This window comes from Schistocerca americana, chromosome 5 (genome assembly GCF_021461395.2).
Source record: "Schistocerca americana isolate TAMUIC-IGC-003095 chromosome 5, iqSchAmer2.1, whole genome shotgun sequence".
Taxonomy (NCBI): domain Eukaryota; kingdom Metazoa; phylum Arthropoda; class Insecta; order Orthoptera; family Acrididae; genus Schistocerca; species Schistocerca americana.
In genome coordinates this window covers 189,149,151-189,293,329 of record NC_060123.1, presented here as the reverse complement: position 1 = coordinate 189,293,329, position 144,179 = coordinate 189,149,151, and the positions used below count along the sequence as shown (strand labels likewise).

Sequence of the window (144,179 nt, the reverse complement as noted above, 5' to 3'; positions counted from 1 at the left end):
TCCTTTTAAGAAGAATAGTTTTGTCATTAGTTTGAACACCCATGCGATGTTTCTTTCGTCTTAGCGTGATTCACAATGTCAGATCTTCCACCGTGTCCAGTAGCAAAGTCTGATTTACACAACGGATATGTCTGCTGAAGTATGGTAGGTGCATTAATATACTCTGGTTGATCTTTCTATACCTTTACGTCACGCAATACCACGCTACAAAGTCTGACATTACAAGCATGCAGAATCACGCCAAGACAATAAAACCAAAGTCCTTCTATCAAAGTCATTACATTTGTCTTTGGGCTGTTGCGTGTCTATCTATATGTGCTGCTACGTCAGCCGCCTTTTTAAAAAAAAAAAAAAAAAAAAAAAAAAACCGTGAATACAGGGCTGTCGGGGAACGGGAGTTTTACAGTGAGTCCAGGTCCAGCTCTTGCAGTCGTCGATGCCTGTTCCAGCAGTGGGGGGGGGTGTCATGCGAGTGGCAGTCAGCACTGGTGTGGTGATTGTCCTGGGGCAATCAGTTGTGCAGGGGGAGTTCCTGGCTTGGTGTCCTTTGTCACTTCCAGATACAAGTGTACCGGCTTCAATCATTCCACAGAGACCATTTTGTACCTCTCGTTATGTTGAAGTTTAAATGTGTGTGGTCCTCACTGTAAGATCTTGTATGGACCACTGTGTGGTGGTACGAGGGATGGTTTGACCGAGTCATCCTTAGCCAGACGAAGGCCATGTTGTATAGGTCCTTGTGTACGAAGACTCACGCTGTCCATGAGGCTGCAGTGCAGTGGGCTGGATTTGAGCCACCGTGTCCTGCAAGTGGCGGCCAAACTCTATGATGAAGGCCGAGGGAAGAAAATCAGAGGGCTTGTCAGTAATTAGTTCTGCTCGTAGGCATAGCTCTTCGCCGTATACCAGCTGAACTGAATGATGCTGCAGGCCTGCTTTGACCGCCGATTGCAAACCTAAGAGGATGAGCGGCAAGTACATCTGACCATGTAGTGCCAGCAGACACTAGTGCTGCCTTCAGGATACGGTGGAACCTTTCCCCCATGCTATTGCTGGCTGGATAATACATGGTGGTGCGTATGTGGGAACACCCTCATAGGCGTAAGGTTTCTTAGAAAAAGGATTCCGTAAACTGTCTACACTTGTCAGTCAGTGCAGTGCACCAAACGTTGTGATCCAACCACATAAAATAGTTTTCGCCACCGTATCTGTCATATGTGCAAACAGGATAGGCTCTGGCAGTCGGGAAAAGTGGTCCAAGGAAGGTGCCCACAAGATCCACATGTATGTGCCCAAATCTGGTCGAAGGTGTGATGAATGACCCTTGAGGGCCCAGGGTGTGGCAGCCAGTTTCACTCTTTCTTTTTTCAATCATATTTGTGGTGATTGCTTATGATGAGGCATATAGCCATTTTACAAAAAAAAACTTGCGTATTTGTTAATGGGTTGATTCTGTGCAAAATATTCTACATAAAAATCTAGGATTATCCCTGCAAATTAGACCCTTATGTGACATCAAGGAATGCATTCCATGGGCAGCTGGACCCTTGTCTCAATAACAGTACTGTAAGGAAAATGAGAGTTCCCCTATCTGCAGCAAGTGTGTCTTACGACTCCATCCTGGGAGCATTTCCTTCCTTGATATGAAATATCGCTGGTGTCAATCAACCGACAGGTAACGATGATAAGCTATGACGTGTTCGGATTCTGCATAACCGTAAACTGTGGATCCCCCTATAACTAACTGACTGAATAAGTTAGTTCGAAGTAAGACAAAGCCGTTAGGATGACGCCTATCACTACAGACAGCTTTATCTCGTGTCTTCCCATTACTATCTTTTACTTGGATGTGCAAGACATTGTCATTTGTTTAGAACGGTGCCATATTTCTCTTTCCTTACTTAAACTTCGGAAAAAAAGTTTGCATCACTTGCATATTTACGAACATGTAAGGAATGAAAGAATAAGCCTTATGGAACTTTAAAAAAATCTTTCCTGGGAAATAAAAAGAAAGCAAAACAATAACCAAAGAGAAGACAGTCTTTTAGAAAACGGAGCTCTGTTGCAACTCTGTGAACTCGAAATCTCTTGCTGGGGAAACATCCAGTATCATTTTGCTTCGATTCTTGGATTGGTACATGTTTGGGTCTTCCTTGGCAAGGTGATCGAGACGCGTTCCTATCCCATTCATCAGTAGCGGATACGTTTGTCCCGCTTTTTACAGCAGTTTCCGACCAAATGTACACAAGACCGGCCTGTCCGGCTCTTGTTAGGCTTTCTAACGAAGAAATAAAGAACACCTAACTAAGGCCCATAAAAAGCTAATAACGCAAGCGCGGTATACAGGATGAGTTTTTCCACCGTGTACAAACTCTAGGGGCTCATCAATAAGAGGAAACGGAACAAAAAAGATCTACTGAACTTCTGTCCGGAAATGCACGGTTTTCATGCTAGAGACCATTTATTCAACCATACTTTGTTATAGAGACTGCAGTCTATTAAGCGCTGTACAGTGCAGCCACAGTTAGAGCACGTGTGTGTTTCTCCAAGAGGGTGGTAGTGTTCCTCATACGTCATGCTCTAGCGCCCTCTCCTGCCATAGTAATTGGTAATGTTACGTCCGATCCTCTTCTCTTGTTGACTCACCTTGTAGTGGATATGATACAGAGTTGTACACAATGGTTCCGTATTCGAATCGAGAGCTTGCCTACATGGTATTTACACTACTGTCCACTAAAATTGCTACACCAAGAAGAAATGCAGACGATAAAAGGGTATTCATTGGACAAATATATTATAGTAGAACTGACATGTGATTACATTTTCACGCAATTTGGGTGCATAGATCCTGATAAATCAGTACCCAGAACGACCACCTCTGGCCGTAATAACGGCCTTCATACGCATGGACATTGAGTCAAACAGAGCTTGGATGGCGTGTACAGGTACAGCTGCCCATGCAGCTTCAACACGATACCACAGTTCATCAACAGTAGTGACTGGCATATTGTGACGAGCAAGTTGCTCGGCCACCATTGACCAGACGTTTTAAATTGGTGAGAGATCTGGAGAATGTGCTGGCCAGGGCAGCAGTCGATCGTTTTCTGCATCCAGAAAGGCCCGTACAGTATCTGCAACATGCGGTCATGCATTATCCTGCTGAAATGTAGGGTTTCGCAGGGATCGAATGAATGGTAGAGCCACGGGTCGTAACACATCTGAAATGTAACATGCACTGTTCAAAGTGCCGTCAATGCGAACAAGAGGTGACCGAGACGTGTAACCAATGGCACCCCATACCATCACGCCGGGTGATACGCCAGTATGGCGATGACGAATACACGCTTCCAATGAGCGTTCACCGCGATGTCGCCAAACACGGATGCGACCATCATGATGCTGTAAACAGAACCTGGATTCATCCGAAAAAAACGACGTTTTGCCATTCGTGCACCCAGGTTCGTCGTTGAGTATACTATCGCAGGCGCTCCTGTCTGTGATGCAGCGTCAAGGGTAACTGCAGCCATGGTCTCCGAGCTGATAGTCCATGCTGTTGCAAACGTCGTCGAACAGTTCGTGCAGATGGTTGTTGTCTTGCAAACGTCCCCATCTGTTGACTCAGGGATCGAGACGTGGCTGCACAATCCGTTAGAGCCATGCGGATAAGATGCCTGTCATCTCGACTGCTAGTGATACGAGGCCGTTGGGATCCAGCACGGCGTTCCGTATTACCCTCCTGAACCCACCGATTCCATATTCTGCTATCAGTCATTGGATCTCGACCAACGCGAGCAACAATGTCGGGATACGGTAAACCACAATCGCGATAGGCTACAATCCGACCTTTATCAAAGTCGGAAACGTGATGGTACGCATTTCTCCTCCTTACATGAGGCATTACAACAACGTTTCACCAGGCAACGCCGGTCAACTGCTGTTTGTGTATGAGAAATCTGTTGGAAACTTTCCTCATGTCAGCACGTTGTAGGTGTCGCCACCGGCGCCAACCTTGTGTGAATGCTCTGAAAAGCCAATCATTTGCATATCACAGCATCTTCTTCGTGTCGGTTAAATTTCGCGTCTGTAGCACGTCATCTTCGTGGTGTAGCAATTTTAATGGCCAGTGGTGTACTTACGGGCGGCAGTCAGCTAGGTTGCATCAGGAGACCTGTCCCCACTGACAACAACCACAGTATTCAATTTTTGCAACAGTGTTTAGCGGTTTGTCTGCGACAGGGTCGTTTCAGGGAACAGGCAATCGTTAAGGACGTACCCAAAATGTTCGGACACCAGACTTGGAGGAAAATTTTATTAACACAGTGGAAGGCGACTGCCGTGTCATTACCAGGCAGTTGGCACGCCAGTACAGGGTAAGCCAGACGACCGTGTGGAACATTCTCCATGACGATTGTTACACTACCCTTATCACTTACAGCGTGTGGAGGGCTTACTAGCGACAGACTTTCCACATCGGGAGCAGTTTTGTCACACCAGGCAACCATGATTCCAGGCTTTGTGCCGTCTATCCTGTTCGCAGATGAGGCCTCCTTTACGCAGAGTGGTATCTTCAACTTCGATAACAGTCATCTGTGGGACAGTATACAGAACCCTCATGGTAGAGTGACAGCGAATCATCAGCATTGGTACAGCCGGAATTTGTGGGCCGGTATAATCGGCGATCGTATTTTGGGACCAGTCTTCCTTCCACGACGCCTAACAGGCAGGAACTGTCGGTGTTTCTTGCGGGTGACTTTGCCTCCCCTGCTGGAAAAAGTGCCACTGATGATTCGAAGGCTATGTGGCTGCTACACGATGGTGCTCCAGCCCACTTCGCCGTTAACGTCCGGACGCATCTCAATCGTGTCTTCCCTGGACGATGGATCGGACGAGGTAGTCCAGTTGGAAAGGCTGCTCATTCACCGCATCTCAACCCGTGCGATTTATGATTATGGGACCATCTCAAAGTATCGTATATACAGAGCCCATTCCAGATGTGGAGACACTGGAGAAGCGTAATCGTGCTGTCTTTGACACTGTTCCGAAGCATCCTGGCCGATGCGAACGTGTGAGACAGAACATGCTACGGTGCGTAGAAGTTTGCATTGAGGCACGTGGAAAACATTTTTAACACATGCTGTAACTGTGGCTGCATGGCACAGCGCGTATCAGGCCGTAATCTCTGTTAACAACGTATGACTGAATAAACGGTCTCTAGGATGGAAACCATGCACTTCCGGACAAAAGTTCATTAGAGTGTTTTTGTTCTATATCCTCTCATCGATCAGTTCCTAGAGTTTGTCCACGGTGGACAAAATTACCCCCGTGTAATAAGAAGACATTTTATGAGGATATACAGACACACCAACCAGTGCGTTTGTTATGTCTGTGTCTCGCGTTTTTCTTCATAGGCCGAACGAGCCTAACCCAGAATGTCACAACCACGCTACGCGCAGAGCGAGCGGTGTAAAGAACAATGTGCCCATCAGGGGATGCCAACTCTCCCTGCCCCGCCCCTCCCCTGGCTCCGTTTATACAGTACGTAGTAATCTTGCGTCGCTCTTAACCATGTCGAAATAAGCAAGTGAAAACGAGAGTTAGTCTGCTCTGCAGTGTTCTATTCCATTATCAGTTCTTTATAAGTCTAACTGAATGGCCAAAGATATTGAAGATCTTCTCGCTTTCCGCCCCAGAAGAATACATAATTACTATTTATTTTGTTTAAGGAATAACTTTTAGAGCTTATTTTGACATAAGGTTATCTTATGGAGGAGACTGAGCAACTAAGAAGACTGGGCACTTAGTTACTGCCATAATTGCCAAATTAGAAGACAGTCTCTGTTTTTAAGTTTAAGTGTATTTAAAGTTGATCTCGCAAAAAACTAACTGCAACTTATTATTAGCTAACGACTGCAAATACTAAACTCACTGTATTTCTATTTAAAATAAGTAGTCCGGCTTTTAGGACGAAATTTCCTGTTAAATATACCGCTAGTTGGGCTTTTCTATTTTTGGATTGGCTGCCCTTCTTTGGTCAACCGGTTTGTGAGGAGGGTTCTTGCAACGACGCACCGCAATTTTAGAGTGGTCCCAAGTATGCTCAACCAGGTTCACATAAGCAGATAATGAAGACCATTCCATTCAGGTATGTTCTGTTTCCTAGACGAAGGTGCTTAAGAGGTCTGCGCTGCTTATTATCGTCTTGAAAGACGAGCCCATCGCCGAAATGTTGACTGTCCCAATCAGCCCTCAGGTTACCCACAATAATGATGAGAATCGCAGACACCCGTACATGATACTGATCCAGAAAGTGACCGATCCACCATCCTGACGAAACTGTGGGGCTACATGCTTGAGAAGTGCTTTAGTACCTGGTTATCTTCATAATTTTCTACAGTCATTACCAGGCGTCAGACAAATCCTGAACTCTTCAAAGAACAGGTCCCATTCTAGATGTTCCCTAGCCAACCTTCTTCACATACCATGATGTTGGGAGTATTATATCAATGTCTGTAAGGAACTCTGAAAAGCCAAATTGATGGTGCAATAACGAGCCCGCATAGACTTTTTTTGGGCAATGCCTGGAATAGTCGAATTTGAGCGTTTGGTCATCTTGGTTGTGTTAGCAGTAAACTCTATAGTTTACTTTTTGATAAATTTTCCAGGCATTTTGTAAAATTCGTTATATATACCAAGAACTGTCACTGACGAATTGCGAGCTGAGGTATGGTTGCTATATTCCTTAATGTGCCCTTATCTTTTGTGCATTGCCAAATGCAGAGCATCTCAGGTATTTGAGGCGGGTGTGTATATATTTTGCTTTCACAAATAGGCTGACTGAAGAGTAGAGTGCCTAGAAATCCAGCTTGTCCTCTGTGCAAGCTTCAGTCATATTTAGACACATTAAAGGAACAACACATGATAGAAAAAATGGAGATAGTGGAAGAATATGAATCCAGAAATTCCGGAGTGTACAGCCTGTTAAGTAAGGTCTTGGTCAGTTAATCGATAGCAAAATTTATTTTACAACAAACTAAAATATATACATACATCACATAGGAACAAAAGAAAAAGTACAGTTACAATTAATAATGTTGTGTCTTGCCCACTCGTCCCGTACATTACTAATAATATGTTCAGCACCTACGACATTGATAACTGGTTGGCTTCTCTGAGGCATGCTTGAAACCAAGTTCTCTGCGTATTCACGTGGAAGAAACCAAATACGGCTAATCTGTGTTGACAGCAGTTTCAGAGTGAAGATCTTTTATGCGTGCAACTTCTTTTTGTGTGTGTGACTATACATTTTCAATAGGATTAGCGTCAAGCGACTGTGATGGCTAATACAGTACCTGCGCAAAGTTTTCTTTTCCAGCCGCTACAGAGCCTGCTAGAGTGCTTCGGATCATTGCCTTCCTGAAAAGTCCAGTCTTCATTTTTTCGCTGAACCAATGTTTGGCAGTCGGCATCAGACATCTTTGATACATTTTTAACATCTTCTGTGCATTTCAATTGTCGGTAAACACGTGCAAATCTCAGTCAAGAATTCAAAGTAAACTAATGATTTATGGACATTGCACGAAGGACAAAGGTGCCCTCTAGTAGGATCTGAAAGAATTAAGGTGATTTCTTTTACCACACTCTTACTTAACAGATTGTATGCCTGGGCACATACGCTCTAGATCCTGCCTCCTATTACACTGCATCAGGGCTTTGTCCGACGCAGTGTCAAAAAAGATGCATATCGACATCGAACTGTTGACTGATGTGGATACTTTTTTTTTCCGAAAACGGGATTCGTGGGGCCTTTGTCAGTGTGTCCACAGCTATGCCAAGCCAAATAACCTGCAATTGAGGGGGGGAAAAGCATGGGTAATCTGATGATATGAGTTACATCCTTTAGTTGGATGTAAACAATTTCTATGAATTTGCCATGCAACAAATTCTACTATTTGGAGGGTTACGATGATGTCCAAAGATGAAATCATCAGACTGAAAGATAAGATTCACGATGTGGCTGCTGATGCTGGACTGCTGACCTCGAATTTTTGGCCTTAATTTCTCGGGTGAAAGGAATGACACTGTTTTTGCTGAGCATCTTGTATGTTACTCCTTCAATCCTGTGCAAACTCTCCTGCAATATCTGATATTTTGGCTGAAAAAGTATATAAATGCTCAAAGCGGACTCCCTCAGGATATGTTAATGGGTCTAGAACACGATTAGTCTTCCCGCAACCTGAAAGCTCGAAAATTAAAGCATATATGTTATTGGAAAGTAATGACCCTTGTGGTGAGGTTGTTTCGTCCACTCAATCATGGCGGTAAACTGTTCATTTACATTAGGATGCAGGGGTTTTTATAGCGAAATAAATAACGCATGTGTGGCTCTTAAACTTTACATATAGCTGTTTAGGTAAACAAAGTTAAATAAGATTGTCATTTTGTGCCCACATGTAGTAAAATTCAGCCATATATTCCACCTCCATTGATGTACAGCATGCATCGTAGAGCTGAGGTATGATTTGTTCCGTTGAGTGGACAGTTTGGCAAGCTAACTCCAGCAGGTTACTTCACAGTGTCGCACAGAATCCGTGGATATATGGCTACCACCTCAGATGACACTCTACCTCATGCTGTATTGCATAGCTGGCACATATTAAACTCTTAAAAGTCTGCCCCTGTAGACGTAAGCACGCTCTGTTGTTAAATGTTTTAACTGTCCCAGGGAAGTCCTCTACAGAAATTGTATGATCATCCAATATCACCAACAGAGAGTGAACTTTTCTGTGGAACAGTGGCACATCACATAGCCAATGGCTATCATCCATGGATAATATTACTTTGATGTCACTAAATCGAGGGTTTCCAAGTACTACCACCAGGTAGCACTCCCAGTTCGGTATCAAACCAAAAATGACATTCTTACAGCCACTGGTGTTCAAACAGTAGGTTTGATTGAACTGTATTATTTCCATGTCAGGTAGCTGTTGCGAGAATGAGTTCAGCTTTCCAGCAAGAAAACACATATTACTGGTTAAGCGCATTAGGTTTTTTCAACTTCATTTCTGATGATAATACTTAAATTGCCTCTCAGCGGGTTCACTATTTACCGATTGCTGTAAATATATTGTAATCACGATCTCTGCCACCATTATTATTATCTTTGTTACTAAATTTACAGTTATCCATGTCTATGTACGTGTGGTTAAAACATTTCAGAAAGTATCTTAGGCGATGAGCTTAAGTCATGGCTGCAGTGATGACGTGCTGCATATTACTGTGGTTGGCTAATAAGCACTGCGCTCAGTGCTGTACTTTGTAAGGTTTAAAAAGTGCAGGTGCGTGGACCCAAAATAAGATGTCTTTAGTAGGATATAGTTATTTAAAATATTCCTCCTGATTGCTGCTGCTGTGAACACTCATACTTTCTATCGGCAACAGGAAATTATACACAGTTATTTAAGCAATAGGTATTATTACATAATTGCTGAAGATAATCACACTCAATGGTGATTGTAGGGTACATTTATTTACATTTCGCCTCCTGACTACAGCTGCTGCATCTGTGAACACCTCCACTAGTGCTGAAACAGCAACAAAAGAAAGGCCTAAGTATGAGGGTCCTTCCGAAAGTAATGCCTCTTATTTTTTTTGTGGTGACTTTGGATGACCACGCCAGATGTCGTTGGTGTAGCATTAATGCTAGAACCTTCCTCTTTCATTTGCAGCTGGTTCCTTTGTTCTACAGAAGATGGCGCCAGCAGGGGAGTGTTCCAAAACGAAGTAGTGGGGCAACAGGGGTATCGCCCCACATTGTTAACTAAATCAAGGGCAAGTATACATTCAGGGGCAAATCTATTGTTCTCTTTTGATTGACAGGTCCTTAATCCATCGTTCTGCTAAGGGGATTATGACACTCCAGGGATAATCTGTCCTTTTGATTGTCAGGTCCCCCACCTAACCCCCCTCCGCCTCCTCCTTCCCCACCTACTTCCCCATCCCTCTTGGAACTCCCCTCGCCGATACAAGCACACTTTTGATGTCAGTTTGATTGACTAATTAATTGAATTGATGAATTAATTAACCCCTACCCCTCTGGAAAACTTCTCAGCCCACCCCCTCCTCTCCCCCACCTGGAAATTGGCGGTAAAAAGACTCAGTTGATCGGCCATTTGGAGGGAAATCGATTGCAGTGCATGGAATATTGTTTAAATAATTTATACAACGTGTGGAATATTGTTTATTTAAACAATTTACAGGACACAAGGTGATGTATGTAATATTTAAACAGTTGCAATGCTTTTTCATTCAGATCATGCAAGGAATACCATCATGAAACACACATCACACGTAATTACACTGTTAAAAATCTTTCAGCCACTGAGCATGCACCATCTACCATCTCGCACCCAGTACTGACTCGCGACACCACACATGCAGTGTTGCTTGGGGTCTCGCAAAGCGAGGCATATGCCAGCAGCACCACACCATGCCGATTCCAAGAGTGTCCGCTCTGGTCATGCAACTGACTGACCAGATGCCATGATAATCCCCAAACAAAAGCATCAGGTGGCGGTAACCCTTTGATACTTGACACCTGAGGGATTCCCATCGAAACACATGCCTTTCTCTCTCCCTCTCTCTCTCTCTCTTTTCTCCTCTTGTAGCGTGCCACTGCCAGGCCTGCATGCGCCATTGGTCATGGTCATACCAAACCACAAACAAAGCAACATTTACCTGGTAAACCCCTGAGGAATACCAACACACCCAAAAACTCCCTCAAATACCTTTCCATTCGGATCGCACAATGAATACCGTCATGAAACATGCATCACTTGTAACTATACTGTTAAAAATCTTTCGATCGCGACCTGTCAATCAAAAGGATGGATTATCCCCAGAGGGTCGTAATCCTCTTCACAGAACAATAGGTTAAGGACTTGTCAATCAAAAGAGAACAACAGGTTTGCCCCTGAATGTATACATGCTCCTGATGTAGGCAACCGGCAATGTGGAGTGATACCCCCATTTCATCACTACTAATGAAGCCTGATACGCACCAGCATATAAAAGAGTGCTAAGTGATTGAATTCCTCACTACTGAAGAAATTGCACTGATTGAAATCCATCGACACTTGATGAAGGTGTATGGAGATGATAAAATATACTTGAGCAATGTGAGGCGACGGGTATGGCATTTTCAAGGTGGTGAAAAGGGTGTGCATGACAAGCCATGGCCTGGTTGACCCTGCACAGCTGTCATCCTTCGCAATGGAGAGTGTCTTGATCAACTCAATCGTGCTGATCAGCGAAAAATGATAGTCTGTAGCTGAAATATTTCTTTATTTAGTTGTGATCTTGTTATTTATGTATCTCCTGTAGTTTCCACGAGTAAAAATAGGAGGCATTACTTTCGGAACGACCATTGAATAATATCCTACAAACATGATATTAATATTAATTATAGACAGATGAATACTTGCAATTGCTTGCACTTCTTGCATGTTGGGAGACTGGCTAGCCATTTTGAAAATGGTAAACAATTCCAACAAGTATGGTGTGTTGGTGGATCCAGTCACATAATGCATATTCTTACCATTCTGTTGCTTAGCCATTGTTGTTGAACAATAACCCTCTTGTCTACAGTCGTATACTCCTCCACCATCAGCCCTTTGGACTCTTGAAGCAAAAAGCTGTGAGTACATTTCTCTGAAAGGCGTCCACAATAATGGACTTGTCTAATTTTTCCGTCTTGCCAGTTGAACACCTGAGACCTAGACATATGTACAGACAGCAACGAAATGATGGCGCTAAGACCTTTACATGAGCAATTACGCATTGACATGAGACGTGTATGACATCATCAGCTCATTTGAAAAAATTAATTTGTTCATATGTATTAGATCTAATATTGTTCAACATATGACATCACCAGATTGTATATTCTTTACAACACAGGAGCAAACGATCAAGTGGAGAAGGCTTTATAACTGAGCCACTGGGAACCAAAGTGGTATAACTCAATTTTTCCCAGTTCTGATAAATGAAAGGTTTTCAGTTTGCTTAATATAAATTGATGCTTTAAAATATTTTAGGATTTATTCAATGAAACGTAAATGAAATTTTATAATTACGTTTACTACTGACAATTTAGTTATTTGTACCTTAAATTCCTTTTTATAGTCCCTAATAGTTGGAGTACCACTTTCCCTCTCAGCAATTTACTCATAGTGAAAGGTAAAGTGGTATAAATGAAGAGTTTACCACTCTTCTTACAAACGTTTTGGTCAAGTTGAAGGAATACACTGTATTTTAATCTCCATAATTGCAATTTATTTATAAATCATAAACATAATGTGATACAGTAAATACAAGTTTGTACTTATTTCTCCCATTATGCACTTTGCTTTCACAAATTGAGTCTGCTGAGTCTGCCTAACAGTTCAGCAGTGCATTCATCTACAGATTATAAATAAATTGTTGTTTCTCTTGTCGAAATTTCTTAAAGTGTAATTCTTGTCGTGCTGATCTTTCAAGACGTTTTATAATCGTGCGTGTCCATTTACTCGATTTCATTGTCCACGTCATCTTCCTCTGCTGAATATTCAACATGACCAGGACCAGATTCCTGAGCCAAACTTGCAGTTGCCAGTTAGTTGAAGATATCGTAGTGCACCAGAGGGATGTGTGGGAGAAGTGTCATCATGTCTCTCCCTTTTACAGGCCGCTCAGCATTATTGAGAGGAATGAGTTGAACATTAGAAAAGCGAGGCCGGCCATGAGGATGAGCTGAAGTTTTAATGTCCAAAGTTTTCGAAGGGGTTCCTGCATCAAGAGATTCTTTGTATAAAACGAGATGTGCGCAGTCGTTCTTGGAAACAAAGCCTTCGAACGTGAAGGCAAATGAACTTCCCTTTTGCGTGTTATTCTTTCTAAATTCCGCAGTTTTCTCTGCATCCTTTGTTGACACATAATCATTAACGGCCATTGTACAAAGAGTGAAGGGTTGTTTGCTCCTCGTCTTTTTTGTGACGTAACACCAACCATCCGGAGTGAAAATTTGAGCGGTTCTCGGTTTAGTTTCGGTGACTCCGAAATCCCGATCTTTTTTTTCAGAAAGGTTATGGTTACGATGTTCGCATTCCCTTGACTGAGTTTGGTGTCCTCAGACAAACACTGTAGTACTATTTCTGTTGTTCTATAGTGTTCATTTAGTACTTGTACGAGGGCAGTTCAATAAGTAATTCAACACATTTTTTTCCCGGCCAATTTTGGTTGAAAAAACCGGAAATTTCTTGTGGAATATTTTCAAACATTCTCTCTTCGTCTCGTATAGTTTCATTGACTTCCGACAGGTGGCAGCGCTGTACGGAGCTGTTAAAATGGCGTCTGTAACGGATGTGCGTTGCAAACAACGGGCAGTGATCGAGTTTCTTTTGGCGGAAAACCAGGGCATCTCAGATATTCATAGGCGCTTGCAGAATGTCTACGGTGATCTGGCAGTGGACAAAAGCACGGTGAGTCGTTGGACAAAGCGTGTGTCATCATCGCCGCAAGGTCAAGCAAGACTGTCTGATCTCCCGCGTGCGGGCCGGCCGTGCACAGCTGTGACTCCTGCAATGGCGGAGCGTGCGAACACACTCGTTCGAGATGATCATCGGATCACCATCAAACAACTCAGTGCTCAACTTGACATCTCTGTTGGTAGTGCTGTCACAATTGTTCACCAGTTGGGATATTCAAAGGTTTGTTCCCGCTGGGTCCCTCGTTGTCTAACCGAACACCATAAAGAGCAAAGGAGAACCATCTGTGCGGAATTGCTTGCTCGTCATGTGGCTGAGGGTGACAATTTCTTGTCAAAGATTGTTACAGGCGATGAAACATGGGTTCATCACTTCGAACCTGAAACAAAACGGCAATCAATGGAGTGGCGCCACACCCACTCCCCTACCAAGAAAAAGTTTAAAGCCATACCCTCAGCCGGTAAAGTCATTGTTACAGTCTTCTGGGACGCTGAAGGGGTTATTCTGTTCGATGTCCTTCCCCATGGTCAAACGATCAACTCTGAAGTGTATTGTGCTACTCTTCAGAAATTGAAGAAACGACTTCAGCGTGTTCGTAGGCACAAAAATCTGAACGAACTTCTCCTTCTTCATGACAACGCAAGACCTCACACAAGTCTTCGCACCCGAGAGGAGCTCACAAAACTTCAGTGGACTGTTCTTCCTCATGCACCCTACAGCCCCAATCTCGCACCGTCGGATTTCCATATGTTTGGCCCAATGAAGGACGCAATCCGTGGGAGGCACTACGCGGATGATGAAGAAGTTATTGATGCAGTACGACGTTGGCTCCGACATCGACCAGTGGAATGGTACCGTGCAGGCATACAGGCCCTCATTTCAAGGTGGCGTAAGGCCGTAGCATTGAATGGAGATTACGTTGAAAAATAGTGTTGTGTAGCTAAAAGATTGGGGAATAACCTGGTGTATTTCAATGCTGAATAAAACAACCCCTGTTTCAGAAAAAAAATGTGTTGCATTACTCATTGAACTGCCCTCGTACTAATCCCGATTTAAGTGGTTCTTCTGTAGTCAAACTTTTCAGCTTTAAGGAGTCACATGTAGCACAGTTTGGAAGGCATGGAAGGATAAGTTGAGTCTCTCGATGAAAAGATGTCTGTAGAAACTCTCCTTTACTACACTTCTTTCTGGAACTTATTTCTCAATGCAATCTTCTTTTTAAAGGTCGTACATGATCTTCATATTGGATCAGGGCTGAGATGCAATGCTTTTTGGATTTTAGAGCTTAAATGAGCACACAAAACAACAATTCTACGACAACATGGCCTTGCCGCTTGACTTATACCACTATTCCTGCGAACGCGCTTCGCTCTGGCGTGAGAGGAACAATGTATTTGACGCTCTCAAGCGCTCTGGTGGGAGTTATCGTTATACCACTTCTCCACAACAAATTTCCGTGCATTGTGAGTAAACTGAGTGGAACAACTCAAAAACTATTTTTTTTTTTACTTGGATCACTTTGGTTCTTAGCGGCTCAAATAAACCAATTTCAACAAGTAGTCTGGAGGGGAGAAACCTGAGACGTATGAGGCCCTGCTCAAAAGTAATTCCTCTGAGTTTTTCAAGCGATAGCTTGTAACGCTACCGCCGACCACATTAAAGGGCAATCGATGTTAACGTTATACCTCTGCGAGGAATTTTTAAGATGTGACCGTGAGATAACCTAATGGAAACAGAGCAATCAAACTGGGATTCGTTTCCGAAACACTCCCGCAGACTATAAACAATAGTAAACCGTAGGTCAGGAACAGACGTTCTCCCAGCGCAAAAGCAAGTTTTAATATTACATATTAAAACAGGTCGCCAGTCTAATTAGGCAGTCTTGTGTCAAGCAAAATGATAATGCAGAAGGCAGTGGTAAGGCTAATCCAACCTTCCTTGACACACACACTAAACTCTTTCCTTATATTTGTTCACACTACAGCACAGTAACCTAACCTTGCAGATAAATGTGCTACTAACTAGTGAGTCAGGTAAGCAAATGGCCAATGAGATAGTAAACAGCAACATATGCCTCTCAACAACACGTACCTTAAATGAACTACGTGCAACAGTTTATAAAACAAAATACCGACACACATGAAACTAGTAGCAATACTGAACAGGGAAAGGCTTCAAATGATTGTGAATTTAAATCAGGGGTCTACTAACGATCATAACCTATAACTTCATTGCCTAAAACAGGGCCTCTATGCCTGTGATTTAACAACTTGCATTAGAACAGATAACACAGTTAACAGTTCTTTCTTTAACTCGGTTGCAGCAACTAAACAGAATGCAAATCTAACTCCACTGGTTCTGAAGGAGCCTTTGCATTGCTTCATTAAATAACTGGGCAGGTACATCAGGACCATTAAACTTTCATAGTTTTAAGAACCATGCTCATCAACAAAACTAAACCAGCATGTATGAGAAAAGGTAAATATTCTTATCATTAATTATTAATTAAGTGAAGCACAACAAACTATAACTCTTTAAAATACAAATATGGTTTCATAAGCAGTCTTTCGACCTACTCAAAATTCTAATTGGCTGTGCAAATGACAACACAACGTTAAATTCAAATTCAGCCATTTTCTCATAATAAATTAGGACACTCGGAATTAAATTCACTAGGATAGGAATGCTGTCCAGGTTTGTGATTTGAGATAATCACAGGTGTAAGATAGAGTTTTTAATAACACCACGATTATTATCAAAATCAAGCGGATTTCACAAATACCTGGTCCATTTACAGAGTGCCAAATACAAAACAATTTAGTGGAAGGCTGGTGGCACTGATGGTTGCAGTGGCTATTAACCTGACGGCGATGGAGTCATGTCAGTACTGTTGGCCTCGCCCTATTACTGATCTTCTTGGCGTCGAAATATTTTTTTTATACGACCAAAAACCATTCCATGATAATGGTATCACCAAATTCAACATCCGAGGCCCATAAATACTGCCCTTAAGCTCTTCTGGCCTCAAACCTCCAGGAATATGAGCCACAATGATCCGCTGCTGCTAGCGAGGTGTCAACCACATCATTGCTTAGACGCCTTACTCGTCACAAAGGACGAGTTGCCACTTGCTAGTCAACCACGCCTTTTCCACTCCGCTAGACTACTTCCGTAGCTGCGGGGCTTCCCAACATCTTTTACATTTGACCGTACGTTCCCTAATTATGGACCAAGTCATTTATAGTACATTACATAACAAGCATTTAAATTCACAAGCATAATTTTAAACAACTTCGTTCAATAATTCACATAACTGAAACATGTATACATAGTCAAAGAATTTCAGTGTCAGATACAACATTATACATAAGCAATACTACAAACTGACATAGAAATATCGATACAGATACAAAATAGGTCAAAAATAGGTGTTACAAGCTCTTAAAGCATTTAAAATAAAATAAACGTTATTAACATTCAACAACTTTTTTCTTCTTGTCTACATATTTATTTCTCAACACAGTCACCTTGGAGACAAAAACATTTCTCCAAATGAGAGACCAGTTTGGTGACACCATCACTGTAGAATGTTTCACATGTGCTTGTACTGCATCGTCACTGTCAAATCGAAGTCCTCGAAGGCGTTCATTACGTTCTGTAAACAGATGAAAATCGTACGAGGCGAAGTCAGGGTTGAATGTAGGGTTGTCGATGACAGTGAATTCGTTTGTGGTCTTGCGTTATCATGCTGAAGGAGAGGGTGCTCAATGTGTGGACGAAATCTTCGAATTCAAGACTCGATTAATACAGCACGCTGTTTGTCATGCACTGACATTGTTAAGTTACATATCGTCATGTTACATGCTACAGTTTGGAGCCCTCTAGCGGCAGAGGCCTCCAAATACACTACTGGCCATTAAAATCGCTACACCAAGAAGAAATGCAGATGATAAACGGGTATTAATTGGACAAATATATTATACTAGAACTGACATGCAATTTGGGTGCATAGATCCTGAGAAATTAGTACCCAGAACAACCACCTCTGGCCGTAATAACGGCCTTCATACTCATGGACATTGAGTCAAACAGAGCCTGGATGGCGTGTACAGGTACAGCTGCCCATGTAGCTTCAACACGATACCACAGTTCATCAACAGTAGTGACTGGCGTATTGTGACGAGCCAGTTGCACGGCCACCATTGACCAGACGTTTTCAGTTGGTGAGAGATCTGGAGAATGTGCTGGCCAGAGCAGCAGTCGAACATTTTCTGTATTCAGAAAGGCCCGTACAGGACCTGCAACATGCGGTCGTGTATTATCCTGCTGAAATGTAGGGTTTCGCAGGGATCGAATGAATGGCAGAGCCACAGGTCGTAACACATCTGAAATGTAACGTCCACTGTTCAAAGTGCCGTCAATGCGAACAAGAGGTGACCGAGACGTGTAACCAATGGCACCACATGCCATCACGCCGGGTGATACGCCAGTAAGGCGATGACGAATACACGCTTCCAATGTGCGTTCACCGCGATGTCGCCAAACACGGATGCGACCATCATGATGCTGTAAACAGAACCTGGGTTCATCCGAAAAAATGGCGTTTTGCCATTCGTGCACCCAGGTTCGTCGTTGAGTACACCATCGCAGGCGCTCTTGTCTGTGATGCTGCATCAAGGGTAAACGCAGCCATGGTTTCCGAGCTGATAGTCCATGCTGCTGCAAACGTCGTAGAACTGTTAGTGCAGAGAGTTGTTGTCTTGCAAACGATCGAGACGTGGCAGCACGATCCGTTACAGCCATGCGGATAAGATGCCTGTCATCTCGACTGCTGGTGATCCGAGACAGTTGGGATCCGGCACGGCGTTCCATATTACCCTCCTGAACCCACCGATTCCATATTCTGCTAACAGTCATTGGATCTTGACCAACGCGAGCAGCAATGTCGCGATACGATAAACCGCAATCGCGATAGGCTACAACCCGACCTTTATCAAAGTCGGAAACGTGATGGTAAGCATTTCTCCTCCTTACATGAGGCATCACAACAACGTTTCACCAGGCAACGCTGGTCAACTGCTGTTTGTGTATGAGAAATCGGTTGGAAACTTTCCTCATGTCAGCACGCTGTAGGTGTCGCCACCGGCGCCAACCTTGTGTGAATGCTGTGAAAAGCTAATCATTTGCATATCACAGCATCTTCTTCGTGTCGGTTAAATTTCGCCTCTGTAGCACGTCATCTTCGTGGTGTAGCAATTTTAATGGCCAGTAGTGTACGTAGGCTTGAATAATAAAGATTCTGGATATAGATTATTAATAACATAATTTCGGACACTTTACTTTTCAGTACGGCTTCATAGTGAAAGCGGAGACTAAGAACTATCTGTGCATCACAACTCGAGATTGTAATGTGTACCCCACTGAATTCCATGCCTGTGCTGCCGACCTCAGTCTTGCTTGAGGTAGTCTTGATCCGTAGTCTATTGTCTTTGCGATGTTCAGGGTGTTACAAAAAGGTACGGCCAAACTTTCAGGAAACATTCCTCACACACAAATAAAGAAAAGATGTTATGTGGACATGTGTCCGGAAACGCCTAAATTCCATGTTAGAGCTCATTTTAGTTTCGTCAGTATGTACTGTAATTTCTCGATTCACCGCCAGTTGGCCCAATTTAAGGAAGCTAATGTTGACTTCGGTGCTTGTGTTGACATGCGACTCATTGCTCTACAGTACTAGCATCAAGCACATCAGTACGTAGCATCAACAGGTTAGTGTTCATCAGTCAGTGCAATGTTTACAAATGCGGAGTTGGCAGATGCCCATTTGATGTATGGATTAGCACGGGGCAATAGCCGTGGCGCGGTACGTTTGTATCGAGACAGATTTCCAGAACGAAGGTGTCCCGACAGGAAGGCGTTCGAAGCAATTGATCGGCGTCTTAGGGAGCACGGAACATTCCAGCCTATGACTCGCGACTGGGGAAGACCTAGAAAGACGAGGACACCTGCAATGGACGAGGCAATTCTTCGTGCAGTTGACGATAACCCTAATGTCAGCGTCAGAGAAGTTGCTGCTGTACAAGGTAACGTTGACCACGTCACTGTATGGAGAGTGCTACGGGAGAACCAGTTGCTTCCGTACCATGTACAGCGTGTGCAGGCACTATCAGCAGCTGACTGGCCTCCACGGGTACACTTCTGCGAATGGTTTATCCAACAATGTGTTAATCCTCATTTCAGTGCAAATGTTCTCTTTACGAATGAGGCTTCATTCCAACGTGATCAAATTGTAAATTTTCACAATCAACATGTGTGGGCTGACGAGAATCCGCACGCTATTGTGCAATCACGTCGTCAACACAGATTTTCTGTGAACGTTTGGGCAGGCATTGTTGGTGATGTCTTGATTGGGCCCCATGTTCTTCCACCTACGCTCAATGGAGCACCTTATCATGATTTCATATGGGATACTCTACCTGTGCTGCTAGAACATGTGCCTTTACAAGTACGACACAACATGTGGTCCATGCACGATGGAGCTCCTGCACATTTCAGTCGAAGTGTTCGCTTCTCAACAACAGATTCGGTGACCGATGGATTAGTAGAGGCGGACCAATTCCATGGCCTCCACACTCTCCTGACCTTAACCCTCTTGACTTTCATCTATGGGGGCATTTGAAAGCTCTTGTCTACGCAACCCCGGTACCAAATGTAGAGACTCTTCGTGCTCGTATTGTGGACGGCTGTGTGACACAATACGGCATTCTACAGGGCTGCATCAGCGCATCAGCTATTCCATGCGACGGAGGATGGATGCATGTATCCTCGCTAACGGAGGACATTTTGATCATTTCCTGTAACAAAGTGTTTGAAGTCACGCTGGTACGTTCTGTTGCTGTGTGTTTCCATTCCATGATTAATGTGATTTGAAGAGAAGTAATAAAATGAGCTCTAACATGGAAAGTAAGCGTTTCCGGACACATGTCCACATAACATATTTTCTTTCTTTACGTGTGAGGAATGTTTCCTGAAAGTTTGACCGTACCTTTTTGTAACACCCTGTTTACTTCAAGTACGTAGCGAATGGGAGAATGACATGGGTTGTAATGGGCCGATGGCTTGGTGTGTGTCTGTGCAGGAGGTGACGCTCGTGATCTCGATGTTAACAGCTCCGCCTAGCGGACGAGGTCGAATTACGTGCTCTCCGGCGGGCTTACAAAGTCGCCGGCCTAAGATATGAGACATTAATTTTACTTTGTTGCCAGTATTTATCTACACTGATAAGCCAAACAGCCACTGCCATCCACGAAAGTGAAAGCCATCTGGTGGCATTGCGGAAAATTGGTGCTATAAGGACGGTACAGTGTATAAGCAGAGCAGAGACGAATGATGGAACGTTATACCAACGATGTGTGCCACAAATGAGGAAATCCACTGATATAAGTGACTTCGAGAAAGTGCAGGTTGTTATGACCTGTGCTTGCGAACGAGCCTCTCAGAAAGGACGAAGATGGTCAGTCGTTCACGTGCTACTGTCGTGAGCATTGATGCAAAGTGACTGACGTAGGTGAGAAGGTGCTGGATGGCCACACCTCATCACAGAACGTGGACGTAGAGGTTTACTCGCTCTGTAGAGCAGGACAGATGGCGGTCTTTGGCAGATCTGATAACAAAGTACAATGCTGGTGTAGGCACACATTTCGGAGCACGCAGTTCAGTACACACGGTCGCACAACGCCTAACGTGTTCAACGACATCGTAAATAATGATTACACTGGACATGGGATAACATGGACATGGGACAACGGAAGGGTTGCTCCACGCTGTGCCACGCACACAGGCTAGGGGAAGGGTATTATGACATTGAGGGATGTGTACCTGGGCTTCCATGGGACCTGTGATAGTAATCTAACGCGCCATTACAGCTATGGACTATGTGAACAGTATTGTGGACCATCTGCAGCTATTCATGCTTGATGCCCTCCCCCATGGCGATCGCATCTTCTAGCAGGATAATTATCGGCACCACAATGCCAGAATAGTCCTACAGTGGTTTGAGGAGCCTAATATTGAATTCAATTTGATTTCTTGGCCACCGAATTCGACTGGTCTGATTCAGTGGAAAACATCTGGGACACTATCAGTCACCAGTTCTTTGCCACAAACAAGCGGCCTGTAATTTCCAGGAACTGCATGAGATATGTGTAGACATTGGGTGCATATACCTCTGGAAAGCTAACAGCGACTTGTCATATCCATGCCACGTAGAATCGCTTATATATTGTGTTCCAAAAGTGGACCAACACACTATGGTGATAATTCTACACATCTCATTATTGGCTTGTAAGAAATCATTTTCTGTTCGTCGGCAATCACTGTACCTTTCTGCTGTCTCTTTTTATGAGAGATGTTACACAACACGTTAGTGATCACGAATAATGGAAGTATGATCAGAAACCGCCACCCTATTGATGGTGATAACACCACGTGACATCAGCTCAGCGAGCCACTGAAAGCACTCGGAGTCAATTAACTGAAACTTCCGGATACGACGCCGTGGTCGAACAGTAGAAATTCTTCCACCTCACGTTTATTGCCAACTGCCCGCAACATTTTCCAGGGAGAGCCAAGGACTGGGTGATAGATAGGCTATGGAAGTTCCGTATAAAGCGCATAGAAGGCGCCGCCACTCGTCACGTGCTGTCGACAGTGAAATTATTTCTGACTAACGTCATTACTCACAGTCAAAAGTAGTCGATTGTTACTTCGTTGGTACAAAGTTGACCGCCATATCTTTACCTAACTTTAAGCTTTCTTCTTTACTGTTAAAATTACTGTGGTGTTTATAAATCTCTATGGCTTCTCTGTACATACGTGCATAATAATTTGATGTCTTAGCTAGCACGCTCGTTTTACTAAATTTTATTTTATTATCACTGTCTTCAAAAACATGTTCCATTACAGCCGATTTGTCGATGTGTACTAGACGACAGTTCCTTTTGTGTTCGGTTAGACGGGTATTTACACATATTTTCGTTGTTTCAATATAAACATTCCCACAACTACATGGAATTTTATACACCCCAGGGGTTGCAAGTGTGTCGTGCATCTTTCGCCAATCTTAAACATTCACTAATCTTTTTGATGGGTTTAAAGATTGTTTCAACTCGAAAGGTGGCCAGAACTTTCCCAGTACAGTCCGTAATATTGTGGATAAATGGACCAAAAACTTTCCCAGCCGACGGTTGTGGTTGTTGCATCTTTTCGGACGCTTTTCTTATGGGGTGGAGTGCTCGATATATTTCACTATCAGCGTGTCCATTTTTCTCAAAGGCTGTTTGCATATGATTTAGTTCCTCTTGCAAATAATCTGGCTCACAGATTTTATTAGCCCTTTTCACTACTGTTTTAATGACACCTCTCTTCTGCCTGAAATGATGGTTCGAATCCTTATGGAGGTAACGATCGATGTGTGTATCTTTCCTATATACCTTATGACCTAAAGTCCCATCTGCCCATTTAATTAATTAAACATCCAAAAACCTCGGAAGATGTTGTCCGCAGTTGGCAACGGAACGTCAAGAGGAAGAATTGCTACTGTTTGACCACAGCCCGGAAGGTTTAATTAATGAAGACGTCGGCAGTGAAAGCCTTCACTTTATAACTGGCATTTGGGAGTCACCCAGATACATTATTAACCACGTGACTACCACCCTCAACTACAGAGATTGGTCAGAGCTGGGATTGAGGTCAGGTGATCTGAAGAGGCCACAAAAGCATCATCGTGCCAACGTAGCGTTCCTCAAACCATTCTGACGCAATTCAAAAGCGGTGTGATGTAGCATTTCCTTGCTGAAGGTAAAGGGTCGCGTGGAGGATGTTGGTGGAAAAAATTGATGACCTTTGGCCTCGATCAGATTATTCACACTGTAGCGTTATTTCCTATTTTTAAAGTGACTTTTAAAATCTACCCGTGGGCAAGTATGGGACAATACATCCGCATGTGTTCTATAAACAATTTACTTTTAGTTACCATTGGTAAGAAATTGGAGAACCCCTTTTCTTGCAATCACAGAAAGCATTATTACTTACGTCAAAGATCGTGGAATTATGTTACAAGCCTAGTTTCTACCACTGGTAACAAATTACGATATTGAGCTTCAGTTATTATATAACTAATATTCATACCTTTCGCTTGCTCGAGCTCTCACAGATCAGACGTAAGTTTTGTCGTTTTTGTTTGTTGGCAAATAACCACATTATTTATTGTATGTAGTAGTGCTATTTATTTAAAAGGTTAATCGTCTACCTTATCTCCTTGACATAGAAGGAATTTTTATTGTGTTCGGATAACTTTCAGGTGTCAAATGCGAGGAATTGCAGCCAGTTTGGTTGATGTTGAAACGAGTGAACGCTATTCGTGTTCTCTCGTAGCTCTCCGTTAAACAAGGAGAGAACCCCCCTGAGATTAATTTGCCGATCAATTCCATTAACTTACGTAATTTCCTACGCAAGAATTGTTCTCAATTGATCGGTAACGTATCATCGAACAATGACGTCAGACAACATACTCACTGCTGTGACACGGCCCCACATTAAGTTATATTGATGGTGGTCGATCTAAGGTAACTAAATATCTAAACTCTGGGTTGATCAACTGGTTTGTTCCTCTCGGTGCCTCTAAAAAGAAAAAAATTACGCCTTAATCAATGGCACGTGAATTCTCGTCGTGATTATTGAATTACGCGAAGTTCTATGTTTTTTGTAATGTTTTGTAATGTCACTTATTGGGAAAATTTTCTCGATGTATCTCACTGTACGAGAAAGACACGTTTTAAAATTTTTTTATTGTTTGTGATTGCATGAGTGCTTCTCTGTTACATGTTCATTGGCCAACTTTGGAGAGCAAACCAATGTTACATGAAACAGTTATTACGAGACCAACTGTAAAAATAAAAGAAAATATCAAATTGTAAATGATAAAGAAATTTTTGTAATATCCAAGGAAGCAGAAATTACGTCACTAGAAAAGGTAAACATATCACAATTCTATCGTTTGCATTTACGTGTCATGTTTTTTTCAAACATTGCACTGAATGTCTCATACCAATATTAGTTCTTACAAGTTTTAATTTGCAAAAGATTTTTTAAATTAAGAAAGCATATAGTTGTGAAACATCGTGTACAACATGGCTGATTGTTCAGCGCAAGGACAAGATGGATTGAAGATGCTTTTCTATTGTTAGATGTAGTAGCATCTTGTCAAATTGCATCTTAAGTTAACTCTGCTGCACGTAATTTTTATTGACTTACCTCGTGTGCTACAGAACAACCAATTTAATAACATTTCTTCTCCTGTGGAACGGCTAAGTTTGGAAAATTAGAAAAAATGGATACGATGAATGATGTAGATATTGAATCTAATATCGATGGCAGCAGTGTTGCTGATCCGACAATTCGGGACATAAATTCCACCACTTCCGAAAATGAATCGGATACACAGTCCCAATTTGGTGAGAAATTTCCGCAAACTAGTAACATTACTGATCGTTTTACTGAACTTTTTAATAAATTAGCAGCTATGATGAATGCTAATTTTGAGCGATTAGCGCAAGAGCAGGCTGTTCAAATAAACATTGCTCTTAACCAAGTTGCTAAAGAGCTGACTGCATGCATCGACATCACTCTCGACTGAGCTGCTTAAGGAGAAGACTGAACTTGTCGACATCACTATTAACGGAATTTCAAAGGAACAGTTAAAAGTGACTTTTGAGCAAACTGCTGAAGAGCAGACTGAACTTATCGACATGACTCTCGACCGAGTTGCTAAAGAGCAGAACGAACGTTCGGCACCAAATTTAACCGTGTCGCAAAATACAGATTAATAATTGTTTCGAAAGGAATAAGACAGACACATCAGATTTAAAACAATCATATAAAGGAAGTGGTTAAAAAGTAACTATTGACATCACTGAATACAACGTGGTTAACGTCAGATATACTGTTTAACAGTTGACTGAGTACTTTAATCATTTGGCCCTTAATTAGGAACCCAAAATTAATAAAATTAATGTCGGATAAGGAACAGAATTTTGGAAAAAGTTTAACTGTTGGGTAAACGAGAAAGATTATCTGATTAAAAAAATTTGAGACAGAGCTATTTGCAGCTGTACACTTTGTTAGTACAGAAGTTTCACCAGAAGCGGGTACTTTAGGTGAAACTATCGGAGGTGACTTAGGGAACATAAAGCGAGTTTTAACGCAAGACATACCCGAGTGGTGCAACAGTGTGAATACCCAGCTCACTCACCTGCGTTGTGAAAATATAGCAATGAAAGGCGTGTTGCATGACACGTCACCCATACCGGCTCACATACGTGAAATGTATGAGACAACGAGCCCTTATAAAAGAGTCTGTCACTATGAAAAAGTGTGAGTTGGCAGTTACAACGAATGTTCATCAGAATCGGTAGGGGCAATACCTGCCTCAAAATTGGTGCTTTTAGAAGAAATTCTTCTAAAACATCGACAACTTCCAATATTCTTTCCAGAAAAGAAGTCACCCTATCTCATAGTTCTTATGAACACTTTTAGACGGGTACTGCCCAAGACTTGGAATTAACAACAATAGATTCAGTTTGCCACAGCTTTTATCCAGGGACGACTGAAATTACAGAAAAAGTACCTACGATCAGGTTGAGGGGGCGTTCGTGGCTGAATACTGTCCTGGGTGCGTACATGACGTCTCTGAAAGGAGGTTTTCAATCTTGTAGTGTGTAACACCAAGCATGGAAGCCTCAGAAACTATATTGAATGGTACATTAGTAAATCGCACTATTGGGATGAGACTATAGCACACAAAGATGTACTGCAAACATCGAACGCTAACTTGCCTATCACTGTTCGTGGTAAACTAATCAATGTACCTGACAACCACCTGGAAAACTTGTTGTCAATTCTTGATTCTACAAATTTGATACCAAAAGATTTTAACAGTAGTAACGGCAACGGGTGCGTGGCTCCTGTACAATACAAGTGGCCAGTCAACAATCACGGCTGTAGCAATGAATATTGTGTAATGATACAGCACCGTATGCAGGCCCTGTAAACCAAAACAGAATTGTAAACATGCAGAATTTGCCGCATTTTTTATAAGCGGGCGAAAAATCATAGTAAAAGATACCATCCGGGATGCAATATGAATCACAGTGGGCACCCCAGCAGTCAGTGGCAGCTGCATTTTGGCAACCAGTGGCAACCAGACATGGAGAATCTGCCGCCCCGTCAAAAAACAACCACTGAAATAGACTAGTTCCAAATACAGGACCACCTCCAAATTGGGCACCATCACAGACCCACACAATTTGTGTATGAAGGAGGCATCAAAACTAGATGCGACCACATCACGCTCCCTGTTGACAGTCGTTGGGTGGGATGGGGGCACCAGTTCCAATAAACAGCTTTGTATGTTACGGTATAATGACGACATTGACAACTATGTGATGAGACTGAGTAATGCGAAGAACTTGCAACAGAACTAGTACAGGCAGCAGTTACTGCTGTAGTGGGCGGATGCCAACGACAATGATTCTCAACACAGGTGCTAGTGTTACGTAATATCCGGCTGAATGTCAGCCGCAGTGAACGCAGTGTTCACTCAGATTTCTCCTCTGCATCGTACAGAGTATTAGGCGCCCCATTATGCACTTGAAGCCAGTTCAGAGGAGGGTCCCCGAAAATTCCGCTCTTGTCTTTCTCGTAGCCGAACTGTCTCCCCAACTGGGTTCTTTCATTCTCCACGTCGCGGCTTTTTTCGACCAATAGGAGCGTTCCTCTTATTTTGTGGAAACTCTCTCTGCCAATCGCAAGGGCCCTTCCATTGAACTCCGTCGAAATCTCGGCACTTTACTCCTTCCTTGTTCGTTTCCGCCAATCGGACGTTTTGTGCCCACTCCAGACGCCTAAAAGTTACGTGCGTACATCACATGTGTACCATTCGCTGTTCACATGATCAACTGCGTCACTGGTTTTGTTCATATCGATTTGGAATTCCGAAACGAAGTTTTCTAAAGCTTCTTTCTGTCCCACTTCTGGTGGCCCGTTACTGGCTCTCCACTATGCGTCACCTGTCCGGTCGCTGACTCTCACCACGGGACGCCCCCTAAGAGCTTTTCATGGTGCCTCCCACGGTGCGGCCTGTGCTTTGCCCATGCTCAAAAATGTCAATTAGCATTCCAAATTAATGAAGAAGGAGGTAAGTGCCATTAGATGGCGGTCGCGCACGTATTGTCGCCCGCAATACGAATGGCACAGCGCGATGAAACCGCAACGCTCCGTGCCGAGTTCGGCTTGAAGCGGCTAGTATAAATTAAAAAATAAAACATGAGCCACCATCAATAATTTGAATGAAGAGGGGCCTGTGTCCGACTGATGTAGGTCACACAACGACGCCACTGTTAGTGGACGGCGGGCCGAATCATTCTTTGCATCACTCAAGTGAAAACTGCTGCAAGATGCAAATGAAATGAGCGGTGCCCCGATCTCAGGGATGTGGAGCGATACACGCGGTTTGAATTTAATGACTGAACACGAGAAGTCTTCGGCCATACACTTCCACAAACAATGGGTCGTCGGCGCCTCTTTCCCAGCCGTGTTCGTCTGAAAAACATAAATCATAAAATATTAGTATCAAAGTGACATGGAGGATTGAAATTTAGAAATGAAAATCATAGTAAAGTTAACTTTATATTATAAGCACTTAGGGTACATTTTAACATAGATTCATACAGAGAGTCATGACAATGCGTCCGTATCTAATCAGAGCGGGAACAGATCAGAAGAAAACCCAGCGGACGCTAGGCAAAAGAATTAGACATAAAAATGACTAACGAAATTAAACACAGGTTGTACGTCAGCAGGTACATCGATAAGTCACGCGGGTGAAACTATAAGACAGGTTGTAATATGGAATCTCTGATTCAATGAATGTCGGAAATAATTTTTAAAGCAAAATAAAGACTACTAATTAAAAAGTAATACTACAAGTTCTGGAGAAAGGGAGGTGTCAAGTTTGTTTGTTCAAGGCGCATACTTTTACAGTGAATGTGAATTAATGAGTGGTGCCATTTCAAATGGAGAGTATTTCTGAAGCACGTCACAAACTTTTGTGTTGCACGAATTAGATAAGCAGTATCCTCTAATTAAAAGACAGAACTGTTGAAAAAAGAATCTTAATTGTTCAAACAATGTCTAATATACAGATAATAAAAGACTAATCACGTTAGTTTTAAGGTATATAAACTAGAGTACAATTTTTTAACCTACCATTATAACTTTTTAACTAGAGTAAGATGTACAGTAAATTTTATATCATCTTTGCCATCACAGAAGGAAGAGTAAAAATTGGGAGGACTAAAAGAGAGAGAGACTTTATACGATATTATATAAAAGTAGCTGCGAATGGAAAAATGTCTGAACATGGTGCTTCCGAGTAGAGCACATGCTTAATAAAGCAGAGAGTATAAGACACTCCTATGAGTGAACTTGTAAAGTGATGCACACGGACAAACATCTGAAGACGCATAGTGAATGTGTACTCACCTCAACCAACTAGGAAGTAATGTGTAATCACATGGTTACTCCACGGGCGTCTCGTATCTCCTGTGAAACCTGGTGGTGGTGTTAAGTCCAAGTAACTGCACGCACACCCTAGAGCTATATGATAACAGCAAACGAACTAAACGTCTGCCATGCCAGTATCCAGCAATAATGATTGCTGCAGACAATTGTCACCGCGTGTCAATCCACGTGATTAAAGTAGATAAATTTCAGTGTGCGTGAAACCCACACATATGCGCTACAGACACATTTAGTTATTGTCTGTGGTGGACACTAAAGCGAGTTAAGGATGTCGATACGCTGTACACATTGTTACGAACTGTGAGAGACGGTTTAGTTTGAAGTAATTGAATAGAGTAGAGCCAGAAAACAAGGTTGTCAAGTGATAGCTGGAGGAAAATACAAGTTCCCAAAGGATGTGGATCGTAATGATGTGCATGCAAGCAAAGTAAATTTGCTGATGAAATGTACATATTAATCAGCTTCCATTCCAGGGAAGCATAGCATATGTCAAATACTTATGTAATATTGATATCGCCCCTTCGACTATTTCTTGTAATCCTCGGACGATCTTTCTGAAGATGAGCTGCCAGCCTGACCTGCCTCGAGACCATCGGCAGTTTCCTGCAACTGCAACACCAGAGTTCACGTCGGCGCATCATGAGACATTGGGGTTGTTGACATGGCGCCGCCTGTCGACTTCGGGCCTTCGCCTCACATTCTCGCCATCTATCGACCAACGTTGTACAAAAAATTATGTTTGTAGTAAAATTCATAAGAACTGAGCTTGAAAATATGTTTGTAAAATACGAAGAAACATAACCACCTTCAACTACTTAACCTATGTTTTAACAAACCAGTTGTAATATGTAAAACTAACTTTATTAAATCTCATGTGTGTACAGTTTACAACATGAAAACGAAGTATTTCGCGACGGCACTTTTGTATAAAACATTCTCGGACTTCTTGCCATGTCAATGCAGGCCGAAGACTTCATCGTCTTCGTCAGGAGCAGCTGACTGTCAAAACTGCTACTATGGTAGCCTTATGCAGCCCATAGCCGACTTCTGATTGGCCGGTAATTACGTAGTGCAGTCACAGATCGTGTCAATGTTTGCGCCGGTGGCGCCGCCGCTCCTGTCGTAACGTAAACATTGCGACGAATATCTCTGCCTCGTCTCTGCATCGAGAGGTCACTTCCATGCACCGCCAAAATTGTATCCGCTGTCTGGGTTGAAGTTCTTCTCACACATTCTTATTTCTACAGCCTCTTTAATTACAGAATCCTAGAATGTAGGACCCTGGAACAAAACCTTTGAATCGCCACCAATATTTTGTGTTTATTTGCGAGGCTTTGATTCAGCAACTGCGGATTTCTCCAGTTTCCGATTTTTAATATGCCGTCGATGTTTTGCATGGCGGTGGGATATGGTGCAGATGGACTGACCGATGTCATTGCTTCTGCACTCGCAAGAGATGTTAAAAATCCCAGGGATCCTGAGGCTTAGATTGTCCTTAACAGAGCGTAGCATCTCCTTTATCTTCTTAGGAAGTCGGAAAACAGGTCTTATATCTCGTCTTCTATCTCCGCTTCGTTTGCTGGAAGTAGGACCGCAGGAAGGAAGGGATGCAGCTGGTGGCTCATCACGTGAATGTTCATTTTCACGTTTCCTTTTCTTGGAGAACGCTGCGTTAAAATGACGTAAACCATAGCTGCCCTTTCGGAACACATACTTCAGATGATTAATTTCGGAATCCAAGTGGTCCTCATCAAAAATAGTTTTTGGTCTGTGTACGAGGCGTACTCAAAAAACCGGAATTATTTTTTAAAAACTATATATTTTCAAATTGTTTAAAAAACAATCTTATCCCTTCAAAACACTCCCCATTACAACTAATACATTTGTCCCACTGGTGCTTTCACTGTTCGAAACATTTTTTGTAGCCATCTGTAGAGATGGCTGACAGCTACTCCCTCGTTTTTGTCTTTACTTCTTCAATGTTGTCAAATTGATGTCCTTTCATGCCTCTTTTCATGTGTGGAAATAACATAAAGTCGCACAGCACCAGGTCAGGTGAGTAAGGTGCGTGGGGCAACGGGAGCATGCCATTTTCAGCAAAAGGCTGTCTAACAGAGATGGCTGTGTGTGCAGGTACGTTGTTGTGGTGGAAGAACCAGTCTCCTGTCTGCCACAAATCGGGTCTTTTTTGATGAAGACTGTTGCGCAGTCTTCTTAAAACTTCCAAATAAATGGTTTGATTGACGGTCTGACCTAGGGAACAAACTCTGACGAACTACGCTCTTGGCATCAAAAAAGCAAATCAACATTGTTTTGATCTTTGATTTGACTGGATCACATTTATTTATTTATTTTTGGACGAGGAGACGATGATGTCTTTCATTAGCTTGACTGTTGCTTTGTTTCTGTGCCGCAACCATAGCACCATGACTCATCACCAGCAACGACCTTTGACAGAAAATCTAGATCAGTTACAAGCTATTGTTTCAATGCACGACATGTTTCAATTCTACGTTCCTTTTGATTGTCATCAGAACCCGAGGAACAAACTTGGCAGCAATCCTTTTCATTCCCGAGTCCTTCATTAAAATTCGGTGAACAGACTTCCAAGATAACCCACTAATCTCTGACAGTTGATCAATTGTCTGTTGCTGGGCTGTGAGCACAAGCTCTAGAATTTTTTCAATATTTTCAAATATTGAATGTCCAGAATGATATCTGTCATCAATCATAATGTCGCCATTTTTAGGATGAACAAACCACCAGTTTTTAACATAGTGTCATCTTGGTAAACGGTCTTCAACATTAAAACAGTTTCAGCAGCATTTGTATCGAGTAGAAAACAAAATTTCACAACTGCACGTTGTTCACTTAAACGTGCCATCTTAAAAAAGGAAACAAGAACAAAACAGCGCTAGCAAAAACAATCACTGCAGATGAACAGAACAACCCAGGTCGACAATATAGGCTACACTGAACTGGCACTGAGTTGCCCTATACACGTCTAGCAGCAGAAATGCCTACTAGACAAGGGCCGCCCACCGCAGTGTCATTTCGGCTCTTTTTGGGTACCCCCCTCTACCAATGTATTTAAAACTGCTCTCTTCTGGATTGGATGATGAAAACTCTGAGCGCTAAGACATAAATCAATGTGCATTGGCTTGCGGTACACTGAGGGGCCGAGACGTCCATCCAGTTTCCGTCGTACCAAAACACCTAACAATGGCAGCCTTCCTTCTTTCTCTGTCTCGACAGTGAAGTGGATATTTGGATGCATACTGTAGATATGTTCAAGCAAGTGCTCAACAGCTTCTACGCCATGTGGCCAGACCATAAACGTGTCGTCAACATAACGGTTAGACGAAGATGGATGAGGAGAGCCAAATTTAAAGTACATTCCTCAAAATGTGCCGCAAAGTTTGCCATTGATGGAGACAACAGAGAAGCCATAGCCAATCCGTCCTTCATTTCATACAAGTCTAGGCCATACAGGAACTTTTGTAAATAGTGAGACAGCATCCAAGCTGACTAAAATGTCGTTTGGGCCATCTCTAATCTGCTTAATTTTCTCAATGAACTTCTGAGAGATTTTGATATCGTGTTCACAGATGCCAATTATCGGAGCCATCAACTTGGCCAAATATTTGACCAGCCTGTATGTGGGCGAACCAATAGCGCTAACAGTTCGCCTCAGTGAAACACTTTCCTAGTGTACTTTTGGCAATACATACAGCCTGGGATGTCTAGGAGCTCGTGTTATAAGGCTTTTGATGACGTCCTCTGGTACACCAGGATTCCTCAGGAGTTCTACCTTTTTCTGCTGAATGACAGAGCTGGGTCCAGTTTTAGGCATTTGTATCTGATATCTTCCAACAACAATGCCGCTTTGCTGTGATATTCGGTGGGATTAAGAACAACCGTGGCGTTTCCCTTGTCAGCCGGAATTAGCACAAGATCTTCACCTTCCCGCAAATCATGGAGCCCCTCTCTCTCTGGTCTGCCGTTAGATTTGGGAGGCTTAACTGAGGCTAAAATGCGACTGGTGGTAAGTCTTACCCTGTCGGCATCGTCTTGTGAGAGCTGCCACAGCGCCTGTTCCACTCCACTAATGAAATACACGACTGGTGCAGTGGATCGTGTAGGAGCTTCACAGCAGCCGAACTGTGTCCACACGAAACCCAGAACTCTTCTGACAATGCACTACTCTTGTTGCGCAATGGTCTTATCGTCGGACGATATGTGTAACTTACTTTTTGAAGTACCCTCTTACGTAAATCTGCAAATGTAATTGTTCGATACACCAGAGATCTGTATCCGTTTCTTGCAGTTGACGTGCTTCCTTTTTTTTTCAGGTCATCAGTCATCTGACTGGTTTGATGCGGTCCGCCAGGAAACCTCTCCATCTCAGAGTAGCACCTGCAACCTACGTCTTCCATTATTTACTGAATGTATTCGAATCTCTGTCTTCCCCTACATTTTTTGCCCTTTACAGTTCCCTCTAGTACCATGGAAGTCATTCCCTCGTGTCTTCACAGGTGTCCTACCATCCTGTCCCTTCTCGTTATCAGCGTTTTCCACATATTCCTTTCCTCTCCGACACTGTACAGAACCTCCTCTTTTCCTTTACCTTATCAGTCCACCTAATTTCCAACATTCGTCTAAAACACCACATTCCAGATGCTTTGATTCTCTTCTGTTCCGGTTTTCTCAAAGTCCATGTTTCACTACCATACAGTGCTGTACTCCAGACGTACGTTCTCAGAAATTTCTTCCTCAAATTAAGGTCTATGTTTGATACTAGTAGACTTCCCTTGACCAGGAATGCCCTCTTTGCTATTGCTAGCCTGCTTTTGATGTCCTCCTTGCTACATCCGTCATTGGTTATTTTGCTGCCTAGGTAGCTGAATTCCTTAACTTCATCTACTTCGCTGTTCTCATTTCTGCTACTTGTTATTACTTTACTCTCAATCCATTAAAAGCGGTGGCTCGTTTTTTTTTTTATTTTTACAGCTTACTATTCCTTGCTGTAGAGGCTGTGATTTTTGATATTTTTTGTCTAAACCAGCAAGGCAAAACAGAGGCCACTACTTCCACCACATCAAGTGGATTTAGTGCTCACGTACTCACACTGAGCCGTGAACACTTCCCAGTTTCAAAAAAATGGCTCTGAGCACTATGGGACTTAACTACTGTGGTCATCAGTCCCCTAGAACTTAGAACTAATTAAACCTAACTAACCTAAGGACATCACACACATCCATGCCCGAGGCAGGATTCGAACCTGCGACCGTAGCAGTCGCGCGGTTCCGGACTGCGCGCCTAGAACCGCTAGACCACCGCGGCCGGCACTTCCCAGTTTATCAATGGGGAATAGTTGAACATGATTACTACTGTCACCGGTGCCATGCATGCAATGGTCGTGCCAGGCGCGCGATATTGGATCTTTATATACTATCGTTAGTGGCGCGAGACCTGTACGACCTTATAGCAACCGTTATAGTTCCGCATTATTCTGTTACACTAGGGGTGAGTTCACGTAAGGAAAGAGAGAGAATGTAAGATTAACGGACTCATTTATTAAACAGTTGAGAATAGAACAATAATACAACCAAATGGAGGTGGGGGGAAGAAAGATTCGAGTTCAGCAGCCTGCCCCAACGTACGTTCATAACACGCCACGATAGCAGGAGGAAAGGAATTTTCGTAACGATCGCCGTATTATCAAATAGAATCCCACTTAGTGAAGGAAGGGGTTGTGGGCGTGCAACGACCACCACCAGGAATTAGCCAAAGACTAAGAAGATGCTACTGTGCGCTCGGTAGCCTCCCGTACTAAAGCAATAAAACCCGCAAGATGCGAAACTATTCACAATGACCTATCAGGTTCCCTCTGGGCCGCAGGGCGCGAATCTACAGTGCACGTCGGCGCTCATGCTTACCGTACTTCATCTCCTGGAAGCGGTACCTCCGGCGTCCGGCACGGTCACACTAGAAGTGAACTGCTGCCACTTTGTCCACTACTAATCCGCGGAGGGCGGTTGGCGCCCACCGGCGAAAAACGGGCGCGCACCTGAACTGGCCAATCATAGGGCCGGAATTTCACAGGGAGGCGACCTCGCGACATTAAAATTGAGCAGAAATAGCATTTACAAGGTTGGTAAGGCAGGTTGGGGAACTGAGGACAGGAGAAACTTTGGCCACTACTGAATGTCCAAACGACACCACGTGCTAGCCTGGCGATCGGAAAGGGGACGGGAAGCGGGAAGCCATCATGGCTGCTAGGAAGACTGCTGCCCTTACCCATAAATAATCAAAATGCCTGGCGCCAAGCTCCTCTCACAGATCAGTGTGAGACAAGCGGTGAAAATCGTCAAATAAATCAGGCAACCCATAGAAATTATTAATATTGCCTGAATTATTATTTTACCGAGTACCAGAATGCTGGGATTAGAAATATGAAATACGAGCACTGAATGGTGAATATAGTGCACGTCTTTCACCATATCCTGTATTCATTAGACTGTTCATTTTGTTCAGCAGACCATCTAATTCTTCTTCACTTTCACTCAGAAAAGCAATATAATCAGAGAATCGTATCATTGATATCCTTTCTCCCTGAATTTTAATTCCACTCCTGAACGTTTCTTTCATTTCCGTTATTGCTTCTTCGATGTACAGATTGAACAGTAGGGGGGGAAAGACTACAGCCCTGTCTTACACGCTTTTTAATGCGAGCACTTCCTTCTTGGTCGTCCACTCTTATTATTCCCTCTTGGCTCTTGCACATATTGCGCATTACGCGTCTCTCCCTACAGCTTACCCCTTTTTTTCTCAGCATTTCGAACAACTTGCACGACTTTACATTGTCGAACGCTTTACCAGGAAGACAAATCCTATCAACGTGTCTTGATTTTTCTTTAGTCTTGCTTCCATTATCAACCACAACGTCAGACTTGCCCCTCTCGTGCCTTTCGTCATCTAGCACATAGTCAGTTCTCTTTTCCATTGTTCTGTATATTATTCTTGTCAGAAACTTGGATGCATGAGCTGTTAAGCTGATTTTGCGATAATTCTTCGCACTTGTTAGCTCTTACCGTCTTCGGAATTGTGTGGATGATATTTTTCTGAAAGTCAGATGGTATGTCGCCAGACTCATACATTCTGCACACCAGCGTGAATAGTCCTTTTGTTGCCACTTCCCCCAATGATTTTAGAAATTCTGATGGAATCTTATCTATCCCTTCTGCCTTATTTCATCTTAAGTCCTCCAAACCGCTTTTAAATTCTGATTGCTTATACTGGATCCCCTGTCTCTTCTAAATCGACTCCTGTTTCCTCTTCTATCACATCATACAAATCTTCCCCCACGTAGAGGGTTTCATTATACTCTTCGCACCTATCCGCTTTCTCCTCTGTTGCACTCTTAATGTTGCCACCCTTGCTTTTAATATCGCTGTAGGTTGTGTTGACTTTCCTATACGCTGAGTCTGTACTTTCGACAATCATTTTTTTTTCTATTTCTTCAAATTTTTCATGTAGCCATTTCGCCTTAGCTTCCCTGCACTTCCTATTTATTTTATTCCTCAGCGACTTGTACTTCTGTATTCCTGAGTTTCCTGAAACATTTTTGTACTTTCTCCTTTCATCGATCAAATGAAGGATTTCTTTCGTTACCCATGGTTTCTTTGCAGTTGCCTTCTTAGTACCTATGTTTTTCTTTCCAACTTCTGTGATGGCCCTTTTTAGAGATGTCCATTACTCTTCAACTGCACTGCCCACTGAGCTATTCCTTATTGCTGTGTCTACAGCCTTAGAGAACTTCAAACGTATCTCGTCATTCCTGAGTACCTCTGTATCCCACCTCTTTGCATATTGATTCTTCCTGGCTATTGTCTTAAACTTCAGCCTACTCTTCATCGCTACTATATTATGATCTATATTTGCTCCTGGGTACGCCATACAATCCAGTATCTGCTTTCGGAATCTCTGTCTGACTATGATGTAATCTAACTGAAATCTTCCAGTATCACCCGGCCTTTTCGAAGTATACCTCTTCCTCTTGTGATTCTTGAACAGAGTATTCGCTATTAATAGCTGAAACTTGTTACAGAATTCGATTAGTCTTTCTCCTGTCTCATTCCTTGTCCCAAGCCCATATTCTCCTGTAACCTTTTCTTCTACTTCTTCCCCTACGACTGCATTCCAGTCTCCCACGATTATTAGAATTTAGTTTCCCTTTACGTACTGCATTACCCTTTCAGTATTCTCATATACTTTCTCTATCTCTTCATCTTCAGCTTGCGAAGTCGACATATATACCTAAATTATCGTTGTCGGTGTTGATTTGCTGTCTATTATGATAAAAACAACCCTACCACTGAACTGTTCACAGTAACAGACTCTCTGTCATACCTTCCTATTCATAACGAATCCTGCCCCTGTCATACAATTTTCTGCTGCTGTTGATATTACTCTATACTCATCTGACCAGAAACCCTTGTCTTCTTCCCATTTCACTTCAGTGACCCATACTCTATCTAGATCGAACTTTTGCATTTCCCTTTTCAGATTTTCTAGTTTCCTTACCACGTTCAAGCTTCTGACATTCCACGCCCCGACTCGCACAACGTATCCTTTCGTTGATTATTCAGTCTTTTCCTCACGGCCACCTCCCCCGTTGCAGTCCCCTCCCAGAGACCCGAATGGGGGACTATTCCGGAATCTTTTGCCAGTGGAGAGATCATCATGACACTTTTCATTTACAGGCCACATGTCCTGTGGAAACACGTTATGTGTCTTTAATGCATTGGTTTCCTGGTTTCCATTGGATCCTCATGCCGTTGATCACTGCTGTATCTTCCGCCTTTAGGGGCCGTTTCCCAACCCTAGGACTAGAGAATGCCCTGAACCTCTGTCCGCTCCTCCGCCCTCTTCGACAAGGCCGGAAGTCTTCAGCCGCCAATGCTGATTATTAATCAAATATGCTACCCATAGACCACGGGTGCTAGAAAACTGTCAGTTGATACGTTTTCCCGACTCATTTGTGTGTTAATATTTGTTGGCAAGAGAATCCGTCTTTTTACAAGATTTTCCCAGAGTTTATTTTGACGTGGAGCATGTTTATAACAGCCCAAAATTAACGAGGTTAATATCTACGTCATCTTCTGCATATTCACTGCACATGGGAGAGTCCTACAAAGGAGTACAGTGGAACATGTGTGTGCTGTGCTAGTCGTAGGTGAATAATTGGTCTCACATGTCTCCTCGGAAGAGTCTTCTGCCTGTGCCACGGCAATAGCTGGAATAGTATACTAGACTAAACCGATCGTAAACCACTTTTCCTGCTGCAGTATTTGTCACTGATGTTGCCACAGCTTGCATGGAAGATGGAATATGGAAGCTGTGTAAGCAGTGGATCCCCTTCTTTGATGCTGTATTCTGGGAGGTCACCTACTATAAGGGACGATCCGAAAGTTTCCGTTTGAGGGCGTTGCTGGAGCGTATATGCAACGTAGCGCGACTCCTATGCGTGTGTAGAAGCAGCGAGGTGTAGGCGAGGGATCAGAGTGGCATTCGTGTCTTTCCGACGTGAGTGGGGTAAATGCGGAATCGTGAACTATGGCGACGTTATTATCACTTGCGTCCAAACAGGACCAACGTACTGTTATTCTTTTCTTGACTGCCGAATAACAAACACCGGTAGATATCCCCTCATTGCAAATCAGACTTTACGTCCACTAAGGTGGAAGACACTCGACCAGACGCCTCTAATCCTGACCTCCCCCACTGCAATTGTCACGCCTGCGGTCCCTTAAAGAAGGCTTTGATGGGACGACGTTGCCTGTCGGACGAGGAGGTGCGGCAGGAGGTTACCAACTTCTTCAGGCAACGGGACTCGGTGTTTTACCAAACGGCTATTTTCAACCTGGTGCGTCAGTGGGATGATTGCCTCAGTGTTCATGGAGATTTTAACTGGCATACTGTTTCTGGATTGTTCGGCCTTCAAACGAAAACTTTTTGATCACCCCTTGTATTTCATTGCGTCGAATGCCTCAGCGCCCTTCATTTACGTTTACAGGAACTATATTACCACTTCAGTATGTTACCTGCTACAATTTACTGTAGCCTCGTACTAATTAAAGGATGTGTTTCCACGTGTCGTCCTCATATTTGGAGGTAATGTTGCACTCGTCTCTGCTGTGAATTACGAATTCTTTCAGACACTTCCAGATCGCCTCCTAAATAGTGACAAGACTGTGCAGTTCTTCAATGATAACAACGGGATTACTGTAAACTTCGCTTTAGGAGTTAATCAGGCTGAAATTACAGAGGACTGATGTCAAGTTATAACTTACGTATTCTCTACGGTGCATATTAGGTTTTATTTGGCATATGTACCTGATGTTCCGCTGTTAATGGAAATAAAGTATCGAATCCAAAGGTCAATGCTTATCGATGGAATTCAGACAGTTACAGTCTGATCGCTATCGCACGAGTGTTTGCTACTATATACAACAACGATCGAAATGTAAAAAAGTGGTAATACATTAAAATCTCACTGTAGTTGGACGTAATTTTCAATACCGAAACTTGGTTTGAACGAAATTGGATTGCAGAATAACACGGTCGCCAGCTCCAAATGAGCAAAAGCTAAATCCTAGGTAACGACTACAATGAGTTTGAGGTCACGCAAATATCGTGTGGGAAAGACAAAACAGCAACTTGACAAAATGCACACGCGCTAACTTACATGTAAAAGACACACGTGACATGAATCCAAAAGATTTTAATTTGGAAAGTAACGATGTTAGTTACCGTAATCATCATCAGTAACAATTAATGAGTAACAACACTTTATGGAACGTGAACTGTGTTAGCTAATACTGTCCGTCTCAAAATATGCCTAATCGTGAGCAAAAATGATTGTTATTCTGTATTTATTGCTCTGAAAATGATTCCTTTTCAGACTAATGCAGTAAAAACTGCCAGACATTCCAAAAACTATTATTCATTACTAATTTTACGTAGATGTAAGCACATAATGTCATTTACAAAATGAGACATAAAATTTTAAAACTACTTTGACTACAGCACGCCGCGTGGGGTGGATGCGCGGTTTGAGGCGAACTGCGCGGCCCTTCCCGGCGGAGGTTCGAGTCCTCCCTCGGGCATCGATGTGTATATTGTCCTTAGCGTAAGTTAGTTTAAGTAGCGTGTAGGTCTAGGGACCGATGACCTCAGCAGTTTGGTCTCTTAGGAATTCATACACATTTGAACGTTTGACTACTAGGCAGTCAGCATACTTTTGTCATAGGAAACGTATTCGACTTTAAGTCACTTTTAATTTGAGCTGGTTGTCTGCAGTAGTAGTGCAATACTGTTTGGACAACTGTAGTAACTACTGCTTTTGAACACAACAGGTACCTGATTGAAAATCAACTGTAAAAATATGGCTCTGAGCACTATGGGACTTAACTTCTGAGGTCATCAGTCACCTAGAACTTAGAACTACTTGAACCTAACTAACCTAAGGACATCACACACATCCATGCCTGAGGCAGGATTCGAACCTGCGACCGTAGCGGTCGCGCGGTTCCAGACTGTAGCTCTCGGCCACTCCGGCCGGCAAAATCAACTGTAAACTTAACTATATTTGGCTTTCTTTGAATATTTTTTTCACGTGTGACTTTCTCGGAATTTATGACGAATGGATACAACCCTGCTGGTGGTTAACGACTCGGGTCAATGAAGTTTCTCTCGAGAAGTTCGTTCTTTGACTAAGCACACTATAATCTTCCAAAAAGTTACTAAGATGCCTATTACTCAGTTACAAAAATACTGGCTGCACCTTACTTTACGATGCGTTGCTTATGGTGCAGAGTAGCGAGCAGCATGAATAAATTTAGGCCACACGTATTCTTCATTACATCCAAAATCTTCTTGCGACCATATACTCTGTCCACATACTAGCTCGCCCATTTATAATTTGCCTGGTCACATATTACAACATTTACGACAACATTCCCTCATTTGCATGCCAACACACGTCTGTTCCACACCACTTAGCAACTCTTTCTCTGCCATCACTGCACGCACTCGCGCCAACGATGTTACTGTCACATGAAAGAGATTCTCTATGCTTTATACAATAAAAGCTTCCCTGACATGGCCGCCGTGTTCACTAAAACTATTTGACATAAGTAATTGTCACTTATCCTACCAACATTCTTCACATTTTCACAAACACTAACAGCTGACAAAATTCATTAATACATGTAATTACAAAAAAAAAAAAAAAAAAAAAAAAAAAAGTTTGTAAACTCGAGAAATCAAGTAGCTGAAAAATACGTGAGTTGTTGTGTTAGAAGGTGGCGTTGAAGGCCAAGGTATAAGCCATGCTCGGCCTGTCCATCTTGTACCCTGTTGGCGCGTTAGTGTCATCTTACCTGTATAGCAATAGGCTGTGTTGCCTGCCCCAATACTGGTCACAGTCGGTTTGATTCTGAGTAATACTGGAGCACCCATCTATGATTTGGCAAAGCATTTGGCGTTTTAACTCAAACCCATTTTAGCCAATGCTCAAATCATATAAGAAATTCCAGTGATTTTATCAGTAGTCTTCAGCCGCTTAGGCTGGGAAGCAACGACTTGTTGGTCAGTTCTGATATCGTTTCATTTTTTACAAATGTGCTTCTGTTGGTCTCTTGCATCTCACTGGCAATAGGTTTGGGGCCGATATTACAGCGTTGTTTGAGCACACTCTCTCCTCGACGTACTTTTTATTTAACAAGGAGTTTTTTAAACAACCTGACGGTGTCGCCATGGGGAGTCTGTTGTCTGCCCTGGTGGCCAGTCTTCTTATGGAAGGTTTTGAGGAGCTCAGCTATTTTAAAACCAATAGTGCTTTAGCGATACTTTGACGACACTGTTATAGTTCGGTCTCACCGTTTGGACAGTCTGCGAGACATCCTTCAACATCGGAACTCCATATATGAAAGTATAAAATTCAGTATGGAACTGGAGAAAGATGGTTGCTCGCTGTTTTTAGACGTCTTGGTGCGACATAAAAGCGATGGCACTTGAGCATTCGGTTTTTCGAAACTCCATTCATACAGATCCGTATTCACAAGTTACTAGTTGCTACCATCCGGCGCTAACATTGGACGCTTAATCCAACGAGGCCATACCACGTCAGATGCCGATAGTCAGCCAACGGAACTGGAATACCTACAAACTGTGTTCCTGGTCAATGCATAATTCGTCTCAGCAAGTACAAAGAGCGCTACAGACGTAGCATCGACAGCATAAAGAACAGGATGAGATCTTCAAAACGACTGCTTATACGTCATACATTGCGAATGTTTCAGCGAAAATAGGCACAGGATAGTAAAAATACACTCCTGGAAATGGAAAAAAGAACACATTGACACCGGTGTGTCAGACCCACCATATTTGCTCCGGACACTGCGAGAGGGCTGTACAAGCAATCATCACACGCACGGCACAGCGGACACACCAGGAACCACGGTGTTGGCCGTCGAATGGCGCTAGCTGCGCAGCATTTGTGCACCGCCGCCGTCAGTGTCAGCCAGTTTGCCGTGGCATACGGAGCTCCATCGCAGTCATTAACACTGGTAGCATGCCGCGACAGCGTGGACGTGAACCGTATGTGCAGTTGGCGGACTTTGAGCCAGGGCGTATAGTGGGCATGCGGGAGGCCGGGTGGACGTACCGCCGAATTGCTCAACGCGTGGGGCGTGAGGTCTCCACAGTACATTGATGTTGTCGCCAGTGGTCGGCGGAAGGTGCACGTGCCCGTCGACCTGGGACCGGACCGCAGCGACGCACGGATGCACGCCAAGACCGTAGGATCCTACGCAGTGCCGTAGGGGACCGCACCGCCACTTCCCAGCAAATTAGGGACACTGTTGCTCCTGGGGTATCGGCGAGGACCATTCGCAACCGTCTCCATGAAGCTGGGCTACGGTCCCGCACACCGTTAGGCCGTCTTCCGCTCACGCCCCAACATCGTGCAGCCCGCCTCCAGTGGTGTCGCGACAGGCGTGAATGGAGGGACGAATGGAGACGTGTCGTCTTCAGCGATGAGAGTCGCTTCTGCCTTGGTGCCAATGATGGTCGTATGCGTGTTTGGCGCCGTGCAGGTGAGCGCCACAATCAGGACTGCATACGACCGAGGCACACAGGGCCAACACCCGGCATCATGGTGTGGGGAGCGATCTCCTACACTGGCCGTACACCACTGGTGATCGTCGAGGGGACACTGAATAGTGCACGGTACATCCAAACCGTCATCGAACCCATCGTTCTACCATTCCTAGACCGGCAAGGGAACTTGCTGTTCCAACAGGACAATGCACGTCCGCATGTATCCCGTGCCACCCAACGTGCTCTAGAAGGTGTAAGTCAACTACCCTGGCCAGCAAGATCTCCGGATCTGTCCCCCATTGAGCATGTTTGGGACTGGATGAAGCGTCGTCTCACGCGGTCTGCACGTCCAGCACGAACGCTGGTCCAACTGAGGCGCCAGGTGGAAATGGCATGGCAAGCCGTTCCACAGGACTACATCCAGCATCTCTACGATCGTCTCCATGATAGAATAGCAGCCTGCATTGCTGCGAAAGGTGGATATACACTGTACTAGTGCCGACATTGTGCATGCTCTGTTGCCTGTGTCTATGTGCCTGTGGTTCTGTCAGTGTGATCATGTGATGTATCTGACCCCAGGAATGTGTCAATAAAGTTTCCCCTTCCTGGGACAATGAATTCACGGTGTTCTTATTTCAATTTCCAGGAGTGTATATAAAGTTAAACTAATCTTGCGTCCTCTTCGCAAAATCTCGGCACTTGTGGTCTGTCAAAGACGACTGAGAATTACGTAAGCCAAGTGTTGACAGGATTCCATGCGAATGCGACAGATCTTACATAGGGCGAACGACGTACACTGGGCAGCGCCGCATTGTGGGACATTAAGGGTATACTCGCCTTCTTCAAGCCAATAAGTTCGCTATCGCCGAACATTGTATTTCCCCCGGCCATTCGATGAAATACAATGAACAAAGACTGTGACCCATATGTCAAACTGTTTAGCTCCATCATCAATGAATCAGTGGAAATGCGACTGTCTGAGCCCCTTATTTATCGAGACGGCACCTTTCAGTTAAATTCTGCATGGAATCCTGTCATAGAGAAGCTTCCTGCTCTGCGATTTTATCGTACGAAGACAATCAAACTGATATCGATGAGGCGAGCTCCCACCACGGATTTGCTGTAAAAGCGCATGCGCCCAAGTAGCACATGCGCAACACCAACTGAATATGCCATGCGTATGCCGGCGGCTTTTTTATTGCGTGAGCTCAGAGCATTTTCGTCAGTACTCACTTGAAGATGGCCAGAACACTGTGCACCGAAATATCGTGGCAGGAAGTTGCAGACATGCAGCAGTTCTCCCGAAATGTAACGGAACGCTTAGTCATGCTTCCGATACTGAGAAATTTTATGGTCGATTCATGGCTTGAATTATTTCATCAGTGATGTTCACATGAACGTTATGAATTACTCCGAGTCTGGTTAATCTGGGAGCTGGAATGCACACTAATCACTGTTTACAATGAAACAGTAGCAATTCTTCAATGTTATTTACAGCTTCCACAATGTTTACACTATTGTAAATCTCTTTCTTCCTGCAGGTCTGATTCTGTTGTATTCCTCCGGTATGCTGGTTTTGCCATCGCATGCCATTTGCCAAAATTTCCGGCCCGTTCCCTCTACATACACTATGTGATCAAAAGCATCTGGACACCCCAAAACATACGTTTTTCATATTAGGTGCATTGTGCTGCCACCTACTGCCAGGTACTCCATATCAGCGACCTCAGTAGTCATTAGACATCGTGAGAGAGCAGAATGGGGCTCTTCGCGGAACTCACGGACTTCGAACGTGGTCAGGTGATTGAGTGTCACTTGTATCATACGTCTGTATGCGAGATTTCCACACTCCTAAACACCCCTAGGTCACTGTTTCCGATGTGATAGTGAAGTGGAAACGTGAAGGGACATATATAGCACAAAAGCGTACAGGCCGACCTCGTCTGTTGACTGACAGAGACCGCCGATAGTTGAAGAAGATCGTTATGTGTAATAGGCAGATTACTATCCAGACCATCACACAGGTATTCGAAACTGCATCAGGATCCACTGCAAGTACTATGATAGGCGGGGCGTGAGAAAACTTGGATTTCACGGTGGAGCAGCTGCTCATAAGCCACACATCACGCCGGTAAACCCCAAACAACGCCTCGCTTTGTGTAAGGAGCGTAAACATTGGATGACTGAACAGTGGAAAAACGTTGTGTGGAGTGACGAATCGCGGTACACAATGTGGCGATCCGATGGCAGGGTGTGGATAGGGCAAATGCCCGGTGAACGTCATCTGCCAGCGTGTGTAGTGCCAACAGTAAAATTCGGAGGCGGTGGTGTTGTGGTCTGTTCGTGTTTTTCATGGAGGGGGCTTGCACCCTTTGTTGTTTTGAGTGGCACTATCACAGCACAGGCCTACATCGATGTTTTAAGCGCCTTCTTGCTTCCTACTTTTGAAGAGCAATTCGGGGATGGCGATTGCATCTTTCAGCACGATCGAGTACCTGTTCATAACGCACGGCCTGTGGCGAAGTAGCTACACGACAATAACATCCCTGTAATGGCCTGGCCGGCACAGAGTCGTGACCTGAATCCTACAGAACACCTTTGGGATATTTTGGAACGCCGACTTCGTGCCAGGCCTCACCGACTGACATCGATACCTCTTCTGAGTGCAGCACTTCGTGAAGAATGGTCTGCCATTCCCCAAGAAACCTTCCAGCACCTGATTGAACGTATGCCTGCGAGAGTGGAAGTTGTCATCAAGGCTAAGGGCGGGCCAACACCGTATTGAGTTCCTGCATTACCAATGGAGGGCGCCACGAACTTGTAAGTCATTTTCAGCCCGGTATCCGGATACTTTTGGTCACATAGTGTATATGAAAGAGAACCTCACGAATCGACTTTGTATCGATTTTCTTTAGATTTCGTATTCACTGCTTCTGTGTCTGCCACTCTGACTGAAGCAAGACTGCTGAGCACAGAACTTGTGATGATCGTTTTTACCTCCGTTGAAGGACGCTTCATTATGCAAACCAATATAAACTGTATCTGGTTCCACAGAGTGTTCAGTGCTATCGAATTACAATACCTGCATAGTCAATTCGTTGGTTTTCGTCATAATTGGTTTGCTTTCGCTGCCACTTACCTTGCTCAGTAACTGTCTCCACAGATAAACACTTGCATTTTAACTTATAGTTTGTGGAGGCGATGTCCATGTTCAAAGGCTTGATGGGTTCTTTCTGCTGAAGGGTGTCGTAAAGCCGTTGTATGAGCCAATCTGGCCCACAGCTGTTGTAAGTGGTCTTTGATATCCTGGATACTGGCACTGGGATGCAGTTTACCTTCCACTCGTTCTATCAGGGACAGATCTGGGTATCTTGCTGGTCGTTTGAGAACCTCTACATCACGTAGACAGTTCACAGAGGCATATGCCATGTGGTGGAAGTCGGTTACCAGCTGTGACTTGAAGTCACACCGCTGTCTCCCCCTCCATGGCGCCAGAAGTTCCACCCTTCGCCTCTCCTAAACATTGGAAGAATGGGACCTCTCCCCAGAACGCCATCACACTTGCCACGATGGTCATCCGGGATAGTGAGAACTACGTTTCATCCCTATCACAATGTGACACCATTCGTCACCACTCCATGCTTCCCAGAAAGGGCACAACTCCGAACACAACCGTTTGCGTTGTGATGTTAATGGCAACCCACGCATGGAACGGTAATGCCCTAGTCGCCGTGCAGCATGACACGGAGTGTTGCAGCGAGAGCATTACTTGTCGGATGGCAGGCGCATATGTGAAGGGGTTACAATGTGGCGATCTCTTACAGAAGCTCGAAACTTAGCGCGGACTTCAATGCGAGATGCCTACAACAGTTTCCACAACGAAACTTTGTCTCGAAACCTGGCAGAAAATCCAAAGAGATTCTGGTCATGTGTGAAGTATGTTAGCGGCAAGAAACAATTAATGCCTTCTCTGCGCGATAGCAATGGAGATACTATCGAAGACAGTTCTGCCAAAGCAGAGTTACTAAACACAGCCTTCCGAAACGCCTTCACAAAAGAAGACGAAGTAAATATTCCAGAATTCGATTCGAGAACAGCTGCCAACATGAGTAACGTGGAAGTAAATATCCTCGGAGTAGTGGAGCAACTTAAATCACTTAATAAAAGCAAGTCTTCTGGTCCAGACTGTATACCAATTAGGTTCCTTTCGGAATATGCTGACTCATTAGCTCCATACTTAACAATCATATACAACCGTTCGCTCGACGATAGATCCGTACCCAAAGACTGGTAAGTTGCACAGGTCACACCAATATTCAAGAAAGGTAGTAGGAGTAATCCACTAAATTACAGGCCCATATCGTTAACGTCGATATGCAGCCGGATTTTGGAACATATACTGTGTTCGAACATTATGAATTACCTCGAAGAAAACGGTCTTTTGACACACAGTCAACATGGGTCTAGAAAACATCGTTCTTGTGAAACACAACTAGCTCTTTATTCACATGAAGTGTTGAGTGCTATTGACAAGGGAATTCAGATTGATTCCGTATTTCTGGATTTCCGGAAGGCTTTTGACACTGCACCACGCAAGCGGCTCGTAGTGAAATTGCGTGCTTATGGAATATCGTCTCAGTTATGTGACTGGATTTGTGATTTCCTGTCAGAGAGGTCACAGTTCGTAGTAATTGACGGAAAGTCATAGAGGAAAACAGAAGTGATGTCTGGCGTTTCCCAAGGTAGTGTTATAGGCCCTTTGCTGTTCTTATCTATATAAACGATTTTTGAGACAATCTGAGCAGCCGTCTTCGGTTGTTTGCAGATGCCGCTGTCGTTGATCGAATAATAAAGTCATCAAAAGATCAAAACAAATTGCAAAACGATTTGGAAAAGATATCTGAATGTGCGAAAAGTGGTAGTTGACCCTAAATAACGAAAAGTGTGAGGTCATCCACATGAGTGCTAAAAGGAACTCGTTAAACTTCGGTTGCACGATAAATCAGTCTAATCTAAAAGCCGTAAATTCAACTAAATACCTAGGCATTACAATTACCAACAACTTAAATTGGAAGGAACACATAGAAAATGTTGTGATGAATGTTAACCAAGGACTGCGTTTTCTTGGCAGGACACTTAGAAAATGTAACATACCTACTAAGGACACTGACTATACTACGCTTGTCCGTCTTGTTTTAGAATACTGCTGCGCGGTGTGGGATCCTTACCAGATAGGACTGACGGAGTACATCGAAAAAGTTGAAAGAAAGGCAGCACGTTTTGTATTATCGCGAAATATGGGAGAGAGTGTCACAGAAATTATACAGGATTTGGGCTGGAAATCATTAAAAGAAAGGCGTTTTTCGTTGCGACGGAATCTTCTCACGAAATTCCAATCACTAACTTTCTCCTCCGAATGCGAAAATATTTTGTTGACATCGACCTACATAGGGAGGTACGATCACCACGTTAAAATAAGGGAAATCAGAGCTCGTACGGAAAGATATAGGTGTTCATTCTTCCCGCGCGCTATACGAGATTGGAATAATAGAGAATTGTGAAGGTGGTTCGACGAACTCTCTGCCAGGCACTTGAATGTGATTTGCAGAGTATCCATGCAGATGTAGATGTAGAATGTGCTTGCTGAAAGTTATGGCGATCCTCCTTTGTGGTGGTCAAGCGTGGTCGACTGCAACCCTTACGACGAATATGTCTGCCCCCACTTGTCCATGAAAATCCAACATAGGGCCACTGTCACATCGGAATGCCTCACAAATGTCGACATTCCGCGAGTCGACCATGCGGCCAAATGGAGACCCACAATGAGGTGCCTATCAAACTCCGTCAGGTGATATAACGCCGTTTCACACGAGTACGCAGATCTTCGTGCCCTCACAGTCATCACTCAACATAACATCTGACTCCGTTCATGCCCCAGCATACTTACTAGACCTGTTAAGAGCATTAAATACTGACAACACTTACGCACTCTGCTGGTCGTCCTGTCACAGAGAATTTCAAAAATAATCGTTTACATACTCGCCAAATGTATGAACGTGTAGGAAGTTACAATGATGTCTGATCATGTCTTCTTGATACTATATTTTTTTGTCAGGCAGTATGCAAAGCTTTTAAGAAATAAATTCAAAGGAATTGCGTTTGTTTGCGAGAAGTGTCACAACTCAGTTTTGTGTAACAGTTTAGGAAAAGAAGGGACAGCACCTGCGTTTTTGTTTAAGGTTTTGTACTGCACCTGGTCGTATTGCCGAGTCTCTGTTCTAAATTTGTTATGATGGCAGTGTGAAATCGCTTCCTACTGTGCCAAAGTCAAAGTGACATGAGACAACAGAGAATTAGGAACTAGGACATGCAACAAATCAAAGACTTATCACACAATGAGATATTTTTAGCCACAACATTTTTATGTTTTCTTTTCTGTTGCCATATGTTTAATATTCGTTTAATTTCAGTAACTAAATGATTAACTGTGCATGTTCATTCTCCTTGACAAGCACAGGCAGCTTCACATTGTGTCTTCTTTCAAACAGACAAAATGGTTTCGAGATAACTGTATAATTCGCAGAAAAGATTGTCGTACATACAAGTTACCTGCAGATTATAACTCTTGCTGTGTGTACAGATGGGACTGGTTGACTGGCAATACATTCCCCCTCAACCGAATTTATCGAGAACTTGTCTCTTAAGTATATGACTATGCTATCACATAAATTATTCCTACAAAATCAGCTCATTGTTACACTTTGTTTCAGTACTAATCATAATACAAAGTGCCTCGTTATGGTATGGTAACTGGACTAAGACATGCCGGCCGCTGTGGTCGAGCGGTTCAGGGCGCTTCTGTCCAGAACCGTGCTGCTGCTACGGTCGCAGGTTCGAATCCTGCCTCGGGCATGTCTGTGTGTGATCTCCTAAGGTTAGTTAGGTTTAGGTAGTTCTAAGTCTAGGAGACTGATGACCTTAGATGTTAAGTCCCATAGTGCTTAGAGCCATTTGAACCATTTGAACTAAGACATTTTTGGTACTTACCTATGAAAAGTAACTTTTACGCCTTTGACATATTTCGATTTGCATTCGTAGCAGAAACAACTTACCACAGTGCTGTCAGCGATAAACAAATGCGTAGAAACAGGGCAAATGATTGCAATATCGAATTGCCACGCGGCCACTGAGACTTGTTTGGCTCCCCTCAGGCCCTGCAGGACGCTCAAGGTTCCCCAGATTTTAAGTCCCATAGTGCTTTGAACCATTTGAACTAAGACATTTGTGGTACTTACCTATGAAAAGTAACTTTTACGCCCACGAACTCGGACGACCTGTTCCTGCTTCTGCGCCACTTCTTTCTGCACGTCGTATGCGTCCACTGACAGTGTGAACAGCTGCCATCGTCAGCGCTGTCAACTGCGGCCTATATTGTTTCTGAGTTGTACTGGCAGAACTGGAAATCATTCTGCTGACAGTCACCAAAATACGATGTGCCGCGGACACTCTGACATTTCTGTGCCAGCAGTTACATAGTTCAGTTCAGTGTGTGCAGTAACCTCAGTACAGTACTCTGGAGACTACCTTCCAATTTGGCAGTAACTACTTACAGAGAAACTATGACCCTTAACTGAGTGTCTATTCATTTATAATCATTTACAGTGACAACATACACTGGATGATTTTTTTCCACCGTGTGCAAACTCTGGGGATTGATCGATGAGAGGATATGGTACAAAAAAGGTGTACTGAATTTATGTCCGGAAATGCTTGGTTTTCACTCTACATACTATTTATTCAATCATACTTCGTTGCAGAGAATGCGGTCTAACGTGCGCTGTACCAAGCAGCCACAATCCCAGTGTGCATGGTTTCCTCCAAGAGGGTGGTACTGTTTCTCATGTGTTATGCCCCCTCCCCCCTGGCGCCCTCTCCTGCATTAGTAATTGGTAATGTTGTGTCCGATTCACTTCTGTTCCTGTCTCACCTTGTAGTGGATGTGATACAGCGTTGTACACAATGGTTCCGTATTCGAATCGAGAGTCTGCTGACATGGTGTTTATTTCCAGAAAGGCAAATGGCAATGGATGGCGGGCAGCAAGGTTCTATCAGGATAGCTATCCGCACTGACGACAACGACAGTATTCAATGAAACTTCCTGGCAGATTAAAACTGTGTGCCGGACCGAGACTCGAACTCGGGACCTTTGCCTTTCGCGGGCAAGTGCTCTACCATCTGAGCTACCGAAGCACGACTCACGCCCGGTCCTCACAGCCTTACTTCTGCCAGTATCTCGTCTCCTACCATCCAAACTTTACAGAAGCTCTCCTGCGAACCTTGCAGAACTAGCACTCTTGAAAGAAAGGATACTGCGGAGACATGGCTTAGCCACAGCCTGAGGGATGTTTCCAGAATGAGATTTTCACTCTGCAGCGGAGTGTGCGCTGATATGAAACTTGCTAGCAGATTAAAACTGGGTGCCCGACCGAGACTCGAACTCGGGATCTTTGCCTTTCGCGGGCAAGTGCTCTACCATCTGAGCTACCGACGCACGACTCACGCCCGGTCCTTACAGCCTTACTTCTGCCAGTATCTCGTCTCCTACCATCCAAACTTTACAGAAGCTCTCCTTAAAGCAGTGAGGACCGGGCGTGAGTCGTGCTTCGGTAGCTCAGATGGTAGAGCACTTGCCCGCGAAAGGCAAAGGTCCCGAGTTCGAGTCTCGGTCCGGCACACAGTTTTAATCTGCCAGGAAGTTTCATATCGGCGCACACTCCGCTGCAGACTGAAAATCTCATTCTGGACAGTATTCAATGTCTGCAACAGCGGCTCGCCGTTCCTCTGAGAGAGGGTTGTTTCAGGAAGCAGGAAATCATTAAGTACATACCCGAAATGTTCGGACACCAGTCTTGTAGGAAAATGTGATTAACAATGTAGAAGGCGACCACTGTGTCAGTACCAGGCAGTTGGTCCGCCACTGTGGGGTAAGCTAAACGATCGCGTGGAACATTCTCCATGACAATTGTTACTACTCTTATCACTTACAGCGTGTGCAGGGCTTACTAGCAACAGACTTTCCACACCGGAAGCAGTTTTGTCACCGGTTTCTTCACCAGGCAACCACGATTCCGGGTGTTGTGTCATCCATCCTATTCGCAGATGAGGCCACCTCTGTGCAGAGTCGTATCTTCAACTTTCATAACAGTCATCTGTGAGATTGTATGCAGAACCCCCATGGTATTGTGACAGCGAATCATCAGCATCAGTGCGGCCAGAATGTGTGGGCCGGAATACTTAGCGACCTAATCTGGGACCAGTCTTCCTTCCACGTCCCCTAACAGCCCGGAACTGTCGGCGTTTCTTGTGGGTGACTTTGTCTCCCCTGCTAGAAATAGTGCGTTGATGATTCGAAGGGTAATTTGGCTGCTACATAATGGTGCTCCAGCCCACTTTGCCGCTAAAGTCCGGAAGCATCTCAATCATGACTTCCCTGGTCGATGGATCCGACGAGGGTGTCCAGTTGCACCACGTGCTTATTCACGAGATCTCAACCCGTGTGAATTAGAGTTATGGGGCCATCTCAAAAGTGTCGTGTATGCAGAGCCCATTCCAAATGTAGAGACACTGGAGCAGCATATTATGCTGCCTTTGACACTGTTTGGATGCAGCGTGGCCAATGTGAATGTGTGAGACAGAACACGCTACGGCGCGTTGAGGTACATGGAAACATGAGAGTTTGTATACGGTGGAAAGAATCAACCTGTGGACTGCCAATAGACAGCATAGTTATTTCAGATATCATGGTTTTAGATGTAGGACATCAAGTGTCATGCGTCAAAGTGCCGTTTCTAACCAACTCTTAAGACACGTTATTTGTTATCCTTCATTGAGCTACCACATTTGTGTTACAGTGTCGCCCTAACAGGCAAGAGTTTAATAATCGTAATGTGCAATGGCTACCTGTAAGGAAGCATAGCAGGAAAACAGTTTTCTGCTACTGTGGATGCTTAGGCTGAATTGACATTGAGTTATTACATTTACAATAAATATATTAAAGTTTCGGTCTTAGCTCAAGACGTAAACAAACAGCATTATACATAAGCCACAGAATAACATCAGTTTGATGTTGTCACATGTACAGTACACTACGCTCACGCCATAGATTGCCCTGCCCTATGGCATATACACCGGTTTCACAATCAGCAAATAAGTGTTTTATTACACACTGAAATATTTTCAGGAACAATTTGTTTGTGTTTTCCTTTCTGGCAGTATACCTTCGTTCATTTCTCAGGGACCAAGTACATCCTCATCCTCAATGACATATGTAGTAATGCCGCAGTTTCGATTGTGACTACTGGAAAACAAGGATACAACCAAATGCATATAACTTACACAATTCCAAACATTTCTTAGCATGTGTGTTAATTAGATTAATTAGGTCAGAATGCGACCGCTTTTTCCTAAATAAATGAACGGATATAACAAAGGTTCAGAATTATACGCTGTGTGATATCACGATAGATCCATGTCACACCTTTTCACTTTGCTAAAAACGGAACCTATGATATCCTTTATTGATGTGTTATTAATACATGCCTCTGTCTCGCCTCGCATGAAAGTCTCATTCTGGGCTACTAAGGCTTTACGATAGCTCTACTCTATCAAATCTAGAAGTCTAAAGAAAGTTTTCGCTCCACAGGAAAATGAAAGTCTATTACAGTTCAGTCAGTTTATGCTCTCAAGAGCTTAAAAAAAAACCAAACGTATTAGGAGGTAGGAAAATAAATCAACTTGTAAAAGTCACATGCTACAAGTTTCAGCAGTCTGAACACACTGGAAGACACTGGTCTGCCGCTTTGTTAAAGAATTTGTGTGCTGTGTTGAAATGAGATTATTGTAAGGATTAGTGTGAAAGATTCTCATTGAATTTACATGTAATGAAAAGATACAATTTGGTTCCCTATGCTGTTATCTGAATTTTGTGTGCCAGACTGCATGTCGCTTTAAAAAACTGACTTGTTATGTTACTGTAGAAAAATGATTAGAGGATGAGTAATTATTATTATTTCTATCATCTCCATTTGAAATTATTCTATAACCTGTAAATGTCTTAAGTGAGTTTAATAATTTCGTTGTCATTCCAACAGAAAAGAGAAACATCAGAATCATTTGTGATCTCTCAAGTTTTCTCCACATCATTGATTAATGATGTGTTTTCAGGTAAACAACCGAGTTGTAGATTCCATTTTTATGCATAAAACAGTATCTACAACTCTGCACTATACCTGAAAACACGCCGTTAAGAAAAATCAGCTGTCAGCGACAATGGATCCATTAAGACACACTATCTTGCAATGTGGCAACTATGCACAGACGGTTCTTTGGTTTTCGTACTTCACTATAAACATATCTCACAACACGTCTGACTTCGTGCCTTTCCACTCAGCCGTTTTGTTGACCAGGATTCCTTATCTCAAATTGTTTCACATGCGCTGCCAAGTACTGGTAGTGAAAATTTCGCCATCAGCATTATCCGGACCGGATGTCTCCGAGCAGAACTCCCTTGCAGAAGCGTGTGTTTGCGACCTCGGCTACGGAGATCTTGGTAAACATCTGGAGATTATCACGTGCGATTTAACCAGAAGAATTAGCCTATACGCAACTGGTGATAAAGAATCAAGCTCTGAAACGCGTTGTACACGATAATGCGTTAAACTGTGTGTAAGATTTGTTCTTTGCACTACAAGTATTTAACATGATTACAAATTACAGAAATCCAGTAAAAGTGTACCATTCAAGGCGTAATTGCAATCAAGACTTTTCGATGATTACGTCTGCGTTTTCACAGGCTTTTGTATTTTTAGTAGTGGCTTCCGTTGTTGCTTGGTGGAACAAATCCACAAGTATAAATGAAAAAAGAAACTGTTAACTGTTCTGCAGTTGTATACAGTGCATTTCAAAACATCCATGTTTTGAGTTCATTTGGTATTTGCTTTTAATTATACATGTTTCTAATACTGCGCCACTTCTTTCTAGCTTTCGGTTATTCTGAAAAAACTAAACATTTCTCAATCGTCTCCGTTTCTTTTCTGCTGCCAGACATATAATTTACGCACACGACTTTATGTGGTAATTTCCAGTCTTGGTTCAGGTGTAAAATTTGTCTGGAACATAGCGTGACGAATGTCATTCTTCTACCCAGCGTTTATCCCGTCTAGAGCGGAGTCCGTTTTTTCAGTACAGTATTTGGTAGATTTTATTTTATTATTCAATTTCTGTGGCCGAATGCCTTTCTTTATGCCACAGTCATCATGGTAACTTAAGGGAGGGAAGTCGCCTGGGTCGTCTGTCAGTGAGTTACTGTATTTTAACTGTTTGCCTACCGTAGGCGGAATTAGGACGCCAGACACCTTTAGCCTAAACGAGTGTGGGAAACCGCCTAAAATCTACAGTCAGGCTGGACGATGTGCCAGCCCAAAGTTGTTAGCCCGCCGCGTGGATTCCATCCAGGTCTGGAATAAAACCCTGTCTCGCAAGCTAGGGCGTTGCGCGTTACGCGATGTTTCCCCGTGAAAACTACGCACTCGAGGCTAGAAAAATTGTACCGTCTTAACCTTTTGGTAAAACTACGTGAATCATGAAGGACTCGATTAAATGAAAGTGATAATATGGCTTATTTTTAATCTTTTTATTAGTGTTTCAATTTACAGACAAGTGTTCTGTCAGCAGTTTTATTGTCTTAAGTTAAAAACTTATGAAGCTTATTATACTGATTAACAATATGCATATGATTGACTTTTTGGTGAAATAATAATAAAAGGAAGATGATGCTTGATATTTTACTGCCTCTGGTGACAATGATACTTCTCACTGAGTGTTGTTGGTGGTACTCGACGAAGTGTGTGGTCATAATGATGATGAAGAAACGTTACAACTTGCTCTGAAAAGTTGTATGATCTTCTATGAAACGGGAAGGATTTAGAGGGCCATGGTCAAGCAACTAGGGACGGCGGTAAGTAATGTCAAACACATAATTTATGCACACGACTTTATATTGTAATTTCCCACTCCTGGTTCAGGTGTATCACAAAAGTTGCCCCTCAGCACCCAATCTGTAAAGAAAAAAAGGCCTGAAAACTTAAATTTGATTGCAGCTACTATAGGTTATACCCCACAGATGGTAGATAGACTATATAAACGAAAATTATCAAGTAGCAGGAACAATATGCAATCTAATCTTTTGTCACCACCACAGAGACATGTAAACTATTCGTTTTTGAGGAAATTATCGTATCAGTTAGCTACGTTATTCAAAAATATTGACATCGGTGTAGCTTTTCTACCGCATAATAAAGTTCAGAACTCTTATGTGCATAATGAACGGACTAGTAAAGATTGGTATGCCTCCCCAAGTGTTTACAAATTGGAATGCAATGTCTACCATAAATTCTATATTTGTCAAACTGGCAGAAAGTTTAGAATGAGACAGCAGGGCACCGACCACCCACGCCTAATGATCTCTGCATGTCATATTGTGCTCGAAAAGGCAAAAGGCTTGATTTGTTGGAAGAGTTGGAAATCTTTAAACACACGTGTACGGGAGACTAACAATTGCTGAACGATCAGCTGACTAGTAGGATTACGATTCAGTGATGTCAGTGGTAAAGTCGGATCGGAACTTGCTGTTTTAAGAATTTTTTTATCCCCATTTGTCAGGGTGCCTATCCTTGGTGGTTATCTTACGGTTTTATTTAGTTACGACTGATGCTATTTCATCTACTTGGAGTGGTTTAATTTTTTTTTAATGGGCGACTGTGTTCTGAGTAATTGTGACCGTTTAACTTGATTATAGTGAATCAACCATTTGCAGATCTGTTTTGTAAGCATTAAATATCCCGTCTGCCACATAAGTATTTTGTGTGCCACCTCCGCCGCAGACATTCTACGCAAGCCTCATTTTGTTGCTCGTCTTTGTGTGCGCTTGACGCTCCTGCCGTGAAGTACGGCGGCAGCACTCTGCATCATGTTTAAATGGCGTACTATTCTATGAGTGGTCCAACCTCTGTACCATTCTGCCCTGCTTGTACGACTTTACTAAGATATGTTGCCTCGGTCTATCTGATTACTTATTTAGCATTCTGTCCCGCAGATACACTATACTATTTTAATTGTTTTTGACTGGGTCTCTGCGGGCTCATCTTGTTCCACACGTGCTTCAGTCTCATACAGATTAAAATGTCGCAAAAAGAAAGTTTTAAGGTCAGTGACAACTTCTTATTCACATATAGAATCGTGCAAGCTAGGGCAGTACCCTAATTTTTTTTCTTATTTTGCTATTTTTACTGATAATCTGAAGGTGTTCCACGAAGGCGAAACACGTCGTTAATAAAATATTAAGTTGCATCCAACACTGTTTTTATTCAAATATTCTACATTCGGCTGCTGTACCAGACGGCCTAATGGAGTGCGAGAAATTTTATGAAAGATTCATTCTCGGCCGGTGATACTGTTGGTAGGTGGGAAGACGGTAAAGATGCTATAGAAAAGGATGTGCAAGGAATGAGAGGGTTAAGATTTTAAGGTATGGATCCAATGTTCGGGTTTAAGAGGTGGGACAGCGGATTGTGTGGTCGATGTTCCAGGATATATAATGTTGTAAGAAGACAATGTGACGGTGAGGATCGATGCTGTGGTATGAAGCGAGAAATGCGGAATTTTATAACACTTTTTTAATAGTGGAAAGCACGTCATGGCCATATGGCTGGAAATCTGGTTTCCTTTGTAAAATTAGCCCGTGCAGAAGATGAGGAGTTACGGAACGTCACAGTTTCACTTGCACCACTGCTTTACACGGCGCCACGACCGCCTGGAGAGGTGGAAGCTGCTCACAATGGAGTATATCGAGGCAGTGGCACCGGGGATGGCTGCTGCACGGCACTCTGACGTCAGCCGTACACCGAGTTGTCATGAAGTGGCGCCGCGGGGGCAGTGGAGGCGGTGGGGGCGGCGGGGGCGACCAGCGCTGCGTCCCTGGCCAGCTGCTGCTGCAGGCGGAGCTGTGGACAATAAACGAGTCATTGATATGGGAACCAAACATTAGTGGTCCTGTTTACGTACACTCAGAGTTACTTCTGTATCTCTTATCCCTTTCAGCCCCTCTGGCTACAATTGTTTATCTTACCTTTTACTGTGTCTTAGCAGCAACAGATGTATTTTTCCCCAGTGGAAACCTGAGATACACATGTGTGAATTTTCAACCTTTTCATCATGCACACGTGCCCAACTGATTACGATGAAAATATCAGTAAATCAATGTAGCAGTGCGCAGCAAATCGCGACCACCAGAATTCACGGATGTGGTTGGTTCGCTATATTTGTGAGTTAACGAGCATTTCGCTCTCATTTAAGTATATGGCCGAAAGAGTCAGCCTTCAGGAATTGCGAAACGAACCCTGTCGTTCAGGACCGGATGCCACAAATGGCGCAGATTCACCACGAGATGGGGAAACTCACAGGCGCCTATTGTTTATTGAGGGCGATGCGCTGTAGTGTGCGCGTGAGACAGACGAGAACCTACGTCATAGGGAAACCCAGTAAAGGCTTTCATGGCCAAGGAGACGTAGCATGTTAAATATGGCGGACCTAAGATTGGCCGTAAAGGGAAACATTTATTAATTCTGTAGTAGTGCAGGGAATCAAGCTACAGCAATTTTAATCTACTATCCATCATAAATTTTCATGTTGATCCCAATAAAATTTGAATATTGATCATATCTATAATAGTTTAGGATTTACTTCAAAGTGAAATTCAAGTTTTGTAACAAAGACCTGAATGCTAAAATCTGAACGCTTCAGTCGGTCTGAACGAGCGACATTTCATATAGAAGCGCGTCATTAAAATGACAAATGTTGTAAATATCAATTCTGTAACTTCATTTCTCTAAAAGATATAGTAAATTTAAATTATTAGTATTTTGAGTTAAGCATCAGATCATCATTTCCTCCACAAAAAACACACTGAACGACGACAGCATCCGGTTCTAGGCGCTACAGTCTGGAACCGCGCGACCGCTACGGTCGCAGGTTCGAATCCTGCCTCGGGCATGGATGTGTGTGATGTCCTTAGGCTAGTTAGGTTTAAGTAGTTCTAAGTTCTAGGAGACTGATGACCTTAGCAGTTAAGTCCCATAGTGCTCAGAGACATTTGACCCATTGGAGACAGCATCTTTTTGAATCATTAGGTAATAGAATATTTGTTGTAAAGTTTAGTGCATAATACTTACTTTTGTTCTTTATTTATTTATCAGAAAGCACATTGATGCAAAGGTACTGGCCGTGACATTCAAAGTTAAGAAGGAAATTGTATTGGTTTTATGTAAATGAATTTAACATTTATTATGTAATGGATATTATTGTTACTTTATTTAGAACGTGAAAGTGGTCAAGCTTTGATTATTTAAATATGTTAAAATGTAAAGTAATGTAGAATAAGCTGTAGTCAAGCAGATGGGCGGCTTCTGGAAAGGGAACTGCGCTAGTCAGTTGAGCGAAGATGTTCGGCGCGCGGGAAACGCGGTCGGAGATGGGCATAGGGCAGTTCTGGTCTAGACACCAAAGAAGACAGTTCGGCTAGAGACACCAAAGGGTATAGTTCGGATGCAGACGCGAATGCGGAGACTTCGGCTGGAGACACCAAAGATACAGTGCTGGTGGAGACGCGAAAGCGCACGGTCGGTCTTTAGGCAGCTAGGAAGTGAAACGACTTGGAAAATTTCGTGCTGTGTGGTATCGCGGGACTTAGTTTCTGAGCGGTGAGCAGCCGCGCGCCTGGTAGAGCTCCAACTTTTCGCATAGTTAATGAGGTGGAATATCGAACTTGTAGTTCGCGATGGCTTTGTGAATGATCGAACTGTGTCAAATGGATATGCGCTCGAGCGTAACAGTAACTCTAAATACGACCACTTTCGCTATTAGTTTGCTTTCTGAATAAATATAATTCTAACCAAATAACAACTGAGTGCCCTACATCATTTATGGGCCGTTAATTTAGCTCTCGATATTATAATTACTGTTATTATATGTTATATTAACTTTGTATTTCGCAAACTTGCCATCAGCCAGACAATTTAACCAAAGGATCACAGGCGTCTAATTTAGGACGTGTAATGAGATTGAGTCAAGACATTTCGATGAAGGGGAACCGTATGTGAGCCCGAACATCTTTGGGCTGTTAGCTCACATATTCCACTGCATAACTGAATATCGCTGTTGTTATTTTGCATGGCAAATATTGGATGATCACTTTAATTTTCATTACAGTAAAGAATATTTCGTAATTAGTTATTTTAGTCCATAACATGAAGCCAAGTGTACAAAGTATGTTAGGAAAATGAGTACATATTTTTGTATAAATCTTGCATCTAAAATCGTTAAAAGTCAGCTAAGAGCACTACCACATAAAGAAAAATTATCTTTCCTGCAGAAAAAAGTCAGGTCTGGAAGGGTTTAAGGGATATACCAGTACAGAATTTTTTTAGCCTAATTTTTAATTTGGTTAAAATGTTGTTCAGAGAGTCTACGTGGAAGATTCATTCATATGAAGTCTGCCATAAATGTTAAAATATGTAAAAACTGTGATTTACCGCATTGGGGTCTGGCGCATCCGAGCGCTCTAATGCAGTCTGCGTAATACTACAATAGTTACCGACGCAACAGGAGTCTGTTAGTTTCGGATAGTATCACGGAGGACATTAGTAGCAACTAAAATACTATTCTCAACAAGATTTCTCTTCTTAACATGATTCGATGACTCCTTTATGGTGAATAGTCTGAAACCACTTGCTTACCTCACGTCTACTTTTAACTTCTCATTTCGCTTGTTTTTTATATGAAGTAAAATGTGAGGCTTGAAAATGACAAACAAACGTATTTATACGGATAGAAAAGGTTCGAAAAATAATTTCAAACGTGCAAAAATGCTTCGACTGCTTAGCGGAAGCCTGTTAATCGATATAATTTCCTCAAAATGAGAGTATTTCGACATCGGTGAAAAAAAGCCCAACTCTACGGTACTGTCATTGCCTACTAAAGGTTTGTTTAATTTCAGTACTAAAAAAACACAAGTTGAAACTCTAAATGCTCTTTTTCAGAACATCATTTTTCAGCTGGCCGGAGCTATAACTAATGAAATATTAATGCAGTTTCATTACACCGTTTTGTAACGTCCGAATCTGCGTTTTTTTCTGTAGTACGTAAGATTTTTGCGATATATTTTAATTTAGATTTTTGGTGCAAGTTTTTATAAAGACTTTTTTGTCGAGAAAATTGACTTTTACTTGGGAGTTGCAAAGAGTCGGCGATTCCTTTATAACATTATTTGTTTATTGTTCATTTATTTTTTTATAATTTTTTTTGCTTTAAAATTTTCGCATGTTGGTACTATATTTTCGTAGATGCAAAGCAAAGTGTGCTGTACTGGAGTTTGGAATTCTTTGCATTGTATGTGAGTAATGTATGTAAAATACTATGTAAATTGTTTATTACGTTAAATATTTTTCTGATGACATTTTGTATTTAAAAATATTTTTGTGTATAAATTGTCCATGTTGATGTAAATTTGACAATTTAAGAAATGGTCACGCTTAGCAACAATTTAAGAAATAGGTGTTATGTAAAAGCCAGTGTGCTTTTGTTTGAAACGAAAGGTTCTGGGGAGTGTAGAAGGTGGCAAGGGCGAATTGCCGTGCTACCTAGAGCAAGAGCGGGAAGCAAGTCACACAGTCTGTGGGCAGCAGTGATTGAGGCAACACCTTTGTGGAGCAGGAGAAGCTTTTCCTGCAAATTTGCACGAAAATGCCTCGGATGAACACTACAAACGGCTTACGACATAGCTGCAAGCTGTTCGGCTACTGTATGTAAAATTGAACGTCGCCAAGAAGAGAAACTGAGCCCATACAACAAGATACTTGCAGGTCGTACTGTGGGAGTGTAGCCCCGCTGTAATTGTTCGCCACTCTCAAACGTACAGCCGCCTGCTAAGACTTTTTTTGTACTTTTACTTTTGTTCAGCGTGAATCATTAATTTAAACTGTTTTTTAATAATCATTCTTTTAGTTTAAAGAAAATGGTTCACTCTGTTATTTCATCCTAATCATACATCTATATAGGGTTCCTTCTTGGTGTTTGATTAATCCGAGTATCCGTTTTTACAGATACATGAAGTGCCAAGTTAATATAAAGAGGCACCATTTAAATTGTTTTTGTGTAAATAATAAAAAAGTTTTCTTAACCGTTGCAAAGTGTTACAATAAAAATTTGCTTACGTAAAATTCAATCAGAGTGAAGCCAAGTTGCTAGAATCTGTTAAATAACTATACAGAATTAGTTCAAAAAGTAATAGCTTTTGAAAGTAAGTTCCAGTAAGAAAGAGACATGTTCAGTACAAAAAGTGTATGCTTTGGTATCTAAGTATTTTAGTATTTAAGCTTGTTCATTATGGGAAGTGCTTTTCTAAAGATCACCCCTGGCCAATTTTTTAGCTTCCTTGAAGTTATCTACTGGGCCTTTTCTCTTTTAAAAAACATAATGTATAAGGGTGTAGTCCAACATTGTTTCAGTGGAGTAATAATTATTTGAAGAACCAAATTAAACAGTAGCAGGAAAGTAGGCAAAATTCATACTTCTGCCTTTCCAATACTTCACTGTTTCATTGCATGGATAGGCTGGCAGTCTTTAGTACATATTTTTAACTACTAAATGAGCTTGGAACTGAGTTGTCTTGGCTGAAGTACAATGTTATTCATACTGCGCTTCTATCTAACCGCTGGGTAACATCTAAGGAAAAGAAGTGAATAGTCTGATTTACTTATCCATTAGACACAACACACGGTCAAATCCTGTAAAAAGGGTAACTCTATTGATTAGCTTTTCCTGTTAACGGGACTACTCTCCCATAGTTTACTTAATTTGGAAAGTAAACTAAACTTCAGTATGAGGGTTGTATGTGGCTTTTCACGTGACTGGACTATTTGTTCTGTTGGGGTATAGTATACGTGGCAACATAGAGACCAGGTTTTGTGTTATTTAGTTAAAAGCATACTAAATTACAATAGTAGTGGTAGGGTTATACCATACGCAACGATATACACATTTTTGCCTCGCACAAGTCGATGATAGGCAAAATCGATTGTCTAGCGCCGCTAGCGGTGAGAGAGTAGGGGTCAGGCAGGCAGGCAGTTTTAGTTTTGAGTCGACTGAGACCGTGCGGAGACTATGTGGCGGCGATATTGATTTAGGCCACTGCATGTCAAACATCAGACTGATACATAAAAGTAAAAACAAACCTCAAAAGTTTGATAGAGAACTTCTGAGCGTAGCTACATTATTCATAGTCCGATACATTACTAGAGGTCTAGAATACCCTTAAGAGGTAATCTAGGAGAAATTGTCGATCGATTAAAAATAATCCGGTATATTACAGGAGATCTAGAATACTCTTAGGTGACAGTCTAGGAGCAATTGTCAGTGGATTAAAAGCTTTCGCTGAAGAAGTTGCTCCCTTACAGAAACGGAAGAAACATGTTTGGTGCGATGATGAATGCGATATGGCAGTTTTACGCACGCATAAAGCTTGGTTAGGTGACTAACAAAGGAAACTGAAAGTTCCATGGATGAATTAATCAGTGATAGACGATCAGCGGCTAAAGAAATTAGATGCGTCAAATGGAAATATAATTAGGACTCACTCAAATCTGTCGAGGAGGCTTTCAGTCGGCATCAGACGAGAGAGTACTATTACACATTTAAACAGAACCAATCGACATACAGGTTGTTTATAAACGAATATCGGGGTTTTAACGCTTATGATATTTATTACATTAAACTTAAAGTTATAAAGATATGTCAAATGAAAGAGCAACTCAAAAGGTTTTACCAAGAACCTTATAAATGTTCACTGGCACAGCGAAGCACGCGATTGGTTGAACACTTCACTGTACCCAAGCTCTGGATAGGCCGCAAGGGGTCCAATAACAGGGCTTGCTTTGCATGGCCTCCACTTTCACCCGACCTAACGCCATGCCATTTTGCCCATTGGGGCTTCATCAAGGATCGTGTGTACGTGTCTCCGCTACCAGCAGACCTCCCTGAATTAATAAACCGTATTGAAGCAGCTGTTGCTACAATCAGTGAAGACACACTTATCAACGTTTGGGAAGAATTCGGCTATAGACTTGATGTGTGTCGTGAGACAAATGGTGCTCACATTGAACATTTATAAGATTCTTGGTAAAAGTGTTTGAGTTGCTCTTTCATTTGACATATCAGTTATAACTGTAAGTTTAATATAATAAATATTATAAAGCGTTAAAACCCCGATATTCATTTATAAATACCCTGTATACTCCACCTGCTCTTATGATGACGGATACGAAAGGAAAGATAACAACACGACATAACAACTATGAAAATTCAATGTTTTTCGCTGAATACTTCAAACAGTTACTAAACAGTGCGGGACATCAACATTATTTGGAATCTGACCCTTCTCCGAGAAATAAAGCGCATCTAGAAGACGTTATCCCCTCACATCCAGACGAAGTACAAGCAGTGATTAACTCCGGAATTATAAGGCGCTGATAGAGAATCAACTTGTGGCAGAACTCTGGAAATACGCAAATGTACTAACTGTACTGAATTTACATACACACCTCATTGATATCTGGAATACTGAGAAATTGCCAGAGGAATGCAATGTTGCAATAAACAATGCACTACACAACGAAAGAGATAGATCGGATCCAAATATATCCTCTCTGGATACTACTTCACAGTTTTCTCTGAGGTTCTGTATTTCAGAATTCATTAACAGCTTCACGCTGAATTAGGCGAATATCAAGGAGGTTTCCGCCCAGGACGAAGCTATCCTGGTCAAATTATTACTCTTAAATGGATAATGAAACACCGAAGGTCAGGAACAAGAAGGTAGTAATCAACTTCGTCGATTTTAAAATAGCCTATGATAGTATCCATCATGAATCTCTACTGTCTGTCCTTACGGGATTTGGTTTACACCAGAAACTTGTCACTCTCACTGCGATCACTCTTCGAAATACTAAGTCTAGAAGAAGGTTCAGACATGAATTCTCTGAACAATTTGGGATTCGAACTGGCCTCCGACAAGGTGATGCATTGTCTCCATTACTGTTAAATTGTGTGCTGGAGAAAATCATGCGCGAATGGAAGATGTGTCCAACTACAGTTAACTACTGTTAAGATCGGAAGAAAGATTCGACTTCACTCTCTTGTAAATGACTTGGGGTTGTTAGTAAGCAGTATCGATAAGGCAAAAGTTTCAGATAGGTTTCAGATAGAAGAACCTGAACGATTGGCAGCAAAGATTGGGTTGAAAATTTCTTTTGAGAAAACTGAAATGATGTTCGCCTTCTCTGTTGACACAACCATATTACACTCCATAATGCTCAAAAAAATGAAAGAGGTCAAAGTTTTTATATATCATGGCGATATTGTTACTTGGATGCCAATTAAAGAGCAAGAAGAGATGGTGGAACGTTATAACTACAACGAGCACAAAGAACTACATGGCCAACTTATAAAAAACGAGCTCTTTCAATAAATGCTAAACTTAGGCGTTATCCCTCCGTCATTAAATCGGAGACAACATATGCGAGTGAAACTAAACACTAAACTCCAGAAAGTTGATAGATGAATCTTCCGAATGATTATCAATAAAAATATCAAGTTCCTGGTCAGTGGAGACTCTTGCCCAACTCAGTAGGTTACCAAGAAAGTGAATCCATTGTTGACACGATGCGAAAAAGAAACGTTTCAATTTTTGGCCAGATTTCGCACCTTACCGAATACTAGACTCCTGAAACAACTTTTTGACTAGTTTTGGAACAGTAAGACAAAAACAGCTGGTCTAAGGAAGTACAAATGGACCTGAATGATTTGAACAATGCCCAGCATCAAATTGAACATAGAGACGAGAAGCTGCATCTGAAGAACAAATACACACAACTGACATTCGAAACATCAAAAAGGAAGAAATACGTCGTATCTGCAGAAGAACGAGCCGCCAGATCGCTGAGAATGAAGGTCTAAACTTATTCATCGTGGGTTCTGTAGTATAATGAGCAATAGAGAGTTTTTTAAACCTCGTCAAGGAACAAGAGTGGCAGAATGTTTATCGTGCTGATAACATAGATGACAAATATAATGCTTTCCTTATCAAATTTCTCATTCTCTTTGAGAGTTACTTTCCATTAGAACGTTCTAAACGGGTTACTAGCAGTATAAGGATATGGGATAAGGATATCGTGTAGAAGAAAGCGGGAATTATATCAAAATGTTAGAAGTAGCCACAATCAAGCTACAGTAGCCCATTACAAACAGTACTGTAAGATGCTTAAACATGTTATTAGGAAGGCAAAGAGTATGTGGTACTCAAATAGAACAGCGAATTCACAGGATAAAATTAAAACTATATGAACAGTTGCGAGGAAAGTGTCTGGTCAGCAGCACAAGGTCGACGATATAAAGTCAGTTCGCAGTAAAGATATTTCTGTTACTGTTAAATCAGATGTATGTACAGTATTTAACAATCATTTTCTGAGCACTGCTGGTGAATTAAATAAAAATTTAGTTTCTACAGGGACTCACATAACTCTCTTGGAAAATGTCTTTTCGAGATTGATGTCTGAAATACTCCTCTGTGATACAGACAGGGGGGAGACTGAGTCAATAATTAAATCATTGAAGACTAAGGACTCTCGTGGATATGATGGAGTGCCTAGCAGGATATTAAAGTACTGTGCTGCACATGCTAGCCCCGTTTTCAGCCACATATGTAATTTTTCCTTTAGGAACGGTCAGTTTCCTGAACGATTAAAATACTCAGTAGTAAAGCCGCTTTATGGAAAGGGAGAAAGAGATAATGTAGACAATTTTAGACCTATTTCTATGCCATTAGTGTTCGCTAAAGTTATTGAAAAGGCTGTGTACGTAAGGATAATTGCTCGTTTTATATCACACGATTTGCTATCAAATGTACAGTTCGGCTTTAGAAGTTGTTTAACAACTGAAAATGCTATATTCTCTTTTCTATGTGAGATACTGGTTGGGTTAAACGAAAGGTTTCGAACGCTAGGCATAATTTTTGATTTAACTAAGGCGTCTGATTGTGTTGATCACAAAATATTACACCAGAGGTTGGGCCATTACGGAATACTGGGAGTATCGCACAATTGGTTCACCTCTTACTTCAGCAACAGACAGCAAAAGGCCATTATTCACAGTGTTGAGAATGGCTATGATGTGGGGTCTGAGTGGGTACGGTCAAATGCAGGGTGCCCCAGGGATCAGTGTTGGAGTCACTCCTGTTCCTTGTTTATATAAATGATACGCCCTCTAGTATTACGGGTAACTCTAAAATATTTCTGTTTGCTGATGACACTTGGTAGTAGAGGATGTTGTGTGCGACACTGGCTCGGTTTCAAATAGTGCAGTTCACGACATAAGTTCACGGCTTGTAGAAAATAAACTAACGCTAAATCACAGTAAGACTCAGTTTTTACAGTTTCTAGCACACGATTCAACAAAACCTGGCGTTTTAATTTCACAGAATGGGCATATGATTGGTGAAACTGAACAGTTCAAATTTCTGGGTGTTCAGACAAATAGTAAACGGCCGTGGAAAGCCCACGTTCAGGATATTGTTCAAAGACTTAATGCTGCCATTTTTACAACTCGAATGGTATCTGAAGTAAGTGATCGTTCTACACGAAAATTAGTCTATTCTGCTTATTTTCATTCGCTTATGTCGTATGGTATTACATTTTGGGGTAACTCTTCCCATTCTAAAAGGACATTTTTGGCTCGGAAATGGGCGGTTCGGGCAATAAGTAATGTAAGTTCACGAACCTCTTGTCAACCCCTGTTCACGAATCTGGGTATTTAACATTGGCCTTTCAATATATACATTCCTTACTGTCACTTCTGCCGTGCGGGGTAGCCGTGCGGTCTAAGGCGCCTTGCCATGGTTAGGGCAACTCCCGGCGTCGGAGTTTCGAGTCCTACCTCGGGCAGGGTGCGTGTGTGTTGTCCTTAGCGTAAGTTAGTTTAAGTTAGAATAAGTAGCCCGCTCTCTCCCTTTCAGAGGCAGGGAATGAAAAGATTTTTTAAAAATCCCCTCATTTGCGAAATATCGCAGGTGAGTGGCACGTGTCGTCGAGAAGAATGGAGGAATCTGACGTGTAAGTCTGATGTATCAGATCCCTGAGAATCGTTCGAGAATGAAGACGCGGGGGAAGATCCCCTTCGAGGTGTAAGAAGAGTCGACGAGACCTCAATAATGACGAATGAGCCCCGTTTGCAGAGGCCGTAACGCACCTCTGGGAAGCCGTCTTCACCGAGGCCGAACCGCTCCACGAGCCGCTCGCCCATCCTGCCGTGGCGGGCCTCGAACTCGGTCCTGCGCCGGTCGGAGACCTCGGGATCGAAGTCCCACTGCTGCGTGCGGAAGTTCTCGGGCGCCCCTGCCAGGTTGTTGCGGACCAGCCGCTGTATCAGGCCGTACAGCGGACCTGCCGGCGCCGACAGCGCCTGCCGACAGAAGAACGCGTGAAGCCGAGCTGACGTGTTTGGTGCTCACCCTGTGTCCGTGCCACCTTGCTACCCCCGGACAGGTACACTATGTGATCAAAAGTATCTGGACACCTGGCTGAAAATGACTTCCATCGGTAATGCTAGAATTCAATATGGCGTTGGTCCACCCTCAGCCTTGATGACAGCCTCCACTCTCGCAGGCATACGTTCAATCAGGTGCTGGAAGGTTTCTTGGGAATTGGCAGCCCTTTCTTCGCGGAGTGCTGCACTGAGGAGAGGTATCGATGTCGGTCGGTGAGGCCTGGCACGAAGTCGGCGTTCCAAAACATTCCAAAGGTGTTCCATAGGATTTAGGTCAGGACTCTGCGCAGGCCAGTCCATTACAGGGATGTCATTGTCGTGTAACCACTCCGCCACAGACCGTGCATTATGAACAGGCGCTCGATCGTGTTGAAAGACGCAATCGCGATCCCCGAATTGCTCTTCAACAGTGGGAAGCAAGTAGGTGTTTAAAACACCAATGTAGGGCTGTGCTGTGATAGTGCCACACAAAACAACAAGGGGTGGAAGCCCTCTCCATGAAAAACACGACCACACCATAACACCACCGTCTCCGAATTTTATTGTTGGCACTACAGCGCTGGCAGATGACGTTCACCGGGCATTCACCATACCCTGCTATCGCATCGCCACATTGTGTACCGTAATTCGTCACTCCACACAACGTTTTACCACTGTTCAATCGTCCAATGTTTACGCTCCTTACACCAAGCGAGGCGACGTTTGGCATTTACAGGAGTGTGTGTGGCTTACGAGCAGCCGCTCGACCGTGAAATCCACGTTTTATCACCTCCCGCCTAACTGTCATAGTACTTGTAATGGATCCTGATGCAGTTCGGACAGATGTCTGCCTATTACACATTACGACCCTCTTCAATGGTCGTCGGTCTCTGTCAGTCAACAGACGATGTCGGCCTGTACAGTTTTGTGCTGTACGTGTCCCTTTACGTATCCACTTCATTATCACATCGGAAACAGTGGACGTAGGGATATTTAGGAGTGTGGAAATCTCGTGTACAGACGTATGACACAAGTGACACCCAATCACCTGACCACGTCTGAAGCCCGTGAGTTCCGACGAGCGCCCCATTCTGGTCTTACACGATGTCTAATTACAAGGAGTACCTGGCAGTAGGTGGCAGCACAATGAACCTAACATGAAAAACGTATGTTTTTGGGGGTGTCCGGATACTTTTGATCACATAGTCTATGTGGCCTTGAACAGACTATGGTAGTGGAGCGGTTGGTCTGGTTCTCCTAGAGGGATATCCAGGTTCTTTCAGACGACTGCCAAATTCAGCACTGTGTTATAATCATCTTTATTCCCATTGGAGTAAAAATGTGAGGGGCGTTCAATAGATAACGCAACACTTCTTTTCTGAAAGAAGGTTGGTTTTATTCAGGATTCTAGTACACAATATTATTCCCCACTCGTTTGCCTACAAAACCATTTTTTTCAACAAAATCTCCTTTCAATGTGAAGGTCTTATGCCACCTTAGGGATGGCCTGTATGCCCATACGATACCACTCCTATGATCGACGACGGATCCGACGTCTTCCTGCTTCAATAACCTCCACGTCATCCAACTACTGTTTCCCGCAGACTGCATCCTTCATTGGGCCAAACAGATGGAAGCCGGAAGGTGCGAGGTGCGGGCTGTAGGGTGGATGAGGAAGAACAGTCCAATGAAGTTTTGTGAGCTTCTCTCGGGTGTGCAGACTTTCGTGAGGCGTGCGTTGTCATGGAGAAGTTGGTTTGCATTTTTGTGGCGACTAACACTCTGAAGTCGTTTCTTCAATTTCCTGAGGGTAGCACAATGCGCTTCAGAACTGATCGTTGCATCGAGAGAGAGGACATCAAACAACCCCTTCAGAGTTCCAGAGACCGCCGACACAACTTTACCAGTAGAGGATGCGGCTCTGAACAATTTTTCCTTGATAATATTCTTCGTGGGTGTGCATCCGGATCATAACGTCATCTTGACACAATATTTCAGCGGTCCAACTGGCCGCCATCTTCAGGTGAGAGTGTTGGTACACGATCTCGCCGGAGCAGACTTCTCAGCGCAAGCGGCGGCCCCTATACAGGCTGCAGAAGGCCCACAATGCGTGCGCGAGAAGGTGCCATAACTGCCCTCTAGCGCAAGTAAACATACCGCGCCGCCAGTGGTGGAAACAGGCGAAATCGAGATATCGCTATCAAAAATTAAAAATTAAAAATTATTCCGACGATCGAAACACTTTTCCTTTGGAGGAGAGGTGGTGTGTCGCCATTCCGCGGACTGCGGTTCGAAGAGATGAATCTACGTTTCATCTTGTGACAATGTTCGACAAAAAAATTGTCACGATCAGCCTCGCAAAGCGCATGCAGTTCCGCGCATATGGTTCTTCGTTGCTGTTTCTAGTCTGCTGGTAGGTGGCGAGGAACCCAGCAGTACACACCTGTAATTATCCCAACTGGAGCACTCTGTGTCAGCACTACAATAGAGACGTCCACTTGAGCAGCGACGTATTTGATTGTGATAAGTGGATCATCTCGAATGAGACTGTCCGCACGTTCTAACATTGCAAGCGTCACAACTGCGTTACGACTGGCCGGCACGCGGGAGATGGAACAGGTTAGCGAGACCTGTTTGCGATGATGACAGACGCCTCGCCCAACGACTTTGTTCGTTGCCAGGTTGCCGTACACATTCTGCAAACGCCAATTATTATCTGCCATGCTCTGGTATTACGCCAAAAGAAAATGACAGCTCTCTTATTGGAACGCACCTCCGCTACAGACGCCATTTTGAAAGCTACGTATAGAGCTGCCAGGAACTTCATGATGCTGCCGGCCGCGGTGTCCGAGAGGTTCTAGGCGTTTCAGTCTGAAACAGCGCGACTGCTATGGCCGCAGGTTCGAATCCTGCCTCGGGCATGAATGTGTGTGATGTCCTTAGGTTAGTTAAGTTAGGTTTAAGTAGTTCTAAGTTCTAGTGGACTGATGACCTCAGATGTTAAGTCCCGTAGTGCTCAGAGCCATTTGAACCAACTTCATCACTCTACAGAGGATGAAGCGGGAATATTCCACGATGTTCCATTTTTTTAAACCGAAATTGGCCGAAAAAAAGGTGTTGCATTACTTATTGAACGCTATTCGTATTTTGGGTGAGTAAGCGTGTCTTTATTGGCGTGCAATGAATCCAGTAGAGGATGTCAATGAAAAAATTTAATGCCCTCATCTAAGCGTTGCTGATCTGGAAAAAATATATGAGGGCTTGATTTTTATATTGAATGAAAGACGTGATAGTTTTGAACACTTTTGGGAATTGCGTTTAAATAAAAACCTTCACCAGTTGGTGGTCTTTCGCTTCCTTGGAATCGAAGTATACCAAAGAAGTATGAAAACAACGAAGCCAGCTCACCGCACACTTTCAAAACCCCAAAGGAATACTACAAAGCTATTTACATTGAAGTTTGTGAAACGGTGCAATCTTGCATTACTGAGCGTTTTGCTTCAACTGGACTCACACAGGTCATTGCAGTTGAAGAAGAGTGCTTGCTTTTAGTAAAGAGAGGTGTAACAAATTTGGAAAAACCAACTGAGTTTTTCAAAAATGACCTAGGCACCGAAAGTCTGCGCTTACACTTGAATATGTTAGCCGATATCGCTAATAAAAAACAAATGGCCTTAAAACACATGCGTGATGTAAGAAAGCACATTACACAAGAGCCTGCAGTTGGAGAAATGTTATGTAAAGTAGTGAAGTGCATTAAGTTTCTCCAAGTAGTTCCAATCACGACAGCAACATCAGAACAGTCATTTAGCACCCTTAGCCGTCAGAAGTCGTATCTCCGATCAACAATGGGACAGAAGCGATTGAACAACTTGGCTGTTCGTCAAGCCCACCGAGATATTTTGGATGAAATGGACATCCGACCAGTCACCAACGACTTCATATTCAGTAATCCAGTCAGATGGTCGACATTTGCACCGGACACTCTGTCCCTAATAATGACATTTAGAGCAATATTAAAATTTTTTATAAAATTAGAGAATTAGATATATACATAATGTTAAAATTTCAGTTTCGGAATGTTAGTACTAGTTTTGTACTGTATTAGTTATTTTCAAATAATTAAATATTTTTTAGGGTGTAAGACCCAATTAAAACCCGCTATTTACATACTTTTTGACTGAAAGTATTAGGCATTCTGTATTAACTTTATTAACTATATTAAAGCATTATCTTTGAGATACTGTTTTTATTTAATGAACCCTGATTTTTATTCAAAGTAAGCTTAACTTAGCTATTTCACTTATTAATCAAAGAGCTATTACTGGGCGACACAAATATTTTGTTTTATTCTTTTAATGATAGTTTAGGATTTATTTAAATATAATTTCAGTCTTTTCAGAGCTATGTATTCACTGCTCTGTAATAGTCTATAAGCATGTTTATTATTGTAAATTAAATTAGCTTTTTACGAAAATACCATGCGTATTTATGTTTTGTTTCTTTTTTCAAAGCCAAAAAATGTGTCAGGCTTGTCGAGTTTCCCGGAGTGTCGAGTTATCGAGAGTCAAGTTTTCGGGATTGTAATGTTGATCATATGACTCTAAAATGCTTAAAAAAACTTTATAACTCACTTTTTTTATCTAAAATTTAGAAAATTTCTTGGGGCATAAACCCCAGTATGGGCCCCGCCAATATTTTTTATAAGTCGGCGTCCCTGCATAGGACACGACAAAAGCACTTCACAATGGGAATCACTTCCCGAAACGCGTCGTTGCTGTGACTGGCAGCAGCAAATTGCTCCTTTGTGCTGCCACTTTCCTTGAGGAGAAGAGTGGCGTGCAATGAGATTTGTTTCCTACATTCTCTTCTTACGAGCTACGATGAGGTAATGCATTGCACAGGGCAGCTTAGCGTATTATTTCAGTGCAAAGAATTCACGTATGTAGTGAGGCATTATGAGTGATTTCATGTGACATGCTCTGTGTTTTTCACGTGGGCCGAATTCGGTTTACTATAAAGCATATCCGAATCATAGGCGAACTATATAGAGCACTTCCTCATTAATTTACCGAATCTCGATATTTGGATTGGTCTCTTGAATATTTTTTGAGTAAATTCTTTACTTTGCAGTGGCATAGAATTTCACGTGATTCATGCAGAAATAAATGTGTTCTTCCATACATCATGAAATGTGTTTTGAGTTTAAATAATCAGTAATTTGAAATCGATCTCTCTGAATTTACTTAGCCTACGCCTTCACATCCGGAAATCATTTACTCAGCAACAAGATTACTACTAGCGTCTTTGTATGAATCTTTCATATCTTTGAAGGCAAGTTTGCGTCGAGATCTTCGAGGCAGTTAGCGATATCTCGCGATGCATATAGTGAAAATTCTGTTATTCAATAATTTCAGTTTTTGTGCAGAAAAATATTTAGGCCACAGCCGCGAGCCAGGTATGTTCGCTGCGCATGCTTTTCTGTAGGATGGGACATTTGTACATTTCGAAGTCAAATGATGAACCCATTGGTAGCAAACTGGACCACTGAGGGATATTCAAGTGTTCATTTAAGTCCATAGATTAACCGGTTGCGCCAAGTAAGTAATTTCTGTGTTAACTTCTTCTTAAAGTAAAGTCAGATAGCATTAAATAAAGCGTTTATATGTCGGTATTGTATTTGCAGATTACACTGAGGTGACGAAAGTCATAGGGTACCTCCTAAAATCGTGTCGGAGCTCCTCTTGCAACTCGACGCGGCATGGACTCGACTTACTCTTTGGAAGTACCCTGCAGAAATACTGAGCCATGCTCCCTCTGTAACCATCCTTAATTGTGAAAGTGTCACCTGTGAAGGATGTTGTCACGAACTGACCTCTCGATTATGTCCCATAAAGGTTTTATGGGGTTCACGTCGGGCGATATAGGGGACCAGGTCTGTCGCTCTTATTGTCCAGAATGTCAAACCATTCGCGAAAAATTGTGGCCCGGTGACATGAACATGGGAACATAAAGTCCATGAATAAATGCAAATGGTCTCCAAGTAGCCGAACATAGCCATTTCCAGTCAATGGTCGGTTCAATTGGACCAGAGGACCCAGTCCATTCCATGTAAACATAGCTCACACCACTATCGAATCACAACGAGCTTGCACGGTGCCTTGTTGACAACTTGGATCCATGGCCTCATGGGGTCTGCACTACACTCGAACCTTACCATCAGTTCTTACCAACTTAAATCTAGATTCATCTGAACAGGCCACGGTTTTCCAGTCCAACCGATACGGTCAAGAGCCGAGGAGAGGGGCTGCAGGCGACGTCGTGCTGATAGCAAAGGCACTCTCATCGGTCGTCTTCTGCCGCAGCCCATTAACGCCAAATTTCGCCACACTGTCCTAATAGATACGTTCATCGTACGTCCCACACTGATTTCTGCAGTTATTTCGCGCTGTGTTGCTTGTCTGTTAGCACTGACAACTCCACGCGAATGCCGCTGCTCTCGGTCGTTAGTGAAGGCCGTCGGCTACTGCGTTGTCAATTGTGAGAGTTAATGCCTGAAATTTGGTATTCTAGCCACACTATTGACACTGTGGAACTCAGACTACTGAATTTCCTAACGATCTCCGAAATTGAATGTCCCATGCATGTCGCTCCAGCTACGGTTCCGTGTTCAAAGTCTATTGATTCCCGTCGTGGGGCCATAATCACTTCGGAAACCTCTTCACATTAATCACCTGAGTACATATGACAGCTCCGCATATGCATTTCCCTTTCATACCTTGCGTACCCCCGACACTACCGCCAGTTGCATATGTGCATATCGCTATCCCACGTCTTTCGTCGCCTCACCTCAGTGTATAAGATGGCATCTTAATCAGGTCAGTTTTGTGTAGGCATTCCTACATGTGCTCAGAATATAATAACAATACAAGGGCCTTTGGAAGTTATACGGGAAGTAGTTATCAAGTTTTCACAATTGCCACGAAAAAGTAAAGATTCGTTATCAATTTTTCATTTGTCAGCAGAACTGGTACACACTGAAATTCTCAAGCCACAGTACTGTGGCACGCAAATAGAAGACTCGACACAAGTGTTGCAGCCGATTCATAAAGAGCAATACCGTGCAGTAATTCGTTTTCGTTAGCTGCATGCAGTGTTTTCGCTGTTCCCAAAACGCTTGCACTACCCGTTTGCTTTGTGCTTCACTACATACGGTTGAAGGTATCCAAGCTGCACATTAGGACTGGCTTCCTCACACATAAACAAACTAGTTGATGGTACAACGCCGCATTCCCTTCCATGGTGGCTACTACAATGCTGGGCACAATATTGATATTGTCATATCGTTATGGTAGGAAAAGGTTGGACGTAAAAAGGCGGCAAGAAGTCTTCCGACTACTAGGGAGACCATAAGTCAAGAAATGATTTACAAATAGTACAAGCACAATAGTAGAACGAATATCAATGTAATTTAGGTTATCAACGATTTTCAGATTCCCTTCATGTTGTAAATCCATAAGTTTTCTATAGGATAAGCAGCACATGTTGAAGGTGAAAGCTACATCGTGTAACGTTCCCTGGCAGCACGCACACTATTAATAAAATGAAATGACACAGACTTGCTGAACTCGAGCGTGCACATTTGCAAATGCTTAACAACAACTGTGGCACGCCTGTTAGGAACGTGTACGGTAATGAGAACACTATGTACAGTTCATACCAACAAAAAAGCAATTCGTATGTACTGTAATTGTTTAACAAAAAATATTATTTAATTTTGTGTGAAGGACGTTGGTTATTATTGTAATATTTTCTGCAATAATATTCTCGATGTATTTATGATTGTAATATTTCTATACTCGTAATTACAAAATATGTTAATATCTGCGATGAAAAACGTAAAATATAGCCACAGAGGAAAGTAATGTTGTAAGATTACAAAGAGATATTCATTATCAGCAATACTATAAAAAGCACCACATAATGTGCTTTCTTTGTCGTCATCCTCGAGAGCTGAGAGAGAGCGGTACCTGTGACGTAGCATTATATGAATGAGTAGACTTCTTTTGTCTGTATCTATCTTTAGCCGCCATTAGAGGAGAAATTATAAATGTGTGTAATTTTAATTATTGTTATGGTCTAAATACATTATAATTTATCAAAATTGTGTATTACTAATGTAAATTAGCTTGGCCATGTCATCTATAATATTTCTTTAAAGAATTTTCAGCACTTTTAGCGATTATCGTTGGTGTTGCTGGGCTGTGCCGCAACCGAACGATTTGCAGCGGCGGCACATTTAAAAAATTGTTCCGCTATAAAATTAACCAAACCCGTAAATCGGGAGCAGGTAAGATTAGCAGTGAATTACGAAATATTTTTCTTTTACCGCGATCCTGAGGCTGACTGAATTTATTACTGGTTTTACATTTGTGCATTCATAGGCGGATAATTAACGTTGAAGTTGTTAATCTGTTGGTTCTTTCAATTTTTAAAGCAAATAACTTAAACGTATAGTGAAGTGTGTTTTGTCAATGATAATTAAACGTTCAGGTCGGCTTGGCAATATTTAACCATTTTATCCTAACAGAGACAGTCTTGTGTTCCATAGCTAACGCCGGGAAAGAATTCAGTAAATATTTAAAAAACCACCGCACTTGGAAAATGTGTCCCAAGGCCGAAATACGCAAAAAATTTAATTTAAATACTTTTCAAAGTCATAAATGTTATTGATCAGTTAGTTTGAATTTATCAGCAGGAGATGGTTGCTAAGGTTCACGTAATTTTAAATGTGCTTAATTCTGTCTAAATGAATTTTTATTACCACACGTAAATAAGGGGTTCTACAACAAAGTTCGTACTGAAAGAGTAAATAACAAAAATATTTAAAGCCATTGCTTCCCCATTTTCATCCATTCATTTTTACATAATAATTTTTTTTCTCATTAAACTGGCGCCCAACGTGGGGCCCGAATAACCGGTGGCCACAAAATACCCATGAGATAATTAGGGAATTATTGTAGTCGAACTTTGTAGGAGAACAATTAATAATTTTTTCATGTATTGTATGTATTGCCTAACCAATATTGTGTGGCAATACCTGTATATGATTTTTTGCATGAGAACACTATATACCCAGAGGCAAGCTCAAGAAGAGAGCTCATTATATCAAAAAATTAATTACCTACCACAATACCAGGGGGCAGCTGCACCCAAGATAGATTACCAAAAGGTAAAGCTACAGTGTAGTTGTTCTGTGGGTAGTAAAGTAGCCTCAGTGCGGTGTTCTCGGATCATTAGTGGTGTGCTTGTTGTTAGTGTTTTTTTGTTTGTTTTTTTTAAATAACAGGACATTTGAGTAGTTAGTCATCGTAGTACATAATAAGTGTGTTTCAACAAATGACCATTTCTTGTGTGATTATGTCAGTGAAACCTGAGTGTTAGGATATTTAGTTCAGATTTTGTTTCTTTTGTTGACTATGGTTAGATTGCGTAGTCGGAAAAATATAAACATGGATAATGAACAACAGTTAGCAAGCAGTGATACCGAGTTAGAAAGTGGGGCACAAGGTAATGTTAGTGGCGTAGTTCAGGAAGTACAATGTGAGAATCTGGGGGCAGAAGGGCAAAAAATGTTGCCACTGCCAACCAGTGATTCAGTTGAAAGTAGAAACACTGTGCCACCCACACGCACTAGACACGGACCAGAGAGTGGTGAGGTGTCAGAAATGCAATCATTAAGAGTTATGTTCGAGCGCATGCTCAATTTTCCAAGCTACGTTTATGCATGACAAGCAGAGCGTGATCGATGCTAGCATGCGAGAGACTTGCAGTTAATGCAATCTTTGAAAGCTATGCAAAGTGAGATTGTTAGTTTGAGACAAAACTATGAAATCATACCCAAAGCGGTACAAGAACTGTGCGAAAGAGTAGATAATATCCAGGTGGCTAACGCCAGTATCGTAGATGAAATCAGTGTACTGGCTAACAGGATGGAAAAAATAGAAATTGACACAAGTCAAGCAATAGAGCAGAAAATATCCGAACAGGCAAACAAAATTGAAAAGGAATTTACGAACTGATTAGAGGCAAAAGACACCGACCTTAATCAAACAATAGACGAAAAGGTGCACGCCGCGATCGAGGCCTGAGGCTTGGGCTCGAGTGCGGAAGTGCAGGACCTAAGAATGGCGGGGCACACTGACATTCCGCTGTGGCGGCGGAATGTCAACCGTCGTCTTGCGGATCTGGAAAATAGCTTGTTGCACGGCGACGCACAGGCGTGTGTGACGCCAGCCAGGTCCAACAATGATATGCATATAAATACAGCAGTGAAAAATTGCGACTGCGAGACAGAACAGGCAACCAATGTTAGCGAAACAAACAAATGACACTCCAAAATAGTGATTGAAGAAAGCCTGATTAAAAACCGACAGTTCCAGATCTTTACAACGGAGAAGAAATCTGTTCACCCTGTAGTATTTATCAAGGGATTTAGAAACATTTTGCCTAGTGTTTGGAGTCATACACAGAAAATACAGTTCGTTATGTCTTACATACAAGGAGATGCTGCATTATGGGCAACCGAAGCAGCTGACAGTTGCGACACATATGAGCAATTTGAAAAGGCATTCTTGGCCAAATATTGGTCAACATGTATTCAGGAGAGATTACGGAAAGAGGTATATAATCCAGAGCCGTATTCTCCACGATTAGGCAATATGCGAAAATATTTTGAGAAATACATTAATAAGACCCGTTACTGGGACGAGCAGATTTCATCCCGGGATTTGATCAGACTTTTGAAATCACACTTGCCGATACACGTAAAGGAAAAACTTATACACGTACCGGAGAACGAAATGGAACATTTCTTGTCTGTTCTGGACTCAATTGACCTGATTCAGGAGGATGTTAAGGCAGCCTCTGAACAGGCTAGAAGTAACGGATACGGTTACAGAAATGGTCGAAATAACACGCCTCCACCAAATAATGGAAACGGCGGAGGTAACAATAGGAGACAAGATTATGTACAAAACGGGAATAGAGGTAGAGACCGGAACGGCAATAGTCCGCCGGTGAACAATGACCGGAAAAGAAGGTTCGATGACCGATATGAAACAGGCCCACCAAGCAATAGTAGATGGAAAAATGCCAGGGGGCCGTGGAACACCAATACCTATAACGATGCAAACCGAACTTGGCCACAGAACCAGAGGCCCAGTCCGGACCGGCAAAACAGTGAAAGATATGACAATAACCGACCGCCACCACAAAATTCGCCAATTGCGCAACCGTGGCGGCCGACGCAACACAACTTAACACATAGTGGAGGTCAGCGACACAGAGCAGCCACACCCATCCACCAGTAATAATCCAACAAACTAGATTCAGCCGAGATACGCTCTCCATCGTCGGCTGAGGTTTGGAGTGAGAGCAGCCCGACACAGAACAAAACATCGGAAATCTGTATCCTCAGGTATAATCACGGGGTACAGATGGGACATGAATTAATAACTAAACCACCCGCGTGCATAAAGGAGCACAAAGACAAAGTACAAGCGATAATAGAGATCAAAATTAACAATACTGATGTGCAAGCAATCGTAGATACAGGTGTTACTGTCAGTGTCATGAGTATGGACTTATTCAGAGTACTGGGGAAAGAAAAGCGTATGCTGACTTTCCCTGTGAACAATTGCAAAGTCACTGGAGCCATCAGTGCACAGCGACAAATAATTAAACTCCAAGTGCGGGTAGAGATGTATATAGGGGGAGAAGTCATAGCGTGCTCGTTCCTGGTAGTAAAGGGTTTAAAGGTAGCCTACATTTTGGGGGTAGATTTTTTGAGAGAAAGGGACGCAGTAATCGACCTTTCTCGGGGAAAATTAAGTTTGATGAACACGGATAGGAGGATAGAATTGTCCATGCTCAGATCTGAAGAGGTACCTGTGCCTAATTGTAATGCTATTAACATAAAATGTAGGAATCAGTGGATACTACATTTAGACAATCATTCTCTAGGACAAAATCTCTATTATCCAGACGTACAAGGTGATCAATTAAAAGCAAATGTGGACGCACTTGTGAACAAAGTATCACAGTCCGAAAATTTGAACTCAATGAAACAGCAGGATTTGGTATAGTTATTATCTGGCTATGCAGATGTATTTTCAGAACGACCAGGAATTGTTAAGGGATATCAATACAATATCGAGGTGAAGCCTCACAAAACCTACTGTCGAGCCTCATACTCCATTCCTTGGTCCAAGAAGGAAATAGTAGCTATCTCTTAGCAGATCCCCAATCAGGGAGAGTACGGGGACTGTATCCGCGTAAGGATGTGAAAATATTCCCACAGTAAATGACTAATAGTCCTATGTGTTATGTGTAAAAAGGTACGCCACTCTTTTGAAAATGAATGAACATTAATGATGTGTGATCTGTAGAGATAATGTACTAGTGTAGAAGTATTCAGTTATAAGAATATGATTGACTTTCTCTTTTGTTAATGATTATTTGTGTTATGTCCTCTTTTTAATTAGTGTTAGCTTAAACATGCTCTAAATGTCTGCACAGATAACCTGATTAGTGCAATTATTTGTAGTGTTAAATTGTGACAGAGATCAGTCAGGAGGAACATTTTAGTAGTGATTAGTTTGTGTACTGCATAATATTCTATATGTGTGTCAAACTTGAAATATTTCTTGGTACATATATATATATATATATATATATATATATATATATGTGTGTGTGTGTGTGTGTGTGTGTGTGTGTGTGTGTGTGTGTGTGTAGCTGTCAGATTGACAGGTTCGAACCCAGAATAATATTAATAATATGAGACCCTGAGAACTTTATTTTCAAACCAGTATTATCAAAGAGAGTAATGCACCCAGTAGTGACCCGAGGGCACCATGGGAGGCAAACTTATTGCAAATTTAAGTAACGCAAAGTTATGCACAAAGAAGCTTCAATTGAAGCATGTCCAGATCGAATCAGTAAAAAGAGCTAGCCTGATACAGTCCAAGTCAATTTTAGCCTACAGAGACTACACTGTAGTTACGTAGGACCTTGCAAGTAAAGTGAGACATAATTTCAAAGGAGTTATTGAACAATATGCCTGAATCCGGCTGGAATGCACAAATAAAATCTACTCGAACATAAATATAGATGATTTTTGGGCAAACTAATACGAAATTTTAATATTTATTACCATGTTCGCAATTATCACACAGCTTGGTAAAGAGCGAACAAAGAAGTTACGAATTTGCTGTTACAAAAAATTGCACAACGGACATTGTAACTGAAAAAACTTAAACAAAAGTGCAGTATTGTGTGGCAGAGACAGACAGTGACTGTTAAAACTGCAGCAATACGTCACGAGGTTGTTTCGAACAAGCAATAAGAAACTGTATCATCGCCGTGTGTGCAAATGGACAAGGAACTAGCACGACATGAACAGTGAGCCGATAATAGACGGTGGACCAAGCTAGTGTCAAACTATAACTTGTACTGTGCGTGTGTACAAATATATATTCTTTGTGTGTCAAGGGACGCCAGGAAAGCGCATTGACTACAGAGATACATTTTGTTCTAAGGTGAAAACTTGCGTATGACTAATGACAAGTCATGACATGGTGAAAAAATATTGTGTGCCCATAAAACATTGTGCAAACCAGACTAGCGAAGGCCTACTGAATAATAACTGCCAATAACTGTGTGCGCTCTTTCCCACAGCAGGAAAAATGCCCATAAGGATAGTACACTGTTTGTGAACTTGTTGCGTGTTTGCATGAGCACTGCAAGAAGATATCACACGGGCGAGCTGATATACAACGCGCATCCGGCTACTTCAGCCATGCAGCGGCCGCAGCAACCGGTAGCAGACCCGACAGCCACACGCCTCTCCGCGCCGTAGCTGTCAACACCGGGGGCGGTGACCTACACGGAGCCGACGCGCCGCGCCGAGCGCCGCTCAACAATCACTCCGCACCGCTCACCAACTACAGCATTATTGACATATTCCAAAATATTTACATAAACTGCATAACATGTCAATGAACTCGGTTTTTGACAAACATTGAACACTTATTATGTATACCCGTAAACTGACGAGAGAAAATGAACACTAACAAGTGTAGGAGATGGATTTGTAACACGTAGGTAGTGAGAACATTATGAAAAGTGACGTTGCACTAAAAGATTTCAATAAACTAAATGATATATCCTAGGACAAGTGACCTTGCAGTATATCGCAAAAATGATAATTACGAGTTGTTAAACACACACAACAAACTTTCGTTGAACTGTATGTGACTGTGATATTATGTAACCGTTGATGACAAACTGCTAAATCATTTCAAAAGAATTACTGTTAAAGAGACAAGATTAATCATGAACCAACTGGGATGGCAGGGGCTCCGGCACAGTTTTGCCCAGGTTTCCTGTCTGCCTTCGCCCAAATGGGGGAGCCATGAACATATATAACCCTGGGACTAATTAAGAGAGCCATTCCATAAAAAAAACAGATTTGTAAAGAACGTTACTGGCACCATTGTGTCAAAGTATAGAAACTCTTTGCCAAATGCTGCCAGGGGGCAATGTAACGTTCCCTGGCAGCACACACACTATTAATAAAATGAAATGACACACAGAATTGCTGAACTCGAGCGTGCACATTTGCAAATGCTTAACAACAACTGTGGCACGGCTGTTAGGAACGTATGCGGTAATGAGAACACTACGTACAGTTCATACCAACAAAAAAGCAATTCGTATGTACTGTAATTGTTTAATAAAAATATTATTTAATTTTGTGTAAAGGACGTTGGTTATTATTGTAATATTTTCTGTAATAATATTCTCGATGTATTTCTGATTGTAATATTTCTATACTCGTAATTACGAAATATGTTAATATCTGCGATGAAAAAATGTAAAATATAGCCACAGAGGAAAGTAATGTAAGGTTACAAAGAGATATTCATTATCAGCAATACTATAAAAAGCACTACATAATGTGCATTCTTTGTCGTATTCCTCGAGAGCTGAGAAAGAGAGGAACCTGTGACGTAGCATTATATGAATGAGTAGACTTCTTTTGTCTGTATCTATCTTTAGCCGCCATCAGAGGAGAAATTATAAAGGTGTGTAATTTTAATTATTGTTATGGTCTAAATACATTATAATTTATCAAAATTGTGTATTACTAATGTAAATTAGCTTGCCCATGTCATCTATAATATTCCTTTAAAGAATTTTCAGCACTTTTAGCGATTATCGTTGGTGTTGCTGGGCTGTGCCGCGACCGAAAGATTTGCAGCGGCGGCACATTTAAAAAATTGTTCCGCTATAAAATTAACCAAACCCGTAAATCGGGAGCGGGTAAAATTAGCAGTGAATTACAAAATATTTTTCTTTTACAGCGATCCTGAGGCTGACTGAATTTATTACTGGTTTTACATTTGTGTATTCATAGGCGGATAATTAACGTTGAAGTTGTTAATCTGTTGGTTCTTTCAATTTTTAAAGCAAATAACTTAAACGTATAGTGAAGTGTGTTTTGTCAATGATAAATAAACGTTCACGTCGGCTTGGCAATATTTAACCATTTTATGCTAACAGAGACAGTCTTGTGTAGTAAATATTTAAAAAACCACCGCATTTAGAAAATGTGTGCCAAGGCCGAAATAAGTAAAAAATTTAATTTAAATAATTTTCAAAGTCATAAATGTTATTAATCAGTTAGTTTGAATTTACCAGCAGGAGAGGGTTGCTAAGGTTCACGTAATTTTAAATGTGCTTAATTCTGTCTAAATGAATTTTTATTACCACACATAAATAAGGGGTTCTACAACAAACTTCGTACTGAAAGAGTAAATAACAAAAATATTTAAAGCCATTTCTTCCCCATTTTCATCCATTCATTCTTACATAATAAAAATTTTTTTTCTCATTAAAATCGCCATAATATTGTCCAAGAGAGGAAGTTAGATTCAGGAAAGAAAATAAGGTTAATGACTGTATGGTCGATCTCCTCCCCGTTTTTCACATGAACTAGTACTCTTTTTCTGATGATCTCGGGTCCACGGGAAGGGAAATCTTTCCATTTATCGTAGCCGTCAATACAAAATTATTACCGACCACACGCTTTGCAAAATATATCGCTGACGTTCCTACTTCTGGCAACTTTTCTGCATAGATTTCAGTGGCCGCCTGTCCTATCTCACAAGTGAGGTACATTTTTGGCTTTGTGGTTCAAATGGCTCTGAGCACTACGGGACTCAACATCTTTGGCTTTATGGTTATAGCATCCTTCTATTACAGTACATCCTTAGGTACTTCCTACTGCTTTCCAAATTCTTCACTGTTCTTATTCCATAGATCTAGTTTGCTAGCAACAACCTATTCCTCAAGTATATCTTCTTTATACTTTAACAAAATTAGTTGAAAATAATTTATTTCTTGTTGTTTTACATGGTTTCAGGACAAGCTTCTTTCGGTATTTGTGCCATTTTCAAGTGTTTCTGTTGACATTACAATTGTAAAGCATTTCATTCTACGTGTATGTAACAGTACTATGTGATTTTTATCTTATATTACACTTACGTCTAGATGGAGCAACGTCCATAAAACATCTTTTATTTACTGCGCTGTTAATATAGGTCTATTTCTATGGAAATTTTGTGTTTCTTTTTTCAGATGTCAAATGACATTTCGTTCCACTGATGTATTTTGTTCACAAGTAAATTATACCTTAGGTGGTCAGAGATATTTCTTGCCAGAGATAGTTTGCATTATGGTATGTTTATGTGTCACCCACAGACATACATTACCAGACTGGCAAACACATAGCTGTTACTGAAGCCTGACGTAACTCACTTTTAGTGAGGTAAGATGGCGGCGTCAGAGAGTTTGTGTGTGGTACTCACACAATTTTCTGAAACGAAATGGTGTTGTAAGCGTTACGAGGTGGCTTAAAGAATTTTGCATACTAGTTGAGTTTAACACATACAATGTAGAGTCGTGTACGAGAAGACCATCAATTAAAATATATGCACATTTAAAGCAGACTGTAGTTTTCATAAGTACACTCAAATGAATAGACACTTTTTATCAACGACGAATAGCACCATTTACTTATAGGAGCACTTTCATAACGAGCATACTATTGCAAGAAAACCCGAAGTTAATTAAAACTGTTTAAAAGCACGTAATTAAGCTGCACCAATATTAGATTATTAACCCCCCCCTAAAACAGACAAACTATTTAAATACTGCCGGTATTGTGGATAAGACAAACTGTCATGTAATTATGTAGGCTTACATATAGTGCAAAAGCAAAAATACGTAAGATGTATGTAGTTATGCTTGCATTGATATATGTTTCTATCCTTGTTATCTTCCGTCTGCTGTACAAAAAACTACAGCCAAACACGACGCATACGTTGACTATTATTTAAAAATTCTAAAAGTAACGTAATTGTTTCAGTTTATTCCTATTTCTTACGAGTGTTTTATTGTTAAATAAACAGCTATTTACAAATTCTTTGCGCTCGCAGCCATATTGCTATTCTAAACTACTGTCCTCAGTGACACCAATGATACTGTACACTGTATTGCCGGTCTAGTAATGTATGTCTGTGGTATGATCTTAATGTTGTCTATATCTTTTATTTATCGTGTTGTGTTCATCCCTTTTCTTTTTCTATTATGTTTTTAAATTTTTCCAGATAATTTTTGTCTGAGGTCCATTTAATCGTTTAGGATGTCATTTGGATATCTATTTATATGTGTATAAATTTCCAATTCTTCCAAAATGTTCATAGTTTGACCTTTTGGTAGCCTACGTAGATCCTCAAAGCCTTTTCGACTGTGTTCACTCAGCGATTTTTATTTGTCAAGTGTAGCGAAAAACTTGATTGGTTGTTTTCGGTATCTCTCGTGTATTCTTTAAATCGTATACCAAAACTTTGTCCTGGTTGTCCGATGAAAGCAATCGTCACAGAAATATTCTGATACATCTGGATTAGAAAGATGGGGACGTCTGTTTTTCCAGATCTCAGCTTTGTTTGCAAGTTTAGATAGTTCGTAATACTAGTTGTACTTTCGTATTCAATAACAATTTGTTTATTTCGTGTGATATGTTGTCTATGTGTATTGTTGGTGTTTATAAGGGTTTTGGACTTGGTATTGTCATATATTTTCAGTGTTATGTCCGTATGTATGTTATCTGCTTTATATTTAGTATGATCTTGATAGATTTTGAGTACCATATCTGTGTTGAAATTATTTTTGTGCTATGTACTGTAGTGTTGTAATTTAATTTTGTAAATGCACAGAGAAGATCTTATTATGAATTTATGTAAGCCGCGGACCCAACGGGGAAGAAGTCCTCAGGTATAGGTTAACATATTTTGTTATTTCCCTTTCGCCAGTCAGCTCCTTTAGCCTTCCTTGCTTCGTCCGTCTTATGCAGTTTTGCTCTGTAGCCAATATTCTGGTCAACTTCTGTACTGTATTCATTAGGCCCCTGAAGTTCAGAAGGCTGTCATTTTTTATTGATTATTTTTTCATATTTTCTTAGTTTTCGTTCCCTTTAAAAATTTTCCTATGCTAAGATTGTGTTCTTTTTTTATTTAAAGTACCCTAAATTATCCTTCCTTTCAGCTATACGAACAATGTCATTTGCAAACCTTAATTTTGTCGATTTTTGTTCCACAGAAGTTATCTTGTCTGAATCTCAAGTAAGCAAATTTCAGAAAGCATTGTAAATATGATATATATTATTCTAGGCGGCTTTCTAGGACCATGAAATGTACACTCCTGATCATTAAAATTTCAGTCAGTACCAAGAAGGATAGCAAATAACGTGAACCTATTTACTGTGCATATACAGTACAATAGGAAGAAAACAGGATTAAATTTGTAGGCAATTTTTTGGGGATATACACGGTACGTAATTGAGTAGACAGAGCTGTCACCCCTGGCAGCAACAATGACTCTAACCCAGACAGCTGAGTTTGGACGTTAGGTAGACGTTCGTAATTTCATGCTGCTTTAAGCCTTTGCCAGAGTTTATCATTTTAATGGTTGCCGAGTGGTGGTGTGACAGTCTTTCGGAAGCAAATGACCAGATATCTAGAAAACATGCTGGCCAGGACTACAGTCGAACACCACCTATATCCTGGTAGGTCAGGACAACAAGCGCACTATGAGGTCTTGAGTTAATTTGTTGAATGATAACGTCATGGAGACTTCGAAGATAGGGCACACCCACGTGCCTTAACATTTCATAAAAACAATGGCTGCTGGCCATGCGAACCAGAGGTGATTGTGTTGTGTTACCAATGGCACCCCACACCATCCCACCAACCGCTGGGCCCGCGTGACTGGGATGTGTGCAGTCTGGCAACGTTCTTGCTACTCAGAGCCTCTACACGCAGTTACGTTCGACATGAGGCTGTATGCAGAACCGGGAATCGTCTGAAAAGACTACGTGGGCGCACTTCTGTGTCCAGTGTCTCGTTGGGTGCATCAAGTTATCACGCTAAGCAATTCCAAGTCCAAGCATGTAGTACACTTCGTGTCAGTTCGACGTTGATAACACGCCCCTTCAAGGTGTGGCCGTTTTAATAGCCAACAGTGTAATTCCGGCTGCACAATAGTTCCCATATTTGCAAGTTCGTGGTCTCTTCAGCAAAATGAAAAAAAAAAAACACTTACTTGTTAATTGGATGGTATATCTGTTTCACGGATTATTTATCACAATACATTGTTCTGCAATATTTAACCTTCCTAGTCCTACTGGTGTCAATCTGAGCCCACGAACACTTTGGAAATATAATCTCCCTCGTTTTCAAAACTATTATTCGCAAAACATACGACTTTCTCCCTCTGAATCAACTGTATCCAATGACGTTTTGTTCAGTTTTATGTTTACAACACATTCAATTTTATTCAAGGTTTTTTGCACTGATTGACCTCAATCTAAATTTCTTTTTGTTTCTTGAATGTAATATTTATGAAAATAGAATCGCTGCTGTTACTTTGGACAAATTTAATGTGTTTTATGCCAGTTTATTAAAATAGTGCGAATATATTCAGTGTAAATTAATTGGGGTCTATATGACCCCAGTAGTAATCAGTGAGACAAAAAAATTCCTATCCTGGCAGAGGGAGGGTTATGGATGAGGTAGATAAAGTAACATAACATTTTAGCTAACCGGTGGAAATAAATGCAAGTGGAAGGATGTTGCCAGAGGTCTCCCAGTCGCGCACAGAAAGCTGGACGTCACATGCTGGAGGTCAACATGAGTATAGCGCCAAATGGGGCTGGCCCCGCGACACCAGGCAGTTGAAGGAGCGGGAAAACACTGTGTGTGTGTGTGTGTGTGTGTGTGTGTGTGTGTGTGTGTGTGCGTGTGTGAATCAGCGATCAGATACGGTACACTATGATGGTATTCTTCAGTACAGAATCGCTCACAGATAACATTTGGATGACTCACTTGGGGAAGAACCATCCGGAAACTGGAAGACGATGAAGTGCGATGACCGTAGCCTAGGAGCTCGGTATTGCTCACAGCATGGTTTCACATGCATGGGGAACGTTTCGAACCACGGCTACTGCTGTCTGAAGATGCGCAAGTGCTTGACTACAGGCAACTACAGCAACAGATGACCGACGCATTGTGCAGGAGGCAAGAAGGGACTCAGCTCAAACAGCGGGTGTATTTGCAACCATATTTAACAGGACTGGAAGGCATGCAATCTAACGCTCCACTGCAGCACGGCAACTGCAAGAGAGTGGTCTCTTTGCCCAACGACGAGTACGTTGTGTTCCGTTGACAGCTGCACATCGGCTGACCCTCTTTCGAAGGTGTCGATAGTATAGGGACTGCATCAACGAGGAACGAGATCGCGTGCTCTTTTCGGATGACAGCGATTCAGTCTGAGTAGTGATTCTAGATTACCCACATATGGCGAGAGGTGGGAGTACATAATGCATGCAAGATCGTTTTGGTGGTACTGGTGTTATGGTGTGGGGAGGCATAATGTTACGTGAGTGTGTAGTGACCACCAAATTTCTGAATACGGAACACTCACTAGTCAACGCTATTGCGACACTGGACTCAGTAATGATACATGTATGCATATCGATTATCGTTACCTCAAAAACAATGTTTGTTTCGCGAGTTGGCAAAGCGTATTTAGTGCAGACGATGTCCAAAAGTGAGTGCCACAATTATGCGTAAGCATATGCCATCTAGTGGCTATAGTATGAATTAAAACAGTGTGACATCACATGCTAAGAAAGTTGCTGTCAACTCGCGACAAAAATATGAAGTAGTATAAGACATTCTTTTCTGTGTTGTATACAGTGCGTCTCAAATCAAACTGAAACAGCTGACACAAATGATTATGTTGAAATAGGGAACCAATGGTCAGATGTGCGTGTTTATTGTGTTATGGTCACACACAGCATACATCTCATAACAGCAATGTATCTCAGAGTAATTGTTCAGAGCCATCAATGCATATATTGCAGTGGCGCCTGTGGTTCTGCCACACCCTAGCAAAGATCCTGGGTTTCTGTTGTACTCTGAAACAGGTACCAGGTGATAACAAATAGTGTACACCCCTGACCAACAAACGGATGTACTGTACACAACTTAGCTCTTAGCTTATGTGTCATGTGACAACTCTATTCATTACACCAGCACATTAACCTATCCCACATGCATACCACTACACCTGGCGTCAGTTGTCCATTGCATGAGATAGGTTGTGATGTGTCCAAGGAGACGTGTGTTACTGTGTACAGTGCGTGTCATATAGGCAATGATGGAATGTTACTTGTCAAGAGAGTTGGCAGACACGTATTTACCGTACTGTGTGACAGGCTGAAGTGCCCATACAGCAACTCAAATGTAGAGATAACGCAATTCCCAACAGGCATCATCCTAATTCGAAGAAGTTTATATCCATGAATACCAGCTTAAGAGAGATGGGGTTGTTCACACCACAGAGAGCCGCCCAAGGTTCCTGCTGAAGACATATCCAAACACTGGACTTTGAGGAGATGGTATTGGATTGTGTGGCTGACCAACCAGCAATAACGAACTGTCAATTTACCTGTCAAATGCACACTTCAAAGGCTACAGTGTGCAGAACACTGGTAGAACATATGTTACACCCTTATCATAAAGAATGTGGCCAAGCACTGGGACCAACGGATTCTGAGCCGCACTTTCACTTCTATCAATGGATTATCAATCACAATGCTATAATGCCAACTTCATACAGTTTGTATTGTTCACAGATGAGGCCTCATTCACTTGTGATGATGTTTTCAACTGCCACAACTGCCATGTCTGTAGTGAGGGCAGTCACCACACCATCCACATCAGTGATCTGCAGCACGATTCTCCGTCAATCTATGGGCAGGCGTTGTCCAAGATCACCTAACAGGATATGATTTGCTGTCTCCCTGTTTGAACCACGTCCCTGGTATTACTGAGAGATGTGGTGGCACAGTTGTTGAAGACCATACCTCTTGTTGTCCACAAAAGGATGTGGTTTCAATACGATGGAGCACCAGCCCACTTCAGTGTTAATGTCCTTGAGCAGCGGAACAACACATACACTTATCACTGGATTGAAAGGAGAGCTCCTGTCTCATGACCCGTGCGATCGCTAGATCTCACGCTTCTGCATAATTAACTCTGACCTTAAGTCAAGACCGGCAATGGCCTTGCCACAGTGGATACACCAGTTCCCGTGAGATCACCAAAGTTAAGCGCTGTCGAGTGTGGCCGGTACTTGGATTGGTGACCATCCGGACCACCATGTGCTGTTGCCATTTTTCGGGGTGCACCCAGCCTCGTAATGCCAACTGAGGAGCTACTCGACCGAATAGTAGCGGCTCCGGTCAAAGAAAACCATCATAACGACCGGGAGAGTGGTGTGCTGTCCACACGCCCCTTCTATCCACATCCTCAGCTGAGGATGCACGGCGATCAAATGGTCCCGGTGGGCCACCTGTGGCCTGAAGATGGAGTGCTTAAGTCAAGACGCTGGTATGCTAGGGTCCAAGCTGCCTATCTCCTGGTACAACAGACATCACTGACGTTTGAGAGAGTGCAGCAGAACTTCATGTGCCATTACCATGCATGCATTAAGACTGGTGGGCGTCACTTTGAACGAATGTTATGAGGTATGTTGTTGTTATGTGGTCTACACTGTGTATGTTCATATCACAATAAATGTGCATCTCCGAGCATTGATTCCGCACCTCAGTATAATCAGTTGTGGACCTACTGTCACCTGTTTCAGTTTGGCCCAAAAGGTTTGAGATACACTGTATAACATGCATTAATATTGATATTTTATTATATGTAAAACAAAGAAGTAAATAGTACTGTAAAAGGCATTATGTATTTAAAGAGAGGGAAATGGCTAGGATTAACTGGATGTGACGTAAGTAAGGTGAAGCACTGCAGGACAAAGTACGCTATGCAAGCCAGCCTTTTTCATTAGTCTTAGTGAGTCTTGCGTATGAAGTCGTTCTTTACAAGTGATAGAAGCATGTCTGTTTTTAAGATCCACAGTGGAAAGTCACTCATGTAAAAGTGGTGGGCAGACTGTGTAGCGCCTAGAAAAACTGTTTTAATAGTGCTACTTGTGAAAAAGAAGCATGTTTAATAGCTGCACAACAAAGTGGATTAATTGCGGCTCTGTACTTGCATATAATGAGAAGCCAGTACTACAACAATGATATGGACATCGAAAGGCTTCTAATGGATGCTGGCTGATGTTTCATGTTAACTGTTCAGCAGCTTGTATGTGGTGCAAGCTATCTTCAAGAGCTATAAGTACGACTGCTACAGCTGTTTGGAACTTTACATAGCATTTTCGACGGAGGCAACCTTAAAGCTCATTACAGCAACTGAACGTCAAAGTATTTTTATTGTGAGCTTTATTAAAATTGTGAATAAGTTGGGTAGCAGCCGTTACTGAAAGTTAAGTTGTGAGCCAAGAACTCCGCTACATCTGTTTGGAACTTTACTTAGCATTTTCGAAGGAGGCAAACTTAAAGCTCATTACAGCAACTGAACACCTAAGCATTCTTATTATGAGAGTTATTAAAAATTGTGAATAAGTTGGGTAGCAGCCATTACTGAACATTAAGTTGTGAGCCAAGAACTCCAGTGTGATAAATAAATTTTTAAATAATTACTGCATTATTGACGGTATAGCCTGTTATGTGTTTTTATTCACAAAGTGTGAGTGATTTCATACTTGTGTTCCTCATTAGCTAACATCATTTCCCATATTCAACATTTACTAGAGCAACGGAAAAGCAATTTCTAACGTCATAAGATTATCAGGAAACATAATTCTGAAGATTTAGCTTCCTTCATATAAAACATCTGGGTGTTAACTCTTCTACGAAGTTGGCATCAAAAAATATTGTGCCAAATTCTATATTAAAAAGCATCGGCATTGTTTTGAATAAAATAAGTGAAAAAGTACATCTTCTTGCAAGTGACAAAATTCAAGTGTTTTTCAAGTATCAAAGAAAACTATAAAAATCACGTTCACTATTTTTATCATTATCATTTCATTACGATAAAGTAAAGTTTTGCCTAGTTTTGCACAATGTAACAGCTTATAAATAAACGTGTTGCAAGTTTATGATTAAAACGCCAACCAAACTTCTGAATATTACTTACAGTGTCTGTTGAAGTGTTTTTCATGTCATCATGGTTTGTGTAATTAAATGCAGCCAGATTCAAGTATTATGTGTTTAAATTATTAAATACATGGTGTTTCAAAAAGAACTTTACAACTTTAAAAATTCATATAAATTTATTGAAAGAAGATATAGAGCTGGGTCTTGTGTTATTTTCTAGGAAAACACATCAAGTTTTTTTTACCTTGATCTAAAGACGCTGTGTATGGCTTCCGTTGGTTATCCTGCACACATCCCATCAGAAGTCAATTTATTTCCAAACTAGATGAAGCATTGCAAGTGTAACTTGCTCAGTGGTGGAGTAAATTCTTGCTCTAAGTTTGGATAGAGAAGCCAGCTCAGGGGGTACAAACATGATATCCTTGATGAATCCACATAAAAAAATCGAGTGGTGTCAGGTCTGGGGAACATGGGGACCATGCAATTGGAAGATCATGTCCAATCCACTGACCTGGAAAGCGATCACTGAGAAAATCCAAGACATCAGCCAGGTAGTGGGGTGATGCACTATCTTGCATGAAGTAAACATTTCGTTCTTGGTTATCGTCATCGATCTGTCGTATCAAAAATTGTTGTAACATATCCAGGTACACTATACTGTTGATGGTTCTCTCAAGGAAAAAAAAGAGCCATACACTTTGTTCTTGCTCAGTGCACAAAAAACGTTCAGTTTAGGGCTCTCACGAACATGCTGCCAAGTTTGATGTGGATTTTCACTACCTCAAATCCTACAGTTATGTGTGTTAACCTTACCACTTAAGTGAAAAGTCGACTCATCAGAAAAGATGATTTTGTTCAAGAAATGCTCATCCTCATGTAATCGATTTAACATATCCACACAGAAGTTCTTGAGAGTAATTTTATCAGTGTTTTTTCTCACTTGTACAATCGTCAGTCTGTACGGATTCAAATGGGAACAGTTTCTCAACACACGCCAAACAGTTGTATAGGGGATTTGCAGTTCGCGAGATGCATGCCAGGTCGATTTCATAGGGCTGTTGAGAAAAGGTTGTCTCACTCGCTGAACGACATCGTCAGATGTGCTTCCCATGTCTTACCGAGCACCCTGTTTCTACAAAACATTTATGCCACTCATAAATTGTAGGCCTACTAGGAGCATCATTAGTGTGCTTGGTACGCAAATTACACTGAACTGTTGTGGCCAACTTCGATTCTTCAAACCAAAACACACAGCTAGCACGCTCGGGTCCAGTGAAGGTAGCCATCTTTAAGGCAACTGCCGCTAGCGCTACTAACGGTGCGATTCGGCACTATCCAACTACGCGAGACAAAACGTGATGTAATTCCCTACAAATTGACACTACAATCAGCTCTGTAGGTACTATGAATTGATGTATATGAATTTTCAAAAGTGTAATGTTCTTTCTGAATCGCCCTGTAGGTCCAACAGTGAGCTCAAAGTGATGAGACAGTTAATAGCTCAGAGAGTATTTCTTCCTCTACGCAACCACAAATTCCAATTAAGTATTTGTATTCGTGTGGTAGTCATGTAACGGAATGCGATGTAGTAAAAAGTTGCTGAGCAACTACTGAGCGCGATGGTTAACATATCAAAGTCCGACGCTGCGAGGTCAAGTGCAGGTCATTCCTAGTTAGCAAAGGACTAATAATACAAAACGAACAGTAGCATCGCAGCTTCTTCCACGTGTGCGTCTTTAAAGGGATGCATTCAGCCCTGACTTCGTTTTATGGATGACACTGCACGACCGCATCTAACAGCGCAGGTAAAGGAGCTCTTTGACTGGCCTGCTCGTTCCACCTGACTTACATCACATGGAGCATGTGTGGGAAGCGTTCGGGAGGCGTACTGCAACACCTCCACATGCACCAGCGAACATCCAGCAGTTGTCAACCGCACTAGTGGAGGAATGGAATGCCCTACCACAATGACTCCTTGTCAACCTTGTGGTCAGCATGCGGGGCGGGGGAGAGGAGGGGTTACGTCGCAGAGATTGCGTGGCCGTCCGTGGTGATCACACACCCTACTAAAATGTGCAAGATCCTTGAAAAACGCCATGGGGGAGAAGGAGCCTAACATCCTCATCTTCCAGACAGGCCACCGTCAACGCCATGACATGTCCCGTTCCTCTGTCCGAGAGACACTGTGAAAATTTATTTCAGCACGTGACAAGCGCACAGTATGGTAACAGAAACCCAGGTCGCAGCCTTAGGCGATCTGTTTCTTCCTCGCCAGTCTCATTCGCGTCTTCTGTCACACTGCTGGACCACCCCATAATGTTATTAAATGCATTGTTTCCATCTTTCCGGTCTTGTCTTTTGGAGCAACAGCTGTTAACAATCCAAGCACAAGCTCGGATAGGATATGTACTTAGGAATAATATCTGCCTCATCCTTTTCAAAAGTACCATTGCGCCATTTTTCTGATCGATTCATGAAAGTATGAAAAACCTGTCAGGTTGGAGAGTGCAGTATCTCAGCCACCGACTCCATTACCTCGGTAATCTTCTACATCCAGAATTCAGTCATTTCCCGACGTCTTCTCATTTCCCTATTGTACACTCAGTTTTCTCTTCTACGATTTCCAGTTGCTAACAGTTTACAATCATGATAAGCTTTCGCAGAACTCACGTCTTTGTCTTTTTTTCTTTCACCACTAAGGTGGATTATTGCACTAATAATTTTCCTTGTCCTTTTGCCTCCGGCTTTTTCTATATCTATAACAGGTCCTCTGGCAAAGTTAACCAAGTAGCATGTAAATTGTCACATTTTTGCTCTAGAAACTATACGTCAGTAACTCCTCAGATTTTTATCCACCCGAGTAAGGTGGCACTATCTCTGACAATTAGCTGGAAGTGTCACAATAACTTTTAGTGTTTAAGCATTGTGGAGCAGCTTCCCTATTATTCGTATAGGCATGTTCCTCATTCTTTTCATTAGCACAATTGGATTTTGCTGACTGGTGCTAGCGTTGTGGAAGACTGAAATTATAAATAAAGTTGGACAAATAATTAAAAAAAATTGTTGAAACGACACAACACACTGTGTCAACATTGTCAGGTAAGATCTTATAAAACATAGCGGCAAAGGTATAAAGTAGCTTTGTTTGACAGTTTAATTTGCTGTCTTCTTTTTGAAGGATGATCACTAGAGAGATGTCGGTGCGAAAAACTGGGAGAGACCGTTACCGAGCAGTGAGACTAACAACAACAACAACAACAACAACAACACGTTATCTTATACGTAGCTCATATTATAATTTTTGTCACAAACTCCAGTTCAAACAAAACCGCCATGAACATAAAACACAAAGAGAAAAATCCCAGGGAATGAAATTCTGCGAAGATGCTAGATCTCTAAGTGTTCCGTCATGTTGTACAGTTAAAATAATTACAGTGAATTAGGTGAAAAATGTAGCTACAATACATACAGTAAGAGCTATTTGGTGCGTTAGAAACGAGATACAGAGGAGAAACTTTTTATGGTTATGTACGCGTGACACTTTCTCTGAACGCCTGAAGTCTCCCGCAATGCTGCTAAAGAGAAAGAGCCAAGATGTGTATCTTGTGCGTCGAAAAGGAATAACGAGCTAGCCTCGTGTTCCACAACGCTGGAAAATCGTTAGTAAACGACAACTGACCACAAAAATGGCCACCTTTTAATTTGGAGAAGGTCTATTTTTTTCGACAACATCAAACGCTGAAGCGTCTTTTGATATTAACACACGATAAAATTTTACAAAACTGTGTACGTGGGATTATAATTCTTAGCTCACTCACTAAAACTATTCGCATTTACCGAGATAAAAGCACGCCAAAAAGGTAGCAAGCTATAATCGACAATGGCGGCGATTGGATTAAGTTATGGAACTGACTGTACATCTACAAACACACACACACACACACACACACACACACACACACACGGGCGCGCAACTGTACTGTGGATGGCGGAGGGCTCTTGCTCACACTTAATACCCCTTTCAGGGCTCTGTTTCAGTATACAGAACAAAATCTGGAAGTCGGTGCAACGACACATCTTTATTGGCATCGGCATTTCATTCAGTGTATGCAGACGTCGCTAAACAGTTTGTAAAGTCAGAGTCAGAGGATCGAGAACCAATAGTCAATATAACTGCATTCGCCGATGTTTCTGTAGCTTGTTGGATAAGTAATGCTTTTGAGTCTTTTCGTGGTGATAACAATTTACTAGGTCAAGGGAAGATGTTTCTTGGCCTGACAGGTAAAGAGTATCTTTAGGTAAAATGCAGTCATTTTCTGACATAAATACCTTCAAGATAAGTGCATTTAGTCCAAAGGTTTTACGCTCAATAATTTCAGTTTCAAACATACGATTCTGGAAGGTCTGTGGAGTAAACACTTAAACTACCGAAACTTTTTCGGAGGACCCAGAAAATTTTCCTGTCAAGAACTCTTTTTAAGATGTGAGAACAGATTGTATTCAGGGGTGGTTGGGGCGGGGATGCAATCTAGTGAACAGAGAAGGTGTATCACTATGTGCTTCAAATCCGTTAAGAAGCTATCTGGTTCGAACGTTGCACACTGGGTGCTTCAAGAGGTTAATGACCCGAAACATCGCAGCCGCCTCAGTACAGCGCGAAAACAAGACAATGGGGTGTCCACGATGGACTGGCCTCCAATGTCTCCGGATGCAAATACACTATGTGATCAAAAGTATCCGGAAACCACCAAAAACGTACGTTTTTCATATTAGGTGCACTGTGCTGCCATCTACTGCCAGGTACTCCATATCAGCGACCTCATTAGTCATTAGACATCGTGAGAGAGCAGAATGGGGCGTTCCGAGGAACTCACGGACTTCGAACGTGGTCAGATGATTGGGTGTCACTTGTGTCATACGTCTGTACGCGAGATTTCCACACTCCTAAACATCCCTACGTCCATTGTTTCCGGTGTGACAGTGAAGTGGAAACATGAAGGGACACGTACAGGACAAAAGCGTACAGGCCGACCTTGACTGTTGATTGTACTGTGTCATAGGCAGCCATCTATCCAGACTATCACACAGGAATTCCAAAGTGCATCAAGATCCGCTGCAAGTACTATGACCGTTAGGCGGGAGGTGAGAAAACTTGGATTTCATGGTCGAGCGGCTGCTCATAAGCCTCACATCACGCCGGTAAGTGCCAAACGACGCCTCGCTTGGTGTAAGGAACGTAAACATTGAAAAATTGAACAATGGAAAAACGTTGTGTGGAGTGACGAATCACGGTACACAATGTGTCGATGCGATGGCAGGGTGTGCTTACGGCGAATGCTCGGTGAACGTCATCTGCCAGCGTGTGTAGTGCCAACAGTGAAATTCGGAGGCTGTGGTGTTATAGTGTGGTCGTGTTTTTCATGGAGGGGGCTTACACCCCTTGTGGTTTTTCGTGGCACTATCAATGCACAGGCCTACATTGATGTTTTAAGCACCTTCTTGCTTCCCACTGTTGAAGAGCAATTCGGGGATGGCGATTGCATCTTTCAACACTATCGAGTACCCGTTCATAATGTACGACCTGTGGCGGAGTGGTTACACGACAATAACACGCCTGTAATGCACTGGCGCGCACAGAGTCCTGAAGAGAATCCTATGGAACACCTTTGGGATGTTTTGGAACGCCGACTTCGTGCCAGGCCTCACAGATCGACATCGATACCTCTCCTCAGTGCAGCACTCCTTGAAGAATGGGCTGCCATTTCCCAGAAACCTTCCAGCATCTGACTGAAAGTATGCCTGCGAGAGTGGAGGCTGTCATCAAGGCTAAGGATGGGCCATCGCCATACTGAATTCCAGCATTACCGATGGAGGGCGCCACGAACTTGTAAGTCATTTTCAGCCAGGTGTCCGGATACTTTTGATCACATAGTGTATAACAACCTCTTTGGGCTGGTGCTCCGTCCCGTTAGTGATTTTTTTAGTTTCTTAAGGAGGATCGTTTCCGTAGCATTTGGAGACTTACCTTCTATCCGACGTTTATTCTTTTACCATTTAGAATGTAACCAACAAGAAGAACCCTTTTCCATTTTAGAAAACACTGGTCATAATATTTCCGTAAGATATATCGATTTCGCGTCTTTTGATTCGGAGCTACCAGCTCGTTCGTTTCTGAGATGAAACTGTGACCCACACCTCATTCACAGCATGAAATCGGCGCACAAAATCTCGTATTCTTTTTGAAATTTTCAACACATTGCCGGCAAATTACTTTCGTACTTCTTTGATTAGCATTCACACATCTTGCACAAAGCTCTCTCACAATTAATTCTTCGTGTACAATATACCACAGACTTTCTCATGATAAGACTATAGTGTCAGGATTTACCTGTACCTGTATTCGCCGATTGTCGAATACCGTATTCTGCACTTCATCGATGTTCTCATGTGTGATTGTAGTTTTGGTTCAGCCAGCTCAAAACAACAAATTTCATCACGGAAGCAAACACCCACAACACAACTTTTTTTAAAGAGCCATATTCTATTAACGATTCATGATTCTTTCCAGATAACCTACCGTTGTTTAACGTTTACGTGATCCAGCTGTTATCGATTGTACTAAAGGTTACTACCGGTGACAGAATGGTGTAGTAGCTGCAGTCACTGAATATAACAACCGTCATTTACATTAAGATTATAAACATAACTAATTGTACTGCGAAAACAGCGTGTTCTTGTGTATAACGTCATAAGACGTCATGGCTGACCACACTTGGCTGCCCATCAACCGTAGAGAGCGCTATGTTTCTGGAAGCACATGGTTGAATTCCGCAGCTTTCTACGGCCCTCAGAATATCACATGATGCAGCAACAAAACGGTCTCGGTTCTGTTTCGAAGATACGGGACATTGTCAATAAACATTACCGAAAAACCTAAAGCGGATGTTAATTCATATCGATGGTCATTTAATGATTCCGCAAAAGTGTACATTATTAATAAACAACATGTGTGAAATTAGTAGATGATATAGACAATAATCAGTGCGTTTCATATTATCCGTCTTATCGCTAAGACACTTATCGTTGGTGATTAACAGTAAAGAGCAATACGTTCGTCACGAGCTGGTCCCTGATCGATAATCGTCCGGTTCTGGTAATGAATCGTATTCTACGCAAATTGTAGCATGAATCAATAACCCAACTTCTCAAAAATGTGTTGGACAACATATTAAGGTACTTCAGTTGACTCAAGAACGAAAAATTAGAGAGTTTTATCTGTGCACCACACTACAACTCTGTAGCACAGAAATTTTTTTGGTCTACCGCAATATGAAACAGAATGTCCAATCTTTGACAATGAAGTGTTCAAACAGTACCAAAAACTCTCAGCATCTCATATCATTGCCAACCGAAGCGTAGTTGACTTACGCAAGTGCTTATAGCGACGTTGGTAACAGGATCACTCACTAACATACCACACGCTGGCGAGTGAACAGTAGAAACTTTCTCCGGATGTGACGAGCTAGGACGCGTAGAAAGCGAACGCATGCAAATGCGAATTCCGTTCCTCGTGTCAGCTGATGGAACGACCGGCGAAGATAGTGAACGACAGGTAGATGAGAGTGCCTCCTCGAAACAAATCGGATGAACAGAACTTTGCACTTGTGTGACGCAAGAAGCGAGAATTAGATACGTAGTCAGTGATACCAGAGAAACTTCAACACAGTACTCCTAGCGTCTATGATCCACTAGTGCGCGTTATTACCAATCAGATTTTGCAATTCAGTATTAGCTCAGGAAATGATTATAAGAACATGATCTGTCCTCAATAATCAGAAGGCTGCTTTGGGAAATTCTGATGAACTTGGAATGTGTTTACTGATTCTTAGTTGCAAGTAAAGGAAGGAAGTCTCTTCAGTCACATGACTTTGGATCTGAAATATAAGTTATCTATGAATAATGATCTTCCAGAGGCTAATAACAAATATATTATTGATTATAAAAATTGTAAAGCTAAGAGGGTACACCTCAATATTTTGCCTCAGACTAGGCAAGCCAGAAGAACCGCTAGCCTAGGGAAGAAGTTATGGGGAAATACCAGCCGAAATTTAATTATATGACGGGGCGAAAATTAATTAATACATTTTATTTGTTTTAATTGCACTCAATACATGAAATAACTAGAATCGCACAGTAGTAATATACACCATTGCCGAAAATAAAGAGCGTAAGATTTTATATCATTTTGATATCAAAGATAACTCATTGCTTGAATGCTTCCACTCGAACTTGTGTCGACTCAGTCTCTATCGAGGTCGCCACAAACTAATATCCACCGTTCTTTGTAGAATGTCTGCAGATTTCAAATACATGTGGCAGTGTATTATCCTGCTGACAAACATCGTGTGGAATTACCTGAAGGATGGTCAATGGCTACGGATCTAAAATTTTTGCGATGTAGACTGGCTTAAACACGTAGGAGTCGAGCTTGTGTGTGGTATACAATGTAGTTCCAAACCACCACAATGCAGTAGTGTCCAACACCCATATCCCTCCAAAAACTGGACAAGTTGGAGTGGGACGTCTCCTAAACACACTTTTCACCCAGCACGACAGTGAAAACATTCACTCGCCTTTACAGTCTTCGGTGTTTTGCGGTTTCTGGGCAACGCGAGCTGACGCAATGGCATGACTCTCACCAGTCAATTCTACAGTAGACAGCGTCGAACCCTCGACGCCTACCAGACGTGCTGTGCAGTTCAGATGCCTGCGGATACGTCTTGGAATAATGCGATAGACGCCGATAAACGCCTTATTAGTAGAAGCCGCTGAACCTCCACTGTGTCTTCGACATTAGCACTTGGCAAGAAAATTTATGTCCCACAACAGTTAGCAGTCAAATATTAATTTAATAAACCTCCTACGAGACATGCGAGACAATCTTTCGCTCAAAAGGTTTACATAGGATATGCGGAGTCTTTGCCCCTATTAGTGACAACATTAGGTTCAATGCGTAACATCGACTGCTGGATTCAGTAGGATAGATTCAAATTCCCATTTGGAATTCCATTCAGATATCAATTGGAAAACCTCCATATTCACTATTTAAAGCTTCATGAAAAGTGAATTTGGCACAATCAGTTCAAAATTCAGTGCTTACATTAATGTTTGTCAGCCGCACTTCGTTCATATGTACACCGATGGCTCTCAGTGTCAAGAGACTTAATCAATAGGATGGACACTTCTTGTTCCCAAGAAGAAATATACCAAGCACTTTCGTATGGCCTTTTATAGCTCAATTTTTACCGAGAAAGCGATAGCATTCGAGTGGCTCTGTAATTTGGTCGCCTCCCAGGGCTTCAGAGCCAGCTTATAGTATCAGACTCTAAAAGCGTGTTGCAATCTCCTGGAAACCGGAAGTGTGGCAGCAAAATAATCATTCAAATACTGGATTCGTTAACCATTGCAAAATAAACGAAGTGATGTGAGAACCTCTTTCCTATGAGCACCAGTTCATGTAGGATTTGTTTACAGTGACAAGACCGACCAGTTGGCAAAGGTGGTCAGTGTATCTGGCTCCGCAATGAACGCGAGTCTACCATCCTCAGACTTCAAGCTATAGATGCCGAAACTGGGCGAGAAGCAATGAGCAAATGATTGGCACCTTTGGCCCGCCATTACTGTCAATAATACATCGGGATCCAGCCAGTAATTAGAAGGCCGCCACCCCCCCCCCCCCCCCCCCCCCCGGTTGTTGTTGTTTTTAAATTAGCAGGCAAACTGGAAGCTATAACTGCGTAGTACGAATGCGTACCAATCAGGATTCAACTCCTTCCCACTTAAATCGGGTAAGTATAAATGGTAACCCTTTATGCGACAGTCAGAAGGAAGAAGTAGGAGACATAAACCACTTGCCTTTTCCTGCAGCTCCTTCGAAGCACAGTAAAATCAGTAAATGCAAAATCTTGTGAAATTGAAGGTACCCCTTGTTTTATTGTATCATGAAGACATTTAAAAGTACAAAGCTCTTTTTGATATAATAACGTGTGTTTATCAAATTTTCTGTTCTATCAGTAGTTCATAAACAGTCTAATAACGAGGTTTGTGTTCCCCACTCTCTACTGAATTCCTTTTATTTTCTCTGCAGATAGTATCATTCCACATTTCTTCACCTACAAGTATTGTGCCTATTGTGGACATGGCAAAATAATCTTAATCATTGTCCTATTTATAGTCTGATTTCTCAGTATATACGCTGAAGAATCAAAGAAACTGGTACACATGCCTAATGTCGTGTAGAGCCCCCGCAAGCACGCAGAAGTGCCGCAACACGACGTGGCAAGGACTCGACTCATGTCTGAAGTAGTGCTGGAGGGAACTGACACCATGAATCCTGCAAGGCTGTCCATAAATCCGTAAGATTACGAGGGGGTGGAGCACAGCACGTTGCAAGGCATCCCAGATATGCTCAATAATGTTCGTGTCTGGGAGTTTGGCGGCCAGCGGAAGTGTTTAAACTAAGAAGAGTGTCACTGGAGCCACTCTGTAGCAATTCTGGACGTGTGGGGTGTCGCGGTGTCCTGCTGGAACTGCCCTAGTCCGTCGGAGTGCACAATGGACATGAATGGATGCAGATGATCAGACACCTGTCAGAGTCGTATCTAGATGTATCAGGAGTCCCATATCACTCCAACTGCACACGTCCCACAACACTACAGAGCCTCCACCAGCTTGAACAGTCCCCTGCTGACATCCAGGGTGCATGGATTCATGAGGTTGTCTCCATACCCGTACACGTCCATTCGCTCGATACAATTTGAAACGAGATTCGACCGACCAGGCAACATGTTTCCTGTCATCGACAGTCCAACGTCGGTGTGATGGGCCCAGGCTTTACACTTTATGTCTTGCAGTCATCAAGGGTATACGAGTGGGCCTTCGCTCCGAAAGCCCATATCGACGATGTTCCGTTGAATGGTTCGCACGCTGACTCTTGTTGATGGCCAGCATTGAAATCTGCAGCAATTTGCGGAAGGGTTCCACTTCTGCCCCGTTCTTGCAGGATCTTTTCCCGGCGGCAGCGATGTCGGAGATTTGACGTTTTATAGGATTCCTGATATTCACAGTACATTCATGAAATGGTTGTATGGGAAAATCCCCACTTCATCGCTACCCCGGAGATACTGTGTCCCATCGCTCGTGCGCCGATTAAAACACCACGTTCAAGCTCACTTGAATCTTGATAACCTGCCATTGTAGCAGCAGTAACCGATATAACAACTGCGACAGACTCTTGTCTTATATAGGCGTTGCCGACCGCAGTTACGATTTGCCTGTTTACATATCTCCATACGTGAATACGAGTGCCTATACCAGTTTCTTTTGCGCTTCAATGTATGTTTTTACGTACATGTGTACCAAAATGTTGGGACCTAGAAATACGCTTCAATAAGCCCAAGCCAAATAACAGTAATGAGAAAAGAAGTAAAAATAAAACACAAAAGCCTTCGATGCAAATAGATCCCGTATCTTATCTGGAAACCTATTAGTGGACTTTAACGAGGGGTGTGTCGACCCTTCGCCCTCGTGACGTTTTGAACTACATTGGGGACACTGAGCCTCTGCGGAGGAATGGCAGCCCATTCTTTCTCAAGAGCCGCAACCAGTGAAGGTAAACGTTTTGGACGCTGCAGACTCGAGCGAAATCGAGTTTTTAATTCATGCCAAAGCTGTTCCATTGGACTGAGGTCGGGGCTCAAGGCAGGCCAATCCATTTGAGGAATTCTCAGATGTTGATTTATCACACAGTGCAGAGTCATACTGATACGAAGAATCACCGTCCCCGAAAAGTTTCTCTACTGTATACAGGACACAACGTTGTAAAATGTCTTCATATCTTTCCGCATGTAGCATTCTCTTGAGCGCAGTACGAGGACCACATCCAGAGGACAAAAAACACCCCATATCGTAACAACACGTCCTTCACATTTTTCTATTGCCACTGTAATTCATGGCACGTAAGGTTCTCCTGATATTCACCAAACCCAGACCCTCTTATCGGATTGACGCAGCGTACAGCGTGGTTCAGTACTCCGCATCACTCCTGTTCAACGATGTCGCTCTTTACATCACCTCAAGCGTCGCTCAGTATTGACTCCAGAAATTTGTGGCTTACGAGGAGCTAATCGACCACTACACCCCATTCTTTTTACTTTCCCAGCTAGACTGCTGGTAGCACTTTAGAAGTCACGGGTGATTCAGTCCGTAGATTTCATGTGATTTCTTACAACCACCTTTAACAATGATCGACGGTCCCCGTTCGTCAGTACACGAGGTCTTCATGGTCGTGGTAAAGCTGTGGATGTTCCTTCACATTTCCACTTCAGGATCAAATCACCAACAATCGACTTGAGCTACTTTAAGAGGCTTGAAACGTCGGTGATGGATTTGTTACTCAGGTGACGTCTAATGACCAGCCCACGAACAAAGTCCTTGAGCTCGCTGACCGTCGCTTCTGCTTGTCTGCTGACAACACAATACTCCTCGCCACCTTTGATAGTGGCGGGACCGCCTCTCCTGACATCTAGTGGTCGATTTCGCATTGTACAGGGGTGTCTGGAAAATTTTGATCAAATAGTGTGCATATACGTGATTAACGTTTTGGTAGATTTATAGAAATTCCGAATTGTAACACGGGGAGAAGAAGTCCATCTTCCTGGGTACCGACTACGGATGGAATGGGATTGGTGCGGAACAGGAACCGGAAAAAAACGGGAAAAATTATGAATAATGGTATATTACAAGGCATCGTCCCCAAACCGTGCAGCGACATGCGGAGCACAAAAATTGATGCCAAACACCACAATGAGGACTGGCCCGAAACAGTGACATCAAACGAATATTTCAAAATGGTTCAAATGGCTCTGAGCACTATGGGACTTAATATCTGTGGTCATCAGTCCCCTAGAACTTAGCACTACTTAAACCTAACTAACCTAAGGACATCACATACATCCATGCCCGAGGCAGGATTCGAACCTGCGACCGTAGCAGTCGCGCGGTTCCAGACTCAGCGCCTAGAACCGCTAGACCACCGCGGCCGGCACGAATATTTCTGCTATCTCTTTGAGAACAGATAAGGAACTTGAATCTGATTATCGGGAATCGATGACTAGGCCACCGGGGCCCGCCTGGAAAGACGACACGTTATCAGACTGTATTCTGATGTTTGTAACAGCGTACCAAGTGCTGTCAGAACGACGCTAGTTGTACTGTATTTACAGGAGACAATGTGCGCCACCTGCAGATGACAACATGAGCTCAGTAACTGAGTTTGTTGCCGTGGCATCTGCATTAGGCGTATTCTACAAGGGAATACTTTCCTTTCAGCGGTATATACACATGGGAAAAAATCGCAACACCAAAAATTAATTTCGGGAATGCATCTTTCTAGGGAACACACTTAGGTGATTAACATTGCAAGACCACAGGTTAATCTAAGAGGGAGCTAAGCCGTTCTAAATGTGAAACGCTCGTACATCAATAACAGGTGTGACTCTCAGATTGTTTGCAAACGTGCATGAATTGTGTTGCGTACGTGCCGCATGTCAGTTGGTCGGACAGAGTTCCATGCCAGTGGCACTTGCTCGGTCAATACAGGGACGGTTAATCCTGTTTGTGGATGACGTTGGAGTCGTCATTCGATAATGTCCCATATGTGGTAGATTGGAGACAAATCTGCTGATCGATCAATCCAAGGCAACATGTCGACATTCTGGAGAGCTTCTTGGGTTAGGACAGCGGTATGTGGGCGAGTGTTATCCTGCTGGAAACCACCACCTGGTATGCTGTTCATGAGTGGGAGCACAACATGTCGAAGCACCGGATTTACGTACAATTTTGCAGCCAGGGTCGGTGAGATAGCAACGAGAGTGCTCCTGCTGTCATATGAAATCGCACCCCAGACCATACCTCCAGGTGTAGATCCAGTGCGTCTAGCACGCAGAAAGGCTGGCTGCAGTTCCTCGACTGTCCTCCTTCTAACCAACAGACGGCCATCGGCGGCTCCGAGTCAGAACCTGCTTTCATCAGAAAACACAACAGACCTCCACAGTGCCCCCCGATGAGCTCTTGGTTGACACCGCAGAAGTCGCCAATGATGGTTGTTTGGGGCTGGAGGAATGCACGGTACAGGGCGTTTGGGTCGGATCTGTTCTTGAACTAACCAATTTATAACAGTTCGTTGTGTCACGATGGTGCCAACTGCTGCACAGATTGCTGCTGCATATGCAGTACAATGCTCCAGATCCATACACAGAATAAGATGGTCGTTCCTCGTAGTTCCACTTGGCCGTCCGAAGCGCAGTCTTCTTGAGATTGTACCATTCTCGTGACCACCGCTTCCAGCAGTCATGTACATTGGTTACATTCCTTTCATGTCTTTCTGCAATATGGCACAAGGAACATCCAGCTTTTCGTAGCCCTATTACACGACCGATATTCTACAAGGCCGTACTTTCCTTTCAGCTAAATATACAAAAGGAAAAAATAATTCACATAGAATAATGAAATTTCGGGAATGCATTTTTATAGGTAACACACTTAAATGATAAACATTGCGAGACCACAGATTGTTCTAAGTGCGGGATAAGCCGTTGTAAATGTGAAACGCTGGTACATTAGTAATCGGTGTAACACTCAGAATGTTGAGTGCTAGCCTTAAATGCATTCTTGACTAACTTCAACTCACCACGTCCATTTTAAAATGTAACCAACGCTCACGACCGGTACAGCGTGTATTTAAACAAACTTGATTTGCATCCATTAGTGCCATTCTCATCTGAGTGGCGCAAAATTTGAATACATATAATCTTTTGGCTGTAGAAACACGCCTGCCAAGTTTAGTTTATGTTGCACAACTTCTTCTTGGTGTTGCGACTTTTTTTCGGTCAGTGCATTTACGGGCTAGTAAGTCAAGTTATTGTTGAGAAGGGCCGTTGTTCTCATTACCTCACGTGTTCTGTTTTGGAATATGAGTACTAATACGGTAGCAACGTCACCCTGAATACTGTCCTATTTGCTGTTGCAAGCTATCTTTTCCGAAGGTGTCTCTAATAAGGCAATATATAAATGTCCAAGTTAGCTAAAATTAAATGTTGCGTTGTATTTTTGATGATATGGTGCAGGTATGGGGTAAAGAGGATACGAGAAAATAAGCCTATCAGTACGGAAAAGTAAGTTTAACGTAGCTTTGTGTTGTTATCTACGTCCGTAATTCTCTGCAGAAAAGTTTCGAATTTAACACAGAATGCGCGGCCACCATTTCTCTATCTGTTTGCCGAATTCTGGTGTTGAGATCGAAACTGTGAAATTAGAAAGCTTGCGTGATTTCACTGTACTGGCTGTAGGGGTGCGCATCTGTACATTGTTGTCGTTGGATATCTTGCATCTCGTGTCTTAATTATCCTGCAGTCAAGTGTCTAGAATGATGCTGATAACACCTAGAGGGAGCGCTGGAGCACAATAATTAAGGTCTGCCTTGTCCAGTCCGATGAGGAACGGAAGTTTACAGGTAGCATGCCGTAAGTCTTTAGAAGATATAGCTTTAATATGAAACTTGCATGTTTTTCAAATAGGGAACCTAGATCGGATGTGACCCCGTTTTATATACGTACACAAATTTCTAATAACTGATTATTCTTCATACTGGAAGCACATTTGTGAGTCTAGAGGAATTTTTGATCAGGTACAATTAGATGTCACCATAAAAATAGAAATTCTGATGAAAACGTTGACTTATACAGTGGAAAGCTTTCACTGTGAGGAGAGAGTATTGTATCTTGGAACACTTTTCACACTTTCGCCTATAGCCAGCTTAGTAATAGAAGTTTAACATATTTTCTTATTCCGTTTTTAAATGAAAGCATTCACTTTTTGTGTGCTGCAGGCTTTTTTCTGACATTAAAAAATTACTCAGGAAAAGTAAGGTTTTGGGAAATGTGATAAAATAATCCCTTGTACAACATGGTCATGTATCTAGGAACAAATATTCTACAGAAGTGTTGCAGTCGAGAAAATCTTGTCAGTACTATACTTAATGGTCTATCTGTTACATTATTACTCTGCTACACACCAGTTATCAGTGAGGAATTCAAATAAATTAGAAGTATTATCAAAACCCATTTACAAGTTAAAAACATTTTGGAATATAAAGTACTGGAAACTAAAACTAATTTCCATTTTGAAGTCAAGTAAAATTGTTAAGACGTTAAAGAAACGCAGTTCATTTGCAAATATCACGTGTTCCATAATACAGGACCTTCTTCCGTTTCAAGGTACAAGATGGTGCACGACTGATCAAGTAAGGCTTAATCGCTCACACGTTATAGAATTAGTTTTAAAAATGTACAGAGTTTTACTCACCATAAAATTATGTAACTGAAGAATTAGTAATATCTTCCAAATAATTCTAACGTATTGAGAAGCACTTAAATGTGTAAAGCACGAAACATTTAAAACTGCTGTACAAAACACAACATCGCGTCTCATAAAAAATGTAGGAAATGCTGGAAATTTCTTACATCGATCTCTAAATGTGTATTCGTTCATATGATCGTAAAATCTCTCATTAAATTGAAACATCATGTATTCCTAGCTACACTATCTACAATGTGCAAACCGTCCCCTACCTTTTTCATTTCCATCTAATTATGTTTTGACGCAGTGTAACGCTCTAAACGAAGACGCAGACTATTTTTTTTTTTAATTCGCGATATAGTAACTAAGGTGTATGACTGAATAATGGAGATTTCGAAAGTGATTTTCTTTAAAAGAAGGTATCGTTTCTTCCCCGTCACTGAATTGTGGAGTGGGGATTCATTTCGCCCTATTATTGACACACAACAGTGCCAACATTAGTGGGACGTTCAATTACACAGCGCATGTCGCATAAGTCATCGGCTTTTTATACACGTAAATATATACCGAACGACGTACCGTCTAAGATATACCACGCCTGGCAAAGACGTGAAGCATTCACAAGGGGAGAAGGGAACGAAATGCAGCTTCAGGTGTTGAGAGGTGAAAGGACACCCTCATCTAACACTTCCTTTTTTTATATAGAAAGAACCGATAGATGTATACTGTCGAGTCTTGTATAGGTGAAAGAATTTCATTTGAATTTGTGTACAATGTATTATATTCAAGATAAAATCTATAAAAAGAAATTAATTTGTTACAATCGATACGTATAACGTTAAAATTATTCTTGTTTTAGAAATATTTGAAATCATAAATTGTGGCATACTTAAAATTCATATTATTAATTGCACAATCCGACGATAATTATAAAATTTATTTTTGGGCTCATTTACAAAGTAGTGATGTGTTGTGACGAGGATTTTTCTTTTGTAAAGAAAGTTTGTAAATTCGTTTGCTTTGTAAACTCTTTGAAATATTGTGAGTACCGCAGAATGTAAGGGCTAGTGGCCATGCCTCTGATGGGAAAACATGTTTCTTTTCATTTTTATCTACAACAATATATTGATGGTTTTATGAAAATGGAGATTGTGAAGTCAGTATGGTATTGAAGAATGGGATAAAAGAAAAGAAAATCATAGCAGCAGACAGTACTTCATCAGAGACCCACAACGTTAAATCAAAATTTTAGCCGCAAGAATGTACCCCTACACGCAAGAAGTGGAGCCAACAAAAAGAGAAAATGAAGATAAGTAAAAAGTTTCCTTTTGTATATCTTACGCCACACGAAGCTTTTGAAAATATTGAAGAGACTAAGAGAAATTTAATGGTGATGTGTGGGAGGGTAAGATTACAGAGAGAAAGCGATATTATTTCAAAGGTTACAGAATCGTGTGAAATTTACAAAGAAGTTGGCAATTATTAACTTCCTTATCAGCGTGACGTCGCACCTCTTTTGCCCGTAACACGCAAGCACGCTGGATGTCCCTGACGTGCCGTTGTGCCGGCAGAGTTCCCTCTCTCACTACTCATTGTAACCTGACGTCATACTCGCCAGCTCCCCACAGTACAGCGGCAATAGTAACACTGCTTTGCCCCTCCAGAACATTGGGACCTCTCCCCAGATCGCCGCCATAGTCGCAAACGATAGTGATCTGGGAAAATCTAGAACCACGATTCATCGATGAACACAATGCGATGTCTTTCATCTGAATTCCGCGCTTCTCGGTTACGGCACCACTCCAATCACGGCCGTTAATGTCGTGCTGTTAATGACAGCCTACACCGGGGTAAATAACTTCATAGTCCGATTTCTGTTAGTCTGCTACTCTCTGACCCATGGTGCGGGATGCCATACAGTGTTGAGGGAAGTCCATTACTTGTTCTCGGACGGAAGGCGCAGATGTGAAGGGGTTGCAATTCGCTTAGTTCATGATACGGTGATCCTCTTGAGGTGGTCAGATGTTGTCAATCGGTACCTTGACGAAGAGTATTATTGCCCTCACGTTCCCATGCAGCCTACCATCGGGCCACTGTCACATGCAATTGCCCCATATATCTGGATAGTTCGGGATTCGACCAAGCGGCCAACTGGAGACCTACAGTCAGGCCCCTTTCAAACACTGTCAGGTGCTGATAACGCTGTCTCATATGACTATGCGGCATCTCCGTGCTCCTCACAGCGACCACTCGACATCTGACGCTGTTCACAGCCCGTATAAACACTACCGGGTCTCGTAACAACACTAAACGCGAACAACCTAATGCATCCTAGACGGGTTCCTACCTGTTGGAGAGAATTGTGTATCTAATTATTTAAATAACCGCCGATAGTGTATACTTGTATAAGGTCACGTTGAGACCCGAACATGTTTTCTGGGTTGTCCACTTTGTAAGTAGGCTGTTTAAGCTTTTTTATTGGTAACGCCACCTCTGTATGAAAATCACTGGCTGTGCTGTGTGCAGTCTGTGGCTGCTTTGCATTGTTGTAATACTCGCCATTGTAGTGTTAGGCAGCTGGCTGCGAACAGCACGTAGCGTTGCGCAGTTGGAGGTGAGCCGCCAGCAGTGGTGGATGTGGGGGAGAGAGATGGCGGATTTTTGAAATTTGTCATGAACTGCTATATTTATATATGATGATATCAAGGTAAATACATTGTTTGTTCTCTATTAATATCTTTCATTTCCTAACTATCCCTATCAGTAGTTAGTGCCTTCAGTAGTTTGAATCTTTTATTTAGCTGGCAGTAGTGGCGCTTGCTATATTGCAGTAGTGGGAGAAACGAAGATTATTGTGAGGTAAGTGATTTAGTGATTTGTGAAAGGTATAGTTTAATGTTAGTCAGGGCCATTCTTTTGTAGGGAATTTTGAAAGTCAGATTGCGTTGCGCTAACAAAATATTGTGTGTCAGGTTAAGCACAGTCTCGTGTATAAATTTTTCTAAGGGGACGTTTCAACTTTTTTTGTCTGGCAGTGTAAACTAAAAATAGCGCTAATTCCCCATTTTCAGGCATGTTTTTGAGACGGGTCGGATGCCGAACAAGCCGCTTCACTCTCTGGGTTGGAGAACAAACATATTAAAAATATCGGCTTTATTTCCTGAACTCCCTGTCCTACAACAGTCTCGTCGAACTAAGAAAATAGAGGCAGCACTACGAAGTTAAGAAAAAAAACACTGCAACAAATGTGAAGTGCTTTGTTTGCACTTTATGGTACATTCAAACGGTGCTTGTAAACAATATTACCACGAATTAGGCACAACCAAGACAGCAAGATACTTAGTGTACCAGACTGCATCTGGTATATTCACTCGCATCCATTATACTTTGTCATCTTTCATATTTATTCAGGCAAACTTTTGAACGTATATGTATACTGTTTCTCCCACACATCTTCCGATCATTATGAAAATAACAAAATAATTTGGTACTAGATCGTTCCGCGGACACAGTATTTCACTACCGAGGTGCATCCCTCCCTGAACTTGCTATGGCTGAATTTTTTTAGACAAGTTATTGCAAATGCTAACACCTGCAGTTTAGTTTATGTCATCTCCGAGCACCATGCCGCAGACTTCATTTCCATCTTCGCCGTAGCCAGAACTCCCCATTTTACTTCAATCCTCTCTAAAAGCATATGCTGCATTCATCGGTGTAAAACGAAGACTAGTAATAATATTGAAGGTAGTAAAGAGATTATATCACAAATATGTATGCTAATATAAGCCATATTTACTCAAGTGCAGTGAATGTGTGACTCAGATATCACGTATTGAGGAATATTCCTTTGGCAGATGGGTGACGAAAAGGGTTGAAGCAAAACTTTTGCAGATATGGATTACAGTGTTGTGACTCATCAGCTGTATCATAATTAAACACTGCTATTTCCGAAATTAGATACTGCACAAGCTCAGACTAACTAAGGCAACTGTAATTAACTAACCGTTGCGTCAAGGTCTCGTTTCCCGCTGTAGTCACGATCCATGGCATCTCATAATTGTTCCGCTTGACATCAGTCGTGTGACAACTTTCGCTGCGGGTAATTATCCTTCTGGCACAGAACTGGAGCTGTTCACATTTGTGTAGCCCCAGTCTCCCCACCTTGCAGCTTCCACGCAACAGAAAACTTTGCAATACAATTCAGTAGAAACCAGAAACGACATTCGCTGGTACAACACAGCATAGAGTCTAGGTCAGCGAACTCCAGCGCGCGGCCCGCGGGCAGCATGCAGCCCAAACCAAGTATGAGTCCGGCCCAAGAAGTGAGCGTTTATCGCACGATCGGCAAAAAAATCCATAAAATTCCGTTTTCGGGAAGTCATGATAAATTGAATATCTTCTATTTAAAACCCATCCCACACCATGTTAACTATAGCCCCATCCCTTCTTTTTTCTTTTTTTTTTTTATTACTTCTCAGCCGTTATTGCTAGTGTTAAGTACGAGGGTTGTAATAATTGTGGCAACTATTTATTTACAGCTCGTACAAAATAGATACGTGTTTCAAAGATTTACTGACCTTGCCAGAGGTCTATTATCCGACGAATTTGTAGCAGTTCTGAAGCGAATGCCGTGAAGTGTTTCCTTCAGTTTAGAAATCGAGCCGGCCACTTTAGCCGAGCGGTTCTCGGCGCTTCAGTCCGCAACCGCGCTGCTGCTACGGTCGCAGGTTCGAATCCTGCCTCGGGCATGGATGTGTGTGATGTCCTTATGTTAGTTAGGTTTGCGTAGTTACAAGTCTAGGGGACTGATGAGCTCAGATGTTAAGTCCCATAGTGCTTAGAGCCATTTGAACCATTTTTTAGAAGTCTAGTTGAACTCACGAGGGCTTAAGTCAGGAGAGTGCACTAGGTGGTAGAGCACTTAGCAGCCCCATCAGTCAAACAAATCAGCAACAGCTTGCACTCTACGTGCTTGAGCATTGTCCTGGAAAGTGATGGTCAAATGGTTCTGAGCACTATGGGACTCAACTTCTGAGGTCATTAGTCCCCAAGAACTTAGGACTAGTTAAACTTAACTAACCTAAGGACATCACACACATCCATGCCCGAGGCAGGATCCGAACCTGCGACCGTAGCGGTCTCGTGGTTCCAGACTGCGCGACTAGAACCGCATGCCCACTTTGGCCGGCAGTGATGGTCAGGTCCTGCAGAAAGTGAGCTACCAAAAATCCGCAAGTGCTTCACGAACGACGACAGTACGCTCCGAGGATTACAGTGTGGGTCGCTGTTTCCAATCATGGACTTATTGGGCCCTTTTTCTTTGAAGGAATTGTCTCCAGATCGTTTTAACGACGGACAGTTTTGCTCCCCCCAACCCTCAATAGTCCACATCTCAATCCATGTGACTTGATTCGTTGGGGATACCTAAAGGAAAACCGAGCGAGGTGGCGCAGTGGTTAGACACTGGACTCGCATTCGGGAGGACGACGGTTCAATCCCGCGTCCGGCCATCCTGATTTAGGTTTTCCGTGATTTCCCTAAATCACTCCAGGCAAATGCCGGGATGGTTCCTCTGAAAGGGCACGGCCGACTTCCTTCCCCATTCTTCCCTTATCCGATGAGACCGATGACCACGCTGTCTGGTCTCCTTCCCCAAACCAACCAACCAACCAACCTAAAGAAAATAATTTTCCCGATACGTTCACATGATTTAATGGAGCTCAGATGCCTTATTCTGCAAGCTTGTAATGAAATCACGGAAGACATGTGCCTTAGTGTTATCCTTACATCAGCGCTCGTATGAAGGAAGTTAAAAGTCAAAATGGTGGACATACTGAAACTGTCCTGAGTTAGAACAGTTCTCCACAAAGCGTTTTCCATGGTAGTATATCTTCCTTTGAGTTTCTCTTGACAACAAAGTGTTTATTCAAAAATAATGTGGTGACACATTTCGTGCGCCATGCTGCATATTACAATATTTTAATGTAAAGGGAAGAAGATTCCTCTGTTTGAAAATAATGAAAACGATATTCGTAGTTCTTTCGTTTTACATTTTTCGTGTGCCATGTTTCTCATGTGGAGAGAAGCGCGGATCTAAGGAGGGTCATGGCAGCCAAGAATACATTAGTTTTCAGATTTCCAACCAACTTGCGGCAATATAGTAATGCGAGAGTCTCGAAAATCAAGGAATTCCAGAAATTTGCAGACGACGTTCAACACAGGGTACTTCCCAGTTTATTGCTTGGAGAGCTTGCGTCCTGACTGCCTGTGGAGAACATTTTAACCAGGTTCAGGCGCTCACACACGAGCTGAATGTACCAGGTGCCGACAAGAAATCAGACACTTTTCAAGAGGCCACCAGTAGAAAAGGCAAACAGGAGACGGTGTAAGGTAAGACGTAAGGGCAAGACCTTGCTTCCGAATGTTGACAGAACTGACTGAAAAAAACAGTATTTCCCTCAGAATTTCTTAAGTGAGCGTAATGATGTAAAATTGAAATGGAAAGACCATGTAGCAGACCTTTGTAAAACGTTTAGGTTCGCTTACTTTTGCCGTTAGAATAACTCGCAACTTTGGAGATACAGGACTCAGTAAATTACGATATTTTGCATATTTTCATTCATTGTTGTCTTATGCGATAATATTCTAGGGTAACTCCTTGCGTAGACAAAAAATTATTCATTGCATAAAAGAAAGTAGTTACAATCGGGCATGGCGTTCACACGCACATCTTGCAAGTAAATCTTTTAGCAGCCGGGATCCGATTTTGGCTCAATCTTCCTAAAAATATTAGGGAAATTAAAATCCTTTCAAACTTGGAAAGACAGCTAATCGCCCACCTGCTATCACAATAGCTATCTCTTCTTGCAGCTCACTCTCGTCAGCCATTTCTCCCCCACCACTTTCCCTCCCCTTGTCTACAGAGTTCTCTATTGAAATTCTCTTCCTTCTTACCTGTCACTGTCACTTTCAATTTCAGTCCTCTCGTCTTTATTTATTCCTTCCAGTTCTTCTAATTAAACACGGTTTCAGGTGCTAAAATAATCAATATAATTATTAATGCTTCTGTTATTTTCTTATTGTTATTATTAGTGTTACTATTATTATTATTACAAATTGTCACCTTTTGTTAATAGTGGAAATTATTGAGTTCGTTATGTAATAACTAATTAATACCATTCTTAATTCTTTCATTAGTTTATCATCATTATTAGTATCACTATTGTTATTATTATTAATGTATATTTTTATTATTATTGTGATTGTTACGTAATAATTTTTGTGTGTGTTGTTCCAGGTAAGACGTAAGAGAGGGCTTTAAGGCTCTAATCTGGTCAGGCTAAATAAGCAATAAATAAATAAAATAAATAGATATTAACCACAGGCTCACAGTACATTTATGCACTTTTGAAATTAGCTGTCAACAATCGATCAATTGTAAGTATGACAATAACCGAAATATTCACAAGCACAACACCAGAAGGAAAACCGATCTGCATTTCCTTTGATGAGTCTAACTTTCTTACACAAAAGGGTGAAATATGCAGCTATAAAATTCATTGACAATCTACCCAAGGAAACAAAAAATCTAACACATAACGAAAATGTATTCAAACATAGATTAAAGAGCTTTCTCTTTAACAACTCTTTCTGTACTACAGAGGAATTCTTGAGTAGAGATAATTATTCATTAGAAAAACCTATAAATGACCAGAATGTAGTCATCATATAAATATTAATTTTATTTAGTTGTATATAAGGATTTAATCTTGTTTTGTTTCCACATTACAAATTATAATGTTTGTAATGACTTTGATATATGGAAAAATCAACTAACTAACCAACTAACTCAATCACACGCTGTGGTCTGCAAATTTGTGTTCACAATCGTAGCGCCAAGTAAAATACTGATAATGGTGAAAGCATATTTCGATTTTATATTGTGTAAATTTTGATGTTGTCGAAGCTGTAATACTATATTACTATTATAGTTCTTAAATCAACATATACATTACAATTTTTGGACTAATGCTTTTCAAGTGTTTATACTTCACTAAACTACAATTTCTTGGGTGTTAGTTTAAAGTGTTGCTCTAAGTATTGATGTAAGCAAATTATTACTGTTATTATTAATATTATCGTAGATATCTGTGGTACATTAAAGTAGGGGTGACGGCAAGTTAAATTTGATGGTAGTGGGGGTAAGGGGGAGGGACTTAGATCCTCCCCCTCTTGCTCCCAGAACTAAAACAGGAACCGCGCCTTGAAGGGGGAGGGGGAATTTGTGTGGTACTCGCACAGCATTGTGGGAAAAGTAAAAGCTGCATACATGCTAGTCGGTGTGCCAGACCAACAGTAGCTAATTTGGTTCACTTTGACTCGTTATGGCTCACCTCTCTGTTTCACAAGTTAGCACTCTATGCACTGCACTATACGACCAGGTCATGAATGTAGATGTTGTGTAAACTATAATAGATCTAATCAGACTGGAATCGATGTGATCCCGTTATGGGCAGCGATGGTTGAATACAGACACTGGACAGAAGAACAGCAATCGACCGCGAAATCCGTCGTTTTACTACAGCAGATCTAGATTTCAACTTCTACATAGCAGTGTTCAGTGCATATCACAGGTAATACTAGTCAAAAATGTCACGTAGTAAACAACATTGGTAGTGCAGGGCGTACAAAAAAAAAAAAAAATGGTTCAAATGGCTCTGAGCACTATGCGACTTAACTTCTGAGGTTATTAGTCGCCTATAACTTAGAACTAATTAAACCTAACTAACCTAAGGACATCACACACATCCATGCCCGAGGCAGGATTCGAACCTGCGACCGTAGCGGTCGCTCGGCTCCAGACTGTAGCGCCTAGAACCGCACGGCCACTCCGGCCGGCCAGGGCGTACAGGAGACTAACATGAACTCTACACTTCGAACTAATGTCACCCATTGCTATATACAATGAAGATGACGATGTACTAGTTGAGATCTCGATATAATGTAATAAAACGACGGATTTAGCGCCGGCCGCTGTGGCCGAGCGGTTCTAGGCGCTTCAGTCTGGAACCGCGTGACTGATACGGTCGCACGCTCGTATCCTGCCGCATGGATGTGTGCGATGTCCTTAGGTTAGTTGAGTTTGAGTAGTTCTAAGTTCTAGGGGACTGATGACCTCAGCAGTTAAGTCCCATAGTGCTCAGAGCCATTTTTTTGAACGAATTTCGCAATCGAAAGCTGTTTTTTTTTCTACGTTGTCTATACTTGATGTTACTGCAAAGGGGATCACACTGTTGTAAAGTTACGTGCCGGCCGGTGTGGCCGAGCGGTTCTAGGCGCTACAGTCTGGAACCGCGCGACCGCTACGGTCGCAGGTTCCAATCCTGCCTCGGGCGTGGATGTGTGTGATGTCCATAGGTTAGTTAGGTTTAAGTAGTTCTAAGTTCTGGGAGACTGATGACCTCAGAAGTTAAGTCCCATATTGCTCAGAGCCATTTGATCCATTATTCTTTTTTTTTTTTTTTTTTTTTTTTTTTTTTTTTTTTTTTTTTTGAAAATTACGTGGCAGTTAGAAATGTTATCCATGTTGCGTGGCACTTGACTACCGAGCACTACACAGGAGTTTTAATGCCATACCAGAATGCCCAGTCTTGCGGCTGCGTTAACGGAAAAATGAGAGAGAAAGAAATGAGACCTTTCTAACAGCACCGGCCAAAAATCCGCCAAAGAAAATATGTAATACTATTGAGTTCTCGGTACTGCTGCTGACAGTCGTTGTGACAATGGCTACGTTACGTCACAGTGTCACTTAGCTGCGGAGCTAAAAATGTGAATTCCGACCGAACAGCACATGAAGGACCAACGGTACCGAACGGCCGCCGTGTCATCCTTTGCCCACAGGCTGCGGATTCGGAGGGATAAGTGGTCAGCACACCGCTCTCCCGGCCGTGTGTCAGTTATGAGATCGGAGCCGCTTCTTCTCAATCAAGTAGCTCCTCAGTTTGCCCTACTAGGGTTGAGCAGCTGCAGAACTATTAACTGGAAAATATCTGCGAATGTGGTCGGCTTACCTGGCCAGTGACGAGGCAAAGCAGAAAGGCGGCCGCCCAGCTCATGGCGCAGCCGTCGGCTCCGACACAACAGACGCCAGCCGCGAGGAGACTGGAGAAAGCCCCACTCCGCGGCCGGGCACCGATGTTGCGCAACCCACAGTCCCCGGCCTGTTCCAGTGGCCCAAGTGGGGAGCGGCAGGAGAATGTCGCACTTTCCAATGTTACGTCTTCCTTACCACATCTCCACGCACGCTCTCAAGCGTCACGTAGGCAACCTACCACGTACGCTCGTCACAAGGGTATCCGTCAGAGCAGAGACGGCGTGGAAGGATCATTGGACGGCCGTGTCTCTCGAAATCAGGAGAGACAGACGCCCTGCCAATACAGACAAATGGTTCAAATGGCTCTGAGCACTATGCGACTTAACTTCTGAGGTCATCAATCGCCTGGAACTTAGAACTAATTAAACCTAACTAACCTAAGGGCATCACACACATCCATGCCCGAGGCAGGATTCGAACCTGCGACCGTAGCGGTCGCTCGGCTCCAGACTGTAGCGCCTAGAACCGCACGGCCACTCCGGCCGGGTCCACAGACACAAAAATCAGGTGTCGATGTACTAATTTATCTTATTTGCTTATTTATCAGGTCCCGTTAGACTATGGGAGTCGGAGCTACCTGGTTATGGAACGAGCTAGCGTTTAGCTTACAGAATGCTGATTAGAAGTTTTATAAACAGAAGAATGAAAGAAGTAATAAATCACGAAAGAACGAGGAGAGAGTGTACGAATAAATATCATACACTATCTGAGTGTAATTATCCGGGCACCTGTTCGGGGACATTAATAAAGGGTGAGTCCACCCTACGCCTATACGACGAACTCTGCTTGGGACACTTTCAAAGAGGTGTATGAATGTCTATGGAAGAATGGTAGCCCACTCTTCCTCAAGAGCCGAAATATGGGAAGGTGTTGGACGCTGGTATCTGAAGCGAGGTCGACGTTGTAACTCGGTTCAATAATGCTGCACTGAGTTCACGCCGGGACGCTGGGCAGACCAGTTCATTTTAGGACTGTTACGCGAATTCTTTACAGACGAATGGAAAAACTGATAGAAGCCGACCTCGGGGAAGATCAGTTTGGATTCCATAGAAATGTTGGAACACGTGAGGCAATACTGACCCTACGACTTATCTTAGAAGAAAGATTAAGGAAAGGCAAACCTACGTTTCTAGCATTTGTTGACTTAGAGAAAGCTTTTGACAATGTTGATTGGAATACCCTCTTTCAAATTCTGAAGGTGGCAGGGTTAAAATACAGGGAGCAAAAGGCTATTTACAATTTGTACAGAAAGCAGATGGCAGTTATAAGAGTCGAGGGGTATGAAAAGGTAACAGTGGTTGGGAAGGGAGTGAGACAGGGTTGTAGCCTATCCCCAATGTTATTCAATCTGTATATTGAGCAAGCAGTAAAGGAAACAAAAGAAAAGTTCGGAGTAGGTATTAAAATCCATGGAGAAGAAATAAAAACCTTGAGGTTAACCGATGACATTGCAATTCTGTCAGAGACAGCAAAGGACTTGGAAGAGCAGTTGAATGGAATGGACAGTGTCTTGAAAGGATATAAGATGAACGTCATCGAAAGCAAAACGAGGATAATGGAATTAGTCGAATTAAGTCGGGTGAAGCTGAGGGAATTAGATTAGGAAATGAAACACTTAAAGTAGTAAAGGAGTTTTACTATTTGGGGAGCAAAATATCTGATGATGGTCGAAGTAGAGAGGATATAAAATGTAGACTGGCAATGGCAAGGAAAGCGTTTCTGAAGAAGAAAAATTTGTTAACATCGAGTATTGATTTAAATGTCAGGAAGTCGTTTCTGAAAGTATTTGTATGGAGTGTAGCCATGTATGGAAGTGAAACGTGGACGCTAAATAGTTTAGACAAGAAGAGAATAGAAGCTTTCGAAATGTGGTGGTACAGAAGAATGCTGAAGATTAGATGGGTAGATCACGTAACTAATGAGGAGGTATTGAATGGAATTGGGGAGAAGAGGAGCTTGTGGCACAACCTAACTAGAATGTTCTGAGACAACGAGGGATCACCAATTTAGTATTGGAGGGCAGCGTGGAGGGTAAAAATCGAAGAGGGAGACCAAGAGATGAATACACTAAGCAGATTCAGAAGGACGTAGGCTGCAGTAGGTACTGGGAGATGAAGAAGCCTGCACAGGATAGAGTAGCATGGAGAGCTGCATCAAACCAGTCTCAGGACTGAAGACCACAACAACAACAACAACAACAACCGTCCACATACCATTGCGCCACAGAAGCTGCTTTATGACAGGCTGTATTGTCACGCTGATACACCAGTCGTCTCCCAACTGTTCCTCTACGGCATACAGTACACAATACTGTAAAATGCGATCATATCCTTCCACATTTAACGTTTTCTTAAGCGCCATAAGGGGACCACAAGAGACGCCCCCATACCACATCACCTCTTCTGTACTTCACATTTCATGCTACACATGGTTGATTTGTGCGACGGGACCAAACAGCGAGGTCATCTGTCCCATCGGATTAGGGAAGGATGGAGTAGAAAGTCGGACGTGCCTTTTCAAAGAAACCATCCCGGTATTTGCCTGAAGCTATTTAGGGAAAGCACGGTAAATCAGGATGGCCGGACGCGGATTTGAATCGTCGTCCTCCCGAATGCGCGTCCAGTGTGCTAACCATTCCGCCACCTCGCTCGATCACTACACGTAATGGCAGGTAGCATTCTCTATCTGCAACCACTCCTTCTATTGAAAATGTTCTTTGATAAAGTTCGTGCTCCGGCCAGCTAACGGTAGAATGTGTACACACTTTCTGATGAGGAACGTTACAAAAGAAGTCTGTCCTGTTGCACTATATTCACACCGAGTGCGTATTAATTGTACCGGCCAGCTCAAATAACCACATGCTCCCCGACGTGCACGAGCACATCTACACGCAGGTGCATACAAACTTCTGTTATTGCACTAATCATGGTTACGGTCTATATACAGCAATAGTTTCTCCAGTAAAGTTTTCGGTTTACGTAAGCTAAATAGCCTGAATCAGTACGATAACTTGTATATATATATATATATATGAGTCGCTTAGATGTAAAACTGTCCATGTCCACTTTTTTAAAAAATTGAGTTGGCAACTCTGGATTGTAGAGCATGACATTTTACACTTGCTTGAAATGCTATTTATGCTCAAAGCTCTCCATGTCCTATGGAAAACAGCTCACGAAAAGTGTGGTTAGATTCAAAACTGTCCGTGTCCATCAGTAAGTTGGGTGCTAAACGTGCCTTGTCCCTTTTGACAAATCGCACTGAAGGCTGGGGTCGTGTGACTGTAATGCAAGATGGCTACCATCAGCATGTAAACATTGTACTTGTGTGGTCTCTTACAGCTGTTTATTCTGAAAGTTATACACATTCTCAGAATGCTATAAAAGTCCAAGGGGAGCCTAATTATAAATCTAAAATCAACCTACCAGTGTCCGTATGCAAACGTGGGGACACTTAGGACACATAAACTCGAGCTGCATTACGAACACGGTTGTTCCTATTTATGAAAAGAAACTGGAGGATGTTTCAAAACTCCTCGAGAAACACTATGGTGAGTCCTGGAGGGAACGTGAATCCCTGTCGTGGTACATGACATTACTAGGTTCCAGCGGGTCAGGGGCATCAGTTGAATCAGAATGTCTAGCAGGAGAAGATGAAGACATTGTTCCAGATATGATGTATGAAGTGGATTGCAGTTTGTCAGTTGTTACACCATGTACCTTCAGAAATATTAAAATATATTAAAACTGAATACACAGTTTTATGTTCACCCCATATCCTCTCCTCATGTACAACTAGTCAGGTTCAAAACTGTCCATGGCCATTTCAGTTGCAAGCAAAAGTGGCCATCTGCAAAGTCAGATGCAAAACTGTCCAAGTACATTTTTATTTTGCTTATATCTTACATGCATTGAGTTCCTGATTTTTTTTCAATAGCCCAAATAGTTTTGTACTAATCCATACTTAAGTATATATATATATATATATATATATATATATATATATATATATATATATATATATATATATAAAATAAGCAGTGCTTATTAATCTGTGTCGTTGCACTGATAAAACGTTTCGTAATATTATTTGATTTGAAATAAACGTCAAACACGGTAAATTCACGTTATGCTGGTTTATTATAGTCTAAGCACATCCTATCATTGTCTTAAAGAAGTAATCTTTCTTTAAGCTGGGTGGGATTAGTTATGTAAATTTCTGTCAAAGAGTTTGCAATAACATCCAAATTTCACCAGTTGCTGTAACGAAATCCACACTAATATTCACTAATATTCACTTCCTTTTTCGTTAAATTACCAGCAGTCTATCACTTTGGGACAAAGTTCAGTCTCTCATTGATAATAATCAATTTAAGACATATTTCGGTTCTTTTCCTATCTTGACTTTACGTAATAATGTACTCAAAGTTGCTGGTCTACCTATTTCAAGCTTAATGATTTCTAGCAGATCGCAAATCTCCAAAATGTAAAAACAACCTCGTATCGCCTACGTATAAGAACTCACGCCAAGTTACGACACGATCAAGCAAGCACCAGAAGCACATTAACAATGTATAACTTTATCTTCTGTATTCCACGGTGTCCTCAAAGAGTACTCACAAGGAGTATTCTTTGAGATCACTTGTTCTACTCCGTGATCTATAAGTATACAACTTTGCGATCTACTTTTACTTCAATTTGATACAAAAGGGATTCTATTTTAGTTTCTCTTGCGAAAATACTAAGTTACTTTATACTGGATTTCTTTTCTATTTGTTTTTACATTGTTTCTCTTCAGTATACTTGCTACTATTCAAGTGATGCTATCACAGTGGGACTTTGTTTTCTTTTTTTATGAAATTTGGATCTTGGGTTTGGGACTTGTATTGGGTTTTGGGTACTATTTTTATATTTTCATCTTTGCGTCCAAAGGAAACAGCGTCACACAGCCATTCGCCAAACCCAAACCCTTCCATCGGATTGTCACAGGATATAACGTAATTCATCACTTCGTTTCCAGTCATTCAACGTCGAGAGCCGTTGCTCTTTACACCACCTCAAATGTCGTTTGGGACTGACTTCTGATCTGTCTAGCTTATGAAGAGCTGCTCAACCAAAATAGGCGATAGTTTTTAACTCTCTACGCACAGTCGCTGTGCTACCAAGACAGGTGGTAACACTTTAAAACACACGATCGATTCCTTCCGTTAATGTCATGGGATTTTTTGCAAGCACTCATTTCAATGCTCGACGGTCCTGTCAGTCAAAACATTAGATATGCTTGGTCTAGCTAGGTTCAGTTGTGGTTGTTCCTTCGCGTTTTCACTTCAGTCACATCACCAACAGCCAGCTTAGGCAGCTTGAGAAGGTTTGAAGTGTCACTGGTGGAACTGTTACTCGGGTGACATGCAATAACTAGTGTACGCTGGAACTCACTGAGCTCACTCATCGTCCCATTCTGCTGTTACTGCGTCTCTGTGAACAACACAACACTCCCCGCCTCCTTTCATACTGGAGGGTTCGCTTCTCGTTGTACCTGGTGGTCGATTCCGTATTTCATACGAGTGTCTGGCTAGTTTTGATCGGATGGTGTAGTCTAGAAAAAAGTTCTCAACCTTTGCGAGGAACTCCTGTACAGGATAAAAGGAGTGCGCCACTAGGCAACTTTTCAACTGAAATTTTAAATATTTGGAGTTTTTTTAGTTCTGCTGGAAACTTACTGAAAAGGAAACACGCCGAATACAGCACAACTTTCTGTACAATACCCGAGGAAGTGTTATCCAAGTGCATATCGTATTACCGTCCACACTGAGGTGCCAAGTCATGGGATACTCCCTAGTACCATGTCGGACCTCCTTTTGGCCAACATAGTGCAGCGACTGGACGTGGCAGCGACTCAACAACTCGTTGGAAGTCATCGGCAGAAATATTGAGCCATGCCGCCTCTATAGCCGTCCGTAATTGCAAAAGCGTTGCCGGTGAAGGATTTTATGCACAAACTGACCTCTAGATTCTGTCCCATAAATGTTCCATGGAATTCATGTCGGGCCATGTGAGTGGCCAAATCATTTGCTCTAATTGTCCAGAATATTCTTCAAACCAATCGCAAACATTTGTGGCCCAGTTGGGTTGGGATTGGGCTGGGGTTGGGTTGGGCTGATTTGGGGGAGGAGACCAATCTGCGAGGTCATCAGTCTCATCGAATTAGGGAAGGATGGGGAAGGAAGTCGGCCGTGCTCTTTCAGAGGAACCATCCCGGCATTCGCCTGAAGCGATTTTAAGGAAATCATGGAAAACCTAAATATGGATGGCCGGACGCGGGATTGAACCGTCGTCCTCCAGAATGCGAGTCCAGTGGTCCAGTGACATGGCGCATTTTCATCCATAACGTGAAACCGAGCGAACAGCGCTGTGGTTACCACACTGGACGACAGGCCAGATTCTTGAAAACGTGGCCAAAAAGGAAAAAATAAAGGTTTCTGAATGGGAATTTTGAACTATCAGGTTGGCTATAGTAAAGTAGGAACTACTGAATGCCAGTTGTGTGGACGATCAGCTGTTCATTTCGTCCGTTATATTTGAGGTCAAAGGCGGCAATTCATAGTTAGTGGTGCGTGCTGCCGGCCAGGTTACAAAACAGTCTTGTAGTTAAAGATACAAATTTGTATTGTGTGTAAGTGAAGCGAATATTTTCAATATGAAAGGTGTTCCAGGAGGTATGTACCAATTAAAATATATTTAAGGGTATGTACGTGGACAAGGAAAAAAATTCCCAGATTTTTTCCGGAGTTCCCAGTTAAAAAATAGACTTTTTCTCTAGTGAAAATACACTTTTCCCATGCTAAGCGACACTACACTTTCCTTTTGATCTACAATATTACTTTTAATGTGATAACCGGTTTTCGGCTTACAAGGCCATCGTCAGACATTTACTGAGTATTGTCACCAAAGAAGTTACAATGTCTGCAAACAACATTGGAAGAGGGGTAACTCGTCTAGGCTGAAGCAGAAACATACAGTAAGTAACATCTTTCATAGTGCGGTGGTAATTCAATGAAAAAGTAAAAAAATTGAACGTTAAATAAATAAAAGTAGACAGGAAAAACTTTTACACAAAATAGGAACAGCATGCCTACATAACAGTTTCTATTAATAAACAAAACTAATAAAACATGGAGAGTGATACACAAACCAATTAAAAGAAGAAACAATTATCAGTGTAAATACAGAATAGAAGGAACTTAAGCAATATCAATAAGATAAACAGAAATAAATAAATGCAGGAAAATGGAGGCGTTTGAGGGAACATACAGTAAATGCAATCTTTGAGAGTGTGGTGGCACTACATTTTAACATTAACAATATATTCAAAATTGTGGCTATGTAACACTTTGCATTAAATAAATAGACCAAGTAAAATATAAACAATATTTGATGAGACAACTACAATAGGTGTTAAACATGGGCAGTAATACAAGTACAGTTAAAAGAAAGCATTAACAATTGAACTTACAGTCTATATTGAATACGTAGACAACTTCATTAAAGCAAAAGAACTTAATGAATACAGGAGAATGGGAATATGTAGGATCAGACAGTATGGGAAGTAATCAACAACAGAGATGATTATATGAAGTTTAGGAGAGGAGGAGTGTTGAGCTGTGCCTGGTCATTTAGGATTAGATCTGGACTGTGAGCAAGATGTTTGTTAGGGCTTCCATGAGGTTGAGTTTATGGCCTTTGTTTGCTAAGTACATGGGACACTGACTGGTAGTTGTGACCTCACTCAGTACATGCTCAGCAAATGTGGAGTCAGACTTCTGCAACCTCCAGCTGCGTTCATGCTCAGCCAGCCTAGTTGCTATGTCTCTGCCTGACTAACTGATGTAGCATTTGTCACAATCAGAACATACCCCACTGTTGCCTAGTAATTGCTACTAACTTTGCTATTAAAAATACACTGGCCTGCCATGTTCTTAACATAGTAGGAAAATGTTACTTACTGTACGTTTCTGCTTTAGTCTAGACATGTTACTTCTCTTCCAATGCTATTTGCAAACATTGTAACTTCTTTGGTGATAATACTCACTTTTCAGTAAATGTTGGAAGATGGCCTTGTAAGCCGAAAGCTGGTTAACACGATAAAAGTAATATTGTAGAACAAAAGGAAACTGTAGCTTTTCATTTATTACAATGTTGTTCTACCAAGAACCGATTCTGTTTACTATACTTTCCCACGGAACTATAAAACTTACCAATCCTTTGAATGGTTAACATTTTATACACCAGTGTAGAACTTCCGGCACTTTATAAAACGAAACCCAGCAAAAAACAGAGTTTTGGACAGATCTTTAATGTACAGCAACATGTAACGGTACGCTGCATTTTTCCGTATTACGATAAGCTGCATATTTTCGTATTACGAAAGTATAAATTCGAATTCAACCAAACACAGCACACTAGTTTCCGAAGCATTGAAATCATGATTGCGATACCCTCTTTTAAGCCAATCATAGATCGTGTCACGTGACCCCGCCAGCCGATGACAGCAGATATTCAGAGCGTAAGAGACGTGATGTAGTCATCCAATAGCAACATTACTGTTAAATAGCGCGAACACACAAATAGGAAAAGTTAATGGTTAACATTAATACACATAGTGTAGCTGAAGGAAAGCTTAACTTTCACATATAATATAGGTCTCGAAGATTAATAATATACAACAGAAGCTAAGCTTTCACATGTTATATTGGTCTTTTTTGCATGTGTTACACTTTAAGATACATCACACAAATGTGCCAATTAAGTTTAAAATAATGACATAACTGTCTTCTGGACTCGTAATTCTTCTAAGTGGCTGGTCCTCAGAGTGTTAATTTTTAAAACGAGAGTAAAACGCTCAGTGCTTTAAGAAATTCATCGCACATTCTCACAAGTAACACAATTTATCTTGCGTAAGAGGGAACTTACTTTGAAAATAACGCTTTTCAAGCCACCATTAGCAATATTTTCCCGAGACCTGTTAGAAACAGGTTCGTTTTAGCAGTTGCCAGAGAGCGCCAGAAAACAGGCGTTATAGCGCGTTCCCAGCTACGATTGCGCGGGAAGCCCGTATGTTCGTATAAGGCATTAAGGGATCTTACATTACTCCATAAAAGAAATCGGACATCAGAGGATAGTCCAAGAGCATCGGAATTTCGTGACTCATACTAAAATGCATAATTCGGCTTGAAGTGCACATTCGTACGGCCAAACTCACAATGAAGAAAATTCCAACCTGATATTAAGCTTTTCAGTGTGGCTTTCAGGCTGTAAATTTGCTTGGAGTACCAGTATTGCATTCTCTCATGTTTGGTTTTTATTATAATAAAAACGTGCACTTGAAATTCAGCGAACAGTTGGAACTAGCCAATACTGTGGAACGAAAAGCTTCGTTTAAAATAAATTGACTGTCTAATCGGAAAAGATTAATTAAAGCCAAATTTCTTTAGCAAACCGACAAAAATAACTTCATTGTTCTGTTGTTCTACAACGCGATTAATGCTTGACTGCCAAAAAAGTGGAAATAAAATAAAATCAGAAAACTGAAACTAATAATATATTTCAGCCTTCCATAATTATGTGAAAGTATTTTAATTCACTTGATAGCTCCCGGCCACAGAAAACCGTTTTGTTTTCGTTTGACATGGGAACTGCAAACAAAGAGGAAACAGTAAAATCACTAAACGTAAATATGGGTCACATGGAGACTGTCTGTGGAGCCCCATCTTCGTATACCAGGACCCGCAAGCCTGACATCATCGCGGTCAGACACGCCCAAGACCGCATAGTCGACGTCCAGATAGTCGGCATCACCTTGGGCTCGACTGGTGCACAAGCAGAAGGCGGCGTAATACAGGGTGTTTATGAATGAATATCGGGGTTTTAACGGTTTATACAGGGTGGTCCATTGATAGTGACCGGGCCAAATATCTCACGAAATAAGCATCAAACGAAAAAACTACAAAGAACGAAACTCGTCTAGCTTGAAGGGGGAAACCAGATGGCGCTATGGTTGGCCCGCTAGATGGCGTTACCATAGGTCAAACGGATATCAACTGCGTTTTTTAAATAGGGACCCCCATTTTTATTACATTTTCGTGTAGTACGTAAAGAGATATGGGTGTTTTAGTTGGACCAATTTTTTCGCTTTGTGATAGATGGCGCTGTAATAGTCACAAACGTATAAGTACGTGGTATCACGTAACATTCCGCCAGTGCGGACGGTATTTACTTCGTGATACATTACCGGTGTTAAAATTGACCGTTTACCAATTGCGGAACAGGTCGATATCGTGTGGATGTATGGCTATTGTGATCAAAATGCCCAACGGGTGTGTGCTATGTATGCTGCTCCGTATCCTGTACGACATCATCCAAATTTCCGGACCGTTCGCCGGATAGTTACGTTATTTAAGGAAACAGGAAGTGTTCAGCCACACGCGAAAAATCAACAACGACCTGCAACAAATGCTGATGCCCAAGTAGGTGTTTTAGCTGCTGTCGTGCCTAATCTGCACATCAGCAGCAGACAAATTGCGCGAGAATCCGGAATCTAAAAAATGTCGGTATTGAGAATGCTACATCAACATCGATTGCACCCGTACCATATTTCTATTCTCCAGGAATTGCTTGGCGACGACTTTGAACGTCGTGTACAGTTCTGCCACTGTGCACAAGAGAAATTACGGGAAGATGACAGATTTTTTGCATGCGTTCTATTTAGCGATGAAGCGTCATTCATCAACAGCGGTAACGTAAACCGGCATAATACACACTATTGGGCAACGGAAAATCCACGATGGCTACGACAAGTGAAACATCAGCGTCCTTGGCGGGTTAATATATGGTGCGGCATTATGGGAGGAAGGATAATTGGCCCCCATTTTATCGATGGCAATCTAAATGGTGCAATGTATGCTGATTTCCTACGTAATGTCTACCGATGTTACTACAAGATGTTTCACTGCATGACAGAATGGCGATGTACTTCCAAAATGATGGATGTCCGGCACATAGCTCGCGTACGGTTGAAGCGGTATTGAATAACATATTTCATGACGGGTGGATTGGTCGTCGAAGCACCATACCATGGCCCGCACGTTCACCGGATCTGACGTCTCCGGATTTCTCTCTGTGGGAAAAGTTGAAGGGTATTTGCTATCGTGATCCACCGACAACGCCTGACAATATGCGTCAGCGCATTGTCAATGCATGTGCGAACATTACGGAAAGCGAACTACTCGCTGTTGAGAGGAATGTCGTTACACATATTGCCAAATGCATTGAGGTTGATGGACATCATTTTGAGCATTTCTTGCATTAATGTGGCATTTGCAGGTAATCACGCTGTAACAGCATGCTTTCTCAGAAATGATAAGTTCACAAAGGTACATGTATCACATTGGAACAACCGAAATAAGACGTTCAAACTTACCTTAGTTTTGTATTTTAATTTAAAAAACCTACCTGTTACCAACTGTTCGTCTAAAATTGGGGGCCATATGTTTGCGACTATTGCAGCGCCATCTATCACAAAGCGAAAAAAGTGGTCCAACTGAAACATTCATATTTGTTTACATACTACACGAATATGTAATAAAGAATGGTGGTTCCTGTTTAAAAATCGGTCTATGTCGCCGAGCGGCTCTAGGCGCTTCAGTCTGGAACCGCGCGACCGCTACGGTCGCAGGCTCGAATCCTGCTTCGGGCATGGATGTGTGTGATGTCCTTAGGTTAGTTAGGTTTAAGTAGTTCTAATTTCTAGGGGACTGATGACCTCAGATGTTGAGTCCCATAGTGCTCAAAGCCATTTTGAACCTGTTTAAAAAAACGCAGTTGATATCCGTTTGGCCTATGGCAGCGCCATCTAGTGGGCCAACCATAGCGCCATCTGGTTTCCCCCTTCAAACTAGACGAGTTTCGGTCTTTGTAGTGTTTTAGTTTGATGCTTGTTTAGTGAGATATTTGGCCCGGTCACGATCAATGGACCACTCTGTAGTATTTATTATATTAAACTGATGATATGTCAAATGAAAGAGAAACTCAGTTTCACAAAGAACCTTATAAATGTTCAATGTGAGCACCATTTGTCACACGGCACACACCAAGTCTATAGCCGAGCACTGGATAGGCCGCAAAGGACCCAACGACAGGGCTCTTGCTCTGCATGGCCTCCACGTTCACCCGACCTAACGCTATGCGATTTTTTCCTTTGAGGCTTCATCAAGGATCATGTGTACAAGCCTCCACTACCAGTAGACCTCCCTGAATTAAGAAACTAGATTGAAGCAGCTGTTGCTACAATCACTGAAGACCTTGGTAAAACTGTTTGAGTTGATCTTTCATTTGACATGTCATCCAGCCGGCCGGAGTGGCCGTGCGGTTTTAGGCGCTACAGTCTGGAACCGCGCGACTGCTACGGTCGCAGGTTCGAATCTTGCCTCGGGCATGGATGTGTGTGATGTCCTTAGGTTAGTTAGGTTTAAGTAGTTCTAAGTTCTAGGGGACTAATGACCTCAGAAGTTAAGTCACATAGTGCTCAGAGCCATTTGAACCATTTTTGAACATGTCATCTATAACTGTAAGTTTAATGTAATAAATATTATAAAGCTTTAAAGCGCAGATATTCATTTTTAAACACCCAGTACAACACGCCGTCCATCCGGCGTGTCGTCCTCAACCTGCGTACCGGCGTCTCGTATGTCTCCTTCACATCTGTCACGCTGAATTGGAGGGGGACATGATCCCAGCAGTCCGCGAGTGACCTCTTGAAGCATGGCTTCAAGATGCGGGAGCTCGCCATCATGTCTTCCCAGATACTTTTTCCGTGTTGTGGATCCTTAAATATTTTCGAAGATGACAGCACAGTGCCCGATGCCCAGGGACGGCGTTGAATAGTGCTGGTCTTTCCTCCTTGATTCCTGGGGACTCTATTGCAGCAGCAACACCGTCTCTATTCCACTTCTATGTCTTTGCATTTCAATTTATGTTTTCTTTGTTTTATATTTTCATAATATGTGAGGTGTGCACCCACTGTAGGCTCCCATTGCGGTGGGGATACCGGCGCAGTACTAAACACCTGCTGTAGTAATTTTCATCTCATTTATTATTCCTTCTTCGAAATAAAGGCCGATGGAATAAACACGGGTCAAGTGGAGACCATTCCCCTCCCTCCTGTAACTCAGACTACTCTGGGCATGTGCGAATCTGGAAGCTTGGGCGCGCCAGACACATTTTTCCGGTTAGCATTTGGCTTCAAGTATAGCTCGCGCAGGATATGGTGGCCAATGCCCAGTGACCAGTTTTCGTCCAATGCGCTGGGCGAGTTCATTCGTTTATTCACAAAGGGAGGCCCATAAGTATTTTTCCACCTTTCGGCCAGTTAGCGATGAAAGAATCGAGGTGCGCACCCTGTGCAATGAAAAATAGAGGTCAATGTGATTTTGCGTTTAGTGCACCTTACATAATATGTTGTTGCATATGAAATTTAGCTCACATATTGAATTTTTCTGTAGACTTGGGTAGAGGTACCTATCTTTCACCAATCTCGAGACAATTAATCTGATGTAGCTCACTCATTTGCGATTACGCCGCGCCAGCAAGTAAGTCAGAGTGAAATATTCACAACATTCCTTATATTTCATAAACAGTTTCAGATATCGATATGTGATTTTGGCAAATGTGTTTTGGAATAACACATGTGACGATATGGCCCGTTTTTTTCATTGTATTGAGGATGTGCTTTATCATAAGCTACTGACTGTACTTTTCCTAAGCTCCTCACTTTATACACTCAATAAACCATTGTTTCAGAATTCTCTCACAACTGTGTCTGCACATCATGTCAGTGAGGTCAGATGGCGTAGACTCCACTGCATTTTGGCAAAAGAATCAAATTGTGACAAAGCAACCATAGAAATGCCTAGGTTTTACTCAAAATTCGCCATTCACGACCCTTCTGTCAAGGTGACAGTAGATCTTTCTGAATGGTCACTACGCAAGTGAAAAAATGGCACTTCCCCTCCAGCACTTGGCATTTCCCCTACAGCCCCCTGAGCGACCCCCCACCACTGCCGCTCTGCCCGTGTTCCCCAGCCGACTGCGCATCTAGCGGCTAGAGCATTTTGCGCGCACTATAGTCAGAAGTGGGAGAAGGTACTGCTCATACGCAACTGAACTGCACATGTGCACGAGCCCACTGGCAAATACTCAAACGAACCAAATGTAAAGAGTTGTGATGTCATGCTCAAAGGAAGCAGTTCGTTGTTATGAAGTATTGCATACATTCCGTCCTAAGGTCTTTGACACATTTTGCTGTTGGCAGATGCTTGTGTGTGCATGGCGTTTTGTTGGTGTAAATGGCGTACTTCCTTGGAAACCAAAGTTTTATTTTGGATTTTTTCTTTTGCTTATCTTTTATTGCTGTGGTATTATTCTGCAGTATCGGGATACAATAATATTCTTTGTTAGAGTATCAATTCTTACCAGTCAAAATTACAAAAGTTTAACTGGAAACTAAAATAATGAGAAATTCTCGAAATTCCGAAAAATCCAGGGTTTTTCCCAGTTTTCTCCCGGATTAAAAAAATTCCCGTGTTTTTCTCGGATTGTTCGGTAGTCCTGTGGCGTAAACACCCTGCATTTAAATCATTGTTCAGTCATTAATTATTCATTTATTTAATTAACACTGGAAAATGCACAAGAAAGTTGTAAAATGTGCTTAAAAATAGACATAAGTTACGAATTCTGCGACATTCAGCTTTCTTTTGCACTGGATCCGCATATATATAGTATTAACTTCGTAAATTAACCTTCAGATGCACCTAATTGCACCAATTCCATTTTTCGTTAATAATTACGAAAAAGTACGTTTTTTGAAAAACAATTATTGTACATACTTTGTAGAGATGCTTTTTAACGCTTTTAAAAGCGCGTGAAGAAATTATTATTAACTAAATGAATAAATAAATAATAAATAAGTAAATAATGCATGAATTAATAATTAAAATTAAAATTTTCATACATAAATAAATTTCGCAAGTCAAATAAATATTAATGAAATAAATACTAAATAAAGAAATAAATTATAAACAAATAAATAAGTATGACATAGAATTTTTTAAATTTCATGTCTATCTGACCTGCCTGATTTGGTAACGGATTTTCGAGAAAAGAGATCTTTCTACTAACAAAAGAATATTGGTCAAACGATTTGCAAGTGGTCATCGTCGTTGACAAAAGGGCGTAATTCCTGATGAAGTGAGGTCTACTATTTCGATTTTGTTGACAAATTCAAGAGGCAAATATAAGCAAGCAGCTCAGCAACAAGATTATTTTTTCAAGAAGAACGAAAGTTGGTTAAATACGATAGTATACTTTCCGATTGATGGGAAATCTGAAACTGTGAATAAATCAACAGGGCGACCTACCGGAAATTTTGAAACATTATCTGATAGGTCTAAAAAAGGAGAACGGATAAGATTCGTAAGAAGTTCACTCCTGCCGAAATGCGTCTTAGACTTCGACCATAGATACTAACAGACTGGGCAAGCAGTGCAGCGGCTATACATCTGGCGTGGCTGCAACATAGAATCACGTGATTGTTGGCAGAACGTCGGCGGGAGTTCAAGGCAGCATTCTGATTCCTGATTTCACTCCCAGTATTTCTCAGTGGATTTCCTGCTAACTTCACCACATTAAATGTAGCTTATGTAAACACAGCTAGAAGTGATAAATTATTGCGTAACCAATGTACAAATTTAGTTTTACAGCCATTACTTCACAATGAACTTTGTGAACTGCTGAAACACTTTCGATGCTCGGCAATATATTCGCCGCGAATATTTCAGTGTTAGCAATTATGAGATGCATTCTCTACTAACAATACGCGTTATGCACTGCATAAAATGTAAATATTGAGTGTGTGTGTTTTAGTGCCTTGGTTGTAGAAAGTGTTATAGACTTCATAAATCGGCATAAACAACGAAACCTGTAACGTAAACACACGTGTTCACATCGAATGTAACGAACTCAATTGTGTCGTTCACCCACAAGACGTAAAGCAGTTTCATTTGAAAGCTCTTTTTTGGTTTAAACAGTTTGTTTCGTAGATGTATCAAATAAGATATCTACAAAATCAGTACCTACTTACATGAATACTTGTTCCACAGAAATTGAATACGATACTTCGCAATGATGTGTCAGTTTAATGAAAGGTAGACCTATCATTACATGACAATTCTTCCAATCACTTATTTATACCTAAGAAATCGTCTACTGAGTAGGAGCTGTCATTCATAGATTCTTTTAGTTTGATTTTAAATGCTGGTTGGCTATCTGTCAGGCTTTTAATGCTTTTTGGTAAATGACCAAAGATTTTTGTAGCAGCATATTATTTATCCCATACATTACAGCTTATTATTTGGAAACTAACATAGGCCATACAACTACCTTTTTGCAAATGGTATTCAGTATTTGTTTCTGATATTCGTATGTTTTGTAACTGGGAAGTACAAAATAAAACTAAACCCTGATGAGAAATCAAACCCCTAACTTGTTTTTGCAAATTGTTCTTTAAAATAATACCAGCATAATTCACCCCTTTTTGTACCAAAGTCAGATTTAATCCAGGATAGTAAAAATCATCCTTTCTTCTTATGTAGTAGCAATGCACATTGCCATTGCTTTTGGAGTGGGAAGCGTTATTGGTAATAAATATCTCTCGCTCTCTCTCGCACACACACACACAAATACATATATATATATATATATATATATATATATATATATATATATATATATATATATATAGGTGTATCTGTGTATGTGCGGATGGATATATGTGTGTGTGTGTGTGTGTGTGTGTGTGTGTGTGCGAGTGTATACCTGTCCTTTTTTTCCCCCTAAGGCAAGTCTTTCCGCTCCCGGGATTGGAATGACTCCTTACGCTCTCCCTTAAAACCCACATCCTTTCGTCTTTTCCTCTCTCTCCCTCTTTCGTGACGAAGCAACCGTTGGTTGCGAAAGCTTGAATTTTGTTTGTATGTTTGTATGTCTATCGACATGCCAGCGCTTTCGTTTGGTAAGTCACATCATCTTTGTTTATATATATATATATCTTCTTCAAAGTGCTTCGAACAGATGCGTGTGTGCGCAGTAGGCTTGAAATCTTTTCGTTTCACTGCCTGTATCCACATCTGCCTGCGCCCTTCATCCTTTGGAAACTTATACGAAAGAGAAAAAGCAGCTTTCAAGAAATATATACGATTGCAATGTGCGCCTGGAAACACACACAGCACTTCAAACCGCCAATTTACGTAACTGTGGCGTTCTGGGTAAGGATATGATACACACAATAGTTTATCAGTATTCAAGAAATGCCGCTAAATTATACTAATAATACTTACACGTGAACGCTCGGTACAACCATAAGCACAACAGGATACCACCATTGTTTTGTCAATAGTCACGTGGCATAGCAGTAGAGATGTTGGTGCCACGAAATATACGTCATGACCAGTCTACCAATATCTATGGTCGAAGGTCTTAGATCTTCGGGGTACTCAGATGCTGCAAAGACTGCGAAAGACGTTACACTGGCAACTCCATCCCAGGCGAGAAAATACAAGAGAAGCTTTCAATTGTCATCATTATCGCCAGCCTCGTATGATGCAAATGAAACTCTAGCACTTCTGTTATACTTTAAATTGCCAAAAGAATCGTACCAGCATTTGAGAAGTGGGGCAAAAGGAAAAGGATTAAACACCCTTGATGCACCGTACTCAACTGTATTGGCAGCAAAAAATGTTTGCTCCTCTCAAGACGAACCATCACTCTTATCGAATCAAAAGCTGAGGTACGGTTGCAATCTTTGTCGTTTTACTGCTGGAACGAGACAATATTGTATACATGAGTGATTCAGAAATGTCGAATATGGCTTTCATTTGTAAGTGGAGCTTCGACGGAACTTCTGGGCAAAGTATTTCTAAAATGAAGTTTGCAGATCCGAGTATTTCAGATACAAGTTAATTTTTTAATTCGCTTTTTCCACTGCAGCTTGCAGGTGTAAATCAAGAAACGAAAGAAGAAAAGATCTTATGGAGTAATCCGAAGCCGTCTTCAACCCTCTTTTGCAGACCACTCAACCAGATTTTATAAAGAGAACTGAGCAAATTTCTTTAAATGAGAAAGCTTATTACGACACAACCTCAGGCAATCAAAACAGTCATTCATGGGAAAAATCTTTCCATTCAATACAATTTAAGTATGACCATAATTGACGGTAAAGTGTGCAATGTTATCACCGACACAAAATCAGCGCACCGGTGGTATCTCTACCAGGCAGCGTCCACCCAATTTAATAGCATTGACGAAATTTTGAAAAAAGAAAACGGGTAATCGCCGATTATTTGCAGTATTGTCAACTCTTCTCGCCTGAATGCTGTATTCATTTGGCATACCAAATGAAAACAAAAGGTGGCTTTTTTGATAGGTGGGAGCCTTTCCACGCTCGCACAAGCATGGTGACCAACTCACCTCTGCATTGTTAGTATTTAGAATCGAGGAGACCGCAGGAGCGAGGAACTGCGACGTTATCCGTACGTCTGGGTAAGATTACCCATTAATACGGGCGCATCCGGGTGATAGAAGTGGTCGAAAAAGCTTGACAGAATCAAGCTTGAAAGAAGAGAGGTTTTAAGGGCAGAGGGAAAAAAGTGCCAAGGGAGAAAAACCTCTGCGACAGTGTCAGGTTGGGTAGTAAGGGCAGTACCGGTTTCTTGGTATCTGCGACAGATCGTTCAAGGTAAGGTTATGTTAGTGGTTGGGTATCATGCATCAGTACCATAGAAACAATGCCAGATTGTCATAGACTGGTCAGTCCTGTCGAGGTGGTGAGCGCTGCTGCTGCTGGGCCGACGATGTCTCCTGGGCCAGCTGCTGCTGCTGCTGCTCCTGTAATATAGCCATGTCGTTGTAGGTTTGTCAGTTCGATGGTCCTCAAAGGAACTGGCAGTGTGTTATGTGTTGGGAGTTTGTTTGTGAGTCGTGTTTGGCTTCCCTGCGATTGCCAGTTCTCATGGCAGAGGCTCAGCTAGCAAGCTAGTCAGTGGCTAATGTGCAGGGGCTCGCCTCATAGATGGTTTACCGAGCGAGGTGGCCCAGTGGTTAGCACACTGGACTCGCATTCGGGAGGACGACGGTTCAATCCCGTCTCCAGCCATCCTGATTTAGGTTTTCTGTGATGTCCCTAAATCGCTTCAGGCAAATGCCGGGATGGTTCCTTTGAAAGGGCACGGCCGATTTCCTTCCCCATCATTCCCTCGCCCCTGCTTGCGCTCCGTCTCTAATGACCTCGTTGTCGACGGGACGTTAAACACTAATCTCCTCCTCCTCCTCCTCCTCCATAGATGGTTAGTCCCTAAGAAGTGTCTTTGGGCGCTTGTGTTTCCATCTATGGTTGCGATCGTAGTTGCCCAGGTGTAGGATGTGCGGATTGCTCGAGTGACTTGATTTCTTGTACAGTCGTGTGGCGAGTTTTTTGAATACCTCCCGGAGAGTCTCCAGTCGGTATTCTCGGTGAAGGTTCGCTGCTCGCGTGTATCGGGGAGCATTGCTTATGATACGTAATACCTTTTTCTGTATTCTCTGGAGGAGATCCAGGTGTGTAGACGCTGCGTATCCCCAGACAGGAACTGTGTATGTCATCAGCGGTCTAATCAGTGTCATGTATAATGTCCCAAACACCCTCCTATTTAGTGTACTATTCCTGTTGAGCATAGGATAGAGTTTTGAGTCTCGCATTTGCCCTGTTTGTCATGTGTTGCATGGTGTCCCACCATGTACGCTTCCGGTCTAGCCAGACACCGAGGTATCTGACTTCCGCAGTGAAGCGTATTGGGCTTGCATGTAGTGTTATTGGTCTGCAGTTTTGATGTTTGCGCAGTAATTTCGGCCTGCGAGTAAACAGAACTGCCTCGCACTTGTCGACGTTTACTTTAATACGCTACTTCTCCAACCAAGGCTCGACAGTTCTGAGTGCTATCTGTAGACAGTTCAGAGTGCTGTCTGTAGTCTGTTATTAATGTTTGATGGTTTCCAGTCTTGCGCAAGGATTGCTGTGTCATCTGCGTAGATGGCAACCGTCGTGTTTTGTGTCGTTGGAATATCATTAATGTAGAGATTAAAGAAGAGGGGCCCTAGGATGCTGCCTTGGGTTACCCCTGCTTGGCAAGCGCATGGAGCAGACGATAACAAGGAAAAGGCAATACTGAAAGCCAACATTCAAAAAGCTTTCAAAGAGCAACTAGGAATTTTAATCGACATGTCAAAACAAGGGTTCGACAGCACGAAAGAGGGAAACACCGCTTGACGTTTCTTTGAAAACACTCCAACTTCAGCGTTGACAACTGAAGAACTAATCAACCGTTTTCACATTATTTTGCAGACGTTGAAAAGTTTCTAGCTTACGCCATAGCAACGGCCAGACGCTACGTCAAAGAATACCCGTGGTACAACACGCCAACAGCAGTACATAGACTGTTGATTCACGAAACAGACATTATGTCTTCGGCTATTTTACCCATCGGTCAACTGTCGGAGGATGCTCAAGAATCAACTAATAAGCTGATAAAGTAATATCGCCTGAGTTTTCCTCGAAAGTGTGTTCAGGAGAATGTTGGTACCCACTGACCCCTACATTTCTTCTCTAAGCAAATCATCATCAAAGACACTGAAGAGGTTGTCGCCAAAAGCCGTTGCCCTCATAGTTCCTGTGGTGGAAGATTATGAAGATTCCGATGCAGATGCTGCAAAGAAACAATCTTTGAAGGTGATGACGATTCAGTTGAAGAGGAAGAGGAAGAAAAAGAAAGCGGCAACTTCTAATTATAGTTATAAAAATTTACTTAGTGAATAATTGTAATTGAAATAAAAATATTTCTTCTAATATTTTGCACCATTTTCCATCCTCTATTTGGTCCTTTTTTCGAGAATTCCATTTATTGAGCCTATATTTTTAACCATTAACTACAACAACCCCTAAAAATTGACTTTTATATAAATAAAAAGACTTTTATCAATTTTTGTACTCCATCTTGGATCCGCCGTTTTATCTTTTTTTTGTAAATTTTGACACTCATATTCTTCACCAACAACCTAGATAATTCCCAAAGAAATAATTTTTATATGAATGAAATTACTTTTATCAATATTTGCCCGCCATCTTAGACCCGCCATTTTATTTTTTCATTTTTTGATATCATATTCTTAATCGGTAACTTCGCTATGCTTTACCTGCTAACTTTGGTACAAATTCAACAATTCTTTATATTTTAGCCAGCTTTTTGGGATTCTGTCCCACAGTGGTTGGTTCAAATCCGCGTCTAGCCATCCAGATTGAGATTTTCCGTGATTTCCCTAAGTACTTCCCGGAAAATGCCGGGACGGATCCTCTGAAAGGGCACGGGCGATTTCCTTCCCCATCTTTGACAGTACCACAGATTATGCTCCGTCAGTGTCGACAGGACGTTAAATTCAATCTTCCTTTGTTCCTTTTTCCCCTAACATAAAGTCCATGGAAGGCTGTGGTGTCACCGCCAGACACCACACTTGCTAGGTGGTAGTTTTAAATCGGCCGCGGTCCATTAGTACATGTCGGACCCGCGTGTCGCCACTGTGTGATCGCAGACCGAGCGCCACCACAAGGCAAGTCTCGAGATACGGAAGAGCACTCGCCCCAGTTGTACGGACGACGTAGCTAGCGACTACACTGACGAAGCCTCGCTCCTTTGCCGAGCAGATAGTTAGAATAGCCTTCAGCTAAGTCAATGGCTACGACCTAGCAAGGCGCCATTAGTAACATTGCATGTATCTACGGAGTATCACTTATATCGCCACAATCTCCAGATGTACCAAAAAGGATGGATTAAAGTTAAGTATTCCAGAAGCTACGTACTTTTCTTTATAGTATTCATTACTTATCCTGTTTCAGACCTCACGCCCATCTGCGTGAGCGTAGCGCGTGCCTTTCGGCTTCCTCTCATTGTGTCTAGGCTGTCTTGTCTAGACACAACAAAGGCTGCAAATGATCTCCAAGTAGCCAGACATAAACATTTCCAGTTAATGGTCGATCCAGTTGGATCAGAGGACGCAGTGCAGCCCATACCATTGTGGAGCCACAATCAGCTTCCACAGTGCCTTGTTGATGAACGGGGTCCATGGCTTCGTGGGGCTGCACCTCGCTTGAACCCTACTATCAGCTCTTACCAACAGAAATCGGAACTCATCTGATCAGGCTACGGTTTTCCAGTCGTCTTGGTGCACTATTTTAAGGATATAAAAAACTCTGCCCATGCTTACTTTGTTATAAACTTGTCCTCTAGCGATCGCAGAAGTCTTCCTAAGGTTAATATCAGGGTGCTGTCTTTGCCTGCCGACTCCGGCTCCTGGTCAAAACGATGTGATATTTTTGCTCCCCTTTGCAAACTGGAGTGCTGATCTCCATAAACCGTTAGCTATAAACCAATTTCATCACTTTTACATTTCAAAAACATAACCAAGGATCTCTTGTTAGTGTTCTTTACTGAATACACTTCATAAGCTTCCCTTAATCTCAGTGGCAGCCCGTGCAGAGTTATACCAATGTGTAGCAGTGTGATGGTCAACAGTCTTTTGACTGCAACGGTAGTAATCATAACTAAATCGAACGTAATAATTTTACGTATATAGACTCAACTGTTTACATATATTTAAATTTTATAATTAATAGTTTAAGATTGTGAAGAGTAAGATAAAATAAAATAATGTTGGTATCTGCAAGAATGGAACCTGGGTCTGGTAATTACAAGTTTATACTTCTTTTTTATTGATGTGAATAGAACCCAGATCCACAGATTACTAGTCTATGCTTTTTCTCTACCTTTTCCCTAGAACTCTTTTTTCATACTATTAAGTAGAACACAGTATTGCTTAACTACTGTAGAAAAGGCATATTATCATTTTTTGTCACCTCAGTGACATTTTCCATCGCAGTAACAGGGTTCCCTATTTGTTGTTCTGAATTGCTGAACATATTTTCTAGCACCTTGATGCCCTAGTGTCTGAAACAATACCAGCTGGTTGCAGCAGACTGTTTTGAACAGTTTTTTGTATTAGACCAAATAGAACACAGACGATTTTAAATAATGTTAATTAAAAATAGTCACAAAGGTTATAGAATTACCAATGATTACTTTGTATGCAAAACAATTTAGATGGTGATGGTGGTTGTTGGGATGTTTAAGGGGGACTAAACAGCGAAGGTCATCAGTCCCCCAAACAATTTAGAACTCAGCCTGTAGTATCATGTATGATATATGGTAGAAATTCATTCTTACAGGAGTAAACAGATTAAAAATTAACTATTGGGAAAAGTGACCAACTCGACCATGTTTCCCAATGAGTAACATGCTTTTATCCCAGCGAGACTCTATGTTAGCGTTAGTGATTCTCAGATGAAACTATCAATCCAAATGAAACATCAAGGAACTATCCAAAAGAAACACCAAGGAACTGCATTTGTAAGTCAATAGACGTTGTTTAAACCCTGAGATTACAACAATGTGTTATTCTACGTTTTAGTGGGGTAAGAAGGACAATACAAATGACTTATCTCGCATCAGATGACTGAAAATCCGAAAAGTCTCCTGTCCTCTATCAAAGTCAATGAAAAGATTGGTAATTTACGTTGGAACTAGTCTGACCACTTCTTCGTAGTCAGCAGCATTGTTCAGGGCCAAAAATATGCAATGGCCATTTTTCCTGTTCTGGCCACTTATACAACCTACTCAAACTAAAATACTGTTCTTCACATATTCAATATTTAG

The 144,179-nt window shown here is 42.1% G+C and overlaps 1 protein-coding gene across 1 annotated transcript; it reads right to left on the bottom strand.

Annotated features, from left to right (window-relative positions):
• Positions 1 to 58,042: 58,042 nt before the first annotated feature.
• On the bottom strand, positions 58,043 to 120,275 carry LOC124615892. The gene is made up of 3 exons (XM_047144065.1): positions 120,195 to 120,275; positions 68,736 to 68,948; positions 58,043 to 58,384 (listed from the first exon to the last, which is right to left on the bottom strand). Exons 1-3 carry the CDS (start codon positions 120,237 to 120,239, stop codon positions 58,274 to 58,276), a joined length of 369 nt encoding a protein of 122 aa, XP_047000021.1. The 5' UTR covers positions 120,240 to 120,275; the 3' UTR covers positions 58,043 to 58,273.
• Positions 120,276 to 144,179: the final 23,904 nt, after the last annotated feature.

Bases quoted from the DNA above. Each gene is read 5' to 3' on its own strand.
- LOC124615892 (XM_047144065.1), bottom strand. From the start codon at position 120,239: ATGAGCTGGGCGGCCGCCTTTCTGCTTTGCCTCGTCACTGGCCAG. The intron at 68,949-120,194 runs GTAAGCCGACCA...TTCTGTCGGCAG, and splicing joins TTTGCCTCGTCACTGGCCAG to GCGCTGTCGGCGCCGGCAGG. The intron at 58,385-68,735 runs GTGCGTTACGGC...TATTGTCCACAG, and splicing joins GTGAAGACGGCTTCCCAGAG to CTCCGCCTGCAGCAGCAGCT.